The sequence below is a fragment of the Camarhynchus parvulus genome, chromosome 4 (assembly GCF_901933205.1).
Source record: "Camarhynchus parvulus chromosome 4, STF_HiC, whole genome shotgun sequence".
In the NCBI taxonomy this organism is placed as follows: Eukaryota; Metazoa; Chordata; class Aves; order Passeriformes; family Thraupidae; genus Camarhynchus; species Camarhynchus parvulus.
Genome location: NC_044574.1, coordinates 35,238,029 through 35,382,207, shown reverse-complemented (window position 1 = coordinate 35,382,207; position 144,179 = coordinate 35,238,029). Strand labels below are relative to the sequence as shown.

At 36.8% G+C, this 144,179-nt stretch overlaps 1 protein-coding gene across 1 annotated transcript; it reads right to left on the bottom strand.

The window, feature by feature from the left end:
- Nucleotides 1-55,601: 55,601 nt before the first annotated feature.
- Nucleotides 55,602-124,794, bottom strand: VEGFC (vascular endothelial growth factor C). Its single transcript, XM_030948277.1, has 7 exons — nt 124,574-124,794; nt 73,472-73,685; nt 71,306-71,496; nt 63,519-63,670; nt 60,789-60,898; nt 60,226-60,556; nt 55,602-56,446 (listed from the first exon to the last, which is right to left on the bottom strand). Exons 1-7 carry the CDS (start codon nt 124,715-124,717, stop codon nt 56,332-56,334), a joined length of 1,257 nt encoding a protein of 418 aa, XP_030804137.1. The 5' UTR covers nt 124,718-124,794; the 3' UTR covers nt 55,602-56,331.
- Between the last annotated feature and the right edge of the window lie 19,385 nt (nt 124,795-144,179).

Genomic DNA, 144,179 nt, shown 5'->3' with positions numbered 1-144,179 from the left:
GTATGGCCATAGCATAAGCACAGAGGGACACGTCTGTGTTGTACTCACATCTTACTCTCTTGCAGAGAGACCGTATTTGTTGTAATAATTCCTAAACAACTCACTTTAGTCAAGATCATTTTGTGTTGTCTGTGGTTTTTTACCTGACTGGAACCAAAAGAAGTTGGGATAGCAACAGCACCCAGGAGTATTTACATCAGATTTGTCCTTAAAAAAAAAAAAAAAAAAACCAGCATTGTTCTTCCTCATGCACAAGAGCACAGGAATTCAGCTTATTTTGTACCTTCAGCTTCTTGGCACTCCTTAAGAAAGTGCAAGGCAATGCTTGTGATGCAGTAAAGAAAACTTGCAGGTGCAGCTGTGTTTTTCTTTCAGGGATTTTGACTGTGAAAGCAACTCCTTTCTTTCTCTTACTCACAATGGGTGTGCTTTGTTCTTAGAAATAAATGTTGTCCAGTTTACAGAGTAAGAATGTTGTTTTCTTTTTTCCAGAGGCTAGCTGTGAGGGCTGGTTCAATGACGTCAATAGTTCTATCTTCAAAAGCTCTTCTGTTGCTGGAAGTGGTGGAATGGTGTCCTCTTATAGCTCCCCTCTGCCATGGAGAGAGAGGGGCTGGAAGGGGGGAGGCATTCCAGTGGGATCCGCTTTTTCATTGACAGAAGTTCTTTGCTGACTGACAAAAGCCATATATATATATATATACACACACACACACTATATATATATACACACACACACAGTCTTTTTCACTTGTGCAACATGGCACACTTTAAACTAATGTGCTCTGCATTTGTTTTTCATGTACTGAATATTAAGTATGTGTGAGCTGCAGTCAGTAATTTTAGAAAGTATGCAGGGCAGGTGAAAAGAGAAAAATGTTTTTAGTGTGTTGTGTCCTGCATCAAAATTCTAGTGTGTGTGTATGTACATGTGTTTTACTGCTGAATTATCTGGATTTTTACTTTTTTGGATGGGTTTTAATCCAAAGGTTTTGTAGCAGGGAGGGTAAAGTAAGACATGAGCTTTTGCCAAAGACATCTTGATGGGCAAGAGTTGGAGGTACTGAAATTCAACAAACTATTAATTCCACTATTATTATATAATAATAAACCAATTAATTCCACTATTTTTGTTTAAAAAAGATTATTATATATTGAAACTGCTATACTATGACTGTTTTTTTAATAAATATCACTTCTGTAGTAACAAGTCATACAACTGGTACTAAGTAACATGAAATCTAACAATAGTAATACTTGTATCAGTACCAAGGTTAAAATAAAACCAAAACTAAAAAATTACCAGTAGAAAATTGTGATTCATTGTGCCTCACCCTATGAGCTAACTGTATGCTGTTTTTATTATAAAAATTTGTGTAGCCTGAATGGTGGGCTGACTAAGTTCACTCAAGAAAAATCAAAGGCAAAGGTGGCTCCCTGTGGCTCAGGAAGTCACTAAGTTTCAAGTTATCTGGAGAATGGGGGAGTATTCATGGAAAATATCACTATATACCTGCTTTATTTATTTACTTTTTCCAGTCATTTTGTTCATTCTGAGAAAAGGTAATTTAGTATTTGACTAGATGTTCCTTTGGCCTGTGACTTTTTTCTCATGAACTTGGATACCAAAGTCAGGTAAATCAACGAGGAGTTCTGGGTTTTTTGGCTACAGCCTGAAGCTGTCTGCTTTTGCAAGTTTAACAGAAAATGTTATGACTCTGGAAGTAACAATAGAGCACTTTTATTATGGCATGTTGAAAAAAATGGATGAATAAACATTTGTGTAGACTGTGTGTTCTTGTAAATGTTTGGGGCCATATTTGAAGTGGAAAATACAGTCTCAGATAGTTGCTTGCAATAAATCTAGTCCTAATAAATCAGTGCTTTGAGTGACACATAATTCAAAATTAGAGCAGCTGGAAGTCAGCACTGACTGCTTCTTGGCTTTTGCTGAGTAAAGTTATTTGCTTTTTTCCCCTCCTCTTTTTCTCACAAAAACCTTTTCAATTTTTTCTTTATTTATTAACTGCAACAGTGTTGTAGGATTACTTGTCAGTAGTAGTCCTATAGAAAAAAGTGAAAAATTAGGCAAAATTTAATTATTTCTGTAGAAAACCAGAGTAGTTTATTTTCCCATTTTTAAAATAATCCTGTGCTTTTGTTTTCATACCAAGCCTTGGGAAGGCTTTCCACTTTCTGACACCAGATATGTGTTCAGAGCGACTGTGTTTTGTATTACCATCCTGCACTGGAATATCCTGATGCTAAAGAATATTTTCCTTTTCCCATAGATGCCAGCCAAGATGTGCTGGCAGTAGAAGAACTATTATTATGTGAAAGTTATCAGATATTGTGTGCTTCACAGATAATATTCCTGGCTGATAATAACCTCTTTCTGCAAGTGTGTGCTGATTGAGGAGTCATTCACATACCTGATTAGCTCAGAGAGCTCTATTAAGATTTGTGTGACTCTGGCTCCATACTGACCCTAATAATGGCAAGAAAGTTACCATTTGTGTAATTCAGAGTTTTAATGGGATGGCATTAGGTGCAAGTGAATGGATATTTTTCTTTACAAAGACAAAAAATACAGTACAAACTGGATAGGGCTAAGATGATGGTATAAGTTACATAAATGATCGCCTATACAGAGAAGTGCCAAATAATGGCAAATTCCTCCCATAGGAATGACTGAGCTGTTTCTGATAAGAGGTTAAGAGATAATTAAGTAAATCTAGGTGAGAGAGAATCACAGAAGAAAGCCAGTGAGGCTGAGATGTTCCCTTTCCAGTAAGAAGGGAACAGAGCGGGAGAGAAGGTTTGGCCACCTCCAGCTGAAGATGAATGAAATGCACATACTGCTGCCATGGTATAATTTAATTACTTGATTTTTTTTTCTTTTTTTACTTAGAGGGCTCCATAAAAGCATGCCAGATCTCTGTCCAAGTCTACTTTGAAATCAAAATGCTTTGGTTATACAGTATACCCATCTCTGTTCCTAACATTCTTATTTCTATTTGGATGTAATTTTGTCATACCTGTTCCTGCTCAAATTAAAAAAAAAGAAAGAAGTGTCTATTTGTATGCTTTAAGCAAGCTGTTGCTTCTAGCGCTAAACAGAAATGGTACAGCCTAATTCCCGAAGTTGGTACCTAAACAATTTAGAGGTAATTATTAAATAAATAAAATCCCTTTCTTTATTTGCTTCTTGATAATTATGGGGGAAAACCTATGGAAAAGCAATGAGTGACTCTCATGCTTGACTTCTGGAACAAAAAAGGATGAAATCACGGAATTCTCTTTTGTTGCAGCTCACTGGGGTCCTGCTACTGACCTTGTCTGAGCCTCACTCCCTTTTCCTGTGAGTTGCATGCCATGCTAGGAGGCAAACCAAAGCTGTTCAGCAGAAAGAGTTATATAACTTAATGTTTTTAGTATCTCTGAATTGTGTGAGAGGACCTGGAGTTAGATGCAGAAGCTTAAGGACAGTTAAAGCCTTTGTGCTGACCTGAGGATGGAGGCTTGGTATTTTAATTGTTGCAGCTCTGTGTTTTTTGAAGCCTGATGGGAAATATTGTAAGTTTGGTCTAGTGCATATTTCAGTAGTCATCCTTGCTGGTAAGGAAATTTACAGCTCTATTTGATATGTTTAATTGTATCGAATTTATCTAATTCAAAGCCTTCTCATGAAAGAAAAGCATTGACATCTAGTGATGCCAATCCATTGCTTAAAGTTTCCAGGCTGATACAAAGTTGTTTACTTTCAGAGGATTTTCAACTCTAAAAAAAAAGAAAGCATATTTTAGTGATCTTGTAGCTGTCATGGATATGAAATTTCTGCATAACCATGGTTATGGTTTCTGGTTGTGCTGAAAGCTCTGGTGTGTTCAGTGGCTGTGTGTAAATCAGTCCTTTCTCTTAGCTTGGCTAGGTTGTTGTGTCCTTCCTGATGCTGTCTGCCTTCTCAGTTTGATGTAGGACCTGCTCAGTTTTCTGTCAGGAGCCAGCTGTGCTTGCACATGTTCTCTGTTATATTTAGGAAACAGGAAGAAACCTGACACACTGTTGATCAGAAATAGTTGCTTGTAATGTTAAGCAGCCAAAACCAGTTTACTTTCAAGATACATTTTTTTTCTGAAAAATCTGAATTATTTTGACAAATTGCTTTATTTCTTTCAAGGAAACATAATTTTAAATTTTATTGGCTGTGATAGAACTGTGCTTTTCTTGCTTTAACAAACCCAAGGTTCTTTCCACAAACCTGTTTTACATTGAAGAATGGGTTAGATCTTACCAGAATGGCATTATGGTTGGTTTCAGCTGGCCCAGGGGCTTTCAGAATTCAATGCCTCTTTTACAGCCACTCATGTTTCCCCACTTCATTCTGCATATGTATTTGGGCACTGCTTTGGGATGAAAGACCATGAAGAATAAACTCACTCTGACATCTGCAGAAGGTAGTAGTTGTAACTCATGATAGAGGTTACTGGTGGGACAGGAGGTTTGTATTGTGTCCTCTTTTCCTGCTGCCAGTAATTTACTTTTTATGGGCTTTAAATTTTAAAATAAAAATGATTGTACATTATAAGCACTTCCTCTGATGAAATATACAAATGTCATTGGAAACAAAGTAAGCTAATCCTATGGCTGATTTAGATTAAACATCCCACTGGAGTAGCTTTATGTTAGGACTTGATTCATTTGCATTACAGCTTTTAACTGCCATTTTAACTAATTTTCCTATTAACAAGACCCAAATGACAGCTCCCAGGCCAGCCTTCAGAAAAGGCCTGAGATGAGCCTAACTAAACGTGTTAACTTTAGAAGAGATGTTTTTCTAAAATGACCTTATTGTTGTAGGTATATCAATGGTGAAATAGTTTTTGGAAGAATTTGTAACTAAATTTCAAACAATGTGGGAGGTCCCCCTCTAGCCCAATAGTCTATGACTGCTTCTATGAAAATTCAGACAAACATACTGTCAAACCTATTTTCTAAACTCATGCTTTTTTATTTCTTGTTGTAGTTAAACACGCATTTTGTTAATTCTTAGTATTTGTGTAAGGTCTCATGGGATGGAATTCATTTTCTTCATGCAGCTCATATGGTGCTATGTCCTAGATTGTGACCAAAACTGTGCTGACATCACTCAAATAAATTATTCATGCACAAAGTGAAAAGGTCCTTTTTCCTTCTCACCTTGGCCCTACAGGGAGTAGGTTGAGAATGAGCAAGAAACTGGGAGTGGGTAGCAATGGGACAGCTGATTTGAACTGGCCAAAGAGCTATTCCGTGGCTTATTACATCATGCTGAGCAATAAAGTTGGCAGTAGATAGCTCTCCCAAGGTAACCTTTGCTGTAGGACTGGCTGGACAGCAGGTCTGCCTGTGGGAGGTGGTGAATAATTGCCTTTGAATCACTTGGGGTTTTTTTATTAGGTTTTGGTTTTCTTTACTTTTTAAACTGTCTGTATCTTCACCCATGAGTTTTTCTCACTTTTGTTCTTCGAACTCTCTCCCCATCCCACTGGAGCAAGTAATCAAAGAACTGGATGGGAGTTCAGCTGCTGGCTGGGGTCAACCCACCACAGTGTATGTCAATTAAAAGCTTCTGCATTCTGTTTTTGTAAGGATGCTAGAATTTTCATGTTATATTGTAGCTTAAAATGTATAGATTTATGATCTTTGTACACAGGGAGAAAGACCCCAAGTATAGAAATTAATGTAAGCCCTCTTTTCTTGTGCCAAATCTGAAATCCCTTGATATGGGAAATTTCTTTATGTGGGCAGATAGAAGTAGTGTCAGCTGCAAAAACATTGAAAGCTTTTGAACAAACTGGTGATCTCCCCAGAAACTTCTCTATGTTTAGGTGAAAATTGTTATTTGCCAACTGAAATATACATAGGGTATACTTTATTTCTTATTTGATGATTATGCATACACATAAGCCAAGATTAATTCTGTCAGTTGGTTTGGATTTAGCGTAAAACAAACATGGGTACCAAAACAGTTGTAGTGACCATGCTTTCAGATTATATGAAGTTAATTCAAACACTTTCAAACTTTGGAGCAAAGTAATCTTGAATGAGAGGTGTTTGAAATACTAGTCCAAATTTATCCTTGGTTCCTGATCTCTCTGCTGCAGTGTTCAGAGGAAAATGTCATTTAATAAGAAAAGCAGGACATGGTAGAGGTAAGCAGTAGCTTTGAGGGGACCTCCAGAGAACTCAGGTTAGAGCAGAACCTTCTGAACTGCAGTTTCTATATCTTTAAATGTATTGAAGTGTGGCAAGTTAAGAGTGTCAGCTATTAATGCTGGTAGCTGTTGCAAATGTAACTGCTGCTGCTGCTACTACTGGAATATTTTCATCAGCTTCTGAATCGGTATTTAGGATTACAAAATACATTCATTGAAGACTTCTGGGCAAATTGAATGGTAAAGAGATCTGTGAGGACAAGAGGCATTAAAACCAAAGAGATAAAAGCTAACATTCTAGAAATATAAAACTGATTAGTGGGGCTTGGGCTATGTTTCTGTAAGTTACTTACAGGAAGGGTTCTCAGAAAAAGTAAACAAACTTGTAAAAATTAAAGACAAAATAAATTGTTATAACCGTAAAAAAAAAAGTCAGAGGTGGTGTACTTATTCTCTCTCAAAATTTTACTGTTTGCAAAAGATTGATTTATTCAATGGAATAATTTCACCTGTGACAAATGTGCATCAGACAAAGCTTCACATGTGGTGCATGTAACTGTTGCACTTCAGGTTATTGATTGTGCGCACTTGTCTGCAGGCATACAGTTCAGGTGGGATCAGACACCTGAAGCACATGAAGAAATTAGCTAAAATAAAATACCTTTTCTTTCAAGTGACTGGGAGAAGGAAGTTTCCAGGTAGTTTTCTTCTTTTTCTTATTTTAAAATATCTACTGTTCTCCTAAAGATAAAGGAACTACACGACATCTACTAAAGGAATATAATTAGTTTTTCTTCTCTGGTATGATCTACAGCTGTAGCTCAAAAACCCTAAGTAACAGAAGGAGGGTTTTGTAGCATGGCAAACTTAGATTATATTAAGCAAGAAGATACAAAGTACTTGGATTTCACTGGTTTAGTAATGATACCAATATGCTGCTTTTCTTCTCTTCCCTCCTTTCTGTCTCTTTCTGATGCTGGTCATTTCTATAACAATCTGAGCCACGTCAGCTGTTGTCTGAGACTGTGAATTGTTACTTTTTATTTCTGCCATTATCTTGGTCACTTCTTTAAGGAAAATGTTATCAATGTTTTTCTTCCATTACTGCTAAGATTTTTTTATTCAATGCAAAAAAAATGAAAGAAAAATATTTGAGTGCAAATGCTTATATTCTTCATCAGAAGAAAGTGTGCATTGCTTAATTAATAATAATAAAAAAACTGTATGAAATCCTATCATAATATACCCATACAACATTGGGATTGTATTTAAAGGAGAATTGATACTTCTCAAGGTTTAGAAATATACTTCTTGCCCAACTCACATATTTTTTTAAGTCAGATGCAGCCTCTCATTACATTTAAGTGGAAGCACAGAGTATAACATCCCCAGGCTCTAACCTGCAGGTATCATGGTGCAGTGGTGAGGACAGTAGGGCTTCATTTTCACTTGTGTTGCCTTGTTGACAGATTAGCCAGAGCTTGTCATGGGTTAGGTGCCAAGGGATGTCTTTTGAATCTGATTCCAAAGAAAACAGCAGGCTGTCCATTTGATGAAAGCTTTGAAGGGGTTCTTTCTGGTTGTTAGAAATAATAAACAACTGAAACTCAGGCACAAAAAATATACACACTGCTGTGTGTAGTATAATTTAAATGTTGTGTGGATCATATGAAATAGATGGATATGGATATGTTGATTTCATTAAAAAAATTCCCCAACATTAATATTTCTTAATATGATAATATTATATGCAGGTACTTGAGGAGGAAGGTATTTGTCAGAACTGTATAAAGGTGGTAACTAAGGAAGCTGTTTTCGCCAAGATTTCTTTGTCAGCTTTTGATTGTGAATGGCCAGAGGTTCATAGCCCCCTCACCTTTACCCAAGGCTTGGCTTTTCCTTCAGGGTACTCCCGAATTCAAATCTGACCTTTCAAAATGAAGTTCTGTCAGGAGCTGGGGACAACAAAGCTTCAAAGCATTGGCTTATCTAAGTCAAAGAGAAGTGGTATATGATCCTTTTTTCTTATTATTTTTTCTCCTCTGCTGGGTCATCAGACAAGTGGGTTTTGCAACTCTTGGTAGTACATTATATATTTATGTATGGTACTGCCTTGCAGCCTCTTAATGGCCAAAATAGACAGCATAAGTAATTTACAAATGGAAGCCAAAAGTTATTTTGGCTTCAGGAATATAAAGACAGTTGGTTTAACAACAGTTGGTTTCCCTTCTGAAAATATTGGTAGACTGTTTTAGAAATTTATGTGATGATGTTGTATAACAGCACAGTTCCGTGAGTTATAAGAGCTTGGAGAAGCTGCTGCCTTTAAGACTCCAACTGATAAAAGCTATCACATCTTTCTCCCAATGTTTTGGCACTAAATTCTTTATTCACAATCAAATATGAGTTTGCAAATTTCAGTTGAAGAGCAGAGCAATGCAGGCAAGCTGAGAGAAAATAGTCTTGACTATGTGTGAGCCTTCTTAGCAGGAGGGGGTACAGATTGCTTACCTCTGAAAGCAGCTGCAGGTAGATTAATGCTTAGATAAATGAGGAAACAATAGGAGGTGATAAATGAGGAGATTTGTAGTGGGCACTGCATTTCTTTTTAACAAGCCCTGGTGTTTTTATTAGGCAATGAGAATACCCAGAAGGGAAACAGCAATGGTTATCATTTGAATGAGAAGTGAACTTGAAAGCACGAGTTTCAGCAACTACGTAAAGATAGCAGTAATGTTTCATTTTCTCCAGTACGTTTCTTTTTAGTATAATTCAATCAAATTCTTAAATGGATGGTTATAGCTAAGTATAGTCTTTCTACTGTCCTATGAGCTTAAGGTTCTTTTTTTTTTTATCCTTATGAAAATTTTGATTAATATAATGAAGAGAGAATTTGAAGCTGTGTTTTGTAAGCTGAATCAATATTATACTGTAGATTGCCTTCAACCAGTGAAACATTCCAGTGCTAATGTTTGTAACACTGACTGCGATGGGAGTTTCTCTTAGGATATCTTAATATGGTGTAAATTACTAAAATGGTATCTTTTATGGATTAACTTTTAGGACTATGTACATCATTAAAAGTTTATTTCTAAATTAATGTAGTTTCATGTTTTCAGATTATTAAATTTTTTTTTAAAGTTGAATTTACAATAAAGTGGAGCTTTCACTTCAAAGCTGCAATTAATTTTCAGCATTAATCTGCCTCTCTTACTATACTCAAAAACTGAAACACTTGAAACAATTTGAGAGAGGAACTTGCTTGAAATACTTGATGAATGTGAATGTGGTCCAATTTGGCAAACACAACTGAATAAAGAAACAGGCTTGTAACTCTGCTCCCCCCTCTTCTCCATTAACTGTGACTAAGAGGGAGTGTTTTCTTCTTCACAATAAGAGGAAATCTCATTTGTTACATGGCAACTTTTAATGTTATCTCTGTAAGCACTGTTTAAAGACAAATTACAATACCAAACACTGATTTAATGGAAAAAACATGTATTGAACATGGGAAAAATGTATAGTTTGGTCCTATGAAAATCTCTCAAGGTTTTTTAGGTAACCTGTTCTATATTAAAAATTAAAGACTTGAAAAGATAGTTTTCTTTCATGTCCTCAAAGTGTTTTCAACAGATGTTCTATGTTTCATCTTGTAAGAAATACTTTAAAGCCATCTGTGGTGTTGTAAAGATTGAGAATATTGATAGAAAATTAAAGCTTCCATTTTAAATTTTGGAAGAGGATCTTGGAAGTAGTCCTGTTGTATATATTGGTAATCCAAGAAGAGTTTGCCACTGATTTTTAATAAGTCTTGAATGAAACTATGAGTCTCTAGTCAATGCATGCAAAACCACAGTTAATTAATTATGTTAGTTTAAGGAAAATTTTAAGACATAACATTTCTTGATATCAACAGTATGTATATTACATATTATTCATTCATTATGAAAAATCACATTGAATGATAAGGCAAATAGATGTCAATACAGAAGCTTGCTCTTGTAGATCACATGTAATAATTTTTTTAATCTGAATTTCTGATCTTATGTGGAAATACTTGGTTAGCCTTTTAGTACATAACATTTTTACTTAGATTAATGTTAACTCCATTCTTAGCTCTTTTTGAGCTTTACTGTGTTCTGCCAATGGCATTTAGTCTGTACATATGTCTGGTTCTATTTTTGGAATATGAAGGGTTTTATTCTTTCAACAATGTATGGATTTATAGAGATAAATATTACCCCCTTCTATTGGTTATAGTTTTCTATAGGATTCAAATGCTGTTTTCAGTTTCTTTTTGACTTTTTCAAATTGGTTTATGATATGTTCTGTAAGATATATGGACACTTAGGAGCTTTGACTAGAATAAAGTAAAGCAAAAAGAAGAAAATAAGTTTAGATAATAAAAAATGAAGTAAAATGCATCTTGCTGCTAGTGAAAAGAGCACAGACTAAAATTATGTCAATCCACAAAACCTAAAATACGGACTGTTCCTGCTCATTGTTCAACACAAGTGAAATATTTTAAAAATATTAATGCAGAGAGTCTAGAAAAAATTGATTTTTTCCAAATAAACACTTGTTTGTATCCATAGTGTTGGAGGCAGAAGAGTGGTTGGCTCTGCATGGCATTTCATCTTCTACCTAAGCATGACAGCAATCCTTACTGGTAGGGCTTCAGACGAAGTAATGTCTGTGGATTTAAGCAATAAGGATTATTATGAAATCAGGACCCTAGAAAACATGCTGTCTATTAGATTGCTGTTCTTGTTCTAGAGGATAAGATCCTTTAAAGGTCTTAATGTTCTTAGATAAGAATCTGTTTTTCAAAGGGAAAAGTAGTCAAAATTCAGTTTGGATAAAATAGTAGAAAAACAGCTTTTTTTTTTTTTTGCCCTGGATTCTTCTTTTTCATCAATGAAGAGGTAGACAGGTATCTATTGTGTTCTTTGTAGTAAGAATTTCCATAAATTCATTTTGCAATTGTTTTATTAGTAAAGTTTCAGAAAACTATGTGCCAATGACACTTATTTTCGTAGGTTGTTATCGACTTGTCACAGACATGTTCAGTCCTTGATCTTAAAACATTTATTTTAGCAGATGTCCTAGATTATATCTAAATTAAATAGGTTTGTACTGTTTTTTGAAATAGATATTTTTAAAAATTATTAGCTAACTATATTACAGCACTTTATTTCTGTAATAACCTTTTGTTTTAGCCTCTAAAAACAGTCTGAACTAAAATCCTATTCCTGCTTTTTGTAAAATAGAATGCCTAATTTATGCTAAATTAGAGGTTTTCAGAAACTGTGATTTCTATAGTAATTTTATTTTCATTTATAAATTATTAGGAAGTAAATTCACAGAGGAGGAAAAGAATCTGTGGGTATATGAAAAGCAAAGATTATTGCCTGGATTTAATGAGTGAGAACGATGGCATGTTTTGTGCAGTAGTTACAACTTGTTTTATCAAATCACATGATACCTAAATGAAAGTCTTTTACTGAATACTATGCCAAAACAAACTAAGTTGAAGAGTATGTCTATTCCCCTTCAGATTTATTTCATCTGATACTGAGATAACAAATTTTTGAATAAAGGCCAGAAAGACAGTAAAGAAAATCAAATCATCAGACCTGAAATATCTACATTCCTCTACTGGGCAGAAATTCTCATTTTAGTGGTTAAATAATTTTAATGTCTTTTAATGTTTCATTCACACTATGTCTTTGAGATGTACCTGCACTATTAAATACTTTGGCAGTGTTCTGCTTAAATGATGGCTTGGATGGCCATAAAGATGAAAACACAGGAAGAGCTAAGTCTTATTTCTACTCAACTACCCTTCAGTAGTTGCTTCCTTAAATATTTAATCCAGTAATTAGTTTTGGTTCATGCACAAGATGATTGCAATCAGATGGCTTTGCAGGTTAGGAAGTACTAGGTAGTTTTGATATTCAACCAGTTAGTTCTTAGTTAGATAACAGGGCAAAAACCTTATAAAAGTGTAGTAGTAAAAAAACAATTTACATGATGCTATATTGCTCTCTGAAAATTCCACAAGCATATAAAATGATGCTAGAGACACTGTAGGTAAAATATAAGATTGTTTTTTATATCATACCAAGAAAGGCACTGCTATCCTCTGCAAAAATATAATAAAGGCAGATGTGTTTTGAGACACAGAAAGATTAATTTTCTATCATTTTGCACTGTTGAATCTGGATGGATTTCTAGGACAGTTTGCTTTTTCAAATGACAAAAAAGGCCCTAGAATGTTCAAAGTACAGTTTCTATTAAGTGATAAATATAAGACTTTGATTTGAAATTTTAACTTCAGAAACTGGATCTAAATTTAGCTGCCTTGGAATAGCAAGTTAAACTGCCTCCAAAAAAAAAATTGAGCTAGTATGTTACTGGATTAAAAGTGTTTGGGTTCACAGGAGATTCTTTCAGGAATTCAAGAAGTATGTAATGTGAAATCATTGTAGCAATTACAGCTGGGTGGTTTTTAACAGCTTGAAATTGAACTGAAGCTTGTAAAGATAAAGATTTATATCTTCTGCATCTGAGAGCTACCGTCACTTCTGTGTGAAATAAGCTGTTATTCAGGCTAAGAAGTGCTGTTTGAAAGAAGTTATTATTTTTGTCAGGACATCAGGATACTCTCAACATCAATCACTGATGTTCTTCTACCTAGTACTGAAATGTGTTAACAGCTTGCACTCGAGTAGATGCTGAAAATTACCTTCCTTTCTTTTATATCCAAACAGTAGTTTGGAAACCATGATACTGTATAGTCTGAATTTGCTGTTGGGGAGAGTTAGGTCTGCACATTGAACCTGTGTAGCAAATGACCAAAATAATTGTAAAGAGAACAGTAAAATCTCTAGCCAGTGTTAAATTGTTCAATTTATTTGATTTGCTTCTGACCTTAACCTTTTCAAATTACTTCTTTTTGGAAGGGACAGGAATCTGTTCAATAAAGTGAAAATTTCATGAATTTTCTGAGGAATTTCTTTCGCTCTTCTGCAGGAATAGGTGATAACTTTATTCATCCTGGGGAGCGGCTAAATGTTGTTTTACAAAGAATTTACTACAGACTCACCATTAACAAATAGAAGAGGTGATGTTTTGGTGGACACACATTCCTGCCTGTGTTGTCACTAGTTAGCAAGAAAAGAATATTGAGAAACTTTTGAAGCATAATATGAAGCAAAAAACCTGTCTCTTGAGCCTGCTCCTAAAAATCACCATGAATATTCTGGCTCTTGGAGCAGTTGGTAATTAAGCCAGAAACCCAAATGACTCAGCTGCAGGGAAACTTTTTTATCAACATTTATCCCTAAAGCTTCATTGTACATTAATTTTGCTTTTCTCTCCTCACAACCGAGACAGTCTGGGAACCTGATCTTAAATCAGGCCAGTTAAAAAGTTTTAGATGTCATAAGCATAGTAATTATAGCCAAATTCACATCAATTAAAATATAACTTATTTAGGAACTGCATTTTTTAACTCCCTATCTCTCTCACACACACCCATACAAATATTTTTCATTGTATTTTGATTAGATGAGACGTCACTTGTAAACATTTCAGCACAGTTTGTATGAAACATTTGTCTATACCCTTGAAAGAGTATTTGAATATTCAACAGTCTCTGGCTGATAAAGCATTTTAAATCACTGACACATTTTCCTACTTCCAAAGTTTACACAGCGTTGTTTCACTCTGTATCTCTAGAGAATCAAACAATAATGAATTTTAAAATCTTTTAAAACCATTTTTAGAGTTTGAAAGGAAACATGAAGAGAAGGCTAATTAGCATTGAGAACTGTAAATCATAAAACGCTTTATTTGTTTGGGTAGGCAAGCAGAGTTACGTGATAGGGTGGAGGCAGGATATCCCAATCATCATAATTTTTTCCTCTATAATTATGAACCCTAATCAACATTTTGTGTGCACTTTTTTTTCCATTGTACAAATAACCACCTAAGCAGTTGATTTTAGACTTTATGTAGTCTAAAATCCTATAGTTTGTCTGCATTGTAAAGGCCTAGCTAGATTGAAGGGGAGTATCTGAACTCATGTACACAAACATGCATTTTTTTCTTAAATGCGGTAATTTGAATCATGATGAAATGAAAAACACTTTATCTGTTTTTGTTGTTTTCCAACTCTCGTTCTAATTAGTCCGAACCGCATGCAAGAGATGTGGAAGTCTTGGCTATCTGCTCCAAAACATGCATTATAGCTGTGCTACTCTTTTTGTGATCTCAACTCAAATAGGCTTCCAGCCTACTTGATGGGAGTCACTATTGCTTGTGATACTAAACCTTTATTTATGGGATAGAGGGTCAAGAATTCCTCCTTGGTTTCTATGGTCACGGATGAGAAAGCTGGCTGAAATTACCTGGAGCTTCCTCTCAATTGTGAAGTGCAGTGCAGAAAATGGCAAAAGGTCTCCGAAATCACTCTGGAGTTTAGGATCTCACCACTCCCCAGATCAGCACAGAGATACAGAATCTGTGTCGTGTTTCCTGGATACTCTGTAGTAGGCAGTGCCTCAGCCACAAAGCAGACTTGTTCCAATAAAGACTAATGCCTGCCTGCATGAATAATTATTTGTGACTCTAGGTATCCTTTTTACAGAGATTAGTAATATCTGAGGGATAGTGCTATATTGTATTGGCATCGTCCTCTGCTGCCCAGCTGCAGCCAGCCCATGCATTTAGAAGAGGGCAATATAAATTGTGAGTGGACCAGAGCAGAGTAGAGAATTGGTCATAAACTGAGATGGAGAGGACTCATCCTGAATGCAGGAGCCCCAAAACCAATAAATGTGGGGTTAAAGTTTTCAAGTGGAAAAATATAAATCTATGTTAATAGCAGAATGAATTAACAGAAGTTTAACAATTTATTTTCTTATCCTAGTGGCCTTTCAAAATAAGAAGATAAATTATCTGAGCTAGTTAGCTAATTCAGTTAGCTAAACTTGAGAAATGTCTGAGTAGCCCTGAAAAGATGCATGGAGATAATTTTTAATATACTGCATTCTTAGAACATAGAAAGAAATTTTCTTTCCAAAAGCAGTGAACCAGTGAGTGAATATTGGTCAGACACAGCTTTTAAGGCAAACTTGTGCAGACAACTTTAAATATTTTGTGCAAGTTTTTCATATGTGCCTGAGAAACACTTGTCACCTACAACAGTAATCAAACACTACTTCCCTGGTAGCTTAGGTATCTGTTTAGATATCTAGCTTTTTTTTTTTTTGGGGGGGGCTCAATACTGGGATCCTTACCAGTGCTTAAGAATAATACTATGAAACTGAACATAACTGAACTTGTCAAAGGACTTGGACTGAGAGTTATTTTTTTGGAGATGTTTTGTCTCAATCCATTAGCATTGGTGTTTCCTCTCATTCTCTTTTGAAGATTGCAGTCTTTTTCTTCATGTAATATGTTGGGGTTTTTTTCCTCTTTTATTTTTTTAATTACTTTTTTTTATGTTGTCCCTTACCCAACCTCATCTATAGCAATGTTGCTGAGGTTCTGAGTAAACTGGAAATTACTAAAGAATTATTTTGTAGAATTGCAGTCAGTTTTAGTAACTGTTATGCCACCAGCAGCAAATAGTGGCAGCTGTTGAAGGAGAGACAGGTCGAGTTCATCAGTCTGTTCTAGAAAGTTTCCAGCAGCAATTTGAATAATTTTGTGGCTTATATTTGTAATAGAGAATTTTATTTGAGAACACCACTGGTACTTCTCTGTTGGCAGAGTTGATTACTGTGGGTTTGTCTTGTGGCTTTCTGTGGAAGAGAGACTTTCTTTCTCAGTCACTTCTTTTAGTAAAGAAGCAGGAAAAACATAGGTTGGCAGAAGTATGAATTATGTTTGATGCATCCTTCCAGATGTTTTCATATGAAAATATTTTTAATTTTTTTCAAATTTATTTCTATATAAATTAAGGTTTTTTTAAATAATCTTTGAGATAAAAACTATTGATTTTCACAAAAGTGTTAGATTTGTATAAAAAAAGGATAGATACCCTCACACAAAACCCCACCCCTAGTGCTTTGTATAAGACATATATATTTTAGTCTTGATTTTTCTGCTTTACAACCAGCTGTGAGTTGGCATTTATCAAGGCTGAATTTATTACATAAAATGTGAAAGCAATAAGTTTCTATAAAGTTTCAGTATAAATCAGGTTTATTTTTTAAGTAATCATTTAATCAAAACCATCTGCATCTTCTGATCAGGCAGAGACAAATAGATGAAAGCTAAAACTTGAATATAATCAAATATGAATGTGCAGAAAAATCAAACACTCGAAAAGAGTCCATGAATGTTTGCAAGGCTATGTCAGATTACAATAAAACTCAGTCTTCAGCATTTTTCTAGAGAAAAAAAATATTTAGTCAGTTACAGCTCCAAAATGACATGTAATTTGTTGTTTTTCTAGGTCAACAAAGAACAGTAGTCAATTGTATATAAATGAAAATAAAAGCCTACCAATAAAACAATTATGAAATTACAGGTCACAGGAATGCAATGAATTTTGGGGAAGAAAATCTGGAAATTGCATAGAACACAAATGCCTATATGTGTTGCCTAAATGTTGATTTAGGCTTCACTTGTTTGTTCAACAGAAATTAAGTTGTGGGTTCAGATTGGTGCATTATAGTCTTCCTAACTTAATTTTGCTCTAAAGAAGTTGGGCTTTTTATTAATTAGTGGATCCTTATCAATGCTTTTGCTCTACCTTGTTTGTGCGCCCTTTCGAAGTTGCGAAACTGCTCTATTATACACACTCTATATAAAATATTTTGTATGCGCAATGCATATTATTGTGTATTTAGGCTCATATATATTAACACCATATATTTATATGGTGTTAAAACTGACAATTTTCTACTTTTTCTGTTAGCATTTTCTTATCTTGTAGGTTTTCATAGAAAATATAGTAGTTTTCTCCCAAATTTGCCCTAAATCAGGGCACCAAGAACGAGACATTAACTACAGTAACTAATTTCAGCTCAGATTCACCTTGGTCTCCTTTATTTCATTAGGGTCTTTCACTGTAAGACGTTCAATATATTGAAGTAGTTGATAATGTTTGATTTCTCTAGTTACTTTGGTTTTAAAAATATAAAAGCAAAACAAATGTGTTATTAAAATAATCAAAATTCATTGAGTTTATGTACTTAGGTAAGTACATGTATACAATAAATGTATTTATAGTACATATTACTGTATGTAATTTAACATATGTGTTAACATTTCTTCACATGTATTCTGTGTATTCTACGATATTTTTTAACCCATCTCAAATATACATAAACTCTATGCTGTTCTGGTACCTGTGACTTTTTAGCTAGAAGAATTCTTACTGATGTTTTGCACATTTGGAGGGTTGTTGGTTTTTTTTTTCCTTCTATACACTATTATTTTCATCAAAAATACACCCATACCAAAATACTGTTGCTGTAGAATATGTGGGTATCATTGGAAATAATTGACTACACTTGACTGGCTTATGATCTTTTCTTGAAGTACATAGAAGTCCAACTCACATGCCAAGTGTTCTTTGATTAATATGTATGCAGATAACCAAATGCCCTTCATCCTGGGTTTTTATAAGTGATTTATTGAACAGTTTATATTTTTCCTGACAATTTTCTGTTGCCTTTTTCCCACTGAGCGATATTGGAGCAGCTACTTAAAGTCACTTGTCACTGAAGTTAAACAAGTTAATCTGGTAACATGATGGCTCCTGAAACAGTGAAAAAGTAAGAGTTTGGTGGGATTTGGGGTTGGTTGGTTGGTTTTGGATGGGTTCTTTGGTTTTTGTTTTTCTTTGGTGGTGCATTTTGTGTGTCATTGTGGGGGCTGGGGCAGGGTGGAGCCCTGATTGGGTTTTTTAAATCAGTGTTTCTGAATGAGACAGTTCCAGAGAACACTGCACTGGTTAACTGATGGTATTAAGCATAATTCAATGGAAAACTAGGACTTAGTACCTAAATTGGCAGAGATCCCCTTTCATTTCCTTTGTATCCCTCTAGACCTCTGCCCTCAGGAACTGAGCTGTGGATTTTACTTGTAAGAGTAGGAGGAAATGGGATGTCATATTCTCTCGTCCTCAGTGGCTGAAGGGAGTTCACCTGCAAATTGTTTGGTCTAAAATTTCAAGTCCTGTTGCAAGACATTTTGAAGTAGAGAAAGAACACTGTATAGTGAGTGTCTTCCTCCCATTGCTTCCTGAGAGCCTTCATTAGCAGCCTCATAAAATCCTGTGTTTTATCAGATTTCATTTATTGGCATTAAGGATGACCCCATCATGTTTGCCCATTGTCTGCTTGCTCATACATTAACCCACGGCTGTCAAACAAGTAATAGGTGGAGGTCCAGTGGGCTGGTACTTCCTGCTCCCTTCCAGATGCACTGATAAAGGACTCTTTGCATGGATGTCTCTCAGGGTTTGAGAAGCTGTCAGGCTAAAGCTGAAGGGCTGGTTTTCCTCCTCACATATCTCAAACACATGTACACAGGTATCTCCATATCAACAGCGTCAAAGCAAAACTTCCAAATGTGAGCTTGTTTTGATGTGCATTTTCAGTCAGCATTTCTTCTTCTTTCTTGCATCTGAACAAAAAGTAATACTTATGTCCTCTTATTATTTTTATGAAACCCTTAATCAGAGGCAAGAAATGCAGTTCTGATTGACAAAAGCACTGCTGAAATATTGTGTGCTGTTTCAGAAAATTTTTCAACAGAGATGATAAAAAAATAAATAGACAAAACCTGTTATTAATTACAGAAGTTATAGAATATTATGAGGTACAAGGGACCCAGAAGGATTTTTGAATCCAGCTCTGAAGTGAATGGCCCTTATGGGGATCAAGCCTGCAGAGAGGCATCTGAATGATAAAAGGAAAAAAATTGAGTTTTTATATATTGACATGATTCAAATACACAATCAATTAAAAAGCTTCAGATTCAGGAAATATATGAATTTTTACATTGACGCTGAATATACCTAATATATCTTTCTAATTAGCTTGTACTATAATATAAAATAATTATAGAATAATCTTGGCTCTGGAATACTGTATTGGAACTTGGCAGCTCTCTCTAGCTATTATAACATTTGAATTGTGCTGCTGAATCCCCATTAGGGTGTTAACAAACTTTATCCATAAATAAATTGAGAAATTATAGGTAATGATAAATGCATACTGCTGGCTCTATATATCTGTAAAATTCTATGGAGTTTGAAAGTCTATTGTCAAATTCTTTTCCTGGGAATTAGAGGGTGGTGTGTTTAGTGCTTTGAAAATAAATAAATAAGAAAGGAAATGGGAGTGCTGTTCCTCTGTCAATTGCAAGCCCAAGTTGGTAAATTGGGACCTTTTTTCACTTGGATGTTTGCAGTGGATTGACTAGATGGGGACAGTTATGGGGAAATGCTGAATACTTCATGCCTGACTGGAAATTTTCCCCTAAGATCTTGATCTTGCAGGATGTAATGTGCATTCTACTTAAATAGATGTGTATCGGTGGTAATAACACTTGGGACAATCTCTCATTGAATTCTGCATTTAACAGTAGAAAGAAATGAACTTCTGTTAACCTTTCCACAGCACACCCAGGAGCAGATATTTACACTTAAAGAAAGTACAAAGTGATGCTTTCCATTACTGATGCTTAATACAGCACTGAAGACATTCTGCCCAACTCCAGCCTGGAATGTCAATGTTGTTGATATTTCCATGTGGAATGGAGAGATTCTGTTTGGCTTGTTTGGGAGTCTGGTGCTGAAGCTCATTTGAAGAAGAGATAAAGCAAATGATGGCTCAGTAGATAAAAAGGCAAGGCTGACAGGGAGATGCTGTGTAGTCAGGCACACATCAGAAGTAGGGGTAAAGTCTAAGCTAAAAATCAAGAAAAATTGTCATTAAAAATGGTTTTATGGATCATAAAACTATGTATCCATTTAAAAATCTTTAATGAAAAACTTTTTCAAAGACTGGCTTGGTTTTTACCATCATGTTTCTTCCTTCTGAGTTGCAGAGAAAAGCATTCTTTTTGTTACAGCTGATGCATTTAGGAATGCAAATCTGAGCTTGCCTTGCAATTCAGCAAGAAATTGAGCTTTTTGAAAAAAATCCATTGATTTTGTGTAATTAGAATTAATGAAAAGTGATCTGCAAGACTTTCAGAAGTATTCTTCCTACATTTTCAGCGGTAGGAGTATGAATCAAAGATGTATTTCCACTTTTTTTGTATTTGGATAATTTTTTAAAATTACAATATATCTGAGTCTGCTTGACGAATAAGTATGTAGGCATCATCTGAAATTAATTCTGTGGTAGCTTATTGGGGTAGAAGGAAACAGCAAAAAAATTCCTTGATTGTTAAATGTTCTAGATCCTCTTTGTAAAAATGGGCATCTCCACATATTAATCAGCTTTCATCCCTTATGTGGATGTGGAAAAATGAGGAAAAATAGCTGGGCGCATTCTATCCACCAAGTAGAGGTATTTTCTTGAGGGGAAAATTAAACAATAAATGTCCTTAAATAAGTCCAGGCAGTTACTGGTAAATATCAGATATTGCTTAACAGCTAGACCTTATTTAATGGTAAAAAATAGTTAAATATTTATTACAGAATTAAATCTATTTAAATTTGCAATGGAATTTAATTTGTAGTGGTCTTTTTCCTGTCTTCTTATGGCATCTGACAGAAGAGCTATACTCTCTACCATGTAGAACTATCCAAAAAGTGTTGCTCTTTAACATTTTGTTGAGAAAATTTTAAGTAAATTATGTGACTGTTTTAAAGAAGGAGAGCAAAAGACAAAATGCATATGTTTCTTTTCATTTATTCTTGGATTGAAACAGTAGTTTTTTTCATTTTGAAATGCCCATTTCCAATTTAGGCATCAACTAACTCTAAAAGTAAAGGAAGAAAAGTGAAAAAGTTGTAATAACAAAAACTGCTTTGAAATGTTACATCTTGAATTAAGCTTAGATTAGAATACATTTCTCCTCCTTGCTCCTCTCCTCTCAGTCAGCATTTTTAGAGCTGGAAGGTGTTTTCCTGCTTATGTCAATCTTACTAGCCAGAAACAGCTCTCACTGCAATTTTTTCAGTTTTGGTACAGAAGGAAAGACTATAATGTAGTTCCATTCATTCTTCTTTGAGACATTACAGAAGATGATTTATAGGTAGTTACTTTTTGCCTTTCAAAAGCTTTAACCTCTGAAATACTCAGAATAACAGGCATCATTTGTTCCTTTGGGGTTTTTAGTTTGTTTATCCACTTTTAAAAAAATATTTTCAATTGCTACAGCAGATCTATGGGTGGATGTGGGCTGATACTACTGTAGGTTGTCATTTGTATTTCTAAAGTTTGATTTGTTTTATTTCTTCTTCAGCTGGAACTGTTGCCTTCCTTTACATTTGCCTGATTACAAGCTGTGTACAAAAGCCCTCTGACTTAGTTGCAACCCAGATGAATTTGGCAAGGCAGAATCTTTTGAGCAAATGGCAAAATCTGTAGCTTGTCCCTCAGCCATGAGTCTTCCTGCAAGCTGGTCAAAATATCTTACAGTAGTTTAACATTTTTCACTGTCATATTTCCTTCTTGCTCGAGATACAAGTTTTCTTTTTTTTTTTTTAAGTGCTATGGGGATTTTGACTCCTACTTAATAAGTGGCTTAAAGAGAGATGCCTTAGGTCAGTTCTCTGAAAACTTTTGGTGGGCAAACAACAACTAGAAAAGGACTGAACTTCTTGATATATTTATTCTAAAAAATAAATCATGTGGTAAATAGCATCCCTTAGGGAATTTACTCAAGGTCTTGGGAATAAAGCTGTGTTCCTCGTATTTATGAGCTTAGTGTTTCGTAAGAACCCACTCAGTTTTGATTCGTTATTGTATTGCTGTTTTAATATTTTGGTCTGGGGTTTTTTGCTGCTTCTTGATTTCACTTTTAGTCAACTTGATTTGAGTGTTAATCTTGTAATCCTTGATTGCAATAGTACTTTAGAATTTTTAAAATTTTCTTGTTTTTTGTCATATGCTTAGAGAAACTTTTCACAGCAGTTGACAGATCCAGAAAGTCAAATACACCTCCCACTGATACATTTTTAGGCTTTATTTACAAATCAATACTCAGCTTCTCTTACACAATAGTGACCACCATGTCAAGTAAAAACATATTTCAGCAGGTACTTAGCACATCTTCACAGATGATCCATCTTTCAGCAATGCAGCTACACAGTTTAAAAAAAGAGGGCTTCAGGTTAAAAATAGGTTGTATTGTAAAGACAATTACATTTTCAGTTGCCAGCATATGTTTATACTGGGTGGGCTGTTGGCAATGCACTCTTTTATTAAGTGTGTTTTTCCTGTAAGTTCCCTGTAGCTTTTTCCATTTTAGTTGACACTATACCTCAGCTGTCTCTAAGGCAACCAGGCTGGGTTTTGTCTTCTAAGAGAGGAAATCATAAGACACACATATGGATACACTAGAAAAAGAGGCATCTGTAAGGATTTAAATACTACTCACAGAATTTTCATTCCTATGCTACTGCCTGATTCTCCTTATTTATTTGTGGGGTCCATTCTGGTAGATCTGATGAACATATTAGTCATAAGAGTGAAGACTTTATCAAATGATTCAACAGAAAATTATGCAAGGGATGGAAGGTGAAATGGAGCAGGCATTTTAAATACTCTATACTGGGTAACTTAAAGCTCTCAGAATTTGACTGAAACCACTATGAGGTCGAATCAAGACAGAGCAAGTACTAACTAGAGAAAATGTCTTGTTAAACCAGAAAAATCTCAAAGTTCAAAGGCATCAGCAAAAATCTGGTGCTAAGATGGAAAAGGTGGTAGGTGAACAAGTGATGTATTGTAATTTTAAGGCCTCTTTTAGCAATGGTCAATTCATTATGAGTCAATGATTGTATGATATGATTTCATTTAGAATGTAATGTTTTGCTTGTAGTTTTACTTAGCTGACTTTGCTTTATCATATGTATGCAAAGCAGGGGCATTTATAGTAGGCATTTACATCAGGGAGCTTCTCCAGCATTTTCTGCTAGAAGAGAAAATGAGGAGGAAGAGCTTCAAGTTTTTACCTACGCTAGTGTTTGGATTTTTATTTTATTCATGTTATCTTCAAAGAAAAACTATTTTCTGAGTTGTTGGGTGCTGGTAAATTGGAGGATGGTAAATTTACAGACTAGGTGAAGTTGACTTGATGCAACTTTCCTGCAGAAATCTGTGCCATCAGGAAAATGTATTAATAAACTTCTCTATTAAACAACTCTAAGAATTTCACATACTGCATTTCCTATGGGAACTGATAAAGCTATGTTAATAGTTATAGCAATTATTAGGAAAATAATTGAATAATGACTGGACAAACAAAGCAGTTTTTGGCAATGAATGCTGCTGCAATGTAGTAGTTATATTTCAGTGCAATTCAGTCAGTCTTCTTTCTGTTGGAGAAGGTTGCATTTCTGACTCTCATCTGTGAAGAACTGAGGAATAACTTAAGTGAAGTTAAGTTTTTAATTCAAATATCTTCAATACTATACAAAGAAAAATGGTCTCTCCTTAAACTTTATTTTTTCCCCTAGAAAACTTTAGATGAAATTCAAAGACTAGGCACATCTTCTGGTGGAAAAAGGCTCACAGGAAGTGGTTTTTAAATTACATTTCATGGTTAATTTATCTTTAATGAATACAATTGAAAAAAATTGGGGCCTTAGCTGTTCTTAAAATATGCCACTATACTACACTACTGTTGAATATTGCCAAGTTTCTGAATTGCCATGTGGTCGTTGTACTCTTGGCTTCATGGAAAAAAAAATTGATTTCATGCCTTGTGATGACATATAAATAGGAAGGCCTGTTTCCTTGGAGGATATAATTTTCTTTTAACTTGAGAGAATATTTTATCATCACAAATAATTCTAAATGTTATCTCACACTTCACGTCTGTTTCTTTGTTTTTGTCTTCTGTCTTTTTTGATGATTATGTTCTCCAGGGGGTATTGTCTGCATGCATCTCCTTTCTGCAAGATAAAAATTATGGCTAGATTGAATTTTGATTGTACAACTGTTTTCAGTCTTTATTCAATTTCCTTTGATCGCTTTTCTTTATTTGGTGCTTTGCCATGAGTCAAATATTAGTGTAACTCAAAAAAAAAAGTTCTAGTATATGATTAGAATATGGTCTTTTATATAATTGCCTAGTCTCCAGACATGTTAATTTAAGTAACTATTTCCAAATGGGCATAACTGTATTTTTTTATTGCTCCATTCTTCCTATACCTCAACAAGTCCTAATTCATGTATTCAGTGAAAGATATTTTCTTATTATTTATGAATTGTTGCCTATCAGCTTCTGAACAGCTGGCCTTTATCACCTGCTTAGTACTTTATAAAATCCCTTTTCTCCAAATCCCAAATTGAAGCAAAATTTGGTTATCAATGCAGATAAAATAAAAATTATATCTTAAAATATTTAAAATAATTTCTGTCTTCTAAGCCATTTTTCCTACACATCACTGTTTTCGAAATATTGCTGTGCTGAATCCTTGTATTTGTCAGATTTTAAACATACAGAAGATTTTCACTCCATTTCCCACTTTGTGTTGTTGGGATGTGTTTTTTCCTCTTTTCCTTTCCTAAGCCACACTAATATTGTATAAGGTAAAAGTTATGGTTAAGATATTTTGCAAGTCACTGATCTGATCAGGCATATATTCAAGATACAAAAATTGGTATTTCTGCTGCAAGAATGGTACTATTAGTAAAGACAGTTGGTTTGGGATACAACTGACCAAACATTTACAACCAAAATACAAATATCACAATCAGAATTAGTCACCTGGGTTCATTTATAGGGAGAATAGAGAAATAGGCATTCTATGGCACAGCTAATCTCATTCTAAAATGGATAAGACAAACCACATATTTTCTGCACTCTCCACTGACTGTGAAGGGACACAGAGGTAGCTCAGGTAAAGCCAAGCTGTCCCATCACTGCCTACAGATGTTGGGAGACATCTCCAGCCAGCTCCCCTACATACAGTGTGGAATTGAAGCCAGATGTGAGTACACACTACTCTTCATATGTAACACATGCTTCTATTTTGTTGCTAAGAATAAAATCTAATTAGATTTTGTTTTCTTATTTTATTATATCTCTTTGACCTGCTGGACTTCTTGCCCAATAAAAAACCTCAAGAGCAACTTTTTATGAACTTCTTAGAATCCTTTCTTGAATTTGAGTTACAAGTACTATTATAATTCTCATTCTGTGTTCCTGCTAGGTTATGAAGTTCAGGATCGTTCTGACTTGCCAACATAAATTTTGGAAATGTATGAAAAGTTTTGCATGAAAGCATCTCACTGTGTGGTGGAATAGTGTTGCTCCAGAAATTTATGATCAGTGATGGAAAGAAAGTAATTTAAGTAAAGCTGATTATGATGAATGCAATTATAGTCAGGTTTGCAATTTCCCTCTTATATATTTGGGCTGTCATTGGTCTTTATTTATTTAAGATTTAATAAATGACATATGTTTATTCTTGAGAAAGTTGGAGATCTTCAGCTTTGTGATAAAGTAAATTCCATTGAACAGAGGTGACTGCATTTCTTATTCCTACATAAGCCATTCTTGGGAGCAACTTACAGAGGCATTGAAAATGTGTGCACGAGGGACACAGTGAACAAAAACAAGATTTCAGAGCTTCCCATGGGAAATATCTTTCTTGTTAGGTCACACAATCAGGCTGTCACTTGTGTATTAAATACTTGAATCTTTTCAGCACAGATATGCATTTACCAGAGAGGGGAAGGAGACTGGTCCCTTTATAGCCCACTCCCAGCTTATCAGTTATGGAGATATGTTGTTTCCTGGAAAGGTGCTCTTATCAGAAGATGATTGCTCAAAGATAGGTAGTTCCTACCATTTGCAACTGGTTTTGTCCTTCTTCAAGGCAACCCCTCTAATCTAGAAACCTGACTGGCTTTGTCTTCAGCTTTGGGTTTGAACAATATACAGCAGCAGCAAAGTTTTACATAATGACTCTTTCTTCTTAGTCTTTTTTTGAGCAGCAATCAGTTATGTTTAGCCATAAATTCACTGTATGAGAGCATAGTGCAATGTCTTGTGCAGGCATATGCCTACTCCCTTTTAGCAATGGTATGGATTAGTCTAGGCCACTTCAAATTTGCACTTGTGTATTAGGTTTTAGTGGGTCTTTTCAACTTCCAATTTTTTAAATAGATTTAAATCGTACATAAATAAATATATTATGGAATGCTGGAATGGTCTGCCCGGGGAGGTGGTGGAGTCACCATCCCTGGATGTGTTTAAAAAAAGACTGGATGTGGCACTTGGTGCCATGGTTAGTTCAGGTGTTAGGGCTGGGCTGGACTCGATGATCTTGAAGGTCTCTTCCAATCTGGTGATTCTTTGTGTGTGTGATTCTGTGTGTGAAAAGACTGAGGTTTTCCAGTTCTACTGATCATTCTCATGAAAAGCAGACAAGAACCCCCCACCAATTTCATTTGAAATTTGAAAGTAGTCAGGCGGTAAAAGTGAGCTGTGACATCAAAATATGTAAAAATTCAGAGGCTTACTCAATCACTCTGTCTGTTCTTCCTTTTTAATTCTAGCACTGTTTTTCCATCTTGATAAGTATGTAAATAAATAACCTACCTTCCCTATCCAGACCTTTCACTGTTCTCCCTTGTATATGCACAGCAAACAGAGAAAAAGACTATGAAAGGCAATTTGTCGTTATCAAGTATGATTATCAAATTGTGTCCAGGGTTAACTAGGAATATTCTGTTCTGCAGGGTAGAAAAAAACCCCAACAAGTCGTTGCTTGGTGCAGGGTTTATTCCATAGTATCTTACAATGCTCAGGATCACTAGAGAGAAGACGATGTCCTTGCACTTCTTGAGAAGTCTAAAAACCTGGAGAGCCCAAGTTTGGGTGTTTGTGAGGTACCCAGTCCTACTGCTGGAACATCTCAGTTTCTGCAGACAGGCTTCTTCTTCCATGCCAGAAGAACTCTGTTCATTTCCTTAAAAAGAGGGTTAGAGGAAAAGAAGGACTCATAGACCCTTTCATGAGGAAATTAAATAAGTACTTTCTTGGCATCTGGAGTGGGAATTAGTTTAATATTATGTAACACTTCCTCTGGTGGTGTTTTGATAGAGCCAAAATCCATTAATTGAATGAAACTCAGACTGCAACTTTATAAAACAAATTGCAGGAATTATGAAAAACAAAATGATAGTGACTTGATTTCAATTCCAAAGCCAAACATAAATCAAAATTAAAAAGTCACCCCTTAGGAGCATTTCCAGAGCACACTAGGTGGTGCTGTAATTCCAACAGCAATTGCTGAATGTGCTTTATTCCTTCTGCTTTCCTGTAAATGTATAACTTGTTGCTTTTCTTAGAGTTCTAAAAATTTTTAAATTATAAATCTTTGCAGTGTACTTTTAAAGATGCTCTAATGGATCTTTATTTAGTAGGAACAACACTGAAACCTCTATTTTTCATATTTTGATTTTTGGTATGGTGAAATAAAATCCAAAGACTTTTGATCCTTATTTTACTTAGGACTAAGGTTTCAGATGTGGGTTTTCCTTCTGTTGGATATTTTTGGGAAAATCCTGGATGTCATGCTCAAAAAATTCTACTGGAGACTGTTATAATCTGCGCCTGCATTGGTACCACAACTTTACCAACATCTGTAGAAGTGAATCACACTGCACATAGTCTGGAATAGGTCTGTCAGAGGAAGGAGAGCACATTGGATTTAGATTCCCACTGCTATCCATGTTACAGATATCAGCCTTATGATCTCATACGTAGGAGGTGCTACTACTTGAAAAATGCCACTGGTTTTTGTGTTAAACTGGCAGCAGAGCTTCAGGTTTATCGGCTCTGCCTGGACCTTGTCTTGATCTTCCTGGAAGTTTGTTTTAGCTTGTTTAGCTGCTACAGCAATTGCCTAATGAGAAGATGACCACGAATGGCTCGTTCTATCTTTTGCTTAGCTTTGTGCAATTTTGTGGTACAGTGCTTCTTGTTACGTAAAGTGCCCAATAATAGGCAATAATATAATAAAACTGTTCTATATAGAATGCACTATGATTGACCCTGGAATAAAATGTAGGGTAGAGGAGACAGGGAATGACAGTAATGCCTTTTAAATTATACTAGAGGCCCTGATGCTATAAACCACTCTGTGTGGTCAGTCACTGGTCACCACAGAAATGCAGCCTTGGGACTGGTCAAAACCAGTGTTAGGGATTGCAAGGAGAACAGGGGAGAAGTATCCAGTACATTAAAATATGCTGTGTACAGGGAATTTCGTTGTACTGTGGAATTGGAAACCAGTGGAACAAGCAATGTGTAGAGCATGTCAGAAAGTGCATCAAAATTGTGCTATAGAGACCTTAGAGGGGAGGAAAACCAACATCACACTTCTCCTTGAGAAGACAAGAAAGCAGTCATCAACTTACAGTCTTAATCAAAAGAAGGGTGGGATAACACCAAGAATAAGGTGTAGATACTAGTAACTGGCTGGATTCAATTTTAACTACTACTTTGGAACACTTTTCTATAATAATATTTTTTCTTTGATTATTCTTTTTCTTTTCTCCCTGTAATAAGGAGTCCTGGGCTAATAATAATTCCTTGATTAGATTGTTATGATTTGAGATTTACAAAAATGAGTTTTTAACTCATAAGTGTTTTTTTTTTTATCCCATGCAAACTGTACAAGTTGTAGCTCAGCAACCTGATGGGCAGATTAGATTGTGATCTGGAAGCAACATCTCCAGCATTTTGATAGCACTGTGTTTTACTTCCCCCTCATGGAGATCATTGCATGAGCCAAGGAAAGAAGATAAAGAACATAATTTCAAGTGGAAGTATGAGTGATTAAGACTTCATACCTACCATTTATGTTTACAGATAATTAGGAACTCTTCCACAGCACTTTCTCACTCTTCTGTACTCCAAGTGTGCATATTTAAGCAAATATTCGTAGAGTACTATTGGTATACCCAATGTGACTAATTGTTAGTAAGAATGGAAATTGAGTACAACTTTCAAAGCAAAAAAAAAAGCCACTGCACGGCTGGATGAAATTATTTTGGAAATATTATCCATACTTCTTGTATGGATGGCTTTAAAAAATGATATGCATTCACAGTGGTCTTATTAACATATCAGTAACAGCTGGAAATACTCTCCATTCTTGATGTGAATTAGGAATCATGTGGGAAGATGTGAGAGCATTCCAGTTCAACATTTAGATTAACAATTTTAGACAGTTTGAACCCATACCCTAGCAACAAATCAAAAGACATATATAATTTTTAGCTCTACACAAGTCATATATTACTTTACTGTATCAAAGTTTGTCCAGGTTATTTAAATAGAGCCCTTTTCTTGTCAAGTGTTCTGTATTAAACTATAGTTCCATGTTGACACTTATTAAGAAGCAAAGATTTCATCAGATGTTTCCTATCACATCAGAAGGACTTTGCTTTGGGTAGGCAAATATTGCAGAAATTATCTCAGCTTAGTTAAATCTAAAAATAGTGAAGATTTAGGAGAATACCTTTTAAAATATTTTGTATGCTGTCAGCACTAATTATTTTTGAGTTTTCTAAATTGTTTAAAACACAAAAATGCCAACTGTCTTGGGAAAGTCTTTGCTCCTACTTTTGCCTGTGAGTTTTCTGTCCAAAAACTTGTTTTATCTATTAACTTTATCTATTAAGGGGTGTTTCAATTCACCTTTCTAATGGTGCTTTCAGCTGATAAAATATTTAATTTCTGGATAATATTTTGTTTTTTATGTTTGAAATGCAAAACCATGTGCAGTTAAAATAAATGTCTACTTTCCAAATTGAACTAAAAGTGGAGCAATATATCCCATTTTATTGTTGTTTTCCATTCTAATCAGAAAGTAATCATGCAGCAGTATCTTTTCTGTTATTTCAAACTTCATGTAAAAAATTTAAAAGTTTCCAGTCAATCATGCTCTCTTTTTCTCAAAAAATTTGACTCGGTTGGCTTGCTTCAACTGATTTTGTAAGACAAATAGAAGCCTCAAGGCTATTAAGTTCATACAGATTCATGAAAACTAACCTGAAAATTGGATATGGGTGATGCTTCCTGAGTAAAATGCTGTGGTATAAGGTTACTGAGACCCACGAGTAGATTCATCTGTGGGAAAAACCTCAACTCAGTAGACACCTGAACGCCTAACCATGGCACTCCTAGCCATAAGAATCTAAGTATGCTGAATTCCAGTACTTTTTTAAGAGTTTCAGCAATGTGTAAAGGCCTATTATTTTTTCATTCTGAAGAAGAATATCTATATATAAAATTCTCTATTAATGGATCAATAGAAAGCAAATGTTTTCCTCAGCATGCTCTTTCCTATCTGCAAAGCTGCTTCTGCTTGAAACGAAAATCTTTACATCAGTCTCTGAAGCAAAATGTTTACTTTCAATGTATCACAAAAACCTAACATCATTCTTTTTTGCATCAGCCTAAAATCTGGTTCCTTAAAGTATTGTGGTGCTCCGTGAGAGTTGAGATCATGTATCTCTTGCTTTCACTGTCTGTCTGCCAGGTTGCTCCTCTAGGCCATCTGAGCTCTGTGGCCCACAAATTGCATCTAGTTACTATGAAAGTTTATTTTTTATCACATTTTCAGGCTAATTTCAGTAGATGAGGAAAATTAGATAACTTGTAGTAAGTGGAATGAGATGGATTGTTACATCATGAAATATAGCATGCCAAGGTAAGGAAATGCCATTTCCCCATAGGAAAGTTGAAACAATGAACACCTATTTTGAGATGAGAAAGATGCTATCAGCTTATGTAGACAAAAGCTCATCATATCTCATAATTTTATGATTACACAATAAATATCATTAAAGATAAAACAGTCTCTTGTAGATAGTGCTTTTTACTGGTACTCTTCTAACAGCTTAATGAAGCAACCTTCAAAAACCTCTATAAGCACTTTGGAAAAGTTCATATTACATCCTTCCTTGTTCCATAATTGTTCCTGCAAATTTTTGCCAAAACCTTTTTAGCTTTAGTTTCATATCCTCTATGTTGTTTTCACTCAGTTGACAAAAGGTGAAAGTTCTTTCTCTTGGTTTAAGAAGTAAAATGCATCCTTAGTTATGCTCCTTTTAAATCCAGATGGGACAAGTGTTTGGCCACTGTAGGGTTTTTATCTAACATTTTGTCTTCAAAGCAAAGGCTGGACACAGACTGTCATAAGCAGATATCACTGCAGGTCAAAGGGTCCATCAGACTTCCTTCTCTTTTGTGCATCTCCCTTTGCTATCTGTCATGGTACTAATATTCTGTTAGAAAAAGAATCAATGCCAATACACTAAGATTTGGAAATAGCTAATGTTTAGGGGAGTTTGACCAAATTTATAGAATTCTTTGTGTGAAAGATGATGATATTCAGTCATTGCCAACCTTCAGTAAAAAATACCATGTGTGCTTTAGTTTATTTCCTCAGCATACATCAAGGAAACCTAAGGGTGCAGGGAAGCAAAACCAGAGAAAAATTAGGTGCAGCCTGTTTTTCACCTCCTCTGTCTGCCTCTGCCCCTTTCCCCAGGATTATATAAGTCAAAAACAAAGATGACTTTTGTGACTCTAAGACACAAAAGGTTTTGAGAACGCTCAGGTAAGGAGAAGTTGATATTAGTTATGTTCTTCTAATGCCGTCTTTTAAAGCAAATAAAAACATTAGGATATTATTATTTATAACTCATAACTTAGCATAAACCAAGCAAAACCTTAACCTAAACAATTCAGAGGTCTGGCAATCACTGGCTGTAGGAAGCTTAAGAAAGACAAGTGCCAGATTCTGCATCAGGGATGGGGCAACCCTGGATGTACCTACAGACTGGGAAATGAGGTGCCAGAGAGCAGTGATGTGCAAAGGGACCTGAGGGCCCTGGTCGATGGCAAGTTGAACACAAGCCAGCAGTGCCCTGGCAGCCAGGAGGACCAACCCTGTCCTGGGGGGCATCAGGCACAGCATCACAGCTGGGCAAGGGAGAGGATTGTCCCACTCTGCTCTGCACTGCGGAAGCCTCACCTTGAATATTGTGTGCAGTTTTGGGTGCCTTAATATAAAATAACACATCAATCTTTTAGAGAGCGTTCAAAGACAGTCTCCAAAGACAGTGGAGAGCCTGAGGGGGGAAGCCATAAAAGGAGCAGCTAAGGTCACTTGGTCTGTTCAGCCTGGAAGAGACTGAGGGGAGACCTCAGTGCGGTCTGCAACTTTCTTGTGAGGAGCAGAGGAGGAGCAGGAACTGATCTCTTCTTCCTGTTGACTAGTGACAGGACCAAAGGGAATGTCCACAAGCTGTTTAGCTGGGATATTAGAAAAAGGTTCTTTACTCAGAGGGTGGTTGGGCACTGGAACAGGCTCCCCAGGGAAGAAGTCACAGCACCAAGCCTGACAGAGTGCAGAGAGCGTTTGGACAGTGCTCTTGGGTGCATGGTTTGACTCTTGGGGATGTCCTGTTCAGAACCAGGAGCTGGGCTTCGCTGGCATTTGTGGGTCTCTTCCAACTCAACATATTCTGTGATTCTATAACAAATCAATTGTTAGCTTGAATAGTAGCAATCCAGATAGGCAAACAATATAATTTCCATCTGAGAATAGCTTTTAATTAACCCATCTGTTCAGGGATTTTTGTCAAGTTGCCTGGTAACTTTACCTCTTTTCAATTTAGACTTATTAGAAAATAATACTAAGATTTAAAAAAAAGCAGACAACTCTGAGAACAAATGTGCAGTTTTATAGAAATCTGTCAAATTTAGGGCTGGGAACCTGTGTTCAGATTCCATGCCATAACAAAATTCCTAACATATTTTGCACGCTAATCACAGATATCAAGGTGCCCTAAATGTGTTAGTCAGGCTTATCCTCCAGCTTACACTTATTTGAAAGTATTAGTTTCCTCCTTTTAGGTCCATACATTATTGAAGTTACTTAGAAACTTGCATTAGTAGTGCGGGATTGCAGTAATTTTTATATATATATTTAAAAGTTTTAAAATTTCTTTACCAGTTCTCAAGTTTTAAAAAGCTAGAACCACTTTGAATTCTTAAAAAAAGAGAAGAATTTGGGTACTTAAATTCAGCATTGAGCTCAGTTATATACACCATCAAAAATAGTCATCATTACTGCAAGATAAAAATGGATACCCAGGCTATGTAATATTTATTGCTCTTACATCTGTAGAGACTAAAAATGAACATTCAAAAGCCCTTAGTGTAGAAGTCCAACAATGTCACTTTTCATTTATATCAGTGAGATGGAGAATGGGCCAGAGAAAATTTATTTCTGCAGAAAACATATGATGTACAGGAAACATGCAAATATACTCATTCTGCTAATGATTTTCATTTGCCTTTCAACCCAGAAGAACTTGGAAGTTTTAAAGCTTTCAAAAAGCAATTTGTAAGAGCAACTTAGATCTGAGTTGTGGTCAATTTGCCAGATTTGCCAATCTTCATTGCTGTGACACTTTGAGTGTTTTACAGTAATTTAGTTTATTTTAAGGTGCCGTAAAAGACACAGGATGAAAATACTTAAGCTGGTATATTAAATTTTATTTCTGTGGGAGTGATGGTTATGCATTCACTTTATAAAGAAAACTAAGAAGGATCACTAAAACTAAGATCATTTATTCGAATAAAGCATGTAATATTGTTTTGAATAAATACAACTTTTAAATATTTCAAGTTCTGAAGGTCAGGAAATAACTCACATGATCAGTTTAATTCCTTCTCAAAATATGTTAATGAGGTGTAAGCATAAAGTAGGAAGAAGCAAACAAGGATGGAATAAATACTTGTATATATGACTGTTGCACTGGCTTGAAACTTGTTAACTCAAGGTGAACTAAGTATTTTCTGCTTATTCATGAAGATTAGGAATGGACCTTGCATAAATTGGCCATATTTTAGGAGATCTATTGATTTTCTCTTTGATTTATTTCCTAACAGCATCACCACAGCAGAACAGGCTGTGGCCCACTTTTTGAAGAGTTTTCTGGTTTGTGCAATTGAACTGCAATGATAATAGCTGCGACTATTAGCTGGCTTGAAATGTAATCCTGTTAAACATCAACCAAAGCCTTCCACAGAAGGCTGCTGTGTTCTGCTGGTGCGTGACTTAGCTGTTTACAGAAAACTGACTGGCTGTTTCTGGCTGTTTACAAAGCGGCTCTGAAGGTTTACTTAGCAGTGGTCTGCTTTCAACAAAGCTGTGTGCACGATTTCCGACTGCTTTTTTTTATTCACCTCTTTTTTTTCTGGACTTCCATGAAAAGGGGGAGTAGTTTAACTTTATTTAGGTCTCTGTTTCACTTGGTCTTAGAGCTAATTTTGGAAGAAAGCATGTGCCTTTTAAGAGGAACTATATTCTGGGCATTTTTGAAGGCTTTAGATTTGTTGTCACCTACCTCAATTTTAAATCCCAAAGCTGACTTGAATGGGGCTGCTCCAGGTTTATTTTTTATATTTTACTACTTGCATTTAGTGGGATCTAGTACTGTTAGAAGGTCCTCAGTAAACAAGAAGGTGGCAGCAGCACACATTTTTTGACCCCTTTCACCCCACAATCCATAAGAATCAATTGTAGTAGTTTGTCTTTTTCTTAGATTGTTCTGAAATGTAATCCTACATGTCTAATGATGTATTTTACTCCTTAAAAATAGTTCTTCACTTGACTGTATTTTTTTTCCTCTTAAGTTTATTCATCAGTTCACAATTCTGTGGTATGATACCATGGCTGACCTCTCCTGTTGTGTCACCTCTCACATTCCTGCAGCAAAATTGTCTCCCCCATGATTAATTTAGGATAGAACAGTTCTCTCCATTCACAAACTTGACCATTAAAAAAAAAGTCTGTACTTTCTCCTGCTGAATCAAGTAAAAAGGGGCTTGGATTGTGAGGAAAAAACCTGCTTTTGTAAACAAATCTGTTCAATTACTCCATTGCATTGTAGGAAATACCTAACTCTTATTATATCCTCAATAATATGATATTTTTTCCCTTGGTTTCACAGAACTGAAAGTTTGTCTTCATCTTAATTAAGGAAATGATAAAGTGAAAATTGAAGTAGACATGCATTACTTGTTTGTTATTCCATCTCTGATGGAATCCACTGAGGAAACCAGGCTCTTTGAGGTGGAGAGGACAGGCTGGAGGCCATAGGAATCTTATTTAAAAGGACCTAGCTGTCATATTAAGTCAGAACTGTAAAATAAAGGTAGGTAATTTTATATGTTGTGAGAAAAGTATTTTAGATGATTCCAGTACTTTATTGTTCTGAACTAAAATTTTAAAATTTCTGAATATGTGAAGAGTTTTGGAGCATGTCTATTCTTTGATAGCTATTTTGAGATACATTTAACCGTGTGACAAAATGTCATAAATTCATATTCTCATTTAAATTTTTTGGTCTTTATTATCCTTACACCTTGGATCTGAGCAATGCAGGCAAATTACTTTTATGAGATACAATATAATTATCATAGAATGTCTTGGGTCAAAATGACCCATAAGGATCATAGTAAATCTTTCAGTGTGTTTGCTGTTTCAGGTTGTGTACCTGTGGTGATTCTTCAAACTTCCATAGTCTCTTCTTCTTGCAGTATACAGAATAGAAATTTAAATCTTAAAATATAAAGAAGGAAAAAATAGTAAATAATGGCAGACATAGGCAATTTTAACATTTGCTTCCAAAATCACAGTAGATTGTCTCAGATTTATCACTTGGAATCATGAGTATCATATCAAAAATATGTGGTGGGGGGGCAAAAAACCATTAATAATAAAATCAACATTTGTATTTCATACCATTATGAGATTAAATAGATTACTGTTTCAAGGCTGATTTATTAAATAGTATTCCTCAATTATCTAACTAAAAACTGGTACCACTTAATATTAATTAATGCCTTGAATAACAGAATAAAAAGAATATGTAGGATATTTTCAGATAACAATGACTTAGAAGGAAGTAATAAAGAGGGTGAAAGATTATGATGTTTTTTAAAAACACATGAAAATATTTCAGAAACGTGTAATAGAAGGAAAAGGTTTGTAGAAATGTTGAAGCTGAAATACATTTACTTAATTAGAAACTATGGCAAAATAATTCAAATTTGCAAAGATAGTAGTCTAGCTCAATACAAATATTGCAGAGATGAAGTATTTGTCATGAAAAATACATGTGCATGGAGCTGGGAAAAGTGATCTGAACTCACTAAAATGCTGCACTAGGTTGCTGACCTTTGGAAAACAGGTGCTCTTCAGCACAGGCTTATGATGTGTATCCATGTAGCACTCCATAAAACCAGTTTCAAAGTCATACAAGTGCTGAAATCCCAGTCCTGAAAGTTATGTATTTGAATGGTTGGAAGTTAAATGTCATTGAAAATGGAAAATAACACTGAAATTTAGGCACATATAAAAATCTTGCTGTCAGCCCAGTCCATGAAGAACAATGGACAGCTGACATAGCTTTCAAAAGACAATGGAAGGAAATGCCTTCAAGGGAACTGTTAAAGAAAAGCTTTTTAAAATAGCCCTTAAGACTTTTTTGACTCTGCCTTCAGTTCTGCCATAAGTATCTCAGGACACGACTGTAATGGTGATGTTGAGGAGCTTTGTGTGTGAATGTTGAATAAGGCTATGATGCAACTTTAGATTGCAAAGGAGCATGAACTATTTCTTCATGAAGTCACAGACCTGAAGAGGGAAATTCTAGTCCATTTTCCTATGGGTACCAATAGGTGAAATAAAATCAAATAATTGCATTGAGACTGTGTTTTAAAGGAAGCCAGCTATGGGGTAAGAAATTTGACTAGACAGAGCTACCCATGTAGTAGGCATCTAGTCCTGTTAACCCCATACAGGAATGAGTCTGTGTCACCTGCAGATGACTTCTGCACACTGCTGTCTAGTGACACTATCTTGATGTCACCACAATGTATCAGTATGCAACTGAAAGTATAATTTAGTTCATAGGCAAGCATAATGATAATTTATCTAAGTTTTGAAAAGTATCTTCAATTAAATTTAAAAAACCCATCAGCTTTTATCAGCACTCAACAGCATTTCACATCAGACTGTGTGCATTCAGAGTTGTCACCTAAAGCCTTTTGACCATAATTTTTGTAATTCCTTCCTCTTCTCTACAGGGAAGCTTTAAATAATAATTGCTCTTACTGTCTTTACTCAGTAGAATATGTACAAACAAAGATTTGGGAGATTTATTGTATTTCATTTCTCCCCTCTGAGCAGATTTTTGAGTCTTTCTTTGCTTCTCAAAGAACAGATTGTTACAAGGCAAAGGAGGGAACGTGATGCATTCCTTACAGTTTAGAAAGTGTGTGAAGTTTCACGTACTGCAAATAAATATGTGTGGTTGGTTGACCCTGGCTGGACACCAAGTGCCCACCAAAGCCACCTTATCACTCCCTTTCTCAACTGGGGAGGAGAGAGAAAATATAACAAAAAGCTTGTGGATTGACATAAGGGCAGGCAGAGATCATTCAGCAGGTACCCTCATGAGCAAAAGAGATTTGGCTTGGGAGAATTAATTGAATTTTTTACCAATCAAATGGATATAGGATAATGAGAAATAAAACATGTAGGACGGGTCGTAAGTAGGATTGTTAATTTCTGTGGAGCCAGCCTGTTGGTTGGGTTCACTTGTGAATATCAGAATTTGGGATAGCTCCATAGGGTGAAAATGAGAGGGGAAGTTAGATCTCTGACAGCATATGCAATGTCTTCTTGGGAGACATTCTGGCCTTTAAAACTCACTTCTAAACTTGCTTTTGGAAAATCATTGAAAAGAATCCTTTACCTGCAAGAAATGAATGCAGTGTAGAGCTTAGCTTATGATAGTAGCTCAGATGCTTAATTTCATTAGCCACATTTTAAACCATGTTCTCTACTTGCTGCTTTATCTGAAAGGATGGTGGATCCTCTGGAAGGATGAACATCTTCAGTTCCTCCTTTGAAATGCATATCACAAATCTCCTTGGCTAAATGTACTGCTCCTTTTCAGGCAGCATCCTTTGAGGTAATTCTTTCTGCTCTTCTCATTTTATTCACTTTCAAGACAAAAGGTCTACTACTGTGCTTTTTATATTCTTTTGGGGGCTTTTCCAACATCTCTCACATAGTATGTATGAGATATATTAAAAAGCTTAGATAATACACATTCTGGAAAAGCAGCAGCATAAAACATTGCTTCCATTAAAAAATATATTTTCATTCACTTTAATTATAAATTAAAGGGTAAGAGATTTCCTCAAAAGAGATTTGCTTAAATACTTACATTAGTGATTTGATTCTGCAATTGTCTCTAGAAGCTGTTTAATTAAACAAATGCTTACCTTTAGTTAGGAACTGTCAGAATACGTACTTTTAAAGGTCAGGGCTTAGGTAGTTTCCTTATTAATGTTGTAGGGAGGGAAAAAGAGGAACAAAGATCACTGCTTAGGTACTTTGCCTTGCTTTGAATGGAAAGAAAAACCCAAACAAACCATAAAGTCTTAACAATCATTTCGCTTTCATCACGTTTTAAAAGGCTTGCGCAAAGCCTCCTCTGCAAAGCCAAGCAGGATTTGTCCCTTTATGATGATTACCTTAGAAAATTTAAAATGCAGGGAAACGAGTTTAGCAGCTGTCAAAATCAGTGCAACTCCTGGGACTAATAAAAAGAAAAACTGTAATGTTGACACATGGAATGACATCCTCGGGATGTGGGACAACACCTAATGTGCGTTTTGTCTGACCTACAAGATGTGTGAGTGGCAGCCCTTGTGCACGGTCATTAACTTGAAGAGGGACATTATGCTTAGGTCTCAAATTGTATATACTACTTAAAGGAGAATAAACATTATACAGTAAGTGTGATGGACCAAAACAAACCCTGAATTTGTTGACAGCTGCATTGCAATACTGATGTGTGTTTAAATGCCCTTTTTAACATGTGTGTGTGTATGTTATTTCTTCAGTGTTTGGATGTGGATATGTCTAATAATGCTCATCTTTATAAAATATTTATTTGGCTTATATATGCATCTATTCAACGCATAGTGAGAAACTATAAGAATTACTAAGTATGCGTTTTTAAAAAAAAGATGCAAAACCAGACAAAAATATCAGTAGAAAATATAAGTATGAAAAAAGCAAAATGATGTTTAAAGAGAAATTTTTTGCAATATACTGATTTAATTACCTTGAACTAAATAGGTCAAGGGCTCAAATGCAGAAAACGGTTGCAAGTCAAAATGTAAAACACCCCAAACCCATCACCCTTCAAAGAAAGGTTTCCAGGCTTATCTGGATGAATCCTGACCTAAGAAAGAACCTCTTCCCTCCTGCCCTAAAGACAGCATGAAAGAGAGCTTTATCTTGTAGGTCAGAGAAAGTAGGAAGAGGTTAGAACTGCCAGAAGTCAAGCTGAAGCGACCTTTGCAAGGAAATTAAAACAAATAAACAAAAAGATTCCTTAGATAAGGAAGAGAACAAGATCTGTTTGCACGAGGTAACCTGTATTGGCCCCAAATAAGAGTAGTATTTCGAATCACTTTTAAATAATGATGCTAAGAATCTGCACAAGCCAGACAGCTAATGATTATGGACATGTGGCAATGGAAACCATCTCCCTAATGACAGTACAATAAGCTCAGTATGTAACATATGCTAAATAGATTATGGGTAGGAATTGGATAAGTGCTCTCAAGAGTTTTGCCTTTTCAATCTGGTAGCAGCTATTTAGGAAAATGGGATAAGAAGTAAAGGGGAAAAAAAAGTAGCATGAAATATAATTTGTGGTTTTCAATTACGTATCTTCCTACAGTAATATAAACTTAGATAGGACACCCAATCCCATTACCAGAAATAACTTCTATTTTTCTAATATCCCTAACTCAATTCAAGCATAAGGCCTTCTGTGTCAGCTAAGGACATTGTGTTTTGTGTTTTGTATTAAACATTCTAAATATGCTGTGGAGCAGTGGAGTGTTTTATGTCTTGTTTTGTGCTGAGAGAGTTAAAACTTTTGTTCCATGGACTCACAAACTTCTTTTTGCTGGGTCAGTTTGATTCTGGGAATGAAATCTGATGCTTGGATAGGGTGCTACATAAACTCCTCCATTTTCCTCCAACCAAAAAACATGTTCTATGTATGTTCAAGGTCTGGAGGTACATCTTTTGTCCCAGGTAACCAGCAAAAGGACAAGAGCAAATGGCCTCATATTGTGCCAAGGAAGGTTTAGGTACTGGATATTAGGAAAAATTTCTTTACTGAAAAGGTGGTCAAGCATTGAGACAGGATGCTCTGGGAAGTGGGAGAATCCCTGCCCTTGGAATTGTTCACAGACCCGTGTACTTAGTGCTGGGGATGTGATTTAGTAGTGGGCATGGCAGTGCTGTACTAATGGTTGGGCTGGATGATCTCAGAAGTGTGTTCTAACCTAAATGATTCTGTGTACAAATACATAAACAGCTAGCCTTGCCTTTGCTACTGTGGCCCAAATTCTTGGACAACTCATGGATACAAAATAATAGCAAATGGCTTGTTGCTTGCAAGAACTAAGCAATGATGCCTGGGAGGGTTTTAAAGGCTGTGTTATGAAAACATTATATACACTGGTTATTAATAGAAGTTACTGCACTGACTTTAGCAAGAAACTATTGTTCTCCAAAGAGCCTGGAGAAAATCTGCTTTCCAAAGGCAGAATTTAAGAAACTGTGGAAAAGAGCCAACAGCTCTGAACTGCTATTGCCTTTTCACAAGCAACTGGAAACAAATTTTATCAGAATTTTTTTTTTCCAAGAGGTATTAACCACTGTATTCAGAGAAAGGAGAGGATGGAGAACTTGACAAAAAAAGCTTTCATCACATTTTCACTAAAGGCTGGTGTGCCTGCAAATTTTTGTTTATTTTATTTTTGACAACGATTATCTGCCTGTCAGTGTGGAAGTGCCACACAAAAGAGAGAAAGAAATCACCTCCTGTATGTGATTAGCAGCCAACTTGTTCCCTAACATCACCTAAACTCATAATTCTTGCCACGGTGGAGAAATACACTTTGTCTTCCTAGAATAAATTTACAGTTAATACATGTTTTGGTGGGATTGACCCTCCTCCTTGTTGTTGATTGATATATGTCCTAACCTTAGAACTCCAATGTGTCCTATTGTACACCCCGCCACAGCATTTTAGCACTAGGAAAAGATATTCTGCCTTATCTAAATCTCTGTGCTGTGCTGCTCAAGACATCACCGTTTTTCCCAGATTCTGCAAGAGCCATTTCAGAAGGCTGCTTTGTGGGTGGCAGGGTATGCAGGAGGAGTGTGCCTGGTATGCCATTGCAGGTGTGACTCTCCAAAGCTCACTACCTGCAGTGCAGAGAAAAAACTACTCTCTTTACTTGTTTAGGGCTACTTGTGGCATGTCCTTCCTATTCCCTTTTGTAGAGGAAGCTGAGCATAGATTAGAAGTAGTTCAGCACAGCTCTGTCTAGACAAACAATGAGCACTGATGCATGGAGCAGGTGAAGCAGTGCAAGAGCTGTTGGGAGTCTTCAAAGAGGGTCTACAAAGATTTGAAAATTTGTAAAGCAGATTTACAGGGTCCTGAATTCTAGCCATTTTCTACGCACGCATAGTAGTTGCATATTGGGTGAAAAGAGCATTATTTTTTCTCTCTGAAGTGAAACATTCCAGAATTATCCCCAATTTTATTAGACATAGCCACAGCCTTTACTGTATAACCTAAAGCTTGGCATACTCCAAGCCAGCACTAGAAGAGTGCTGCAGGTGGTCTGTTGAGGGATGTGTGCTGTAAGCATGACGAACATTTACCTTAGAGAATATTTTACCTTAGTCTTTGTCACTTTTATTCATCTACTGATTTATCTGAGTAATACAATTTGCAGGTTTTTAAGTGTGGTGTTTAATTGCTGTAGAATGTTTATATTTTTCAGCTTCGTAAGATCTACGTTCCAGACTGTCTTCTATTTAGCAGAAGCTAGGGGTCAAATGCAAGTTTGATTTCGAGGCAAAGCCTGTTGGTGTGGTGGTTTTGGTCTCTACTGTGTTCACATTTGGATTAATTACTTTTGTTGTCTTCTTGTAAATAAGAATTAGCTTGCTTTTTTTGGGGGGTGGGGGTGAATATCTGTTTGCCATTGACAGATTCTTGAAAGGTGGTTACAGGCTATTTTTGCTTTAAGAATATTTTAATTTGGGTAATTAGGGCTATAGCTCCAGAGACAAAAAAATAACAGAAAAAAATTGCATTGTATTAAGTATTTTAATTCCAAATACAATTTTCATTTCAGAAGAGAAAACTATCTGAAACTTTTGCAAAAGAAAATAACTACTGATATGTGGAACATTTTCTGCGTAAATCCACTCCTTGCATGTTTAAGGAAATGAAATTTCATTAATATTTGGCATATTATAGGCATCATCCCATAGAGTTCAAAGTCTTCTTTTACACTTCAGCACTGGGAATCAGGATTTCCCAACACAATGCAGTCAGAAAAAATGAATTAGCACTGACGCAGAGCTCGTGACCTCCTTGGCGCCAAGGGGCTACATTTAGCCAATTTCCTGCAAGGATATAGCTCAAGGAAAATTTCTCACTGATGCCTAATGTAACATATATGATCATATTTACCTTTTTGTTTTAACTTTTCAGGAGTGACTTTTAAAATAAATCAAGTTTTTAATAGTTACTTGAATACCATTCCCTTGTTGAAAATAAGATTTAATTTCATTGCCTTTGTATATGCCCTGTTTGATGGTTAAGTCCAGCGTTTTGTTATTTCAACAAACTTCAAACATGTCATAAATAAATTTCCACTGGGTTGGCACTTCCTTTTTGCTTCCTGATGTAGGGATTGATTGTTCTTTGCAAGTCTCCTGGGATTTTATGAGCTTTCTCAGAATGACTGACTTGACCACAAATTCAACCATCATAATTTTCAGAAACCGTTCACACAGAAAAGCTAATAGAGGCAATTTTTAGAACAATAGCAAGTGCTACATATTGTATGAGATCAAATGCCTTCTCAGGTGTAGCAAGAGACACTGACAATGATGGAACCTATTCAAAATGTTATTAGTGGCATTAGAGTCAGTAGCAGAGAAGGTTGTTAATATGAAAGTTGTATGAGATAATATTCCTAGAATAAGTGTTTCTCACAAGGGGTGTCTTTGTATATGCATAAAAATACTGACATGGTTAAATAGATTACTTGGCATTTGGGAAGTTTTTCAAGTACTGTGGAGATGAAACAGTATTAAAACTACTTAATCCACTTAAGAATGTAGTAAAATTTTAATAACATCTAAATTAGTTAAGTAATACAATTGAATAATTAAGTATCTCAGACAGAAACAATAAAAGAAATTAATGTATATAAAAAGAATTAACTGAGAAAGTAAAAGTTCAACGTTCAATCCAAATGCTTAGTGAGAGACAGGTCCAGTGGCATCTTGAATATCGAAGGGAATCCTGATCTTCTCTAGGCTTTGCATTTATACCTGACAGCCTTGAAGTGTCAGCTATGCTTGGTGTCTGAAACAAGACTCTTGCTATGTTTAGTCTCAGAGATCACCTTTTCATATTCTACTAACTACTCAATAGTATTAGGGTATTCTGGTCAGTAGTTAATGAAACAGCATGAATAAGATCACTTCTGGATAGTTCAACAGAAGTGTTAAACATCTGAGATTTAATTCCACCCTTAAGCACTTTTGGCCATAGCTGGATATAATTTCTCGTCTGTGCCAAACTCTTCTGTGTGAAATGTTTGGGAAGATGTCTGTATCCAAGGAATCATATAACCATTTAGGTTGGGAAAAAACCTCTGAAATCATCAAGTCCAAACTAAAGCTAGAGCTGCCAAGTTCATCACTAGACCATGTCCTCAAGTGCCACATCTACACGTCTTTTAAATATCTCCAGCAAAGGTGATTTGGGGCAGATGTACTTCAGTTACGCTATGGATGCCATCATATTTTATGAGTTTTGGATGTCTGATTTGGATTTCCTATTGACTTTTGAAGTGCTTTAACCAATTAGAAGGTTTCTCTGGAGCCAACTGGGCACATATCTGGGTTGGACTGCTATTGCCCTGTAAGATCTTAAAGGCAGCTTTTTTTGGAAATTAATTTTTGCCAATACTTTGAAGCTGAAAATGAGATTGTTCAGTTATTTCCTATTCCAAATATTGGGTAAAACTGGATTAAATATTTAAAGACAATAATTGCTGAAAAATATGTTTTGTAATGCCTAATGATGCGTAATTAGCATTCCTAGACTTACTATTTAAAATATTTCTGGAAAGCATTCTAATGCAGAACTAAGTGTCAAATATGCATTTAATTTATGTCCAAAAAATGCTGCTGGCACAGTCATCCACTTAGGAACAAGTGGTTACTTGATTACTGAGCAAATGTGATACTAATGAATGGAGTATAACATCACATAATTTTCCTATGTTCCTACCACAGAAAAAACGTGAAGGGCTTTAATCCAAAGTAATCATTTTTCCTGTTTTCATCCACAGTTGTACAGTTTCACCATGCCATGTGGAAAAGCAGCTGCAATTACATACCCAGTGTAAGCAACTAGTATACAAGTTTGTACTCAGGCAGTAAATGAGCTCAGAAATATTTATGCATTTGCTTAACAGAACTAAAATTACTTACTAATTTGTCAGTGTATCTATGCCCTATATAATGATGAGAATTATGCCATTTTAATCAGAATTTTATGCCCAGTGGCATAACCTTCAGTCTTCAGTTGTTACTGGTGTGCAGCTAGCATGTAAAATGAAATTGAAAAGGCAAAACTGCATTCAGCAGAGCACTTTCTTATCCACCTGCACAAATTTAGAAATTTGCTACAGAGACCAGAATTAAGAGTTTCATCTCCATTGCTCAATAACTAATTCAAACTGGGAGAAGCTGTATGTAGAATATGGGGAGACTGATATTTTCATCATCATATCTTATCAAAGAGAAGGTGAGTCTCATTAGAGGAGATGCTAAATATCCTGCAATGTAAATATCTGAAGTTTAAAATCACTGTGCTTAATTTTGGGTCTGAGCTGCTTCATTAGGAGTGAAACTATGTGATGTCACATTCAGGCCTTTCTTATGACAGCTTGCTATCACTGTGGGCAGAGAAAATATCCAAGAGGCTGGATGCTCCAACAATGGCTGTGGTGTGATCCTGAGGAAGACAGCAGCTGGTATCAGTTTTGGAAGTGGGGAGATGAACAGGGAATCAACTAACAACTACAGAAACAATGCTGGGGGAGAAATCCCTATAGAGAGATTGCACAAGAAATTAACTGATGAAGATAAAAGGTGACAGGAACTCAGAGAGATGTGATGTACCATATTACATAAAATTGATTTCAGGCAATACTACTAAAAATAGAATTTCTTACAAAAAGCTAAACATATGTTTTCTTACCCTTTTTATATTAATAGGAAAAAAACCCATTGTCTGTAAGCCATTCATAATATGTACAGAGGAGATCATGTATCATGGGACACACTTGAAAAGGTTTGCAAACTGCTGCAGTATCTGAGATTATCTGCTCTAAGACCTAGCAGAGGGATCATTTCTTAGGTTAAAATTCTCATTATTACTTGTAAGGACACTATGGTACTTGGAAAGAGATTTTTTTATTCCTTGCAATTTTATTTTTTGTATGTATCTGTAATGGTGTTTTATCCAGCAAAATAGGAAGGCATTCAAAACAACAGTTTTACCTCAGACTTCCCTTCAAAATCTCTCTGATTTTTTTTTTACTCTAATTAACCATGTATATACTTAATATTTATTTATTTATCTATTTATTTCTATGGAGATATATAAGCTTTATTAGTTATTGAAATATATCTGTAGGAATTTAGCAACTGTTGTTAATATTTAGGAAAAAACAGCTATATTCTATACTTTTATGTGAATATTCCATTTCTTTTTTTTTTAAACAAAAAATAAGAACATAGCTACTCTCTTGATCAGTCATTGAAAAAAGGACATAATTGTGAGAGGTCACTAAGAACTATGAGATAGTTTAAGCATCTTTTTGCTTTACTTGGATGTTAGAATTTAAATTCTGCCTGGGAAGCACTTCCCAATTAAAGCATTTTAGAATTCAAGACCTATTTCTTCATACAATTTGACAGAAATAATTAATTTCAATAGAAAGCAATGGGAAGAAAATAAATAGCCTTACTCAGCTACAATTCTGGCACCCTTGAGGGAATGGGAACAGATGGTTTTACTACAGATCCAGAACTGTTCTGCATTATTTTTCCTCACTGTCTCTCATCCTGCCTTTCAAAGGCAACAGCTCCCCTTTTCTGGACCACAATACAGATTTTTTTTGGATACTTAGGAGGATGTGTATAGATGTGAGGTTATGAGATTCCATATAGAAGGATGCATAAAGCCAGCTGAGCCAGAAGGGAGATTGTTGCTCTGCTCTTGTGAAGATACTGGTGTTTCTCACAGAAACAGTACCTGCAGGAAAAGGATAGAAATGGATTAGAAAAGTTGGCCAGTGGCTGTATTGTAAACATTACAGGGGATCAGTCTGCATATAAACTGCATATATTCTATCTATGAATTACATATAATATAGTGAGTCAGCCTGTCTCACTAGTGCTGGAGACCAGATTTTAGTACCTGGTTGTGCAGAACTTGAAGTATTTTTAATTCTCATCAAAGTTTGTAGTGAAATAGAGGACATGCTTCGTTTGCATCTTGTAATGGGAATTAGTCTTCTGTTTATGGACTCTTTACAAAACAGCCTAATTCTGGTCTGAAATGGTTTATGCAAGAGAAAGCTATTTCTATTGTGTTTATTTTTCAATTAAATACACTTTTTCATCTATTGAAAATGTATGAAATAGATGAATAGTACTGTAATGATGTTTTTATAGAGTTATATGAAAATCTTGCAGTGCTCTCTGTCTTATTTGTAGTCAAGTATTTCTAGAGAGTATGTTTAACTTTTTTTTTCTTTATTTTGGCATGAGAGGGAGATTAGATCTGTTTGAAATGCATACTGTTTGGTGTAATCTGGAAGTAAAACAGAATGTATCAGAATTCTAACTAAAGAAATAAATTAGCTTTCGTAACATTATTTTCAGTGCATTAAGGGCATATTTAATGCTTTTCTCATACTCAGTGTGTCTTAGCAGATGGAATGATCCCACTGAGCAACCTTCTCTGCTTATAGTTTTCTACTCAGCAGATGACAGTTTAGGTCAATGATTGTTTTACTTCATGTAAAGACAAAAGAAAAGGCAGGCAATGCAAATAATAAGGATAAATTAACATTATCAAAGGGGAAAAACAAACTTTCAAGGCTTTAGAGGTAGAACAGATCAGCTCTCATCAATTCCTGAATGATGTTTTTGTCTTTGAAAGGCAATTACTTTTGTTTTTTCATTTCTGCTAAGATAAATTTGGACATGTGAGTGTTAAGTATCAATTTAGACATTTGGGTCTTGAAGACAGGCAAGCAGAACATTATCTAATTGCTTCAATGATAATTTTTTTTACTGCAAAAAATGTCAAATTAAAAGTTTTCTCATTTAACTCTTTAATAGATTTTAAACAATTGAAGTTTAAATAAAGAGGCTTTTTTATTCAAAATGGTTTTCTTTTTAAAATTGTTTTAATGGTTACACCTTACTACACATGAAGATGACAGCTTAAAAATGGAAATGTATTGCTTTCATCGAGGTATGTATAAAGTATTAAACAATCATTAAAATAAATTAAATTAATAAATTTAATTAATTTATTAAATCATTAAATAAGCATTGTAAACCAAGACATATTCCAAAATAATCAAATGCACACCTGGCAAGGCAGCTGAAAATTTAAGTATAAACCAGTTCTAACTGTGTCAATTTACCCCACAAATTAATGAAATCACAGCAAAAATACAAAAATAGGTGGAGTTTCTTTGCATATAGAAGAACCATTGCTTCTCACTTACTCGAAGAGAGCAAAGCATGTCATATTCTACAGAACAAAAGCATGACAAAATCATTTCCCATGAGAAATGGGAAATAGTCACATGAACTAGATGAAAAGGATTTATCAGTAAAATTTCCAGAACTACTGGCTTACAGCAGGTGGTAACCTCCAGGACAGTTCAGCCCCCTCTCTAACATCTGGTGTTCTCTTACAAAAACATGATGGTCAAATAAATAGCACTGGAATCCTGATCAAGTCAACCACACTAGTTTAGAATATTATGTTCTCAATTTCTGAATTGAATCTTCCTTACTCGTTTCATATGAAGTATAATAACTTAAACAGAACTAAGAGAACCTTTCACTTGAGTTTTGGGCATAAAGCTGTTAGAACTTTGAGTATCTACTGAATTTTACTGCACAGATTAAATAGAGAAGTCATCAGTTTACATGCCTTGATAGAGTTTCAGTATATACCCTGCATTCTAGGCATTTGCCAAAGTGCATCTTCAGGTTGGGGAAAATTACTTCAGAAATTGCCTCGTATGAATTGGGAGCAAATAAAAGAGGAATCTTTTTGGTCTAAGCTTAGGATTTAGGTATCACTCACAGTGATTATATAATCAGATGTGAATCTAATTAATTGTGTTTTTTTCTTTATGTATCCTTTCCTCTGTCTCTTTACAGATTCTTCAGTGAGAAGAAAATTTTCAGCACTGACTGGTGAGCATGCTTAAGGCTTAACTATGTTTTGGTGTGGCATTTCACTGTGTTGCAAACTCTCATGACAGGGAGAAAACAGTGGAGACCACAATTTGGTTTAAGCTGTCTGTTTCACAACTTCCCAAACCTCATATGAACAGTTTTGCTGTCAGTAGAAGTTGTTTCAAATGCTCCTAATCTTAATTAACACTTCATAAATTGTGAGATTCTCAGTTTTCTCTGTCTTATTTTTTCAGTCCTTTTTCCATGAGGCATGCTTTAAGGTTCACAGTGTTTCTGGCTCTCTCTGGGAGAGCTAACAAGAAATCCCAGTAGATATCTGGTGCTTCATTTTGCATGGAAAATGAACAAAACTTAGGGATGATGTCTTCTCAGGCTAGGGAGTTGTAAATAGCTACAGTTACCAATCTGTGAAACCTGGAGTTTTCAGGTAAAATACTCCTGAGTAAATGTAGCTCTTCCCTTATTCAGTAATCAATGATGTTAGAACAATCTCTAAAGAACAAGAGCTCTTGATTTACCAAGCCCTGCTACTCTAAAGACTGATCACAGTCTTACAATGAAGCCACTGAAATGAGTAATGCCATTCAGATCAGAAGAATAAGTGATGTCTGCAACAAGCCTCTTCCTGCAGATGTATGGTATTGACTTGCCTTCAGCTAAACTCTTCTTGGTGTTCTTCTCAGTGGCCAAGATTATTATTTATTTATTTAATAATTAATTTATTTTTATTTTTTTGAGTATCGATTTTTCTTCCTGGGACTTTAAGGAAGCCCCTAATGCAGCTGATCTTCATTCCAAGCTGGCCCTAGAAGCTGCCTGATGGGTAAATCACAGAAGAGCCCAGAATCTGCCAGCACTGGCGGCTGCAGCTGCATTCCTAATTCAAAACCACTCAGAGAGATGATGCTGGTTTAGGAATCCATGTGCACAGTTCTGCAGGACTCTGACTGGAGACAGAGTGGATAACTGAACTGAGACTGCAGGCTAGGAAAGGTGAAGTTTTCTTGACCCACTGGTTGTTTATCGTTGTTAGAGTTACTAAAATAAAAATAGTTATTTTAGAACTGCTTTTCAAATTAAGTAACAGTTTAAGAATATAAGATATACTTCTTACATGTTTCAAATAACAATGCTATAATAAAAGGAAATGTTAACTTGTAGATCTTTGAAACATAAAGACCTATGATTATGAAACCTAAATGTTTTTAAACTTAATGCAGCAATGTACTGAATGAACAGATAAAATTCTACCACTTGGATTCTCTAAAGCGTAAGCTACTATTATTAATATTTTATAAGAATACTGATCTTTTAGACATAATACTTGCAGCAATATGAAGACATCTCATTGCTGCACAGCCTGCTCTTTCAAATAAATACAAAAGTGTGCTGTCACACAGTTTCCTGACAGTTAAAACCAATATGTATTTGAAAACTCACTCTCTTATTTTTGGAAATTACATTTCATAAAAGATTATTCTCTACATAAAACATATATTTGTATTTTGGTCATAGTTTGGAAGTGAAGTTAGATCCTAGTACTAGTTCAAGTTTATTTCAAACTAAGCCTCCAGAAGGGGGTTTGTTTTTTTTTTTTTCTTTCTGAAAGCAATACAAGTCCAAGGTATTTTTGTGCTTCAGTTAGAGGTTATTTGCTGCACTTCAAAATAAGTGTCTCTTAAATGGTTTACAAAAACTGATTGGATAAACTGAAACCAACAGTATCTGGTATCTACTCTGATTGTACCCCATGGACTACATTGACCCAAAAGTGTTCTCCAGCCAAATTACTGGACAAGGTGCAGGCTAGTGAAAAGTGCATCCATAAGATATAAGATTTGAGCTTACAAATAGTATCTATCCTTAAAAATGGCATTATGCTTCTGGAAAAGATTCCATAACACCATTTCATCTGTCTTCACAGTGCTGTAAAGAAGGTGGTGGGTACATCTGTCCTGAGGAAGAGCACAGACCTCTGGGTTTTTGTGGGATATATGAGAAGTCTCCTTACCTGCCCTTGAGCCCAAGATTTTATTCCCCACACAGCATGAGATGTGAACACAAACTCAGTAACAAAGCTGAATTTATCTCCAAATGCTGCACTGGACGTCAAGGACTTGGTGAGTGCACTGTTAGACTGCAGAATTAGAGCCTGATTTTTTATACTGGGAGAGTGATATTATAAACTGGTTTTTAGTTTGTAAATTATCCTTTCTGTTTCAAGTGGTATTTGCTAAGGTGATCAATGTATCCATTATCTTTTTTTGCAAGTTTGCTTTGGGGTGCTCTCAACTGTAATTATATTTAATTATTATTTGCTTGGGCAGATTGGATTTGCAAACTTGGAAGGTGAAATTTCAGACTTTTTTTTAAACACTTGCTTTCGTGTATGTACAGTAAAGAGCAACTCTAGGTATCTAAAACAAGATTAATCCCAATGTTGGCATGATTATTTAAGAGAGAGAATAAAGTGGGGCTAATGATAATAGAGAAGAAAGCAATGCTATTTTCAGGGAGAGATTGGATAAAAAAGGGAAATAGAAGGGTTGGAATTACAGTGACAGTGATGTGGAAAAGGCTGACAGGGAAATACAGATGTTCTTATGGGGAGACTGAGATATGGTGCAGAAATCTAAGAGAAGTAATTTAAGTTGAGAAAGAGAGCAAAGGGGAAGAGTTCAGTGACCACATACAGCTGATTGTAAATGTAGAAAAGGGATAAAGAGTTTGCTGAAATACAGTTGAAAGAGTAGTGACTGTCATGAATGGATACAATATTCTTACTCAGGATCAGGAAAAATACCTGAATTTACACGATGTTATTTTTAGGACAGGGTTTTGCTGAGAAGAAAAGGGAATAAATGGTAATATACACCTACTAGAGGTTGTTTTCCAGAAGTAGAAATGCTTATACAGAAAAGCAATGCACTGTGTTTTAAGATTTTTATTATTTTTTCTGGAATGTGCTACTTGTAATTCAGTACATTCTCAAGCTGAAATAAGGTCCCCTAATCCACAGATCCAGACTACAGATAAATTATAATTTTTAAGTGATAAATTACTAAAATTTTGGAACTTTTAGTTATAAAACTGCTGACCTCCTAAAGTTTTCTACTGTGCACAGTACATTACAACATTTGGATAAGAGAGTATAGATAAAATGAGTCCAGACATGTATTCTATAAAAAGGTTTTCATCTCTCCAGGGCTTTTGAGACCTCTAGTGTATTGTGGAGTATTAAACCTGTATTTAAGTGGCCTAATTTCATTAGTTATTATTAACCATTAATATTAATTCAATTAAAAAAATAAATACCTGGTTAATTTGATCTTATTATTTCATCACTTAATTAGAAGGTTGTCCTGTGTTCTTTCCCAATAGTTTTATCTGAAATGCAAAAGGAATAGAGAAAGAGAATAAAAAGAAGCTATTAAATAAATTATCAACTATTATTTTTTATTTTCTTTGAGGAAGCAAAACCCCTGTAGTATAAAGAATTCATCCTATGTCATATTTTCTAAATGAAAAAGTTGTGAAAATTCTGAATTGACCACTTTCAAACTTTTCTACCTTTTCTACCAGCAACCATTTGTACCTCCAAATGATGCAAAATTAAATATATTTATATCAAAATCTTTTAAGAATATATCCTTAAATTAAACATAAAATAAATAATATTTTAAAATAAGAACAGTCTGTTCCTCAGGCTAATCTGTTGATGAGCTTACTGACTGCATAAATTATTTCATTCCTGTTTTTTGGCATAGATGGGATGGGTGGTTATGCTTAAAAGAAATGGGAGATATGCTAAAATTCAAGGGCAGCTGGAGTTGTAACTGAGACCTAAAGGCTGAAAATGAGAATACTGAAAGCAATCCTCACACTAAGCCTTTCAAGATGATACAGTACATATGCAAGATTTCATGCCGGTCTTCCAAATAGAGCTGAGAGACCTGATTTACTATCTACTTGTTCAGCATGAATTAAACAAACATGTCAGCTGACTAACAACATTCACACTGTAAATACCATGTCTCTCTGGTTGTGCAGGTAGAGGGGGCTTACCCTACAGAATTTATGGTCTCCCTAGAGTACAATAGTGAAAGAGTACAGAAACTGCTGTAAATTCCTGATGAAATGCAAGCGTAAGTCTGTTTACTATTAAATGTGATTTACTGCAGTTACATGTGCTCTCCCTCTCCTAACCACCTTGTAATTTTTGTACAAGGTACGAGGATTTTAGACAAATAACAATAAAAGCTTTTTATTTGGAGTTAGATGATAATTCTATATGCAAGTTATTCTGCACTATCTTCCAAATCTCCTTTTAAGCTGTATAACCTATTTTTATATTTTTTTTAAGAATATCGAGGTTTGAAGTGAAGATGAAAATTTCAAAGAGATCATAATCGAGTATCACTACAAAACTGAAAACAGTGTAGACCTATAAGCTACTTTATGTAATAAATACAAGGAAGACCTGCTCTACACATTATTTCATGACAGTATGGAGATAAATGGAATCACATTTATCACACAGAATCTGCAGAGTCTCTCCACTAGTAATGATAATAATTCTGATGTTTGTGTTATGTATAATGCATTTTTATAAAACTATGCTCATGGAAAGTAGAACTGGAGATTTTGATTATCAGAAAATGCTATCAATTGCTTGTATATATTATTCTATGCATCTACATAATTTTGTGAATGGCTAACTATTCACTTTGCTCAGACACAAACCTGATTTTGTGGTAACTTTTACAAGTCAGGAATTTGCTCTCTATAAACCTTATTTTACTTAGATTGGCATAATTTATGCTTAAAAGTCTCAATACTTGGCAAGTTAAGAACCAGAAAAAATGTGCATTCAAGAAAGTATTTCTTATTGGATGCTAGTGTTTGTGATAATGTTGAAACTTCTTGTTCATTGGTCTCATTCTTGAACTTCCCGCCTTCCCTTCCCTACTCAGATGGGTTTTACCATTTTTGAGTGTGGTATGCTCACTCAGTAGAAATGCAAGTACCTGCTTAGCCACAATGGGTTTATTAGCTGTTTTCATGAACCCTTTAAAAAAATTTAGACATTTGATCATTGCTCAATTTTGCAGGGTTTGGTTTTTTTATTTGCATATTGTTTTAACGTGCACTTTTTATAATCTCTGTGGAATTACGTGATGGAATGTAGATTTTGTTCTGCCTTCACTTGTGCCCTTCTGCTTTATAACCAGAAGTACATTTTTGATCTGTTAGTTAGATACCTTCTTACTTAGGCTCTGTTTCTGGTATCAGATTTGGTTTGTCTTTCTCTTCACTGCCTCTCTCCTGTATTGGTCTGGGACAGAAATTTAAAATCTTCACCTACAGTGGGGTTTTTTCCCTCATGTCTTTATAAAAACGTAGTGGTTTTGGTTCGCCAATACAAGTCACGGCAGTAATCAAATTTGTTTTTCAATTGTTTCTTAAGGCATTTTAGGCTTCCTTCAAGCAGGTAACCTACAGAAGTGGATGCTTGAATTTTTTTGAATTAAATTTGAACATTAACCTCTAGCTTCTATGTCAGCATTGCCAATTTAGACACTGATGATGTGCGTGACTACGAATCCTACTGATGGGAGGGAAGTGTGAATTGTTACAACAGCTAAAGTTGTACATCAATGTTAAATTGTCATCCACGTTTCTACCTGCATTTGACTGCTGAAGCAATATGGTAATAAAGACATTGTTCACTATTTGCACGCCTAAACTTCACCCTATTATCCTATTTGGATAGTATATAGCTGGCCTCTTAAGAAGAACACTGAGCATAACAGGCAGACAGTGGAAAGTGGTGAAGTCTCAAAGTATCTCTCATCCTGTTACACTGCCTCAACCCACAATGGGGACTGAGTAATTAAAACTTATGAAATACAAAGAATCTAGAAAAGCAACCCCTCCTGGCCAAAGTTCTAGCATATAATACTATTCATCAATAACTCTTTTAAGAACACCTGTTTAGACCCAGCAGAATTATTTTTAGAGCTCTGACAACTCCTGTCACAAAAATTTTGCTTTGTAGCTTTGCTTGCTCCACTCTACACCCAACAAAGTTTCCGTAAGTAAAAAACTTCCTTCCAACTTCTAAGTTAAAAATCTTACCTTGTTTTAAAATTGTAGACGTTTGCTTTCATATTTTCTGAAAGAGACAGTTTTAATGTAGAGACTGTGTCAATCCACAGCAGACTGGTACAAGTCCTTTCGTGTCCCCACTGGAATATATTTTTTCCCCTTCAAAATATATTTGCATCTGTATACATTGATCAAGAGATCTGATTGACTACGTAATGGTAAGCTCATCAAAGCATTTTGAAAGATTTAGCTGTAAAATTTATAATGTAGCCTGTAACACTAAATAAAAAACAATTTTGCTTTTCTACTTACATGCTAATAATCTTGAACAGACATAATTTTATACTTTTCCTTGGGAATGACACCAAGAAATAAAATTGGAGATGAATATATTAGAATGTGAGTAGTTGCTGCTGTGCTTTAATAAACATAGTCCTTATACTTGGGCAATGTACAGAATCTCCAACATTCTCCTTGTTATTAATTGTGCGCTCCTTGCTATTTTCATTCTAGAGACAGAAATACCATTGGCTCACAAAACCCTCAGTATAACTCTGCCAAATGGCAAACACAACAGGTACAAGAAAATGTCTGCAGCCTTCTTTCATAAAAGTGCTTTCTCCTTACTGCTTCTTCCCCTGTTAAGAATCCAGAAAACAGAGCTGAATCTGAGTTCCTTTTTTAGGCAGATGATTAAACATTCTCACCATTATGTAATACGATTTCCATTTTATTTTAAACATACTTTGCATGATATAAAAATATTGATCACAGTGAGCTTTAACAATTGTTACTGCTATAAACAGAAATGCTGCACGATGGTTTTAGTGGAAATAAATTATATAGTCATTATCTCTTAAAAAAAAAATCACAAGAAGGAGATCCTAGGCATTTGGTCATTGACAGAAAACAAGTCCTTATTGAGTTCTTTACAAAATGTGAACCCCAGTTGTTTTCTACATTTGCTTTCCACATCTTGAGAAAAGCACAAGTCTGTCTCTGAAAGCCCCACAGGGTCTCTGGTGAACATTTAATTCCAAATATTAGCAAAGTTTCTGTTGTTCTTTTGTTGTAATGGAAAAATGTACACCAGCATAGCAAGTAGTGCTCTCTTGGCTAATTCATAAGCGGTCTTTTCCAATATGTAGGTACACAGCGGCACACTTCTTCACTGAAGTAAAAGCCAGCGTCGCAGCGTTTCGTCCGCACTGTACACGGAGGTCTGTAACAACTGAAGAAAGGGGAAAAAAAGTGGGCATTAATGTAACACCATAATTTATAGTTAACTGGAGCAGAAAGCTATGTGCCTTCACATTGCCATTTCTCAACAGAATATTTAATTCCTACAATTACATATATTTTATGTTCTTACAACAATTTTTGTTGAATTATTCTTCACAAAAGACAATGAAACAATAACAAATTATACTGAAGCAAAATTATTCTACTGCAACAGATACATATGGATTTTTTTTATCACACTGCTGGTTGTAGTTGCATCCTAATCTTGAGTACTATTTTTTAGTTTAGCTTGAAAATAGGATATATTTCTGTACTCAGATTGGTTTGTTGTAACCTACTGCATGCTGCAAATTTGAGGTGGTACTCCAGAATCAGGTGATAACCAAATCTCTCACCCTCCTACCCAGGACTGTTTCTCATCTTATTGACTACTTCAATAAGCCTGAGAGAGGTTTGTCTACATATGTTACACTGTGACTCTGATCTTGAAAATGAGAACATACTTCCTTTCAAGTTGCAAATTCCCACAGCCAGTCTCTGAGCCAGCGGGAATATATCTGCATTCATATTGCATCTGTGTGCATTCTGAAGAGAAATCGGAGCCTATTTATCATGTTTCTGATAAATTTTAATGGAGAAAAACTTATTTTAATCAGGTAGACACTAGTTCTGTTCTAACAGCAATACAGCATTGAACCAAAAATCATCTCCCTATGCAGCAGTAGAAGATTTCCTCACCAACTCCTTGACTGAAAAATAGAACTTATACAAAGATAATATCTCTGGTTGTCCCTGAACCCTTCCTTTTCCTATTTAATTTTTCTATTAAAACAAGAACTTGACCCAAAATAACCTTACAATAACAATGCTAAATACTTTCTGGTGTATAATAGAGACAAAGTACAAGTCTGTGATTTTTTCAGACACTGGCAATGAGTCAAAAGACAAAAGTATATGTCTTGAATTTCAGCACAGTTATACTTAAAACTTGTTTTGAAATAATGTGTGCCTGTTCGTGAAACACTGACATTATGATCTATTATGATAACTCTTACTTGCATATATACAGCACACTAAATTGTGCAATGTCACTCTCCTCTTCCCTAGGTAATTCTTGTTTCAGTCTTGCGATGACTCTTACTGTTGTTGCAAATAAGTTAGTATGCTGTGCCTTGTTTTGGATACTAAGTTACTACTTTGCAATATTTGTTTATGATATGAGGTCTGCACTACAGTTACATTAATTCACACCTTCCAGTTCAACCAAGGAATCTGGCTATGAGGAAAGCGATAAGGAATGAGGAAGACTGCAAATGAGACATTTATTAACTAGTCACATCATGTTCAGTGTTTTCAATGCAATTTATCACAGATTAGTTCATCACTATGGTCTCTGTAGTTAAGGGCGTAACATTATTTTGTGCCACCTAACAGAGATTGAAATCGGCATAGCAGCTCATGGGAATCTCTTAAACCCCTACTGTGATCTATTCTCCCAAAAATTTGGAAACAGTGGTAAAAGGCAACGAAAAGGTTTGTGGAAGGATCTAATATTCTAAGTGAACAAGCAACCAGCTAAGGGTCCATTCTGGGAAAAAGGTACTCCACAGAGATGCAGTGGATGAAACACTGAACTCACCTTCTTGCTGTCTCTGGCATGAAAGTTCAGATCATTGTACTGAATGACAGCAAAATTAAATAAGAAGAAAAAGAGGCAAAGCTAAACTCTTCCACATACCTATGACTGTACACAATGAAAAGCACTCATGAAAACATTAAGCATGAGGAGTTCACTTTGTTTAGGATTCATGCCTCCTTGTGAACTTCAACTTGCAGCTGGGAGTGCTATACAGCAGCTCTCCCATGTGAGTTTGTGTCTAGCAGCAGTCAAGGTCAGGTTACTACACTCTTATCCTTATTTGGGACATTTCAACAGAGCAAGAAAGTCCCTCTCCTCCTCTAAAGTGCTTAACAGATGAAGTTTCTAGTTATCTGGCCCAGCCAAAACTGACCAAAATAAATTTTAGAGGTGGTAGCACAAGGTGAATAGCAGCAGAGTCATTGTAACTACATAAATGTGGCTTCCTTAGGAAACTGCTGAACAATAGACCAGGTCTTTCAAGAGATTTGGTCTGAATGCTGTTTACAGAGTGGTTTCATGTGACAGAGGTCTGTTTCAATGAGGAAAATCTGAGCACACTGGAGCTAAGATAGATGTTTAGTCACTATTCATAGTGCCGGGCAAAGCAGCAGCAACTTTCTGTTTACGGTCAATAATTGTGTATTTTTGCTGTGCAGAATGCCCAGATTGTTACAGTGGGCACTCTAACAACTCCATAGATGAAATGAGGAAATGCTACTTCTTGGGCTGACAAACAGCATAATCACCTTAAAAAGCAATACGCTGAGAGCTCTTTTTCCCTTCCCATCCTGTGCTTTGTAGATGATTTTGTATTCCTTTCATCTGCAGAAGGTTGTAACACTAGAGGCAGAGGCATTTTAGCTTCAGTGCATAAAAATAGTGCTTCAAAACCAGAAGCTACAAGCATTACTTGTAGGACAGGGAGCTGTCTAGGACATGACTATAGGATTATGCTCATGTCTCGGGCTCACATGTCTAGCACAAAGCTCAACAGAGTGATACTTCCATTTATTTTTAATAAATTTGTATCATAAATATATTTTATGTTTTTATTATATAAATTAAATTGTATAATTGATGCTGTTTTAAATGAGCAAGGGATCTTTCAGAGATAAAAAGGATGTTGCAGCATTTTTATTGCTTTTAGAAACAGCTAGTGCTGGACAGAGCCAAAATGGGAGAAACCTATGCTAAGTCATTTCTTAAGGAGGACTGTCCCCTCTAACAGTGTTAACATCTACAGAACTATTGGTTCTAGAGGTATAAAGTAACAACAAATATAAGCCTTTCTTCTGCACACAAATATAAAAGAAAAACAGGTCAGAAAAAAGGTTAAAGCATCCTATATCATACTGTCCTTGGAAGTGAGAAAATGATTCAAACTCTATCGTATTCAACCACAGCACAACAGAGAAAGGCTGAACTTAATTTCCTTCTGCAAATACTAAGTCTTTAAATCGAGATATTGAAATCAACATCAGATATTTATTATGGCATTTCTTAGCTTCTCTAGTTGTGAATATTCTTTTAAACTGTAGCTGGTTTATGTTTGTAGCACTGCTGGAAGTGAAATCTATAGTGCAAAGGCTTTGTAATATGTAAAGCTTACGTAACCAGGCTGGTTTCTTTCTCTAATGTAAACATAACATTGAATTATAGAGAAGAGATAATTTCTGATATTTCTAACAACTCTTCTATGTCACTTAAAAGGCCAAATATTTCTAAACAAGTAGTGCCAGTTAATAATCTTTTCCCCCATTTTAGAGACTTCAACACAAGTGTCACTACTTATATTTGACATTTCTTCTTTATGAAGATGAACAAATACATATATATATATATTTATATATAAATATATTTATTCCAACTAATTACATTTTTTCATTTTCACCAGAAAAAAAAAAGGAAAAGGAAGAAAGGAGCAGTCTAAGAGCACTAGAAACTAAATACGCTTTAGAATACTTATTATGCCTAGCAGCTTCATCTTAGAGTTTATAGAAGTCATAGAAGATAAAACTGAACTGACAACAGGCTTACAGTTTACTTAAGACTACAAAGCAGTTAATGTCCCAACCCAAAATTTTAGGCCTTGAACACCATAAGAGAAATAAAAACTGTGATTTTACCTGCATGTCTGGTGATGGAACCTTTTTCCTTTCAAGAAGCATTTATTGGGAGATTCTATACATTCACAGATGCATTTTGCAGGATTTAGCGGCTGATGTCTGGGACAGGTCTTTTTACATACACACTGGCACTTTTCTTCATCAAATTCCTTGTTGGGCCCGCAGGATGCAGGGATGAGTTTGTTTTTGCATGTGCACTGACAAGATGATCTGTCTAATTCTTTGTGAGGTCCACAGCTCGAGGGCCGCACGCCTCCTTTGCAGACACACTGACAGGTTTCTTCATCCAGCTCCTTGTTCGGTCCACAGATATGGAATCCTTCAGATGTGTCTGAAAAAGCAGCAGAGAAGTCCCACTAGTACCAGAATTTTGTGTCTACTCTCTCACCTATTTTTATGTGAAGAAATGAGCAAATCCATACCTTTTATGGTGTTTCAAAAACAAGCATTTATCAAAAGACAGCAACAATCAGTAGTAGCAATGATACAGAAAAAGATGCAAATAATTACTACAACTTCTCATCTTTAGAAGGACATTTGATGCTTTAAGGGAAAGCGCTTACCAGAATCTCCAAGGTGAGAAGAGAAACCAAAATCATGCTGTGACAAACACCTGCAAATTTGATTATTCCAAATATGATTTTTCGGACAGGTCTTGTTTGCCACATGGCACCTGCAAAATTAAAAATGCTGTTGATTTACTACCATAAGAACTCAAGGAGAAAAAAAAAAAACTATTTCAGCTGTTGATTGCTTTAGTTTCTCACCATTGCAAATATCTTTCTAAGAGTGTCAGCTCATTTATAATTTTATTTTTTATTCCTGTCAAATCTGCTACTAAAGGTTCTCCCCACTACAGAGATTTTCAACCATTTGTTGAAGACACCTTCTCATATTTCAAGTTTTAGCTCCAAATTCTAGAAGCTGGTATTTGTACTTTGCTGATGTTGTTTTGAAACAGACCTAACCGTAGAACATAAGCCTCATATAGATTAGTATAAAAATTATTTTGCATGCCAAATACTGCATGGTAACAGGCATCATTTTCCGTGTAGTTTTTTGAAGTACAAAAATGTTTTCAAATTTAAGACGTCAAAAGACAGCAATAATAGTTTTAGAATGAATTCTGTAGGCAAAACTTTAAAAAATAAAATCACAGTTAATAAGATTCCATTCCACTTTTTGTGAAAGTTATGTGCCATTAGGTGACACTTTCTCATCAGTCACTCATTCTGGCCAGCCTTCTTGCACCTAAAGAATTAGACTTTCAGCAGTGATGCCTCTTCACTTTAAAATAAAGACAATAAACAAGTTAACACTTTAGTCCTCTTTTCCTGCTACAGTTCACAGCCAAGGTAGTGGTACCAAAGAAAGCAAAAAATCCAAACAGCAGCTGCTGCCTTCTTAAAGAATAAGTGAACTGAGCTGTCTGGTGATTCACTGATAGAATATTTATGTGTATTATCTCATCTTCCTTGCTTGCAATTTCTTTATCACCACAGCTGACATTACATCTTTGAACAAGTCAAGCCTAACTTCATGTATCCGGGCTATGTAATTTATTCATTGTTTCCGTAGTATTTCTAAAATCCTACTAATCTTTTAAGACAACACCTATATTACATATTTGATGCACTTTTCATTCCCCTGAGCACCATTACTCATACATTCAAAAATGCAGGTGCTGGGATATTCTTCCGTGATCATCATTCAAGTAGACCACTCCCCTTTAACACGCTAAATCACTCCACTTGTAAAGACTACTGTGGTTTAACATCACCCTGCTTCACCTCATGTTTTACCAAACTGGTGTTTCCTGAATTCATCCCAGTAATGATCTCACTCTCGCTGCCTCACTTGGCATACGTTTCCTTTAGCCTGCCTTCCAACTCTGCTTGAGAAATAGTATGGATAATCTACAGACATATTATTGTATTCTGTTAAAAAGACCCAAACCAACCAAATCAAACCAAACAACAACAACAAAAAATCAAACCCTCCTGCCTGCTCCATTGCACAAAGCCAATAAAACCTAAAGACATTAAGCAAAAGAGAAGACCTTTATATATTCTGACCTAGTACTATGTTGTCTTACCTGTGTTGAAGCACGATTCCTTAGTCACAGGACAAACTGCTACCTGTGAGTGCTGGTCCAAGTCTGGTACCTGTACTCTCACCTCCCTCAACTACAAGTAGCTGTTTCCTGGCTACAATAAACTCTTGCACTGATCATTTCAACTGCTCTTAACTTAGAAACACTGAGAAGCTGGAGAGAGTCAACATAATTTGACTTTCTTACTGATTCTTTGGTTTGTGTTTTTAATAATCTGTTAATTATGTAATTAAACTAATTATGAATAGATTTATTTCCAAGCTACTGTTTATGATCCACGTTTTGATGAACAAATTAGATAAATTAAACTCAAATAGAATATAATCTATGTTTAGGAACATGTCAGAAAACATCCAGACTTAAACAGATTGAAACCACTGAGGAAAATGCTTTGTTCTACTCACTCACCTTATTAAAAAATGTCAATTCATTCCAGATTGGCTTCTAGTTATTGACTCTTCCTCAAAGCAACTGTTAGTCTGTTATGTGTTTTTGACCTCCTAAATATTTATACATCATAAAATCATCACTCAAAACTCTAAATTAAGGAAGGAGATCTTCAAGTGTTCTAATAACTTAAAATCAGATTTCTGGTGCCAGAATGTTCTGTGACATTTTTCATTCAAAATCACACACACAAAAAAATCAATATGCTACTTCTATGGAATGCAAATTAACCCTTTATTTCCCCCTTCCATTCTATTTTATATGCACCTCTGGCACGTGTGAAGATGTGAAGAAAGATTTGCGAGTTAAAGATTCCCTAAAAAACAAGTCTTTAAAAAAAGCATTCAAAAAGTGAAAATATAGATTGAGAGAGAAATATTATCTCCTAATTATTTACAGAGATATTTTTAGCTTTTCTTTTGAAAATGAATGGATTTTGCTGATATTTTTTTAAGTCTCAATTGGACTGTAGCTCTTTCATCAAGCAAATCCCACATACATTACTCTTCAGTTTTAAATCATCTTGCTCCAGTTTACCTACTGGGTGGAAAGGTGATGTTAATTTAGTAAAATTCTCTCTTTGTAAGATAATAGCAGTTCCCTTGCAGAAAGCATTCTGCTACTGTCATGCATAGCTCGCCTATGCTAACTGTCAAAACTTCCCAGCAGTATTTTAAATCTGAATTATATAGGCTTGCTTATAATGTAAAAGAAAGACAAGCCTGATACTTACTGAGTTTGTGCTGCTGGCAAGGAACGCCTTATGATGGAGTGGACTTGTCTGTACACATCCAGCTTGGACATGCACCGGCAGGACGTGTGGTTGGCGAAGCTGACGGTGACGGGCTTGGGGCCGTGGGACAGCGGCACCGTGATCTCAAACAGCTACAAAAAGCAAGGCAAAGCAAAAAACTTCTGTCACAGATCCAGCTAAAACTAATGTAAGGACATACAGAAAACCTATCATGAATTTAAGTTCAGATTTTTTTGTCATCTTCCAGCATTCAATTATATTGCTAAATAATTATTATGTGCAAAATTAATATAATCGCTATGATGTGACAACTAACATTTTTAGTGTTAAACCTTGTTATATGCCAGTTTGCTTACTACAACATTTAATAGACGAGAGGAAAATGCACAAAGAAATCATTTTTCTAGAGGAGATGTCTTCAAATTGGCAGCATTAAAAAAAATCCAAACTGAAACCTTTGGAAGGTGCTTTGAAAAACTGAAGAATAATATAAAGAAGACAGTAAGTTACCACCTAATACATCAGTTGCACAATTACAAAAGCTTATGTAAAAAAGCAGTATAGTGGACTTTGATCACACCAGTTCTGGATGAATAACGTTTGAACTACAGCTTACCACATTTTAAAAATTTTAGTATTTGTGTCTGTGCAAGTTATACATCTATTCTGATAAAATATATCTTTAACATTTGGGCTTTTTTCCAAACTATTAAGAAATATCCACTAGTGATAAAATAATCTGTAAGTGAATTAACAAAATCTTAATTTTAGTGGGAATTATAGTTCAACTAGTGAAAGAGGACAACTTCAGTGATGCCTTGTAGTAAAACTGAACAAGTGACAACAGAAGAACCAAGAGACTCATTTCAGTTCAGGATATCTATCAAATTAAGTAGGTTTTGCTGTAAAACTCAAGTCTCAATCTCCTGAAAAGCTACGACAAATACACTAGGTCAAAATCTTAAAAGCTGTTTTTTGATAGTGTTTAAGAAAGACAACAGTGCACTGCTGCCTTTTAGGTGTTCAGTCAATTTTTCCAAATACATTTAAGAACATTTCTGCATCTTTTGGGGACTTGACTACCTTTAAAAATGGTAATTGGCTTTTTTATTCCAGTTCCAGTTGGGAAGATTGTATAAAAACACTATTTTTTAGCTGAGATGTATTTGCAATGCTCTTTAAAAATCTGTAACTTTAGAGTATGTCATATACGCAGCATGCAAATGTAATCAGAATACAGGTAATTTTTAATGCTTCAAAATATAAAATACACCATTAAGGGATGTATTCACTTGCTTAGAAAGCTGATTCTTAGAAGATATGTACAAATTGATGGGCAAAACAAACAGTATGAACTTAATTACAACATTACACATGTAAAGGAGAATCTCGTTTTTTCTGTTCTCTCATGACAGTATGACCTTGCTTTTCTGAAGCTGAAATAAAAATCTGCTACAGAGAGAACTGATAAATCTTAGAAAGTGAAATAAGCATGAGTCTGTGAATGGACCTAACTGCAGCTGGAAAACAACTGCATGTTCTTCCTGTATTCTTGCAGTAGATCAATTTGCCATATTGCAAAGCATAGCAGACTACAGACCACTGGAGATGGCAGCATAGGACGACTGCTACATTTCCAAAGCACCTAAAAGAGGAAGGTCCCTGCCCAACTGTCCTATCTGGCTTCAAGAGATCACTGAGAGAAATTTCACAAAAACAGCTGAGACCTATCAATCATGGTAATGGAAATGGAAATTACGGTGAATGTGAATTAATTTTAATTTACATTTATCCTTCCACTGTGAAAGGTATCAATTTGGAGATGAATATTGCTAACAACTATTCTCATCAGTGAGAAAAAAGTCTAGTTAAACAATATAAAGGTAGACTAGCTTCCTTGACCTCCTCAAATTACCCTCAGTTTGTTCAAATAAATTCTCTTAAGAGTAACGTATTTTACCTCACCCAATACCTACTACTGTTTATTCAGTGAAACTATATAAGTGAAAAAACTCTCAACATGCATCAGTTATGTTTGAATCTTCATCTAAATAAAACATTTCAGGTTATGTAAAACCTGGCCATGAACAATGCTTTATGGTTTTGATAACATCTACAATTTATTTTTTGCTCCCCTTCCTCATCCAACAGAACAGTAAGCTCAACATCTGCTGTCACTATAGGGCATGTCTGGCAACATTTAACAACCAAATGTCAACACATAGAAAGGATATTTCTATGAAAAATGCCTCATAACACCTATGTATGATCTTTTTCTGGCACCACTGTTGGCTGTGGCTACTACTGCTGTTACCCACATGCCCCAAATGGGCAATTCTTCTTGGAGACCAAATGGCTTATATTTCTGTTTGATCCCCCATTCTCTAGAAGACTGGGATTTACTGCATTCTTAGAACCCCAAATCTTCTCTTCCTTTCCAACTTCAAATTTTGCTAAAAAACCAGACTAATTCACTCTAAAGGGAACAACCACTTCCTTCAGGTACCAATCCCTAAAGACAGATATTCAGTACCAAAGACTACAACGAATGAGCTTCAGTCCCCAGAAGAACATAAGATCTGACAGCAGTAGGGATTAGAGAAGTCTTTGAAAAGTGGAGAGCATTTATTGCTCTGAAAAATGTTAGTAGTTATAATAAATAAAACAGCAATGTATGAGCATTGCTCCAGTCAGAGGCAAATAACAGACAAAAATAGCCTCAACTGGCCCATTATGTCCTGTACCTTTCTGCCACCAACACTGCATTTTCAAGAAACCAGTGGAAAGCAACAACAGAAGCAGTAAGTGATTGTATAACTAAAGAATAATATATATAACAAAAAAACCCCAAAAACCAAACAAACTCCAACCCCCTCCCCCCCACATAATCACAAAGCCCTGCCCTCCTCCAGAAAAGCTGCTAATTGTAAACATAAATCAGTTACACATTGTTAATCTCAGAGTACAGCACATACTAACAGAAGCTCTGTGTAATTGATGAACAATTGAAAGCCATTAATAATTAAATGCATTTAATAAGGATTCAACACCTGCCACTCAGCCAGTCTAAGGCTGTTTTATCACAGAAAGCCAGATGGCAGGTCTTCCAGTCTTTCACACCATTTCTAGGGTTTCTCTTCCAAGTACCGTCCACAACCTAGAATTGAATATGATTTTAAACTTAAAAGAAAAAAAGAAAAAGACTAACAGAAGATGGGAATATCTGAATTTGTGGACAAAAAGCACTATCAGAACTCCTGAAAAAGAAATTTTCCATATATTCCTTCTCACTGATCCTTAGAAACACAGAATGGTTTGGTTTGGAAAGGACTTTAGAGATCATCTAGTTAGAACCCCTCTGCCATGGGCAGGGACACCAGGTTACTCAAAACCCCAAAAGGCATATAATTTTGATCCATAGTCTTGATGGCTTCTTCTTTACACTAGAAGGACTTCACAGCATACTTACCAGAAAAACGGAGGCTTTTCATACAAAGCATTTCTTTGCTTCAGTGGCTAAATTAATTTATTCAGCACTATCATCATATGTGCCAATATCCATTGTATCAGCACACATAAAATTATTAATATGCTCACTGACTCCTAAAATATATCAACACTGTAATTGCGTGGGAAGGCCATCATTCTAGATACTTTTCAAATACAGGATTTATGTATGCTTTTTTCCCAAGATTTACATTAACTACCCCATGTTCTTCGGATGGCCTGTGGTTTATTTTGGCAAGTTTCCCTTAAATCGAATCTAAGTTTCCATCACTTGTGATCTTTGCACTTTCTAAAGTGTCAGTAAGGCCAGCCAAATATAACCAGTGTAACACAGTACAATGTGTCTAGAGAGATTTTTAAACTAGGGACATACGACTGGTTTCAAAACTAAACATCTCTATATTGAAAAGAATGAAAATAAACTATTTGAGTAACGGCACATCATCATTATTTTACTGTTGAACTTTCTTGAAAAACCATTTCAAGGCTTATGTGGACTATAACAACAGGTATTTGATATAATAAATTAATATTTGTTTAATATGCTTGGGTTCCTTATTCTATCTTTTTCTATTTTAATCCCTTTCTTTTCCCAGAAATATTAAGAAAAAACATTTGGAACTTATCTATCTCCCACTATTAAAAGTACCTATTATATCACTACAATAATTAGTCTAACAGAAACATGCATGGGAAAAGGTAGAAATGGTAATGTTGAAAACAACTGAGTATTCTTGTGGCATATTTCTGAACTGTGAAAAAGAGCACCACATACATCCCAAACTGGGCAAAATATTTCAAGCTGTTAACTTGTTTCCTGTGAGAAAATCTCCTCTAAATCTAATTCTGATCTGCTTGGATAGATGTTTTCCCTGGAGGGACTATAACTGTAACCGTGAAACAAGATGATTTAGGACCTCTAAAACAAGTGATCTGAAAGAAGCCAAAAAAACGTCCATCCTGACAGCCAAGAGGGAGAATGGGATGAAACAACTCCTTGACATCAGCCCTCTGCTTCCCTTCAACATATAAGCAAGTGCCTGTAGGTGGGGCATTAAAAAGTGCTGCTGAGGGACAGGCTATAACTGCACCAGGTACTTCCACAATCTTTGTAACCACTGTTGAATTATTTGTCCCATGGAAACACAGAACAGCTGCTTGACAACAAATCAGAGAAAAAACCCAAACAACGACACCACAAAATGAAAACCCAACCAGTCGCATTTCCCAGAGATCCTTACTAGCCAAGCCACCACTTAAAAACCGGGCTACTGCATGCAGGAAAGGACCTACTGCAGTTTGTGAATTAGCCCAGGGAGCCTTCAAATATTGTCACAGATCTTGTACTGTATCTTAATTCAGAAGTTGCTCATATCTCAATCTTGCTTGTATAAATATCCCTTAGCGACTACAAAAACAGGTTTTGGGAAAAAATGGTATTAAAAACAAAGCAGAATACGTTTCTACTTTTGTCTTAATAAAGTTAAGTAGCTAGAAAGGAGTAACACAGCCTGAACTAGAAACTATAGCTTGTTATAACCTTGCTCTAGACCACCACAACCACCAAGGCAGTCTGGGAATATCTGATCCGGTCCATTCTTCTGGAAATCAACTATTTGCTCCCTATAAAAATAATTTCTGTGCTTACTTCTTTCGGTTTTAACTAATTTTGATGAAAGCTGATATAATCTTTCATTTTATTTCAATGTCTGAAACCAATGCTAGAGCTTGCCCTCACAGTAAGAACTCCAGCTAAAAAATTAGTTTCCCATTAAGCACTTTTTCTGCAGGGTGAACAGTATGAAGTTACCTTATGGAGTTTATGCACGAAAAATAAAGCTAAAAATTAGTGAATTATGACAAAACTATTTGTATTCATTTCTTCCAGAAAATAAGGAAAACTGCGGTGAAAATAGATGTGTAGGGTACCTGAATTCCACAGAAGGTCTTGAATCCAATACTTTTTTTCTTTCTAATTCTCATCTGATATGGGTTAAACTGTGGTCATATAATTTAAAAAAAATTGACATGGTTACAGATGAAGATATATTGCTATAGGTCTGTTCCTTTATTAAGGGCTCTTTTAACATTGCATTCTGTCAAGGACCAGATAGAACTGGAAATCAGAAGCAAGACAGAAAACTCATAGATACAATTGCTTGCTTTTACAGAATAAGTAAGAAAACAAAACAGTGTTAATGCCTCTTCTTTCTAGTAAGACCTTTAACATTTTCCTTTTCATAATCTCTTAAATCTTTAACTACTCTACATCATATCACCAATAACATCAAGAACTTCAAAAAGAAAATCAGTGCTAAACATTTTCTACTGGGTAAAAAATTACTTCACTCAACATATATGAACAGTAAGATGAAGATTTGATTTAGCCCAAACTGACACAGTGCTCAAAAACCAGGAAATCTGTTATGTGGAACAGCTCTCTATGTGATTAGATAATCCTTTATTTTGGTAAGCTAAACTTTACCAATATGTGAAAAAAAAAAAAGTCTCACTTCTTGGGTTTTAAAATGAAAATTACATTTATATATTTCAAGCAAGTGGAATTGAGACTATGTTTTCTCCTAATAATGAGAAAAATGGTAAGGCATGAACAAAGTCAGTGCTGTAGTTGTCCTCATTTAAGCTATTTGAGCTACATTACTCCTGTGCTGTGTGGCTGTCTACCACTAGCCTAAATTTAGGATTGAAAATTCTTGGAAGGATATAGCATTTCAGACAGACAGATTTGGTGAGAAATGAGGGCAGAAAACGCACTCTACAAAATTAGTGGGTTTTGCTGTTTTCTTTACATTCCCTTTGAAAGGGGACATAAAGAAAATTCCCTTATTCCCCTCGAGAAAAGGCTCAGAGCACTAAGAAGGTTTTTGATAAAGGAGTGACGTTTCTAAGGGCTTCTATTTTATAACTGGCCATGCAGTTTTTGGTCTTCTTTATAAATGTGTAGTGCATCTTCAGCTAGATGAATCCTCCTAAAAAGCAAGCAAGTTTTACACTACAAAGGGAAAAACAACCAACAAAACCCCTACCAAATACTAGAGGTAACAGTAAAATACCCTGTAGCAAACCCCATAGAGCTTGAGAAAGCTCCGTGGAGGATTGAGACTTAACCATAGGAACTGCTGAGTCACGATGAGACAGCAAAATAAGCTCCTGTCTCTGACCCCCGCCCCAAAGCTTATCTCTGTAACCCCATAGGTCACTTTTCCCTAACCCCTACTATTGGACAAGTTTGGATCCCCCTTTACCCTATAAAAAGGGGCTGGTTTAGCCCATTCGACAGAAGGAGAGATGTTGCTGGGACCCTTCACAGACTTCCCAGTAAACCATTGCTGTGGAATGCCAGGACCTCCTTCTCTCTCGCATCTGCTGCAGCCTCAGCCAAGGGCACCCTAGCAAGCAAGCAAAGAGCTCATCCTAAGAGAGCTGATAATCACTAAAGAGCTGACAATCACTGAGCTTGCTAAAGGGCAGCCTGCGGCGATGGCCACAAGCTAACTGGGCATTCGGGCACTCTGTCTCTCTGAGGGACTGGGCTCGATCCTGCACCGCTTGATAATAAGGTTTTATTATAATACTAGGCAATGCTTTTAAGTATGACGGTTTTTACATGATTTTGAGGGAAATGTTCAAACATAATTGTGATAAATCCTGTATCTACTTAGAATAATGTAGAATATGCTGCTTTAAAGGCAGCTCACAAGCTCAGTGCGTGATCTCTGCATACTCCTACCTCATCCCTAACCCTGAACTCAAAGAACAAAACCTGCACATACACTGGAAGAAGATGCATTACAACAAAATAAATAGGTACATACAATGCTAATATGTCTTAATATAGTAAAACACACTTCCTAAAAGGCTTTATTTGAAACATGTATCCTGTCTGCACACGTCCTGCAGCAGTCTACACTAATAAAATTACAGGCTAGTTTTCCATGGAGTGCTTGCCCCATAGAGGCATAAGGTAGATGGAAAAAAAAAAAAAAAAGAGAGAGAGAATTAAGTTTCATGGATAATCTCAAAACTGAGAATGAGACATCATTTTTTCCCCTGAAAAATAAAAATATTTTGGTGACAAGAGTGTTAAACACTTTTTTTTTCCAGGCAGTAGTGTCTTCAGCTGTTTTTCCTGTGTATTTTGGAATCAACTATTTCCTTAGCAATAAGAAAGTTTAAATTATGCACGAATATAAATGTATTTGCAAGAGTACATGAACTGTAAAAGCATGAGAACTTACTGTCTTGCTGATGTAATTTGTGCTGACATTCATACACTGAAGTCCTTCACTATTGCAGCAACCTCCACATCTGTAGATGGACACACATGGGGGTTTAAAGAAGGTGTTTGTAGTTGCTCCAAACTCCTTTCCCACATCCACACACACTTCACGTGGCGTGCACTGAGTTTTTCTCCACTCAGTATCAATACCTGCCAAGTTACAGGGAATTTCATGTTATAAATTAACTGTTTAAAATCAAAACTATCCTGCAGTAAATTAGGATTCCTTTTTAAACTTCAAAACCAGAATATGAATTTCTAGAGTCACAACCTTTAGTCAGTGAAACACACATCTCTCTCTGTTACCTTCTAGCTGATTTTTCTCCTTCATAGGGACATGACATATCATCATGGAGCAGATGAAAAGTCACAGTGGGACTAAAAGGGATTCCACAGGCAGGGGAGACCTGAAAGCACAGAATCATAGCCTGGCTTGTGTTGGAAAGGATCTTTAAAGGTCACCTGCCTCCTAGTCCAACCCTCTTGTAACGAGCAAGGACATCTTCAAGCAGATCAGGTTGCTCAGAGCCCCACCCAAACTTGAATGACCTTGGATGTTACCAGGGATGGGGTATGTACCACCCCACTGGGCAACCTGTTCTAGTAACTCACCATCCTTATAGTAAAAGTTTTCTTCCCTTTATCTAGTGAATCTACTTTCTTTAGTTTAAAATTATTACCCTTGTCCTATCACAACAGGAGCTGCTAAAACATGTCTCCTCATCTTTCTTATAGGCCCCCTTTAGGTTCTGGAAGGCTGCTGTAAGAACTCCTGGGAGTTTTCTCTTCTCCAGCCTGAGCAGCCCCAGCTCTCTCAGCCCATCTTCATAAGAGAGGTGCTCCAGCCCCCTGAGCATCCTCACAGCCCTCTTCTGGACCTGTTCCAACAGCTCCACATCCTTCTTGTGTTGGGGGCCGCTGAGCTGGACACTGTGGGCACAGTGCTGCTGATGGGTCCCCGTAGAGCAGAGGGAGGGGCAGAATCACCTCCCTCGAAGTGCTGGCCAGCAGCTAAAGCTGCACATGTCCTTTCTTCACTGGGGGCAAGTCTCATCTTGAGTAAAGTCTGCACTTTATTTCTGGACACTTCTGCAAAGTAATTCTAACCAGCCCCACACAGTACTTCACTTGGACATAATATATTATAATCTAAAAATTTTATACACTTAATGTGAAATTCATTTAAACACGTGTTTAGTTTGTTAACTAGAAGGGTATAATTTAAAGCAAAAGTATTTAGCAATTATGTACAGCATGGGATTTAATCTGATGGATGATTTTTGTGCCCAGATCATCCACACAAATTTGGGCAAAGACTTTGTATCATGTTATACAGCACTTTACTAAATATAATCTTACACTAAACAGCCCTGAGACTTACAGCTGTAAGTTTATTCCCTTTTGGCACTAGATTTTGGTAAGCTATTCAACAAAAATGGAAATTTTGCCTTATGTGTACTTTAAACTCTCCATTAAGGTACATGATTTCCAATATAATGTCCAAAAATACACCTCCTGCTATAAATCCTTCTTTCTCTGCCTATAAGCACTGGCTTAAACTGTAAGTTAATATATTTTCATGCAAGCTATCTGAAACACTGAAAGGTATTCAAACACATCGGTTTGAAAACTGCTTTGCTTATTTTAGCATAACATCATTACAGCTATTCTCTTGTAACATGAAAAAGTTACACGTGGATTATTTGGTGTTCCAAAGCCATAATGCATAAGAGAAGAAAACACTACCAGCTGGGATGCAACTGCAGAAAATGAGAAGAAATAGTTCAATGGGCCCAAGTATACGCATCCTCTTTGATTTCTGCAAAATTGTTACAGACTATGAAGTAGGATTCCTTATACTTGAAGACATGCACTTCACTTTTTCTACTGAGCCAAGAAAGCACTTTTATACAATGGACATACCTAAAATATGTCTGCAGAGTGATTTCTTTCATTATGAAAGGCTTACTATCATAGATTTTCTATTACAGAGAACACATCCTATCCAACTGCTGAGGTTGGTTTACTGACAATGCTTAGCTTTTAAAGTATTTTTGACACAACTGAAAAGCCCTCAGAATTTCATTTTTTGTGTATTGGAAAGTGGATTGCGTTCTGTACTTACTTTTCAGGATCTCTGCATTATAGTGTGCTGCAGCAAATTTCAGGGAATCATCTGATCTTGTGTCAAAGCTGGAGTGCTCCCTGTTGTGTTGCCAACCTCCTCTCCTCAACTGACATTTGAATATTTTCCAGTATTCCGGGTAAAGTACTGTCATGAGTTCATCCACACTGGACACAGACCGCAATTGCTCTTCCAGGTCTTTGCTTCCATGAGCCTGCCAAAGTAACATGCAGGATTAATTACTTTCTCTGGTACACAAGGTTTGCTGGAAACTATCCTGAAAAGCAAGTCATGCATTGTAAAATAAAGGGGTCATCATCATAAAAACTGCTTCTGCCAGTCAATGCCAACATTACTATATTGACAAACAATGAAATGTTTTGCTTCTTCCACCACTTCTTTATCACTCTTGTAGTTCAAAATATCTGTGTGAGAAAGGAGCCTACACAATTAAGCCTACACAAACACAGTTTGCAGATTATACATATTATATTTAAAAAAAGACATTTTTATCCTGGAAAGGTTAAGTTTTTGTTATGAAATTTTGAATGCTTGAACCCCAAAATACTTAAATGATGTTCGTATTATTTAATATCATATACTCCTAAAGTAACACCAATTATTTACCTTTTAATCCCTTAGTCCCAGAAAATAGAAATGCCCAGAAATGCAAAACCAGTTAAAACAGACCCAAAAAAACAAACAAAACACTAAACAAAGAAACTAAATCATGTTATTTAGTAGCATTCTAGGAAAAATCTTAATAAGCAAATTATATTACAAAGCACGACTTCCTAAATCAGTAGGACATGAGGATTTAGGTACCTTGAAGAGTCTAAACCTCACATTCCCTTTCTGTTTCAGGAGTAGCCTTAAATCCTGTAATCCTGCTTTGTTATTCTCTGGCCTTTACACAAACTCATTGCAACTGTAGTTTTCTGAATGACTGAGATTTACATTCTATTTTATCCCTTATCAGGAAGATTCCTCTGTTCCTCTTAGATGAAGAATACTGCATCAAAAGACTGGTGTTTATCCCCTGCTCATCTTTCTCATCCATGGACTGTTGACTTCTCAAAGGGAAGGGCAGTATGGAGAGAGGAGTACTGAAGAACCTTTAGCCATCTTCTCAGCCTATATAGCCCTTAGATGGCAGTATAAGACACAAAATACAGAGGTACACACTAATACAAAATCCGTCAACTGGCTGGAGACTCTCTACAGTTTACTATAAAATTGTTGCTCTACTCCAAAAACCTTTAAGAGTGTAAAACGTCTAAATGCAGAAATGCGAAGCTAAATGAGTTGATATTTACAATTTCTTATCCGACTCTGCCACTAACAAAAAAGAATAAACTCTTTCAGTTCAATGATTCTGAACATTACGTGAGTAAAGCAGGTAGCTCAGAACTAGCCCATCTGAATCAAAACTGCTCCTTGTCTCATGGACAACTGCAAGGGTATAAAATGGCATGTATGGTTTCATCTACTCCCTTATCCGGTGTCAAACACAGCAGAAACACCTCAGGATAAGGCAAATTCCACAGAACTCATTTCTGTAAACACAGTTATATACAAAGCTGTGAAGAGGATAAGGCACTGAACCAGGTCACCCAGAGAGGAACTGTTCAAGGGCAGGCTGGATGTAACTCTGAGCAACCTGGTATAGTGAAAGATGCACCTGTCCATGGCAGGGGACCAAAAATTAGGTGATCTTTAACGTCCCTTCCAACTCAGGCCATTCTGTGATTCTATTATTCCAATACCAATTGTAAATTTGTTTAATTTAACAAAGTGTTATGAAGCTAAAAAAATGTTTTCACTTAAGCCTCACTAACCTGAGTGTCCTTGCAGACGACTGTCCGGGGAGGTTTCAACAACCGAGTCATTGTCTCAGAAATGTGCCCATGCATGCCTTCATCTCTTTCCTTGTCACCACAAGAAGGGCCATCCCTGACCCAAGACATGCATCAAGCAGATTCTGAGAGCTTTGACTTCAAATTTAATGGTAACACAGAATTTCCCTCCCCATCACCTTTGCTCTCCTTGCAAGATGCCACTCAAGGTCTCAATCAGTGGGTCACAGACAAAAATCCAAGCTTAACAAACAACTAATTTGGCGACTCGCTGCTTGCACCTCCTGAGAGGTGAGAAGTGCAGGGTTTGAACAGCCTCACTCCTGCCAAACTGCTTCCTGAGGGTGCTGCAGCACATGGCCCTTGAGTAATGGGAAGCAAGTTGCTGCACCAGCACAATGCCAGCGTTGCAGATGCGCTTCTGCCACGTGATGGGAATAGGCATGGCACAGCGTGCATATCCTGTCACAAGGCTGGAAGCCAGGCTATTATGTAAAAGGCAGAGGAATAAAACCTGTGGTTAGCCAGCCACTAGCTGATCCTAGGAAGTCCTAGCAGATCATGGGGGTAACATGGAAAGAGAATTCAACCAAAGCTTTGCCACCTTTGATGAATCCTTAAAAGCCTGTACAGCCCAAAGTAGACAAAATGTTGGCTACTGATGTTGCAGATATTCAGAGTACAGCCTAGAGCATCAGGAAAATAAGTAATGAAACTCAGTATTACTTTGATAAAAAGTCAGGCATGAAGCATAATGCATGCTGACTAATTCCTCTTTGGTCAGGCAATCAAGTCGTGTCTTTTCAGCTGGACACAAAATTTTTTATACATATATTAAATATGTATGAATAAAACTCAAAATATGAAGAAATTCATAGCTTTAATTAAGCATTGTATCAAATATAATAAAGTTTATTTTACCCTGCATATTTCACAGGCCATAGTGCCGAGTGCCTACAACGTGAGACAAGGCAGTCCTGGTTGTGTGTACAGATTAAGGAAGGAGAGGTTGGAGAGCAGCACTCTGGAAAGGGACCTGGAGGGACTGGCTGATGTCGAGTCAGCAGTGCCCTGGCAGGCCAATCCTGTCCTGGGGACATCAGGCAATGCATCACCAGGAAGGGGGATTGTCCTGCTCTGCTCTGCACCAGGGCAGCGTCATCTTGAATATTGTGTGCGCGGTTTTGGGTGTACAGTATTTAAAAAAAAAAAAAAAAAAAAAATCAAGCTATTAGAGAGCATCCAAAGGAGGGTCACAAGTCTGGTGAAGGGTCTCAAGCTATTGAGAACACTTGGTTTGTTCAATCTTAAGGAGACTGAAGGGAGACATCATTGTGGTCTTCAACATCCTCTTGAGGGGAAGTAGAGGGGCAGACATTGATCTCATCACAAAACCAGGACAGGATTTGAGGAAATGGCATGAAGCTGAGTTGGGGGAGATTTAGTTTGGATCTCAGGGAAAGCTTCTTCACCCAGAGAGTAGCTGGGCACTGGAACAGGCTCCCCAGGGAAGTGGTCACAGCACTAATCCTGTCTGAATTCAAGGAGTGTTTGGACAATGCTCTCAGGTACATGATGTGACTCTTGGGGCTGCTGTGTGCAGAGCCAGGAGTTCTACTTCAGTGACCCTGATGGGTCCCTTCCAGCTCAGCTTATTCTATGATTCTCTGAGTACTCCCTTAATATAAACAAAAGGAAAACAATTTCTGGAGCAGATATATAAAATTACTTTTAAAAAATTATCTTCTGCTTAGCTTAATTTGCTTGTAAAGATGGCTTCAATTCAAATTTATACCACGGAAAAACAATCTGATCACTAGCAGCCTGTTGTTCTCTCCCCTCTTCCAATTTAGTAAGAAAAGGAGAAGGAAATTCATATATATGTACTAAATACACTGCATTTAGTGCCCAGAGTTAGGGAGCAAAAAAAACCCCCAAAAACTAAACAAAAGAAAACCCAAAAAGCCAAACAAAAACAAACAAACAAAACTAAAAAACAAACAAACAAGCAAAAAACCCAAAAAACCAAAAAAAGAACCCCTTGAAATGTTGCTTTTTCAATATGCTTACAGTGTTACCTTGAGATACAGATCAACAATCTCTTCCTATATATCTGTGTATTTTTTAACTGCAGCAAATTACTCTCATATTACTCTCACCTGTGGAAAACTGTTTAGAGGAACATTTGTTTAAGGAACTTGTGACTTAATTTTGTAGAACAGCCAAACATCTTGTTGACATGAACATCAAATGAAATCCTAAGTTCTGGATGATTACAAGAGTGTGTCCTGTATTCAGCATAAGCATCAGATCATTAAGGATTGTTAGAAAGAGTTTCCTACTTTTTAAGGGAAGAATGAATCTGCTTCTGTAAATATAATAGTAGTCTGGCAACATTTTTGATTTTGTGCAAATTTTGGTAATTTCACGAAAATATACTGTCTTGGTCCATATCTTTTATTCTTTGTTCTTTCTTAACTATGCATTGGCTTGTAGTGTAGGACACTGGATTTCCATTGCAAAACAATTCTGAGACTCAAACACATTTAGAATATATGACGACACAAAGAAAGTAACATCAACAAAAATGTACTAGAGATTAGAGGAGCTCTCATTTTTCATTCTTCTATGAGAGTGCAGACTAGGGAAGTTCCGAAAGAAATATGGCTTGTAGCTGCAATTACTGTCACCAAGCTAGTTATTCCCAAATGTGAAGTTCAAAGGGAGGAAAAAAAAAGTAATAGAACATTAGCACAGGTTGTAATAAGAGAGATTCTATGACTTTTAGGACTGAAGAATACTTTTTGATAAATTTAAACAGATAGTTGGGTTTCATATAATTACAGAGCGCTCCTGATGAAATTGTGGACAAAATGCTTAATGTTTTACTGGTAATGCATTCTGGAGTCTAAGTTCTACATTAAGAAGGAAGCAGGAAATAGACCCAAGAGTGATTGCACAGGAAGGAATTTTCTCTATCCCATGCTTTTCTATAATCTTGGCATTTTCAAGTCAGGTAAGGAATTGTGGTTTGAACTTTTTTTTTTAACCACCACCACCACCACCACCACTCCCTTCATAAGTGTTGATCCTCTCTGGTTGACCATTCTACTATTTTTTTGTTATTTTTACCTATTATCAGTGTTGTCCTGCATGAACATCTGAAAATGCTAGAAGGTGTATTCTAGAGAAAGACACTAATTAAACCTTTTACTAGCCAACTCTACAAGATGATAGGTGACATTAAGCAAAATAACAACTTAAAAATACAAGTGTGAATGGAGACAATAAAGTTACACTTCTCAATTTCAATAATTTCTCATTTTTTATGAGGAACAGGGAAGTGACAAATACATATTTAAAAAGATGTAAAGCTTGATGACAAGTGCTCTCTTGCTATTATTTAACTTCAGAATATTTCATTCTATCAAAGTATGTTTTTCACAACGTGGCTTTCCATTACATGGTATGCCCAGTTTTTCATAAAATTGTGGCTTGCAAGGGAAAGGGCAGGATACCAAATAGGCTCTATATCCATTAACAAAGTCAAATGTGTAACAGATTTTCCATGCATTACATTACTTATCTTTCATATGTCCCCAGTGCTTGCCTCTATTATTAATAACAAAGGTCAGAACACTTAATATTTGGCAGCATGCTTGACACATATTTGATGGTGCAATATGCTATAATGTATCTGTCCTGACTACAGTTGTCAGCTCATTTAATTTTCAAGGATTTTGTGGACAATTCTGAATAGGAAAATGCTGTCTATAAACCCCTCTGTTTTAAGATGCTTATATTCTGTATTTATTGATTGACTGAAATGGGTTAAAATCAAGTACTTAAATCTGAATGTTGAAATTACTTGTAAGCAAATGGAAATATTGCAGAAGTATTTATAAACACTTCACTTGCATAATAATTTATTGCAATTTTCATGTATTTCAATGCTAGTATTTGTAGAAGTTGATGCCAATAAAAAAAAGAAAATATTTTAATTAAAAACTGTAGCTATAGTTAAGAATTAAATTCAACTTTTGTGCCCACTTCTATGGTCTTACTAGAAAAGCCCTGATTTCGATCTCCCAGGCACCCATTTGTCACCAGCAAACTTGGATGACTGTAGTTGAGAACTTTTAAGTCACCATTCAATACAGTAACAAAACAGAGCCTTACAGAAGCCAAACAGTAACAGTGAACATAAATTTTATTTCACATCACTTCAAATAGATGTGATGTGATATAAGTAAAAGTAAGTAGAAAGACTGCTGCAGTTAATATGAATTAAATCAAAACATCATGACAACAGAAGAGATTAGAATCAGTCTCTGCTCCAAAGAGCTCACAAAGCACATCAGACAAACACAAAAAGTAAGAATCAAAGTACAAAATAAATAAATAAACAAATCAGTCTGAACTATATTTTGCTTTAAGTGACTTCTATTCACTATGACATTTTAAATACTAAGAATAACATCAGGGAAAGAAAACAAATAAATGGGAGGAGTGAGGAATGTACAAAGTAGATAGGCAAGGAAAAATAAATGAGTTTGGGAAGAAATTCAAAAGAATTTGTTAAGAAGGAAAAAAAAGACATTGGCTATAAGGATAAACTTAAGACTAGAAAAGTGTCAGTTCTATCATGTCTTTTTTCTCTTGTTTTGACCATTTTTTGAGAGGAAGATCATAAACTGCTAGAAAATCATCCTAGGTTTATACTACTTAACATTGCTCCTTCAGTTCATAAGTACAGGTATCTAGGCTAAGGTAATCGGTAATGTAAAATTTCCATGTTAAGGGAAATTAAATTTTATGCACGCCAGCATTTTTATGGCAATATTTTATTTACATATTCTTAGGCAATGCTGGAACAATACCTAAGTTTATAGATTTGCACAAAGGTACTTACATTAAGTCCTTTAGTCAAACATTTAGCTGTTGCTGAGGTTCTGAAACATGCTTTTTGGCTGGTACTTATTCTTCAAGTAACTGCATTCCTCAGTGGTTCTCAACCTTCACTAAAAAAAATGCAGGTACTTTCATATATTCAATGGGAATTACTTATGACAATAACCTTTTTTCAATCTGAGTTCCCTGGGAGGCAGAGAGAAAAGAAAAATAATCTAGTTGCTTTCTAGAGCAGCTCTGTAGGCTGCTGCCTGATTGCTTTAGAAACTCATTGTGGACAACTTGTTCTCACAGGTTTCTACAAACTTGGGCAATCAATACCATTTCTGACTATAACAGAGAGCAGTTTTCAAAACAAGGATTTGAGGCACCTTAGCTAGACTCTTTTTTGGAAGAAATTTCACAACTAGATTATAGTAACAGGAAAGGTTTTGTTCTCACACACTTTGGCCTGATCTTTCAGAAAAGGTCAAAGGCTGCAAATATGTGGGATAACCCTCCACTGTCTAAGTGCAGCTTCACTGGATTGTTTAATTGATTCTAAGGCTTGTACTGAAACCTCCAGCTAGCGTTACAGATAGATTTGGAATCAATAAGGATTTGGATTATTGCTGCTGAAAGGCTTACATCTGATTAAATCTTGGCGACATGAGGCAGTGCAATCTGTACCAGATGAGATTTGTGTATTATTCTCTTGGTCATCAGCAGCTCCAGTGACCAGTGGTGACAAATGCGTGCAGCGTCATGCACGTCCAGATGCACGACCAGAAGAAAGGGGAAGCCCTTTGTAAGTAAAAAACATTTGTAAAGGGAAAACAAAGGACAACACTGTAATGATTGCTGGGATATCAAGGTGATGAACAGGCACAGACCCCTGCCGGGAAGAGCACAGCTAACAGAGTGAGAATGTCAGCATCCTCTGCAATGCACGCTCTGCAACCCAGCAAGGTTCTGGTGCTGATTGCGTGCACTGCATCCACAAGACATCTTGGGTGGCTGTCACATGGCAGCTCTGTAGAATTTGACACATTATAAAAACAATATGTTCATTTTGAATGCTTTTAAGCAACTTTTAACTAACATTGAGAGAAGCAAAGCACACAATTCTGAAAATAAGAACTTTCACTCCTACTACAAATCTTCCTCATTAAAATACCTTACTCTCTCAGAAAAAGATAAAATGCCAGTTAAGCTTTTTTTTTTTAATATGGTCTGAATATTGCTGTTTTTTCAAAATACTCTGTAACCTCTTGTTTTCCTTTCAGTAGTCACATGTATTCCATCAAAATCAGTACAACAGAATAAACTATCAGGCCTTTCAAAGAAGGTTGCTTATTCTCAGTCTTTGCTTAGGTTTCACTGGCATTGCTTTTATTAACAACTATCATTACCTTTATCAAAAACACCAAACAAATATAGAGTCATTTTTTGAAGAAAATTATTAACATGGTAGCACTGCAAATGAGCTACAATCTCGAGCAAGGGTAACACTGGCAGTGAGAATTAAAAACTTCTGCAGTATCAGGTTGAGAGTTACTAAGTGGACAGGTAAGGGGTAAATTAATTTTAAATGAATTTAAATGACGTTTATTAGAATGCCAGCACATTCTGAGACACTGCCTGAGCACAGTACCTGCACTACATGAATACATCCCAGATCCTAATTAGTCCATGAGTAGGAGTTCTGGCTGTGTATCAAGGGACTGGCTTCAAGAAAGCAGTGGGTAGTTTTTACATCATGTTTTCTATTCTGCAGGTCAATCATTCATAAATGAAGGTTTCACTAAGGGCAGGAATAATAAATTGCACATTTGTAAGAACATTTCTGAGTTATGCTGAACAAATAGGTTCTCACTGTGATGACACTTAGTTTTCAATTCAACACCTTTGCTTACTCTTGAATTTTTGAAAATGCAGTCATTTATAGGAGGGAAAGATTACATGAACACAACGTGTCTTATTGCTGAATAATTTCTCTCACTACTAAGTAACTTGCCTTTTCACCAAGTTTTTAAAATCACTATTTGAAACACTGAGAAAATATAATTAATCCATGGTCTAAATATTTAGTAATAGGTCACAGAAATTTCTTGAATTAGTTATACTTTTAAAATGGTTCATAAAACAAATAATTTCACAGGCCATGAAACTACATCATTGAATTTCAAAGACGAACTTGAACTTTATTCCTAAACAAATGTCTTAATCTAAAAGAACATGATTTCTGTTTTGTTAAACAAATCTTGCACAGTTTACAGATCTGTAAAGAAATATTAATTACAAGACCACCTACTCTGTCACTATTTAAAAAAATATTCCAGCCATAAGCACAACACACTATTTAAAATTCAACAAAAAAAAAAAGTGAGGAAGTAGTAACACAGTAGTTCTATTTTAAAAGTCTTAGTTTTAAGTTATTACAGTTTTTTGTTTATATGAAAGAGGAAACAAATAAAGGGGCTCACAAACCTGCACATTTTATTTCATTTTAGGGTTTCTATGTATATGCCATTAAAATTACCTTATTATTGGTTTATGTTATTTAGCATAATGTTTTTTCAGTTAATTTGACACAAGTCTATTTAATAAGCCAAAGTAACACACCAGACTAACATATCAGACCTTTTTAATACCTTTGGTTTTGCAAACAGAGTTATTAAGTTGTGAGATTTCATTAATAAAAAAGTAGCAGAAGAAGCTTTTATTTTTGTTATTAAGCTATTACTTAAATATTTTATGAAAAGGATCTTTGCTAATCCAGGCAAAAAGAAAGAGAACATCTGATTTTTTTTTAGCCTGAGTAGTTACACAGTTTAGAGGACCTGCTACCCATAACCTGCTTGAGCCTAACCTGATAATTTGTGTTGGAAATTTGTTCTACTCTGAATTCTGTGTGAAACATCCTTTGGACTACAATTTGACCCCTGTTACAGATATATTATGCAGAGACAAACCCATTTGTTTAGACATTGAGCCTGTAATACTTTTATTTTCCTTTTTGCTTTCCCTGATTGGCTAACTTCATTGCAAACTACAGCATAAAAGTCAGTAGTTCTGTGGAGCTGTCACACCTGTTCTGAATGATGGGGAAGAAAAAATAAAAATAAGAAACAACAAGGGTCTTTGATCACGAGAAATCATGCTTTTGTATCACTAAAGGAGAAAGCTTACTGTACCATGTAAAACCTGACAGGTATTAAGAGATTTGCCAGCAAGGCATGAGAGACAGGGAAAGGCAAATGAAACCCTGAGAATGGCAAATCCAAGAACTAAATTGAGACTTGGTCACAATTCCCTTTCATGCCACTAAATCAGGAGAAATGTATGTTGCCCATTATTTTTGGCTTAAATTATTCTGAATAGCGTATTGTACAGCAATGTTACTTAAAAAGGATCAGGGTACATCAGCAGTATTAAAACAGATCCTAATTCACACTGACAGGACATAGAGTAATCCAGTGCTGAACACAGTATGCTATCAGAAGAGTTTTTGAATGAGGCTTGACTCCAGAATGAAGTTATTGCAAGAAGTATGCCCTGAGGAATCAACTTCCATAAGAAAGAAGACATACAACCCCTGATGGAAGATACAACATTGCATCTTGAAATCCATCATAATTGCCATTAGTTGAAACTGCTCCTATACCACCTTGCTGAGCTGCCTCCATTCTTATCTAGGCCCAGAAACTAATGAAAAATAAAACAGATTTAAATGGATTATATATATATTAAAAGGAGGCATACAGAGAGCAGGAGAAAGGGAGAAAGAGGCTCTAGTTATTCCAGGTTTGTGGAAAAATATAAGGAAGATGTTTAAAATTAAGCTAAGTATAGGCATAAACCTTACTGTTATATTGAAATATTTACTAAGGGTTATCTTTTTATCTGCTCTTAGAAGTAAACAATTTTTTTAATTTAAAAAAATACGTTTGTGTCATTGCATTTTGTAGTTACTCAGTCACAGAGTCCTGAACAGAAGAATTTTAGGTAAAGAAATCCAGTCAGATTTGTGACATGAAAACAGGAATGGGAAAAGAGATAAGGGAGTAAAAGTGGGTTGGTACTATGACTGTAATACCAGTCTCCAGCTTGGAGCACTCTGAGATTTTATTCTTCAGCAGTAAAGGTGCACATCTTGAGTTGACAGATTCTGATACAAAAAGTAGGAAAAAAACAACAAAAGGCTCTCGACTTTCTGAAAAAAAAATAGATCCTATCATTTTCATTATCTTCAAAATCAAAGGTTCCAAAAGTTTTCTTAGATTTTAGCAGGAGAAAGTGTCAAAGCAGGAGAACTTAAGCAGAGAGAAATTTCAAATTCTCCAGCACTACTGGCAACCTTTCAGGAACTGCTTTTCAAAGCATATGAAACTACTTCCTAAAGACAATCTGGAGAGATTACTTATAATGATTTTCATATAAAACCATGATGGAATTATGTGCACACAAAAATAATGCAGTGGAAAAATTCCTTTGACTTTTTTCCCCAATAGCGTATGGCACGTACCACAAAGCACACACATGTATTTACAGGATTGCAGTCCTGGACACTGGAATTTTGGACACACACTTAGCAATACCAAGAGCCCATTGTAGTCACTGAGGTCACCATTTACAGGACCAGACCAGGAAACAATTTCTGTTTGTTCTTCTATATTTCTAACATTTCTTTTACTGGGTACTGCAATTTCCTCAATGCTTTAAGAGCAGCTCTTTTCAAACAAAGTAGATTCAGACACAAGGAACACATGTCTCATTAGAGTAACTGGCAGTGAGAATGACACTTCTGAATTCAATTTTGCTTCAAAATAAAGTGTTTTGTTGATTTTCAAATTTATTTGAACTAGGATCACAAAAAAAGGAAAAACGTAAATGGATGAATTTTAAGGACATTTTGTTTCATACTGAAATAGTTCTAAAACAATTTGGAGAGGAATTATTAATTTAACTTTATAAACATGTATGGCAAATGCTATTAGATATTTTTAGTAATTTAACTAGAGGCTATTTCTGATACCTCACACAATAATTTCCCATGCTCTCTTACATTTAAGAAAAGTCAAATAGCTGCCTCTCAATTATAAGTGCCAAAACTTGAACAGTATCTATTAAATTCTGTTTTTCCTGAGAAGGAAAGGAACAAAGAACACAGAACTTGCTGTTTCAAAAGACTTAGATTACAGAAGTATTGTCTTAATATGTCTCTTTGCAATTATTTGCATTTTTCATTTGGATCCATTAGAACTTAAACCATGGCATAATTGTATTTCTTTTTTGAGCTGTCATTAAAATTGACTGTGCCTTTAAACAAATGTGCCCAGATGCTCTGGGTACAGCTAATCACAGGCACAAAGGCCCAGTCAAGGTCAGGCTGCAACTTTGTCTCTAATTGCCTGGTTATACATTCCTTGTTCACACAAATCTTCGACTGACTTCAATGGGATTTTTTGTTTAGTGAGGATTACAGGATTCAGCCTCCTAGCTTAACTACTGCATCTATACATCACTGTGTGTAATATGCTTCAGTCCTTACAGTTACAGTATCTGTAGTTTTACTAGCCCTAAATATCATGTTGAGCTTTTAAGACTTTTACAATTCCAAAGCCCTAAAAGGCAGTTTCTGTTTTTAATCCTTTTCCTTTTTTGGCTCTTACACAGTCAACACTATTGGACTTTAAATAATAGTTACCTGGAAGCCCATCTTTGTCTTACTGCTGCTATAATTTTCATTTCAAACATTCTAATTTGTTTTCTAAACCTACTGACATAACTACTATATCAGCCATTCTGCTAAAACACAAAGACAGTATCTTTCCTACTCGGTTACATTTCAGGTCCTTATTAAAGCAATCTGGTGATTTTTACATGATCTTACCAATGACCATAATAGCTTTTGTTGACTTCTCTAAACATTTCTGCTTGCCACAGCATGTTTGTATTATTAATTCCCAATTCCATTTTTTTTACATGTTTACATCAGGTTGCTTTGCAGTCTTCCTATTTTACCCCACAACATATGTCCATGAAACATTTTCCCATCATTCTGCAAACACTACAATCTAGACAAAGTGCATGCCATCATTTTTTATCAGACCAGCTGTACAACTGAAAGACAAGGGTGTTTCTAAGTTGTCAATTCAGGCCTATTGGTCTCTTCCTCATCCAAACTGAACACATGAGGAAACCCAGACACAGCTGACAAGACAGTTCACTCCAGCGCCTGATTCTAACAGCACAAAACACCATGAGCTTGTCCCCAGAACATCCCAGCTGCTCTAGCAACAAAAAACCCTTTTTGTCACCTCCTGGAGCATGCAACCTGCAGTATCACACTACACAAAAACCTTTCCAAGGGGCTGAAGCACATACTTTGACAATTTAAAATCAAAAATACACTCAAAACCCCCCAAAAAACCAAGTTTCTCTGAACTGATGGACCCTCCAAAGCAACAAAAACAGTAATTATGTCTCAGAGACATTAAACAGGAGCTGAGAGTACTGACAAAATGCTCTGGGCAGCACTGACATTGGGCGGACACATAACTAAGGGGCCTGAGGGCTCAACTTTGCTCCCTACTACAAAGCTCAGCTAGATAGAGCCTTTCCTTCCTTAAGAAATGTCATGAACATGAGATACATCTGGTGCAACCCTTGCCTAAACCTTGATTAACTCCTAACACCTCCCAAAGTAAAGCCTGGCATATGAACAACCCTGGAAAGTGAAAATAGATCAGTGAAACTACAGGATAGCATGTATAATTTACAGCTCAGTAACTTCCCCATGCAAGTCATATCACAACAAAGTCAAGCAGCTTCAGAAGGCTACAGTTTAGTCTAGTCAAATTTATTGACACGTTAAATCCTTGTTGCGTTTGTGTATTTACCAAATAAAATTTTATTAGGAAATGGGATTTTCTCCATATCCCTCCCCATGCAAGGTTTTTGTGGAAATGTAGCTACCTCAAGCTCTCTGACCCCTGGATTCTGTCTGCTGGATTTAAGAAAAAAGCATTAATTCTGGAAGACTTTATACAGCACAAATATAGCCTCTGTCATTGCAAACACTTCGAGCAAAATACCAAAAATAACTCAAGCAAAGCTGTCCAGATAGAAAGCCAAGCACTCACTGGTCTTACCATAGGGAACCCTTACCTGTCTCACACCCTCTGAACTCCCTCACACTTTCAATCCTACCTCAGGTCATGCTATTTATACTCATGTTGTCACTGACGTCGTCTCCATTTTTGTAGCATGACACTTTTGATAGAGATGTAGAAAAATAAAATCTATGTTAGAGAAATACATGCCGTCTTAATGCACTGTCAAGAAAAATTTAACTTTTTTTTTTCCTATTGATTAGAAAGATGAGCTGGTTAGCACGCAATACTTTTATTATGTTAAACATTTAGATTTTTAAGCCTATAGACTTTGTTTCCACCCAGGTCCGTGGTCTTTAGCTCATGTGGGTCTTTGGGTAGCTTCAAATGTTTGTGTTAGCCTAATTCTAAATATTAATTTCTGACTTCTGAGCAGTACATCAACTGTGAGCCACAGACTGAGAAACTGAGTTCACTGATTTTTGTCTTATGAGAGGCCAATACTCCAACATGCTTTTCAAAGCATTTTACTGTAATTTGAACAAAATTTCTTGAGCAGCAGATAAAAGATGAAGAATTGCTTATATGAGGATCAAAAGTACAAACTAAAGTAACACACTGGGTAAAGCATATTCATTTAGTTAAAAAGTCTCTAGTGAGCTGCAAGCAGCAGCAAATATATAATTGCTGCTCAAGGTTTGCAGTTTCTGTGACATCACTATAGGAGTGATAAGAATACTATTTAATGGCATCCACTTTCAAGGTTACCTTATGTTCCAATAGAGCTGGAAGCAGTCACTGCCAAATGACATACAAACTGGTATTTGTCATGCTTGAAAGGCACATGCCAGTCAGAAGATTTTATCAGCTATTTACTTTAAATGCAAAAGAGCACTTAACTCCCACTGACAAAAAGGGATGCAAACTCGGTAAGTTTAGGACACTGCTGCAGTGACCAGGTGCTAACCTCATATGCAGAAACAGTAGCTAACTTCTGGGGCTCCAGCACCAGCCTGACCATTGTACTCTTTTTGCCCTGGCATATACAGTTGCAGTGAAGAGCACAGCTAATTTCCAGATGAGATACAGATCAGCCTGTGGGCTTTGCATAAGGACTTCTTAGTCTTCTTCAGTATCATACTGCTCTGTCCCATCAAATAAGGGAGGCTGGATAACCTAGCAGAGAGATGCAGTTCGAAGTTTAGACTGCTGCAATTCAAATAAAAGATGTTAACTCACTATCCTCTCTATAAGCAACATGAAGCACACACATGGAAATATGAATTAGAACTGGACAATCACATTTTGGAAGATAACAAAGTGCATGTTACCCAGCCAATAAGTGCATGCTTTTCAACTGAACTCAAAACCACGTCTTTTCTGTGAATTGAAATTCTTGTGTGTCTTATTTTGACCTTCTTTCAGTAAAGCCTGCACTAAGAACAGAAAATAATTCTCTGAAGTGTCCAGATACATACTTTCCATTCTTGGCCTTTTTCAGATTTCCAACAAATACTCAGCATTTAAGGATGGATCCCTGTTCTCTGCAGCCACATGTGGCTGGCTTCCTGAGCTCAATGCCAACATTTCCTTAGAGCATTCCTTACATGAGTTGCCTAAAACTTCTCCCCCCCATCTTTAATACCAAATGACACATGCACTAAAGTCTCCCAGCTCTGACTGTCAAAGCTATTTGTGCTTACTGATTCTGCCCACAGATAGACTCCAGTGCTGCCAGACTCAGCACCCTTCTTAGGGTAAGGCTAAGTGATCCTTCTCAAGGCTAAACACACTTGAAGGTAGTTTTGAAGAGCACACGGACATTCCTTATATGAACAGCAACATTTCATGATACTCTCTCCATACAAAATTAGTACAAAAAGCACATAGTAATAGCATTAGTACAAAATCACACAGGAACTGCAGCAATAAAAAAGGGAGCAATAAGTCTTCAGTTCCTAGAGCTTTGCCCAGTGCCAGTACACACTAATGCCTCACATGAATTCACTGAGATAGCCATGTCAGGCAAACAGGCTCGCAGGCAGAATTATACCTATTTAACAGTACCTCCAAATTTAAAGCCAAAGAACTTCTGGGAAAAACAACCAGAAAGCAGTCTTTAACTGGCTATACCAATATTCCTGACAAAAGGCCTTACATCTGCTAATAAAAGGTAGAAGTTACACTTGGTATCATATCCTGAATCAGAAGATATACTATATCAAAAAGATGTTGATTTGCCATTTTATTTGAAGTGATTGGCTCAGGATTTCTACTTAATCTCGTTTTCAGAAAGCATGAGCTATTCTAGATAGAAACAGATGTCAGAAAATGCATTGTCAGACAGAAAATATGGCACATTATTCTAAAAAGAGGCTTATAATTTTTTTCAAATAAAAATTAAAAAGACAATTCAATATAGTCAAATCCAACAAAGGTATAAATGGCATATAGTTATATGTGTGTTCTTTCATGACTTCAGATTTATCACTGATATATTAGTGACTCCAATTTTCATGATTTAGATATATTACTGGGTCACATGGCAGTATTTTTGAAAGTAAGGGAAAAGTTAAAAACTTGGAAATAAAATTTTAATTTAAAAGTCTTCCAGATTTATGAGCCTTGTCAGGAGGGACGAATGTGTGTAGGTTTTTTTTTTGTTTTGTGTTTGGGTGGGGTTTTTTGGGGGGGGAACGTTTTTGTGGGTTTTTTTGTTTTTTTGGGGTTTGTTTTGTTTTGTTTTTTGTTTTGTTTTTGTTTGTTTGTTTGTTTTTGTTTTGTTTGCTTTCTTATTGCCAACTAGTACTCGTTACTTTCTAATCCGCCTAGAATAACAGATTGGAAAGGTCCCCAATAGCCATCTAGTCAACATCAAATCAAACTTCCAAAGACAAAAAAATGCAGAGTGTCTCTACAAAACTAGTTCTATTGCTTAATCATCCCCATAGAAAATACATTTTCCTTCTTATATCCTTTGGAAGTCTCTCCTGCTTCAAAATATGGTGATTGTCTCTTGTTCTAAGCCTGTGCACCTCAGTGAAAAGCCTGGTTCCATATCTGAAGTAACCTGTAAGTGGCAGACCACTATTTGGTCCAGTCCTCTCAGACCCTTCTCATTCGGCAGATGTTTCAGCCCATCTTGGTGGCCCACTGCTAGACTCAGTCAAGTTTATTAGCATCTTTCTTGTTGTTTTGTTTTCTTTTTGGTGAAAACCAAGCACAATATTCCACATGTGGTTTAACAGCCAAGTAGAGAACAACCACTTCACTCAATTTACTGGCCACGCTCCTCTTGAGGGAGCCCAGGACACTGTCAGCCTGCATGGCTGGCAGGGTATAATACTGGCTGATGTTGAGCTTCCACCAGGAACCTGAAGTCCTTTCCCACAGAGCTGCTTCCCAACCACTGAGCCTCAGTCCCTATCATTGCAAGGAGCTCTTCCATCCCAGGTAAAAGACTTGCATTTGTCTTTATTGAATCTCATCAGATTCCAGTCAGTCCGTTTTTCCAGCGTACCTGAGTCCATCTGAATGGCAAACCTGCAAGGAAGTCTATCAGCTCTACTACCTCCACACATCCTGTTTGTTGCTATACAAAAACCATATGAAGGTGTGCTCTGTCTCACCAGCATGTACCCTGTTCTTCTGTAACTCTCAAAGGTATAAAAACATGGTTAGAGCACAGTAACACCAAGGTTGTGGGTTTGATCCCTGTATGGGTCATTCACTGAAGAGCTGGACTCAGCAATCCTTGTGGGTCCCTTCCAACTCAGAATAACATGTGAATCTGTGACTGTAGTAAAACAGGACAAATCCCAGGAGAGGACTCTCATCCACAAACCCAATAATTTCATTAGAAAATGTGATCAGATTTGTCAAGCATGATTTACTCTTGGCATTCACAGTCTAACTCCAAAAATATCCATTTACCAGTTCCCTAATTAAACCCAAAGTTGGCTCTTTCAAGGGCAGGATGATACTCAGCTACTTGAATTGCTCACATGAGCTTCAGTAATTCATAGTTGCTACAAGCCAAGGCAGTCTTTGATTATTGCCTTCTTGGCCAGATCTTAATTTGAGAGGACTCTCTCACTCAGATACATTGCACCCTCATTAGCGTCCTTTTGACAGTCTCCAGAAACATCCTGGGCTGCCTTTATGCATTGCCTTCCAGCAGGCAGGAGGGAGGCTAAAGTCTATCCCAACAACAAGGGTCTCAGAGCTGCTAAAACATGACATTGTCCTATCCCCATACTAAGCAAGTGATCCCTAAAATAGGCTCACCATTACGTCACTCATACCTGCCCCTCCTCTGATCCTGATCAACAAGAAACCTATCCACTCAAACTGCTTCTATTTGCAAAGGAAAATCCCCATTCCTTTCTTCCCTGCCAGTCTTCCTGCATCCATCCATCATAGTTGTTCTAACAATGCCTTATTGATGGGTCTGCATGCAGAGGTCTGTCTCCTCCTGATTGATTCCTATGCTGTGTGCATCTCTCTGCAGGCAATTCTTCCCTGACAGTCTATAAACCAGAAGATTTATGTTTTGCTTTGGAGTTGTTCTTCCTCAGATTTGACCATCTGCTGGTAGTACTTTTCTGTCTGTCATCCAAATTTTGCTTGTTTTCTTCCAACAATTTTTTTCCTTCTCTTTAAAATCTTTAAAATGTCCATCCCTCTCAACTCTAGTACCAAAACATTAATTAAAAAGTACATACAGACAATCTCACAAAGTTTGTCTGTCAGCTGTCACACTTTCAAATTAGCACTGCTACTTTGGGACAAGCTGTACTGCTGTAAATTAAAATTTCAAAAAACCTGTAGAAGTCTATGCAATAACATGTTCAATCAGTATCACATATGTAGGCAATGGGAGGAAAGGTTTTATCCTAGCCAAACAACGATAAAATTTCATCTAACACAATGAGTTTTCAAGACCAGAACAGAATACTGAAAATATTATCTGGAACTGAGCAAACAGCCACATAAGTACAGCTATCCTGCACTGGTACTCCAACAACCTCCTTTAAAAGTTACCCTAGGAATATCTAGATTGCAGTCCTGAGACTGCCTAACTCAATTTCATTTGGCACAGGATGCACTCTGCATCAGAACACAGGCACCCTAGCTGGGACGTGCAGTTGATTTTCTTGATGGACAAGAGGCCTTGACAGAAAACATTTCCTAAGACAAAAAAGTCAGCAGGGCCCCAGTTCTGCTGAGGATACTGACCAGCAAGACATTGAAACATTAATCAACAGCGAGGATCACCAGCCTCGCATCTTGAACTACAATTCCACTTCCTTAGCTAAGCCTGCAGAAGAGCTTTAGAAAATAACAATACAGGCTACCATTTATAAGAAGTGTATGCATTTTCTCTTCCAGCAAGTCAATTGACTGATGGCAACTTAATATTTGTTTAGCAAATGGAGATCACTTAAAAAAACAAGATGTTATTGACCCCTACAGTTAGTACAAAAAACCTCTGAGAGGATGAATAGACACACAATTCAATGTGCTGGAAAAAAAGTGTTAATGTTGACTACTGAATGAAAACTCTACCAAACAACTCCCACTGATGGGTTACCGCTATAATATTGTAAAAAAATGTAGGTCACTTGCAGCTCCTCCTAAACAAAATAATCACAATCCAAATTTCCAGTTGAGAATCTTCTTTCATCCAGACTTAATTCTGAGCACATCTTTTTCAATTAAACCAAGAAGATAATCCCCAAGGTCAAAATAAAGTGATATAAACACCTGTAGGGCTGGAGTTCAGATTAGCCTTAATTTTAAATTTATTTTTGAAAAAAGCTTTCTATTACTAGGTGACTATTCCTATATTTATACAGAGTCTTAAACAACACATGTAACTGTTAAGTATAACTTCCTATATATTACTTGGTTAGACAAACTTTTTTTAGAAGCAAGATCATAGCAGAGAAAATGGCATAGAAAAACCAAAAATGCAGGACCAAAAGAGGCTGTGTTCCTCACTATTTCATGAAGGCTTTTTCCAAAATGCAGACAAAAGAAGATTGTGTACATTATAAAATTGCTAGACTAAAATCAAAATTGTTTCTATAGCTACGTTCTGTTCATTTTCAAATCTGGAATGAAAAGGCAGCCCAACCCCTTCGCTAGAAGTGCCTGCAAATAAAAAAAAAACATAATTGAAGGAGCCATTTCTGGCTGTTGTGACCAGAGCTACACTGATTTTAGTGGAGTTGAGACTATTAACAGCAGCTGAAGATCTGGTCTTCCAATTTAAATTCTGTCTTGACTTTGAGTAATTCTGTTGAGGTCACTAGAACAGGGTTACTCAGGACATAAATTTGCCCCAAGGGCTTTTGTTGCCTGAGATATATTTATATTACATTAATGTATAAACAGAAAATGCCTAGCAAGTTCCAGTAAAGCAATTAATGTAATTAGTTTGTAACTTGTGCTCAAGTCTCTCAAGGGTTACTGAGGGTCAAATTAGGGAAACACATTTCTGAAAAGCACAGGTCTTAAAATAACAAAGTTTCATCTGACATCTCTAAGTGGTAGCACCTCTGTATTTTGACTTCTAATAATCTTTTTAAAGAGTAAGCAGATGCAAATGGAAGAATAAAATACATCTGAAATGTTGGAATGTCAAGTTTAAAAGCAAATGATAATTTTGTGTGTTTCCAGAAATAAAAATGCTTTAGTTAATTTCTATTTAAATTTCAGAACATTATGAAGATACAAATAAACAACAAAGGTAAGATTTTTTCCCATATGTTCTAAAACAGAAAAATTCAGGTGCAGACAAAAAGTAACCACTTTTTACTGTCTGTAACCTCTCCCAATCTGGAGTTTAAGGTTCAGTAAATCTTGCACCATATGAAGCACACACAAGTTAGCAGGATTGGGCCTAAACATTAAACATCAGTGGACCAACAGCAAGCTGTTTAAGGAAACTGATGCCACTTGTCATACATGTGAACCAAGTAGCAGTGTATTTTAAAAGCAGAAGCATGGTTTCATTTAGAAAGGCAAAAGCTGAAGGTTGAGAAACACTAGAAGACACTCATTATCTATAAGAATGTCAGAGAGAATATTTTTTTAATTAACTAAACCTGTCTGAGAACCCTAAACAGCCACTAAAATATAATTAAAATGAACTATCAGAGGTCACCATGGACCATTTGTTCATTTGGATAACAACAGAGGCAGATACCAGCCGTTGATAACTCCCATTTATCGAATTTATTAACAAGCTGCAGGAATGTGCTTGCTGCATTACATGACTATGCATATTGAGCAATTGTTTTATTTCAACTTAACTTTCTTCCATTTTACATAGTTCACAACCCTTTACGCTATGCAAACACAACACTTTATTTTTAGATCCTGTTATGTCACACATGACATTTATCAACATGTCAATTAGTCACAGAAAACTCAAAAGAAAGAGTATGGAAATGCAGTCTCCTTGAGGGCTAAAGAGACCAGATAAATCATGACTTTACAACAACTACTTGTAGCATGTAGTTCTGACAGCACATCAAAACTCTGAAATTTTTCACGCCAAATATATAAATCTGTTATTTAACAGTTGCTAACAAAGCAGGAACTTTCAAAGTGGAGATTAAAAGGAATAGAATAGTCGAGTCTGTTTCAGTTCCATTAACAAAAACATGACGCTTCCATATACAGCTAGAGTACCAAGGGATGTGAGCAGCCAAAACCACATCAGCTTTAATGGAAAAAGACAGAAATACGTATTTCTGAAGCATGGGCAGAAATGGAAAAATGCTTTTGATCTAGCTCATGAAGGATAACAAACCCTGACAATACACATTTGGGATGCTGCTCTCAGGTTCCATTATAGTATTATAGTGCAATGTTTTCTAATTTGTTTGTGTAGATATATTTCTAATTTGTAACTGCAAATACAAAGTCCTTTGAATTAAAAAGGAATTTAAGCAAGTCAGATAGTTCACACTGAAATAAAAGGAAATATTATTGTTTCTGATTTACGGAGAAGTAACAGCTGGCACTTATTATGTCTATGTACTACATCAATCACCAAAAACACAAACTCCAATAAATCTACCTTATGTCCTTATAAATATAAAGCTGTTTTTCCTTTCCTAGACCAGATTGCTAGCTTATGAAAAGTGGTACAGCTCTAAATCCAGCACTCTATCTTCTAATCAGTTCAAATTATGTACCAGACACAAATTTATCTAGTTTAGCTTTTACAGATGGGGGGTGGATTTTAGTCTTGTTGTTGCTGTTGTTGTCTTACAGGGTTTTTGTTTGGTTCTTTTCTCTTTTTTACCAAGTGATTGACTTCCACAGAGAACATGAGACATGGTACCAGTAAATCAGAGTATCAGCAAGTACTGCTGGGTTTTTTTCAAAGCTCAATCTGCAATAGATGCCAATTTGTGCATCATTATCTCTACTACAGCATGTGTTGTTTTTAAACAGACAATCCACTGCAAGTGGATAGTGACAAGAATAAAAAGCATAAAGGCAGTGGAAAGAATGTTAACCACAGAAAGATGAGTAGGACTTGGCCTCTCACGCTCCGACCACCCAATGTATGGGACATTAGCGCTGAGAAACAAATGCGCTTTAACTCTCCCATCTGACAAAGAAAGAATGAAGCAGAACAGATTGTCCAGCAAGCTTCTGTTAAGGGCTTATCACAATTTTCAGTACAGGGGCTAGAGCAAACCACTAGAGAGCAAATATTCCTGAAGTCTACTCAAACTACATGGGAGGATTTAATCCAGACTGTGAAGAAGGAAATAGTTTTCCATTAAATAGAGCATTAACCTTCAAAGGAAAGTTGATCTTCTACCTAATCAGCAGAGGAGCAACTTATGGACAGATGGTGATGAGAAGATATATTTACATCTTTCAGTCTTTACATTCAGGTTTAAAAAAGGTCAGTGGTAACCAGGCAGCTGACATGGGTAACAAAGTAACAAAGGGCTTCAGCTAAAATGGGGAAAGCATTCTCCTATGTGTTAATCTGGATGCATTAAAAATCAAATTACTTTGTCTAGTTTTCTCTAAAATACTTTCAAATTTTTCAGAAGGGACAACAGAGCTATTACTTGCCATCTTTGAGAACAACCAATCTGGAGGACTGCTGGTTTCCAGAGACTATGAAAGAAAACCAGAGTTCCTACCCCAGGCTCAAATCCAATTGCACAAACACTAGAGCAAACGATAAACAAACAAGTTATTTGCAAGTTCTTAGGGAGGAAAATGAAGAATCATCCTTATCCCTTATGTCTCAAGAGACTGTAAACATCTGTTACAGCTGTGTGTAACACACTAATCACATCAAATTAATATCATTATCTTTTCCTGTTATGGCAGGGAAAGGTTTCCTGATAAGGAAGAAGCAACATGGACGAGTTAGGATAAGCCTTCTACATGGTAATAAGCAGCACTGTTTCATTGTCACAAGGGGAAGTGCCAAACTTTCCCTCTGTTTGCCTGCAACCCAGCCTCACTGCTCCCAACACTGTTCTCCCAACCTTGCACCATCTCTGAATGCATATGTGGCCACAAGTCAGATCCAGATGCCTCTCCAGCAGCCTCTGCTGCAAAAGAGATCACACATACTTCTAAACTCACTATTTCTGCAGCCTAAATAAAGTCAGAAATCAAGACCTGACACACTGCACGTGATATCTGCATAAGAGCTTCCCCAACCCCTGCCCCATGAACGGTATTGAGAGGTCCTGCGGTCAAAGGGATCCACTAAGAGATACTGATTAGCAAACTTGGCCCTTTATCCAAAGTGTTGCACTGGTTAAGGACTACAGAAATACAAACAGTTGTCATGGAGCTGCACTTCCTCTTACAATTATTCTTGAGAAAAAAAAACTGTGTAATTTTTTCTGCCAGCTCAGTTTTCTTGGAAAGCCTGTGACCTCAGTGTGAATTAAAAGCATCATCTTGTCCACTCTGTAATTTATTTTGACTTTAGTAAGGCTTTTTCCTTGATATTCTAAGACACAGGAAATGTGGTCTAGAGGAAGTTACTACAAAGAGGGAAGCAAAACTGCTGGAAAACTGTACCCTACATTGTTTGTCTATGTTTCACTGTCAAAGCGAACACAGCTGTATTCACTGTCAAAGTTAACACACTTGTTGCTGTGCAGTTGAACATACTCATTCTGGATTTGAGTAGCTGAAAAGGAGATGTTTACCAAAATATGCTTCTGACTGCTTAGTGGTAGGCTGTAAAAAGTTTGGATGACAGGACCAGATTTCAAAAGAAACTCTATCAATATAAGAAATACAGGGGGGGAAAGGTTGTGAGATTTTGTTAGGACACTTCTATTCCTCAGAATCTTTTAAGTTCAGTCCTTCAGGCAGGAATACTCAAATGGACAAACACAACTGAAGTAACTAACTGCTGCTAACATTGTAGCAGCTCTCCAGTAAAGCCATCTATGAGTCACAACCTGAACATGAGTTAAAAACTAAAAAGAACACACTCAAGAGACCAGTGTTTAGTCTAAAGAAGAGGAGTTTGAGGGAAGTTAAGAGCTAAAGACAAGGAAAGAGGAAATAAGTAATGTTCCATATCCACATTATCTTGGACAAAGAGTAACAGATTTATACTTACAGCACACACTATTTACACTGGATATTAGGAAAAAGAATTCTGGTGAATCAACTTCTTTCCTAGAGGTCTGTATGGGAAGCTATATTAACCAAATTCCCCTTTTGTCTGCTAACAGTCTCCCTTTGCTGTGCCACACAAAGACTTTTTTTGAGGCTTTTTTGTTTGCTTTGAATCTAGCCAGCATCTTGCTTTCTGCCAGTCTTGTTGTAAAACAGTACTGCAGCAGCTGAAGTCAGGAAAGCAATCAAGACAAACTTCTCTGATGGAACTACATCAGCATATCTCATTAGCAATTGCTGTAAATAGTCCAAGTATATGAAACAAAATAAGGACATGTTGATTCAAAATTTCTTTTACCGTGAAGCTTCAGCTAGATCCAGTGCACCAAGTAACTCCTTCGATATTCATGTGGACAGCTCTACATGTGAATGTGATTCCAAGAAAAAGTGTCTTTTACTGTAATTATATATTAGAAGGAAAACACAGTTGGTTAAAAATGCCCAAGAAATAATCCAATAGAATGATTTTTCCCTAAAGGTGTTGGATATAACCAGCAAACAAAATTATTTTGTGAAAATACATAAAGTAGTTCTAAACTATTACTTTGCGCTGCAGTTACAAAACAGCCTAACAAATGTAGTTTGGATACCTGTTCCAAAATCAGGATTCTACCATATTGCCATCCAGTAGTTTAAGAGGATGGGGGAGAGGAAGGGAGTAAAAGGGAAACAGATCTTTTTCTGACTAATGGATCAATTCCAAAAATTTTGAAATGCAAGAGGCTCTTTCTTTTTTCTTTTGTTTTCTTAGTAGTTGTGTAAAATTTGCAATGACTTTCAGACAAAATACACTTCAATCTTGTAAGGCCACATATATAAGTGTACATAAGAGCAAACATGAAAAAAGGCAGAAGTCTAATTAGGCTTTAAAAAGACAAAACACAAGGGGAGTCACAACAACGAAATCTAATCTTTCAGTGAGCAGAACACACATTGCTTACTACCTTTCCCATTCATGAATTCAGGTCCCTGAATCCATCCCTGCACTGGGTCTATATAAAAATGGATCTATGGTTTAGCTACAACCTCCTGTGTAGGTTGTTCCATGCAGATGTTCACCAGAAGCCAATTCTTTGTGTAAGAGACACTTGATTTACTTGACATGGTTGATTTTAAACCATAATTTCTAATCAGACAAACTGTTTTAAAGTTCTAAAAATTAAAAATATGAATTAATTCCATCAAAACCCACTCAGTACCATATTATAGTTTTAATCTAAAGGAGGGCTATAGAAATCAAATCATCACTTTTTTTTTAATTGCATGACAATTTACAGTAAGAATCTTTCATAATCATGAAGTCATAAAAAAATTGGAACATTTGGCTTTTCAGAAAGAACTTCCCCTACAATAAAGACATTAGCACTGAAGCTTTGACTGAGGTTTAACTGAGCTCAAATATGTTTCTATTTTTAACTACTTAGTTTTAGGGAGAATAAAAAAGAAAATCACTATTGGTCCCACTTTAATACAATTCAATTTTAATTTAAAGCAATTGCTGAAATTTTTTAACCACCCCAAACTCTTAAAGACACAATTTTCAATTATATCTGGAACAGCTCCATATTGAATCTCAACTTTAACTAATTTCTTAATAAATTAAAACATGAAGTTCCAAAGACTAATCTCATTTTCTGCATGCGAAAAATTTTCAAACTCTTATTCTTTCAAGGTGCATACTCCAATACCTGAGCAACAGCTATTTTCCTTTCTATTAATTCTACTCATAAAAACTTACTAGGTTTTAACTATGCAGAAAAAAAAGCTTTGTTGGAAGGAAAAGAAAGTCAGTTAAAATGTGTGATGTAGATCAGTTGTTTGTGGGCATTTCCTTGGCATACATACTAATTTTTAACTAATTCTTGATATCATTGTTTTGACTTTGGAGAAGCTGAAATTTCTTACATAACCCACAATATGGTATGACTGAGATTGTAGGGGCAATGAGCTCTCAGAAGGTTTAAGTTTATAAAGATTTTTTTTCAAATAAAAGTAGAGATATGAGAATTTTAAAGAGCACAAAACACAGTTGGATCAGCTAGCTATCTACAAAAAAAATCTCAACAGAGATCTCAGAAACAAGTATCTGGACAAAAATCTGATAAAATGCATTAACTAAAGCTGGATTCATGAAACACTAATGTTAAATGAATGGCTGCATTAGATACAGCACAATAAGTCCATACTACACCCTGGTTTACTCACTTCTCAGGATATCATCATGGAACAAAGAGTGAAGGAACATAGCTTCATAGCAGAATAGTATTTTTGACTACTACAGCTCCACCTGAGGAAGAAGGAACTTCCAACTCAGCAACCACCTGGAAGCAGAGAAATCTTGGTGCCCTCTAAAGCTTATGAGAGGGATGAACTGAAGCAGAAAAGAACATGGTGAGGGCTCTCCAGTAGTGCCTCAACGTATCTTTTTGGGTTTTTTGAACCCAAAGTTCTTAGAAACCTCTGTAAAGCCCCAAGCTGTTCATTGAGTCATCTATCTCAGCTGAAGTGAAGAAATGTCTGTGAAAACAGAAGTTTAAGAAATGCCTGTGAAAGCAGAAGTTTAAGCTACTGGATGCCCAGGGTGTCTGAAAGTCCTGCTCTAAGAGATGAGAGGTATATCAAGGCAAGATAAAGTGCTTCTTCAACCTACCTTGATAAACAGAAACCTATTCAGACTCATCCTAGTGAGATGCAGGTACAGCAAACCCATGAGTAGGGGATTCTTAAACAAAGAAAATAATGATAAAACCTCCAAACCTCTGCAAATCCAAACAAATAAAAATTAGATCCTTAAAAGATCAGTATTTTTAAATCTGCCTCAATAGAAGCAATGTAGGAAATAAACTTGACCTTTATTATCAAAAAAGGGAACATTTTGTATAAAGTTAAAAAAAAATACAACATATACGTACATTCCACTTCAGGCTGTGCATATCTCAAGTTTCCCAATGCCTTAGTCCATGCAGAGAGAACTTCCAGGGGCTAATTTAGAATTTGCATGGGTTTATCCTTTGAAGCTGTTCCCTCTCCCTGATCTCTCACAACAGCTCTGGGTGACCAAGTTTCTAAGACAGCACATGGCTAAATGCCCATAGATGCTGGACTTTGTTCAAAATGCAATTCAGTTAACAAGCACATTGAAGTCCTCCAGTGGTAAAAACTACTCCTTTGCTCACAAACTTGCAAATCCCTTATTTGCCAGAGATTACTGAGGTTTTTTAGACTGTGGAAAAAAGTTGACACCACTCACTAGAAATTACTCTATATGGCCTTTTAAAGAAAGGACACTAAAAAGAAAACAAGTAGCTTAACATATTTTCATATATCCCTATGTAGCTGTCTGATAACATAAACGTACTTCAATCTTTAACTGGGTCTTTGAAGTAATGGCAAAAGAACTTCTTGGCAGTAATTTTTAATTTTTATAAGACCTTGAAGTACGCACTTTATTCCCACTAAAATAACTATTTATGTGCACTTGGACTAAATCACAGCCTATGAAATCCATTGTCTTTTGCCAACTTCAGAAACTGAATCAAATCCTGAACCTCGTAACTATCAGAGAACTCTTAATCTTCATATACAGAGACATCAGTTCAAAAATATTCAACACAGAAATGTAGCTAGGAAACTCAAAGTGGAGATATAGATATCAAAATTACAACTCCTAGCAGAAAAAACCTGACATTGTCAATTTGCAGTTTGCATAGACAATGCTACATACACAGAGATAAGAATTACACTTCCACATTTATGCTTTTTTTTTTTTTTGGGAACTAGAATTCCAAGCATATACCACAGCAGTTATTCAATACCTGAATATCCAAAGCAGGTCTTCAAACCAGTAGTGACAAACCTGCATAAAGAGCTTATCACTGTCTTGATGGTACCTACCATACATTCAATCCCAGCACTTATGTCAAGTTCAAACAGAAAATGAAGGTAGTTTGTGACAATGTGCAAGTTAACAGCAAATTAGCTACCTACTGAAGGCACTAACAGGTGAAGCACTAACAGTACTAACAGCTGTTACAACACAGAACTGAGTGTGGACAAAATTCTTCAAGAAACACTTTGTAGGGTCTCCCAGAGATGCACCTTGCCCCAGCTATGCCTAGAAATACCCCATTACTATATATATATAATACATATTCTATATATTACATTATATGTTATACCCCAGTTATCTTAAACCGTGGTTCAAGAACAGGTGTCCTCTCAAATTCAAGATACTGCTTTCTAAACTTCCCTTCCCACTGTAATCCTTAACTAAAAGGTTGTTGGAAATTACAGAAGCAAAACAAAAGGAGTTTCTTTGGGTCTCCACTTTCTCTAGCAATTATTATGGCTTTATATATACACATTGAGCAATGCAGCAGTTTTGGGGTTTGTGGTTTTTTGTTTGTTTTCCATAAATAAGAAGAGAATTACACCAACTCTCACTACCATGTCCATGACTTCTCCAAAAAGAGTTTCTTTCTTATTTCAAGTCTCTGGCTGGTGCCCATGCTCCCCAAAGAGGGAATTAGTCTGACCTGGTCTGCCCTTGGTACATGACACTGCAGCTGCATTCACAGGCTGGGAAGGGGACTCAATGGCTCTAAGGAGCATTTTCTTGAGCAGAAGTGTTTCATATGAAGTGCTACAGGTTTTTCTAAGCCTCTTAGAGAGGGAATGAAAGAAGGGGGACAAATGCCCACAGAAGAACTTCCACGCCACCGTTACTGTGGCCTGAAATTTCGAAGCAGCTCTAATTCGCTCAGCAAGCTGCTGCACAGCCTGGTAGAGTCAATTAGAGGTAGAAGACCTTAAAAGACCTTAGAATTAGAAGTAGAGGACCTGGCCATTACCTTACACACACCTGTACTCCTCAGAAGGTGAAAACTAAAAATCCCTCCTAACAGTTTTCTTCTGGCCTACAACAGAAAATGACGTACACCAAAGATGCACCTAACACACTTCTATCACATGCCACACAACACAGCATTCCATCTGGCTATATTTGCAGGGACAACAAAATTAATGGAAGTTGCAAGTGCTTTCTAACCATGCTCAATACCCAAAGGTGTTTCACCACACTTACCTACACCTGCTTACCAGTTTGACACAACAGCATGTCCAAGCATCATTTGCACACATGAAGTTATTTGGGATTCACAAAGGAGGGTCACCAAGGCGAATTTCTCCAGGAAGCTGATCACTTTGGCACACTCTGAAAGCTCGAGTTTTGTGCAAAGTGCAACAGGTGCTTACATCTAAATATCACACTAAGAAGAAGGGGTCAGTGACCACTCTTTATGTACAGTCTGGTACTCTGAATGCTTTCCTTGGAAATGGGTATCTGTTATCCCAGTAAAGTTTCTATCAGAAGTTCAAAACCACCCAGCAAGTGTTAGCAGCTGCCCAGCTATCAGTGCCTTGCTTCACACTGGGCAGCACCCCAGCATCTCAGTGCCAACAGGCCAGCCATGGATACCCTGAGTCACACTGGATCACAGAATCTGGCCCTCAGCAGCTTGTTGCCCCTTTTCCCCACTTTGCCGCCACAAAGATCAGACCCTTGATCTTCTACCCAAAAGTATAGCTAAGAGTAAAGACTTGAGATTTCTACTGAGAATGTTGGCTCCATATTTTGTTTCTTTCTATGTGTGGGTCTGACATAAGTCTGCAGATTGGGACAAAAACGTGGATTGAATTCTGTTTTCAAATAAGTGCAAGCCCAGAGTAACTACTGACCTAATACACTTATTTGGGATATAAAACTGAGTAAATAAAAGAACTCAAGACAAAATAACTCTTAGATTTATAGATTTCACTTCTTTAGTTCATGACTTTTATACTCCTTAAGAGATCAGAACAGCTCCATATTTTTAACATGCAAAGTGTATTTCAGGTCTAGCATGCCCAGTTGAGGAAAAGTGCATTTATATTTAATTATGAAAAAAATTATATTTGTTCTCTAAACACACTGCTTGAAAGCTTTTCTTTTCCTGTTAGCAATATTGCCAAATCTTATTTCCATCTTCAAACAGAACTGTTACTGTTTTACTTAAACTCTTGGAGGCACAATTCAAACTTCCACATATGTTTCCATACAAAGCCCAGCAATGACAAAAAGCTTAAAAAAATTAAATATTTCTTCCAAAGCCAGAAGGGTCATTTGGACTGAGACGCCCAAAATTATTGACTGGATTTGGCTCACTAGAATAATTCCTTCTGCACGTAGCTACAGCTTCCTCCAGTGCTCTTTTTCAGATAATTCAAGATGTAAATAAGGGCAAGCTGGGGCTGCACGAATTACTCACACAGCTTGCTCCCTGTCATAACATTTATGGAAACATCACAGCTCTCCTCTCTTCACATAACTAGAAACAGACAAGCAATGAAGATACCTACTCTGGTTTACTGATCTATGATGGATGAATATACACTCACATAAAAGCAGCATGTGCATTTGTAAGAGGACAATTAGGGACAAGAAGAATATCACCTCCAATCACAAGATGAGATATACAATCACTACAATGAAGTGAGACACCCATGTTAATCCCTGATCAGCATAATAGGGCTGCAATGATGTTTGGATGCATCACTTGAATAAAAGTTCATCTGTAGACATGGAAACTGCCTTACTAATGCCACATGCAGAAGAGGGAAGGGGGGTACAATTCACTGTTGTTCCCTTTTATATGTGTGAGATTCTTATAATGCTGTCTCACTGACAACACTGGAATGTAGAAATTACTTACTGTGGCTTTTGAATCAATCTTCTAGTATTATTTCACATTTAGCCTTCTATGCAACAAGTACATATAATGTTAAATATTAGAAGATAAATCACAGTTTTATTTCAACTATCATGAGTTTAAATTTTCATTATTTTGCTTTGCTGGAATAACGATTTTTCATATTTGAGAGTCGCTGGCATTTTACTGCAGCAGGTAAAAAAGGGTTTTCTATGTGACACAGCAGGTAACAATGACATAGGAAGCACTTCTGCAGCAGTAATGTACATTTGTTTATTGCTCTCCCTATCTTTATAGCTTGTTGTTTTACAGACCATATAAAACACTTGCAATTTATTAGTAAGGCAATTTAAACTAGCATGGTAGGACAGCTGAACCATTCTTCCAATTACAGTTTGCAGGCATTCAAGAATACATTTTCTCCAATGCTTTGTTTCTGTCAATGCATATTAGCAATCATAAATATGAGACTGACAGGGTCAGGATTATCAAGTTGAAAAAAATCAAGGTACTGCACTGGATTTGAGGTAAGAGTTTTCATTCGCTTTAATTTTCACTTTCTTTCTAATGAAATTAAGCAGCCTTTTGCCATAAAAACATGAATGGGAAATATAGGGGACCATATTCAGTTTTCCTCATTTGTCATATTTTCTATGAAATTATCACTTGGAGTACCGAGGCAAGAACTGCACTTCACCTAGAAGTCACCTGGGTCTTATTGCAATCTACTCAAAACAACTTTTTCTATTTAAAGCAGAAAGAGGAACTATATTGCACTTCACAGTTTGGGGAGAATATGACCAAAAAAATCAAGTAACTATAAAACACTTTTGACTCAGATGAATAAGTGTGAGAGAGGTGACTTGGGTCTCACTTCCCCACTCCGAATAAAACTATTAAAGAAGGATGAAGATGAAGCAAGAAAGCAGGAGGAGGAGTGAAAGAGACCCCACTTTTGGCATCTGAGAGCACAGGCAGCTATTTCATTGGCACTGCCACAAGGGCTTCTGCGTTTATCTAAAGGCACATTTGTGGACAGTCACATTTAGATATGAAACAAGTTATAGTCATGCATTTATTTCATGTAGATCAGGGAATACAGATCTGTAAAACTACTTAGAAGTATCTCACTAATAAAAGGAAAGTTACTAACTCAGTGGCTTCTGTCATGCACATCTTGATCATCTTTTACAATATGAAGTGATACAGAACACAATACAATACTTCAAGTGAAAGCAGTCAGTCTTCTACTCACCCACATCAGAGAACATGCACAGTGTGATTTGACTGTATGATGAGCCAGGCAGCTAACAATTACAAACTCTTTTCTAAATAAAGACATGATTTTGGCATGAAAATATGTTTCACCCTAAATATGAACAGTTCTCCTGACAATGCAGATTTGCTGCATTCTACTTCTCTGAGATTCCAACTGTCAACGAGTATACAGTCTTCAAATCTTATGGCAATAAAGTATTAACAAGCATAAGTAAATATCCTGGAGTCCTAACATACACCTAGGTAAGATACACCAAGACTGCAATGAGTATAAGCACAAGGTCCTGAAAAACAGCTTACTGATCTCCAGTTTGAGTCTCTCCTCACCATTTAACAGAGTCAGCATCCTACTTTCAGTTGGAACAGAGCTCATTTCTTCTTAGTAGCTGGTACAGGGTTGTGTTTTGGATTTGGTATGAGATTGACACTGAAAATACACTGTGTTGCTGGGTAGCACTTAGCCTAAGCCAAGGACTTTCCAGCTTCCCTTGCTCTGCCAGCAAACAGGTGCACAAGAGGCTGGGAGGGAGCACAGCCACAACAGCTGACCTGAAGTGGCCAAAAGGATATTCCATACCATCACAAACTATGGGAGAAGCCCATCACTGCTCAAGGATGGGCTGGGCATCAGGCAGCAGGTGGGAAGCAATTGTGTTGTGCATCACTTGTCTCTCTTTGGTTTTAGTCCTCTCTTTCCTTTCCATTAGAATTGTTATTATAATTCAACAATCCAATTATTAAACTGTTCTTATCTCAACCCATGAATTTTACCTTTGTTCTTCCAGATTCTCCTCCCTATCCCACTAGGAGTTGGGGGCAGTGGGGAGTGAGTAGCTGTGTGGTACTTGGCAGCTGGGGTTAAACTATGACAATCAGTATGAAAGTTTTAAGAATTGCTAAAATAGGCAATTTTTTAAAAAAAATCTAAAATTTGGCAGTAAATACCTGTTTTCCAGACTATTTTAATTTTAAATTTGTTTTTGGTTTCTGTATTTTCTAAACTGAAACTGACCTAATGGAAACAAATCCATAAAACTAACAGAGATTAATTAATGAAAAAAAAATTGAGTAATTTTACTTCAGCTATAGCAGAATTGTAATGTGACAGTTTTAAACACACATTTGTATTCTTATTTTCAAGTTATCTAAAGAATCTATGTGTATATATAGATATAGACACATATTGTAAATGTGCATGTGTGTTTGTGTGTCTATACATAAAAGGGTGGGAACAGCATGATTATATTCTATAGCTAGATCTAAACTAAGCAACAGCATCCGGATACAGAACAATACCTTAAAATAAAACTATATGATCTCAGGAAATTCCATACTAAAATTATCTCTCCTTCAATTCCACTGTATTAGCGCTGAATGGGAATCAAGACAACAGCTGGTGCTAGCAGCCAGATGCATTGATCTATAAACAGTTTTATTCTTAAAAAAAATCAAATGTGCTTTAGACACTCTCAGCATAGAGTATGCTATATAGTGCTCCTACTAGCCTTTGTTTCTGCATACATATTACTGGAGCAGTAGGAATAAACTGGATAGCAGTCCAATCTCTTCACTGCTGCTTTGCTTTATCCCTTTCACCTTCTCCTTCAGCTACTTGCTATGTGTAACTCAGCACCAACCAATGGGATTTAAACACCAAGCAGATGTTCAATACTGCAGAAACCTGAGCTTGATCTGAGGACACAAGTTTCATATGCTTCATAAAAATCCCTCAGCAATTTCACCAAAGAGGCTATGGAAAACATGAAATGCAACTGAAAAGTGTTGCTGTAGTTACACAGGATAAATGTGCAAGTGCATGTCTCCCTCATTTAGCCTGTCCATTGAAACGAGGTAACTTTTGAAAACTGAAATTTGTGAATATACCTTGAATCTGTGCTTACCGAGGCCATGCCATGTATTCCTCATAGCTGCCAGTCCCTGTCTTGTAGCTACAACACAAGACCAGACAGCGTGACTCAGCTGCTTAAACTTTGAGCAGTTAAGGCACAATAATCACAGATGTTTTTCAAAGAATGACTACCTCCTTCAAGGCATTTTCTGCTCTAGGGTTATTTTTTCATAGGACATTGCAAAGTGAAAAGACAACAGGCCCTCACAGCTGGGTTAACAGTACCACTGTGATCTAAGTTATTGATCAACAAATGTCCTAGACTATCCCAAAACAACCCCACACCCATTCTTTCTATTCCCAACTGCTTATTCATGCCCTCCCACAAATACTTGTCTCCTGGGTAGACACAGGCACACGTGAAGCCAAGAAGTAAACCAGAATAAAAAAAACCAAAACAGTTCAACCGAGTACTCCTTAACCCTCACACCTCTGCACAGGCAAGCTGCCACTTGGATCACATTCCCAATCCAGGTCCCTACATCTCCCACTATCTCAGGAAGGGACAGTGCAGGTTACAAACCAACAAGTGGGCAATGGAAATAAATACAATTTGGGCTGGCAGCACCAAACGATGCAGGTTCTGGCAGTTCACTTTGGCTGGAACTTCTCCAGTTTGTCCACATGTAAGACCTTGTTTCTAGCTGTTTATTCAAAGGTTTTGACAGACTTTAACCTGAAGCTTGATTTTCCACTGAGGAACTGTCCTAATGTCTGTTTCTTGTCCACATTAATATAGTGCAGCCTCCTCAATGAAGATTTGCAGCACCTTAAATTGACAGCGAGGTATGATATGGAGTGATGAGAAGAGAAAGAAAAAATGGAGGGTGCCACAAGGGCATACTTTTAACATCTCCAGCAAAATTTAGCCAACAAACACGCCTAAACAGCTTATGAATTTCTGTTAGACTTTGGCAGATTGCTCTGCTAAAACACAAAGAGTTATAAGGAGCAATCAGTGTATATTCCCTGCAGCTGCTAAACAAGACCTGCTGTGCAGGCACAGCTTTGGTCTGCAGTGGGTCATGAAGCAACAGCAGTGAGAAGAATAAACTTCAGTGTAAAGAAACCAAAAGGAGAAAAAGGCCCATTTTGCCCTAAGAATAAAATGAGAAAAATAAAGGACACAGGGAGGGAAGAGAGTGGAGTCTGCAGCTGAAACCTGGATCTCAGAGAAGACAATGAGAGAAAGAAGAAAAGAAAGCTGTGATCTGAAGCTAGTGAGGGAGATGGGGAGAGACACACACTCCATGAGGGACATACATTGGTACTAATTTGCTATTTGCTAAAGAAAAAGTGGAAAAGGAATCAAAGGGCCGCGACAAAGGGCCTGGTGTAACCTCATTGCCATTTATTCACATGAGAAAGGGTAATTAAAAATTATGATTATAGGTACAAAGATGGGAAGGGAGAGATCAGATTATTTCACAGTTTGATGAAGAAGAGAAGCAAGGTGTAGAGAAAACACAGTGAGAAACTAGAGACAGATTTAAAACACAGGAACTGCTCAAGAAGCAGGTGAAAGACAGAAGCCTAAAGGACACAAGCCTGATGCCCCCTGTGCTATTTTACTACTTACACAAAGCAGCCCTAAATGAGCAAAAAACACTCAAAGGCGTTAAGACACACAGGCTTCTATCTCTTCAGCTGTATCAGTTTATGCATCAATTCACGGTCCTCAACTTAGGTTCAGCATGTAATTCACAGGCTGCAGTGAGGGAGGTAAGTGGAAGCACTTGGGCTGGTGCTGCTACCCAGTTGCCGATAGGCAGCCCCATTCTGCAGGACTGTAGGCTGTCCTCTAGATTTGGACCATACAGCTGCAGGCATTTTTGTTTATCTTTTCAAAGTCCCTAAATATCAGGTAACTCCAAAGAGTATCAGAAGTACATCAGAAAAAAAGTAAGTTTTTAACACTAGCGTTGTCCAACTTCTGAACACTATTTTTACTGAAGTAGCAAGCTGTAGTGTATTCATACACTTCATACATTTGTGGTTTCCATGCTTGTCAGCACTACCAGATTTATCTTGGCTCTAGTGAAACATACTATTTATGTGGAATGACAGCAAGACATTGATAATAAATCTTCATATCACAGCAAGAGAAAGATTCCCAGACTCCAAACTCATGTCACTGAAAGTCCAAGTACAAAGCAGAAGACAAATAATATTTATATGTCCTTCTGGTAGTTTAGTTATTTCTACAGAAATAATTTTGGACAACTACCTTCGCTCAACATAAATAACCAATGGACAGTCTTGTAAATTGCCAGCGCAACTTTAGCTGCTCATGAACTACATGGAATTTGTTGCAAAAATTAACCTGTTTACAATTACATCATTAACCAGATCCCTTTATCACTACACAGAACACAACCACAGTACTATCTAATCACAGGGAAACCTGAGTTGGAGCTTCATAGTTGTTTCTGAGCCATGTTCTACAGGAAGCACAGCTTAAATTAGCAATCAGCCCAGTATAACCAGCCCTCCACTTCAGTATTGCTTATTCTTATCCTATATGTATGTAAAGAGAAAAAAAGAAACTAAATCAGCAAAATTCGTTTGGCTAATAAGAACCTTATTACCTACAAAGATTAAATGAGAAAGAATTTTATTAGAATAACCTGTTCCCATTGGTAGTCACGGTTCATGAGGATGTGTTTGTGAAACACTGCATCCAGGTACACAACTACTCTTAATTTTGCTACACTGTAAAGCAACATCAGCCACTAGGAGTTATTTGCCTGAAGTACTCATAAGCAAACTGTTGCACAGTTACTGTAAATCCAGCAGAAATCCATGCTGCTACCAAAAGGAGTACTTGCCTCCCCACTACATGCTTCCCAACACATGTAGAGGAAGGAGAAAGAACCAGGAGAACAGGGACGGGCTTCTGGCTGGAGCTCTCTTCTGTCAAATGAAGTACAGCCTTATTTACCATAGCTCACATGCAATACAGTTACTTGTTACTCACAGACACTACCTTCTTCAGCTACCAGGGCTGGACCCAGACAGGTAGGATCAATTACACCTTTCTACTAGCTTTGCTTACAGAGCATAATTCTACTAGAAAATTAATGTATTTCAGACGACTCTAGTAAAAACACTGCAAACTCAGTAAGAAAAAATAATTGAATAATACAACTTGTCCTTCCAAGGTACAGCTCTGTCAGAGCTTGGCATGAAATATAGTGACCTTAAGGAGGGTGGTAGAAACTTCTCAAACTGTGGTGATCTTCACTGACTAGAGTCAGAGAGGTTGTGGGGTTTCCTTCTTTGTTTTATTTCAATCTCCTAGAAGACTTTGAAGCCATTGTTGCAGCCCAGCTAAAGCACTTACATATCAGAGTTTCAGGATGCTGGCTGCAAACTAATTCTGATTTTATGAAAGCAGATGGGAAAATTGTTAAGCAGCAGATTAGAGTAGTTCTGCATTAAATTCAGTTACTTTAATGATTACCAAAATCATTAATTCAATTTTTCTTTCATTCATTAATTCAATTTTTCTTTTAGGATTGCTACTGAAGTATCAGTGCAAGTTTTGTAAGAAAAGCAGTTAATTTCACATCTTAGTAAGACTTTGCATTTACTTTAAATTCTTCAATACTGCACTAACTCAAAGTGAAAAGGAAATTCCAATTCTGATTAAACTAATTAGCTAATGAACACAACCCACTCTGGCTCAGAACAAATAAGTTTTTTTAATAGCTTCCACATTAGGCAGTCTGAAGGTAAAAACACATATGTATACCGATGACAAAAATTTAAGTGTTTACAAGAATACATGTTAAATAGTTTAAGTTAGGGGCTTTATGATAAATCACATACCAGGGTTTTTGAGGAAGGAAAGAACAAAATCAAAGCTAAATACAATTGTAATTGTTTTCACAATTGTAATAAATATGTGCAGAACAATGACAGAAATCAATAGGTTGGCACAAATATGAAAAAAATATTTAGAATTCAAAAATGTTATCACCATCCAGAAGAACTTCAATTTTATTCAATATACGACTTGTTAGATAATATCTCTATTATAACAAAAATTATTTAAACAAATATGCCTCAATGGGACCTTTGTCAGGATGCATAAATTCCTCAAATAAAGCAGAATAGGGTACTTTTCTAGTGAGCAGAAGAAAAATATGTCACAATAGCACAAAGCAGAAAGAACAACCAATGCAAGGATAAAAAAAAATCCTAACCCAAGACAACTTAGTCTTCTTCAGAAGACTACAGACATTTCTGATGGGATAACACTCAATGTCTGCTAAAGTTCACGTTGTATAATCTTTATCTGAAGGGCTTCTCTTAATTCCCTTATCTTCTCCCTCCTCCTAGAAGATGAGAATAGGGAATTAAGGGAAATTTGTGATCCAACTCCACCTCCTTCCTCTAAATACCCTTGCAACTGTTCCTGTACTTTTCTGTGGGTAGGGCTTCAAGAGAAGGAAAGGATCTCCTGGACTGCCCCTGTACTCAGCACTGTGCTACTGTTCATCAAATGGCATTTGGAAGGTGGAATTTCCTACAAAAAATCCATAGTAGGGGGTTTCAGGCACCATAAACACCTCAAAAGAGCTATAGATTTTAATTCTGACCTGGAGGGAAAATATTTCCCCAAGCTGGCAAAGCCACAGGCAGACAGCAACTAAAGACACACCTCAGATATAATAAAGGTCTAAAGATGAAAATAAAATCAGTCTCTTAATTAAGTGGGTGAGAGAAATCTGACAATGCACCCACTGACTCTGACTGGCCAAAATATATGAGCTAATGAAATTTGTATTTGATTGAAATACAGATTAAAATAATTAAATGACACATTTATGTTTCTTCTTTAGTTTGGTCTTCAAAATTTAAGGACATATATCCCAGATCCTCAAATTAAATGCCCTTTTTTTCCTCCCAAGTACTGAAAATAACTTTTGTGCCTGTGTGACACAAGGTTCAAATTATAAATCTTAATAATATTAATCAAAATTAACTATGGAACAAGTCTTTACATATATTGCAAGTCTACAAAACCAAAGAAACTCCACTGCCCCCAAAACAGCACCATCATGGCATGAAGTAGCTCAGAATCTACCAACTGCTAATAGAATCTTCAGTATGAAAACAGACCAAACCCATGGACAAGACATCCTTAAAGAGATACTGAAGAGGCAGAGGGATGTCTTCTAATATCCTCAATCCAACAACTGTGCATGTTAGGTGAGTAGGAGGGAGGGCTCTGGAGAAACTGATTAAGTCCAAATATTCTCCTTAAAAAGAACAGCACACGCTGCTGACACCACAAAGGCCACTGGCAAACCATCAGTTTGCCCCAGTGGGGTATTTCCTATATTCTTATGCTTTAGGCTAGGCTTGACATGCATCTAAAAATTTGCAAGCATGGGCAGGTTTTAAAATTTGCTTGGTCATATGCACTTAATTAGTGCACATAACCAAGCTCTCACAAATCTTGTCTGACAGTAACATCTTATTGTTAGCAAGCATAAACAGTCTTTGCAAAACTGCTGACATATTTCACAGATCACACTAAGACCACATCTCATTTTTAAAGAAAAATCATTAAGGATATTAAATATACAGCTCATGGTTTATAACTCAAAAGATAGCTAGTTCCATTAAATTTCTCACTGTGCACATGTGGCAGGCAGAAAAACACATTAAAACCATAATGAACACAAAAGTCTAAATAATCATACATCATCTTGAAACAGGCCCCTAAGAACAACTTTTATGTGAATTTTGAGGAAGTAGTAATAACTATGAAATGCCTTCCCCCATCCTGTTCTTCAATATAAATATGGGTAGTTCTTTAAAGGAGGCATTTTAATCATACTCATGTCTGACACGTTACAAAATACTGGCATATCAAGACACACTTTTAAAACAAATACACAAGTGGAATTATTATGAAAGAGAACAGAACATCAATGTGTCCCTACACACATCTGTTGTGTCCCACATATGGAATCTTGTGTGCACTCCTGGCTTCCCCCTCTCCTTGTTCTGCAGTCTTAGAGAGAATTAAGAAGGCATGAATTCTGGTGATCAAAGGTAAAGAACAGTTTCATTTCAAAAAGCAGGTTAAATAAGTGAAAGATCTTTAGCCTGAAAAAGAACAGTGGAGAAGGGAACTCAATAAAACCATAATAGGCATGTACAGAAATGCCCCCTGCCTTGTTCAGAGGAGGGACTCTGGAAGTTTCATATTTAATCAGCAGGTGTCAGAACCAATCCTTTTGCTTGTCTTGAGCCTTTGTTTGGTTGTTTTTAAATTTACTATTATGTTTAGTAAACAGAACACGCACTTAAAGGCATACTCGTTGATACAGAGAAGCATTGATGTGAAAAGCTTCTGTGGGCTCAATGAACACCTAGAGGAAAGTCAACTGAAAGCCATTAAAGCCAACGAAATAACACACACCCCATCATTTAAGGCAAGGAAGTTCACAAGCTGCAGCCAACAGCCTGTCAGCATGCAGTGACACTTTCCATTTCTTTGCTCAGAAGGAGGTTGTCAAGCAGATCCTGTAATTTGGCAAGGCTTTGGATGGTAAGGGCATAAAAAAAAAAGAAAAGAAGGCCAGCCAAAAACTAAGAGGTACTGAAAGACCAGAAGAATGCCTGCAGCCAGGTGCATGTTGCCATGGCTGCCCTTTCACAAACACGATGAGTCTGGGGATGCTGCAAATGTCTGCTGCTGAGTCTTCTAACTGAAGTCCCCAGCTGGCCAAGGAGTGAGCAGCAGGTACATGCTGACACACCAGGTATTTCTCCTGAATGTGGTCTGTGGGATGCAAAGGTAGAAGAAAAAAGTAGAATAGAAATTTCCCAAGCCATTTCCATGAGGTGGCTTGAGGACAAATCAGCTGGATGTTGTGCATCAAGCTCCCTACAGGTGAATCAATCAGGGCAGCTCACACAATCAAGGATAAAAAAAGGAACTTTTGGGGGCAGGACTCACTGGGTACTGTCTTCTTGCAGGAATAGACATGGCCATGGCTAAAAGGCAGCCTTCACCTGGAAGGAACTGGGGAGAAGGGTGTGCCAGGGGGAAGATGTGACAGATCATTCCTCATCAAGTACTGCATGTGAGGTTTCCAAGATCACCCTCCAATCATCCTCTGCCACATCAGTGGGGCACAATGTGCAAGTTCAGTGGCTATGCAGCATGGGCTCTGCAATGAGATCACTGAGAATGGCACATGGGGCAAATCAGGCATTTTGCCCGACCAGCTACGGATACTCTTCTACTCTTATGTGACTTCAATACTCCATATGTACAGCATAAGCCAACTAATCATGGGGTAAAGCAGCAACTTACAGGCTCAAAGTAAAAACAGATCATCCATCTGTCACATGAGATGAGGATTTGAAAATTTCATTAATTTTCTGAAACTGCTAGCTAAGTTATCCAAAGAGTTTATTACTACAAAGAGCCTTTTTATACTGTTAATCCAGATTAGTAGTGACTGTTCAATTTAGAGTTTGCCTAAATCTTTAGTTCTACCTGATGCAATAGAACAGCCTAATTCTTCCTTCCTTTGAAGCATGGCCCTGCCCTCTGAAAATTCTTCTCAGCTCCTTTCCCTACTTCCTGTTCCAAATTCATGGTTCATTGTGCTTTTACTGCTTTACAGCCCATCCACAGACATTTCAAAAAGGAACATACTTCAGAGCTCCTCTACAGATTTTTACTCCTTTATTTGTTTTTAGTGATTTGATCACCTGCTGGCCCAGCCACATGGAGAAAAAAAAATCATTAATCTTAAAAATCTTCATAACTTTCATAACTAACACTCAGAGAGAAATCAGCAGCTCTTCTTGGATAAGAAAAATAAAAGTTTTATCGCAAAACACTTTACAACTCTTAGTTGTACAGGCTGCTTTTCATCTGACTTGGACACCGCAACGTTGGAGAGAACCATAACTGTAGGCAGCCCTTCATCAACCAGTTTGCCACTCTGAGGTGGTCTGATCTCAGTCTGAGTCCAGCTGTTAATTTAAACTACCTCCCTCAGCACACAAACATTGTCCCCTCTTGGGAGGGGTTCATTCTCACGTGTCCAGTGCTATTGACATGGCATTCCTGGCAGCTGGAACCAATTGCGCGGAGGTAGCCAGGAGCTGCCCACCTGCTGGGCTCTGCTCAGCCACAAAAGCAGCCCAGACCACTCCAAACCCCGCACTCAAAAAAGTTCCCATACCTCAGAGTGTGCCTGGGAACACAAGGCAGAAAGCACAAACTCAGCAACACTGACACTCCAGCAAGCAAGGAAACCCTCAGAGAATTTGATTTTGAGCCTCTTGTTTCTGTTGTCTGGCAGTTTAGATGAAATTAAACTTTACAAAGGAGACATGCCAATATTGGGCATTACATATTGGGCATTACATCTGTGGGATTTTTGCAGCTATTAATGCTCTCCTGAAATTTGTGCCCTGTGGGCTGCTCAACACAATTCTTGGTATTTTTAAATGAACCAACATTTTGCACTTCTCTAACCAGCCAGAAAAACATCCCACTGGAAAGTCAAAGTAATTGTCCTTCCCAGAAAAATAAATTCTCCATATTTACTGATTCTACTATGCAATCCTGCTTATCAACAAGATAGTCTCATTTCCTCCAAATCACAGAATATTTCAGTACTAACGAACTAAAGGAGGTAAAATTAGAAAATATCCTTGTGGCAAAGAGATATTGAATGCTTAATATGAAAAAATTGACATTTGTAAGTCAAATGAAACAAAGTAAATTGTTGTATTTGTACTGCAGCAGCACTCTGCCCATTATGCAAGATGTGCTGGAGAGTGGGTGGGGTGAAGAGGAAGTCCTAGGCTTTGTTTTAATTTGGAAACATCTGTCCCTAGGGAAGGGACAAACGTCAATAAGGCATCAACTCATAAGTTTATTTTGTATTTTCCTTCCACAGTTAATTGCACTGCTGATCTAACCATAATAGTATATTTTTTATAGAATTGCTACTTACCTCCACCAAGACTCTTGATTATTATTACTTTTACAGGCAACTTACGTTTCTGTCAAGTTTACCTGTGGGTAGTTACAAACAGGTAGAACTGGACTGATTGAAGTTCCCTATTTCTAAGAAGAAATAGGAGTGGTGCATTCTAAGTAATAGTGAGTGTGCAATTAAGCAGAGATTCTTTCCTCAGCACCACATGAAATAAAGTATTATCCTTTTAGGGGTACAAAATACAAGCACTGTCTGTGACTTTCAGTGAAAGCTTCTATTATGGTATCCCCATAGTCTCCACCTCACAGCAGTCACAAAGCTGTCACATATTGTGCAGCACCTCACAGCTGTTAGTCAAGAAGAATGACAGGTCAGGACTGGTAAATTCACAGGGCTCCAAAGGCAACATTAAAAAAAATAGATTATTTAGAAAACCAACAAAACAAACAAGAACACCAAAAAAAACACCAAAACCCTCTCAGAATTACTTCCAGAGCTTGAGGTAAGAAATGCTTTCCCTTCTTTTTTTTTCTTAGGAAACAAAGAAAACCAAAGAGACTTTTCCTTAAGCAGACTGGAGAGTTTACCCACCAGCTGTAACTTTCCCTCTCTCCCTCTGAAACAAATACACCCATTAAACAAACTAACTAGCCCTCCAAACATTTGATTGTCTACACAAACATGAGTAAGTCAAGAGCAGATAAGGTGTAAAGCTTCACTTGGCCAGTTTTTCTCTTGGCTCTAAATATTGTAACTGATGCCACAAGTACATTCTGGACAGCTGGAGCAGTTCACCACAAATGCATTTGGCCAGCTGAATTTGGCAGTTGAATTAAGTTGAAGGACAACAACAGTAGTTTTGCTTCTTTTAAACAATCTCAAATAGAATAGAATATTTCAGTTGGAAGACACCTACACCAATCACCAAGTCCATCTGCCTGACCACTTCAGGGCTGACCAAAAGCTAGAGCATGTTGTTACAGGAATTGTCTAAATGTCTCCAAAACATTGACAGGCTCAGGGCATCAACCACCTCTTCAAGAAGATTGTTCCAGTGTTTGATCATCCTCTCAGTAAAGAAATGCTTCCTAATGTCCAGTCTAAACCTCCACTGGTGCAGTTTAACTACTCCCACACATCCAACCACTGCACCTGAGGGGCAAGAGATCAGCACCTCTCTCTCAACTTCCTCTCCCCAGAAAGCTGAGAGAGCAGGGAGGTCACTCCTCAGACTCCTTCTCTCCAAGCTAGATGGCCAGAGTCCTCAGCTGCTCTTCACAGGACATCCCCTTCATCCTTGTCACCAGCTTTGTTGCCCTCTGGCTGTATCCAAGGACCTTCACATCCTTGAATTCTGGGGCTCAGAACCGCACACAGAACTCAGGGTGAGGCCACAGCAATGCAGGAGACCAGGGTATCTACTGTTCCTAAAAATCTTTAGAAATATTAGAAGTTTCCACACACGCTTGTGGGGTGTTGGGGCACTTAATATGGGTCATCTTCAGGGAAAAGTATTAGGAAATAGCCAATTGTTGCATCTGTTCTCAGAAGCTATCCCTTCTGCTTGATTCCTCTCTCTTCTCTCTTTCTCAACAGAGCATAACTATTGAGTAAGCAAAGTCAAAGAATTAAACTATATCATTGTGTAAAGGATTTTGTTCTTCACAATTCCTGAAATTACTTAGTGCTTTCTCAGTGCTGTCACAAGAAGGTAGGAGAAGTAACACAGGTGATATCACACTTGACACCAGACAGAAATACATGTGTCATTTGCTCCCCAGCAGCCTTCTGGCATCTTCTTCCAAGAACTTTCCAATTCTTTGCCAGATTTTTCCCTTGTCCAGGATAAAAAGTCCTGCTCAATTCAGTAAGGAGCAAGATATAAAATGTCTTCAACAGTTTTTAAGCTGCTTTCTGAAGGTCAAGCTATCAGAAAATTGTCAGTGAGTCGGTAAAGTCATTATGTGAACAGTATGGAGTAATACAGAGTTAGGGTGACAGCAGTGTCAGGTAACTCATGTCATTAACTTCCCCAAGCACTCTTCATTGAAGTTAACCATAAAAAAGTTCCCAAAAGTTAGCTGCAGAGGACATATGGCCTTAGTAACTACATGAAGAATGATTACATGCTCATCTACACTCAGTAAAGACTACAATACAGTCAAAATACAACAAATGCTATGATTTTTTTCCTTTCCTTATCAGAAGTTTTCCCCCATGGTTTCTCCTCCTTCCCCAAAGAACACCATTTCTCTTGATTCCTTTGCTAAAAAGGAGCTTCTTACTAGAATATCTATTCCTTCCACTGACAACTGCGGTCTCTAAATACTTGTAAGAAGTTATAGCTATCTTAGACAAGCCAGAAAATGTCAAAAGAAAAAACCCATCAAACTACTGCAGAGTTAAAGGGACTGATTTATGAAGATTACGATGGAAGAACAGAAGAAAAAATTACTTACAGCATAGCTATTTCCTAACTAAAGTCTGAAATACAACAAAGAGGGAGAGCAACAAAAATATTGTCACCAAAAGAACTTGTGGAGCAGATAAACACAAAACAAGACAAAAAGTTGACAAATTCAACAAACAATCATCCACGCTCCCGTAAGTTATCAATGTTTTAAATTAAAATTCTGGTGCAATTTATGCAGCCATTAGTTTCTTTGAAGTAGATAACACATTTACATGGAGGGGAATTTGGTATTACATTATCACTCTGACTAGAACCAAGGTGAAATTTAAAAAGTAATAAACATTTATAATAGATAGGGAAAACAATCATACCCATACTACTTACTAATCAAAACTTAGTACTTTACCAAACAAAACTCCTAAGAAGCAACTTAGTCTTTAAAAGAACTTGCAACTTTCAGGGACAATCTTGCTTGGAATTTCTTATAACTCATTCTACAAACAGCTGTAACACATTTTTTTTACATTAAACAGGATATTACATTTGATAGGAAACCAGTGTGACTTTAGTTGGATTCCCTTTTTTTTCCAAGGATTTTTTTTTCCATGAATCACTGACCACATTTAAAACAGCAGCAGCAGAAGGCTCTCAACAGATTTCTATCCTGGATGCAGGGTATCAGTGGGAGATTATTTTTACCATCACCCTCAGCTACAACAGTCTGAAGTCTAAGTCCTGGTTTATTTTTACTAAAATAAGTGGATACACACCGTTGAAAAACAGGCAAGGCTTTGAATACACACAACCTAAGTGAGCATAAAAATAATACTTTTGATGAGATGCTTCTGTATGCCTCTAAACACTGCAGTTAAAATGACCTCCACAGCTTTTTTATAACTTTCATAAATGCATGGGATTGCTGCTGACAAACAGCTGAAGTCCCTCCCAGGCACACCAGTGTGCTTACACTAGACAGGAATGCTCTCCAAGAACTAGAAAGTGCAGTGAGCTCCTTGAGCTTAGTACTGTACTTTAGTCACACAAAAGGCCAGACACAAGTTTAATATCTATGTTTGCAGAAGCATTGTTTAGTCTTTAAAATAATTACTACTACCAATGTGCATCCCGTTGCATCTGCTACAAATAACGGTTCTAAAAAAAACCAGCATATTTTTGTGTTCATGTGTCTGAAAAGAGAGTGGCTACACACATACAAGAAAATTTGCAGCAGACTAAACAGCAGCAGCAGGAAAAAATCTTCTCCCTACATGCTCTACATAGCATTGCTTAAGTACAGGGAGTGAGGTGTGTGCATGTTTTCAGAACAGACCAGGCAGCCTCATCTCACCTGTGCATGAACACGGAGTAAAGCACTTGGTAAACTAACGGGTGACCATGAAACTGATGGGTCTGAGATTGTGCCAGAGAGATACAGTGACAGCAGGAAAGCCAGGAAACTGACACGCTGCTTTCCCTCACACTCCCACTAACTAACAGTACTTAAACTCTGGTAGCTGTCAATGAGCAGCACTGTATGATTAGGTCAGATTTGAAATAATTTTATAATAATCAAATTTAAAAGGTATATCTCAGGTAGCATCCAAGAAAAATGTAGCTCAAGTAAGCGCATGCATTTACATTGCGCTAAATCACAGAATCACAGCACAAACTGCTCTGTACTTTACTGCTGTCTCTGTACAGAGGCCACAGTGAAATTTTCACGGATATGCTTTACAACAGGTAAATACATTTTCATTTGCTATTCCCATTCTAATACAAAACTAAAAATTTTTGCATAAATATAGTTTTAAACCTTTTCAAACTACATGGGACAATTGACCAATATTGCTTTTGCACAGTCACATAATTCTAAAGATTATGCACCAAAATGATGGTGCAGCTATGGCAAACCCTGCCAGCTGTGTAGTTTCTTTCCAGGTATTGTTACCAAAATAACCTATTTCTGCTATTGTTACCTCATCGCCATTAATGAAGTCTAGGTCTAGGTACATGTACTGCCACACCTTTATTTCAATGACCTAAGAAGTTTAATTCCTGCACAGAATACCCACGTAGTTCCTTCAGTTCATTTTTAAACTTTCAGCAAACAAACAATAAGGCATTACTTATTTCTTTAAAATAATACTCTCCCAGGTAGATGGTTTATACTCACCCCACATGCCTTATACAAAATTACCTAAAGAACACAAGCAGGGACTAAACACATTATAGAAACACTCAAAGACAGTACAAGGAGCTAAAGTTGCAAAAGAGCTCACCCTCCCCTTGCTGCAGCTGCTCCGAGCATCCCTGCGGGGCGGCGGGTCCCTGCCAAACCCGTGAAATCCGGGGCAGGAGGGCTGATTCCCCCGGGCCCGCCCGGAGCAGAGCGCTGACTGAAGGACCAGGCTGCTCTCCACACCCGGCTGCTCTCCACACCGAGCCACCCAGGCGGAGAGAGGGGCCAGGGCCAGGGCCGCCCTGCCGCTGCCCCACCGGGACGGGCGGGTGCGGCTGCCAGGGGGTCAGCTCCTCGGGACAGCCCCCTGTGCTGCAGGAAATCCGCAAGAGGTGATTTACGGGCTCGTTCTCATCCCACTGAGCTGACAGTTCAGCTGGAAAGTATTAATCTGGGCCCTGAAAGCTTGTTAAATAAGGAACCTTACCCTTAGGCTGAAAAAAAAAAATAAAGTAGGGGTGGGGGGTAGGAGTGGAGAGGGATGAGGTAGTGTTGCACAAGCTTATCAGGGCCCACTTGCTGCAGAACATGCCCTTGCAAGAGCTGTGTATGAAGAACTACTACTATTTATATCTGTAACACTTCCAAGTTGCTGCAAATCTCTAGACAAGTTTAATACGTGAAAATTACCTGCTTAAAAACACAATACCCCTATTTTCTGGCCAGCTTTTCTTCCTATGTTGGAGGAGCCTCAACTTCATTCACACTTTTTAAAGCGCTTTCTAAAGCTAAAGCTCTTAAAATAGGAGTGAAGAGAAATAAATGTATTGTACGAAGAGCTGACCCAATGGCCTGTATGACCTGCACTTAGGCATCAGTTTAACATGCAGCAGCATGGCATCTTGATGGGAAGTAAAAACATAACATCTGTGAACTTCCTTGAAGTTAACAAAGTTCAAGCAGTTGGCTTTATACTGACAATACAATTATATTTTCCTTGAAACAATTATTTGCAGTTTACTTATTTAATCCTTTCATGATTACCTAAGATACTCATCTCAACATTCACAGAAACAAATACGTGCTGTATTCACTCACTCAAACAGTTCCAGCAAAAGCAACAAACTCATAACTAAAGGCTTCCAACACGACAAAGTCTGTTGGATCCAGAATCTTTCTCTACTTACTACTCAGCAGTAGTCAGGCACAAAAACGTTTTCCTATTAACGTAATCGCTTAACACATGCTATCCCACTCTCCTTGGTCTCTTGACCTTTCCTTCCTTTGCTTTGCTGACAGTTCCTCTTTTTCCAGGGAGCACTTGCACTTATACACAATGCACTGCAGCGGCAGCTCCCAAAGACTTCGAGGTTTCTTCAAGAAACAGAGTAACTTTCCACACGGTATGCTGGGAACACAAAAGCATCACTGAGGAGAGTACGTTCACTATCAGCTGTTCTACCTCAGCAGTCTAAGTACACAAGGTGTGTGCTGTGCTTCAGTCTGGAGTCTCTACCTTTTCAGCATAAGCTATTCCAAGGCTTTACAACTCAAATGCCAGTTTCACCCAGTAAATAACTGACTTACAGTCATGGGTTGGAAGGAGTTGAGGTATTTTTACCCTCCACTAAGTTTTGACATTCTTTTTATCCTTTTTAATTTTTATAAATAATCTAAGTGGTAAGAGTGGCTAACTGAATTGATTTCGTGTTCCTACTTTAAAATACTAAAGTGTGAAAAACACTTTATACACTTTTAAGCAAGATGATCACTGATAGCGTTATTAGCACTCGGAATATTGCAATGTAAGCATTCAACTGTAGTTAAAATACTTTGAGACTACAGTATAATCAGTAAACTTTTCCATGCAGATTTGAAAAGCATGAAAGTATGACTTCTGTATACAATGTACGGTGTACAACAGTTTGCATACCTGAAGTGCAGCTAATGTGTACTATCAAAACTTGATTTCCTAGGTAGTTACACTAAAATCTCCCAGACTTTTAATCAGTAAAGCAAAGAGTGTAGGGGGAGAAAAAAATCAGAATATTAGTTTAAATTTCAATCCACACAACTCCCTCCCTGCCCCATACTGAAATGAATAATGAATGAGCTAGGTCATGATTGCTTTCAACAAGTATGTCAGAAATCTTCAAAACAATGAGATGAGGGTAAGACAGACATCAAAGGTCTCCCTAACAATGCCACATGCTTATACAACCACATACTATGCATCTTTTTTATGCATCAGCATACCAGGAACTGCACTAACCACAAGTACCAAAGGTACTTGAGTTTTATGTTACGAAACTTAATATGCAAACAAAAATTAACCGAGAATTTTAAGTATTTGTGACTGGAATCCGAGAATTTAAGCCCAACCTTCACCATGAGTCTGGGCAGAACTAAGGTTTTCAGACCGGAGCGTCACCTTACACCTCCCGTCAACCGTGTCACACAGCAGCAGCTCACCCAAAGCGTCAGTAACTCCAAGAGACTTCTCAACAAATGGAAAGTCTAGGGTTTTGCTGTCATCGTCCTCCCACGCCTCCCGGGCCGCTCCGTTCTTGCGCCCAGCTGCTCCCCGGAGCGCTGCTCAGCCCGCCCCCCGTCCCCCCGCGCTGCCCAGCGCAGGACCCCGCTCGGAGGCGCCTGCGGGGCGCGCCCCAGCTTCAGGGCCGGCATCAGCCGCAGCCCCAGGGCCGCTGCTCCGGCCGGGATCGGGATCGCTCCCCGGCGGGCAGTCCCCGCTGCACGGCAGGAGCGCAGCCCGCGGGCTGCCCTCCGCTCATCAGGTGTTTCGCGTCCCTCTGTAAACGCAGCTGTTCCCCGTGCAGCCCGCCCTCCAGCATCCCCGAAAATTCAGACGCTTTTAAAAATATTCCTTCCCCCACTTTTAAGGAACTCCCCCACACTTCAAAAGGCTTCTCCCACATCTTCTCCTTGGTGGAATTCCCAAGCCGTCCGTTCAAAGGGACTCGCAGCCTCATGCCCAGAGGAACTGGCATCTACAGCGGGGGCACGGGCTTACCTTTGCCTCCCCCGCGTCGGGCTCCTCCTCGTAGTAGCCCTGGCCGGACTCGTAGGCGGCGGCAGCGGCCGGCTGCCGGGGTCCCAGGAGCACGGCGCCCGCAGCCAGGCAGCAGCTCAGGGAGAGCACCTCCAGCAAGTGCATGGCGCACGGATGGCAGAGCGGGCGCGGAGCGGGGCAGTCGGAGGAATGCGGCCGAAATTATGAGGCTCCTTCTTTTCCTCTCCCCCCGTTCTTTCGCTGTCCTCTCCCCCCTCCCTCCCCTCGCAATATCCAAGGCAGTAAAATCCGTGGGATGGAGAAGATGCGGTAGCAGCAGCTTCTATGCGCCTGCAGGGGAGTTCCCAACTTTCCCAGCCGCTTTGCAAATTCTCACCAAAGTTATCCAGAGTTTGCCAGGTAAAAAACCCACCAGGAAACCGGACATCCGAGGCTGCGCTCACTCAGGAGCAGGGGAGGTGGAAAGCGCAGAGAGGAGGAGGAGGAGGAGGAGGGAAGGGAAGGAGGGAGAGAGAGAGCGAGCCAGGGAGCAGCAGAGCGGGACCGAGCGGCCGGTCGCAGCCGGGGAGATCCCTTCCTTCGGGCGGGTCGGGCCGGGGGCTCCGTGCCGAGGGGCCCCGCCGGGCTCTGCTGCGCTGGGCTGTGCGGACGGCTGTCAGCGCGGCCGGGGGGTGCGCGGCGCCCGGGGCTGCGCGGCGGCGGCGGCCGCGCATGGCGAAAGCGCCCTCTGCCTGCGCCTCTGCGCGCCGAGAGGGGCCGGCGGCCGCCTTCCTCCTCCTCCTCCTCCTCCTCTGCCTCCGCCTCCTCCCGCCGCCGGCGGCCGCTGGCGCCCCGGGGAGCGGAGGCCCCGCAGCGCGGGCAGGAGGCCGCCCGGGGAGCAGCGCGGCTCTGCCGGGAAGGGGAGGCGAGCGCGGCCGGTCCCGCACAGCTGGGCTCGTCCAGCCACGAGCTCCGGCTCCGCCAAGATGAAGCCCGCGGCAGGTCCCAGCCCCGAGGAAAAAGGGACGTGCCCGGCTGGTTTAATTTGGCTCGGAAGCCAAGGGGTGAAGTTCGGTAAAACTCACACAGAGAAATCATCCAAGAAAATTTTTGTGAATCGTAATCAGTTACTTGTTGAGCAGTGTTGGCAGCTTCACTTAAGACAGTATGGAGCTAGTTTTGGCTGCAGCATAAAGGATTTTGCCGTGTCAGAAACAGTAATCCAAAGAGCACCATAATTATTTGTAGCCTTCCTATCAATGGCATTTTGAAGCCGTCTTCGATGAGAAGTAACACCCCATTCAGAGCCCTAAATAAAACTGAGCATAGATCCTGTATTCTGGTTACCCTGTGATTAAAAGTTTAAAAAGAAAGTATATTGCTGTCAAAGTAACACTCTACTGCCTGCTCAAATCTCAGCTACACAAAAGGAAAATGTTATATTCCTTATACTCTTATTTTTTGCTTGATTATTGACCCTTGTGTAAATATTTAAAAAGCTTTTAGTTTGTTTTCTGCATCACTTGTGTACATCTTTTGGTAATTAGACTGTATGGGAACCAACTGTGTTGGCAGATCCCTGACTGCCTTGACTAGATGCTGGCAGTCTGCTCATGTTACACTGCTCTTATTCTTTGGGAATCCCATTATGTTATTATTTTGGGAGTGACATTTTGGGAGTTATACATAAAGGTGTCTCTGAGAGGCTCTCAGGTACTTCCTGGGTTTTTTTTAATTTATTTGTTATCATTTCCAAGATGGTATTTCAACATGCTGCTACACAAATATTTTTATGCTAGAAAGTAATCACTTCATTTGCAATCAGAATGAAATCTAAAGTTTAAATAGGGCTATATTTTAAGAGGTTGTATAGTCATTAGAAAATTTTTGAAGCACTAACGTTTTTCTAAATACTTTCAAGATAGAGTAAAGCAATGAAATAAATACAGGGGTAGAAGTTAAGCAGAACAGCTATGAAGATACAAAATAGCATTCATAAATTAAAAAGACCATTGTTCTTCACTGGATCCTTACAGCGCTTCAGATCAAAGCATAGGATTAAAGCCCAAAGAGACCATCGTCCTGGATGTAAAATCCATCTAAATAGAAATACAGCATTACTGATTTGAGTGTAAATATAGTAAAAATCTCTCAAAAGTACCACAGACTGGTATAGAGAAGTTCATGTGCAGCACTTTAATAAAACCTGCCTGGCAAATCAAGCACAGATAATATTATTTCAATAAATGAGTGCTGTGCAAGGAGAAGCCGCGGAATTAAATCACAAAACAGAATGAAACATACCACTCCTGCTGTGCCATCATAATATCAGCTGGCTTCATTATTTATTTCCCCAGTTCTCCAGCACTTTCATTCTTCCCCCCACAATTCATAGAACATCCATCATGGGATCAAAGGCTTTTATGTAATAGAGCATTTCCACCAACTGCCCTGCATAGCAAGTTTCATGTGTCATAATTGAAAGCTAGTAACCATAGTTGTGGGGGCTGAAGTCTCAGTCTAATCAAGGTTTTAACAAGAAAGTGGTTGAAATCTATGATAGTTTATATGTTCTGTGCACAAACATATAAATATTCCATTGGCTCTGGGACGCTAAGGTTTGCCTTAATCCAGACTGTATTTTTCTCCATCCCATAAAAGATGGCTAATTTGAAGGTTTACAAATTAAAATATATTTCATACTTTCTCCACCACCTAATAGTTAATATTTCTCTTCTTGTTTTGAAATTAAGTAGAAATCAGCCTACAGGACAATCAATTTAAAATTCTAGGTGACACTGTGTACACTAATAGTGAGCTGACCTTATAAACCCAGGTGACTAAAGAGATATCCTAAAAATGTAGAGACACAAGTCTGGATCTGACTGTCCTGTATGCTTCAATGGCAACAATAGCTACTGAAAAATAAAACAACAGTTTTTATGTCAGAGGTAAGAATCTTTCAAATGAATTCTTTTAATATTGTTTTAAGAATGAGTTTTAAAAATCCAGGCCCCAATCCCTTGTTCAAGTTGGTGTAATGTATGTCTGCCAAGAACACACCTCTCCTGTATCTAGAAATACCTGATATATTCCTTTCAGATACATTCTGTTTCTGAAAAACAGATGCATTTCAGTGCCTGTTTCCTATCCATTTGTTAGCAGTGTGAAAACTCAGTGCAAGAAATGTGAGCAGAAAGTGGGAAATACATGAGCATTAAGAGCAAGAAAAAACAGTAGCATGCTTTCATAATGAGGTTTAGTTGCTTAATTTAGAAATAAATGCTAACAAATGTTTTCTTTTTACAGAATGTGATCTCCATTATCTTTATATTTAAATTATTGTGTTTGGTTTAAAGCAATCTCCTTTTCATTCTCCTATTAAACAAACAGACAGAGGCATACTCAAGAGTTAAAATCAGATACCATGGCTTGTTTTTGTTTTAATACACATCAGTCTTACTGGTAAGTTTCCATGGCATTTATGTTTAATGTAAATCTCAAAGGTAAAAAAACATTGCTCCCTGTGTACAGCAATTCAAAAGACTGTGGAAGTGCCATTCTGGAGTCATCCCAAAAGATGAAGGCACTAAGTAAGCTTCCTTAGTTCCTTTACAGATGGGACTCCATCATATTTCCTCTCATGATTAAAAAAAAAAAAAATCTGATATTGATAAGTGTCTAAAATATCAATGTCTGGTGTAGATACCATAAATTAGGGGAAATGTGAATAACCATAAATATTTAGGGAAAAAAAAAAGAAAAGGTAATTCTGATTCAGTGCCAAACTGGACAAAACAACTGCTCACTGATACATTTTCTGCCATTGAATCATGCAATCCAAAGTTTTATTACACATTTCTTTTCATATTGCTTATCTACTTAGAGTAACCAGCTTTACAGAAGACGTAGCTACTGAAAAAGGGGGGTACTGTGGATTTGAGGCTGCAGTGTGCTTCTCTACGTTTCTTATTTGCATAAAATATAATTTAATGGAAATATTTAGGAGTACTGCCAGTTTTACTGATTATGAGAGTAATCAGTAAAACTGATTACTTCCTCACTCATCAAAAGCACATTTAAAGCCCTATCTTTTTCTTGGTATCGGCCCTCATTCAGTATTTCCTTATATAATCCTAGAAAAGGATCTAAGCATGGTGGCTTGGAGATCATCAATAGCTACTGAAATATTTTCCTTGGCTTTGATCAGACATCCTCTCTTGTAAAACCCCATGGGAAACTGTTCTACACCAAACTTCCAGCTAGGACTCCTGAAATGTAGTTTTATCCATTCATTCGCATTATTGCCAGGACAAATAACTTCAGTTCAATGAGAAAAGACATCGTTGCTGCAAGATCATTTTCTGCAATGCTTGACCTAGCAGCCTGCACTTTGTTATCTAGAAATTTGTCTTTTGTTTAGTATAAAAATTGGTCCCTTTTGAAAATTAATTAACAAGACAAGAATCCTTAGAATTCAGCTTTTTGACACCCGTTGATATGCAAGGATTACAGGATTATTGGGATTTCTTTGTTCTCAGGGATTCCCTTTTTAAACTGTTAAAATCAAAACCATTGGCATCTAACATTAGAATTTCTCTGTGTTACAGACTAAATGACTGCAATAGTGTAAAACCCTTCCAACCTTTGCTATAAAAAGGGGTAGTATGATGCAAAAATGGACAGCACCAGGCTACATCTCAAGAAAAGTGTTTGAATCAACCAAAGAAAATTACATATCTCTAAAGCTTAGAATAAAGAAAGCCCTAGCACACATTCAGCTGACTTACATTATGATTTTTCTCTTTACTATAGTTTTTCTTCCCTCTTGTGATGTAAGGTCTCACACAACAAGTATCCATAGAATATTAATTTAACATCCTGTAGACTGATGATGTTCATTGTCATAACCTCTGACTATAAACAATAAAATGACTGATTGCAAATTTATGCTGCCTCTTAAGTGAAAGCTGTGCACAATCTAGACTGTGTATAGCTGAAGCCATGTCACTAAATAAACAGTCCTAGATTCAACAAAAATATTAGGAGCTAACAGCACATGACCACTAAACATACAAACACTTAGCATGATACATACCTTCCTGCAGTAGTTTTCCAAGTGACAAGCTATGAGATAGCTTATTTAAAATCTTTTTCTTCCAGTTATACTTACAAAATTTGGTAGTATAGCAGGGCAAGACGGTATCAAATAAATTCAAGAGACATTTTTATGTAATATCTAAAACAATGGCAGAAATAATTGTTTCTTTAAAGAGATGCAGTTTCTCCTGATTTTGCTCCTGTATACCTCCTCTTCACTTGGATATCTGCTGCATTCCTTCTCTTTTTCTTCAGTGCTTCTAACATTCCGTTCAATATTTTGCCTATCTTAGAAATTAGGAATATGCTAAATCCTACAAATGTAAAATGCTGAATTATTAAAACCTTAAAAATATTGTCAAACATTATTGAGACCCGTTCACTTCCAAACCCAGAGTAGTATAAATGCATCCTTTTAATGATCCTCATTTTTTCTTAATATGTTTTATTTATAAAAGTCAATTATTTTCTCCTTTTTAAAATAGCCTTTTACAGATTTGAACACTTAGCCTTCCTTAACTAATCTTCTAGTTTTAAGCTAAATAAGATCAGTGTTTTCAAAGTCTTGATGAAGTTACGTTTGTAACTGCCATTTGAATAACATTTGTCCAGGGGTTAATTGAAAGCTGATGCTCAACACTGAAAGAAGGTACTTCAAAACTGACTGTGTTGTGCAGAACAAAACACCCCAACCCATTCTTCTGTACCCATGTACATTCCCACGTGGTATTTGCTTTTTAGGCAGATTCATTTTAAGCTTGCAATAGGGCTTAATTCTTGTATGTTTTTTTGAGGATTTTCTATCCAGACAGATGTTCCCTTTCCTGTAGTTGTAGACCTGACTCTTCCCACGTTGGAACACTCTCATTTCTCAATAGAAAGGGAACTACCTCCTATTTTTTTCTAATTATTTTTATACTTCATGAGAATTACTTCCAATTTTAAGTCTATCTGTCTTTGTTGTCCTTGCTCCCTAATTCCCATCTTTACATATAACAAAGTAGAAGTACATTTCCCCTGTGCTGCTGTTGGTTCCTTGTGGTCAGAAAAAGCATTATTGACCTATTGCAAAGTTTAAAGGTTGAAATTCCCTTCTGACTTCCTGATCCACACTGCAGGGTTTCCTTCAGCCCATCATACTGGTTCGGAAACCAGAAATACCAAAATGTGGGGACATTAAAGGCCAAGGTTCTTTCTTAGGTCCAACTTCATTTTTCACACAGCTGAAAATAGTTGGAGATAAAAATTATGAAAGAGAGATTTGTGGTTTGGGTTGGATACTGGTTTGGGTTTTTCTTTTGTTTTCCTTGATACACCAGGTAGCGAACTTCTGGAATTTGTTGTTACGAGAGGTTTAAACTGTGAGGTTTAAAATGCACCAGACATAGTTCGGACATCAGGACCATGACATGATTTTTAAGTAAAAGGGAGCTGGAAGGGTGAAAGGGAGGAGTAGTCCAATGTTAGATACTTTATTCAATGAATACAGATGCTGGAAAACATGAAGGAAATTGACTGCAGTAGCAGACTCTCACTGTGCTCTTCTTAATTAACATATTCAATTGTAACTGTTGGAGAAAAAAAAAAAAAGATAAACAGTCTAGACAGATGGTTTATCTAAGCCCATAGGACAGATCTTATATATGAGGGAAACTGAATCCCATTTCTCATTGATTCAGGTCCAAACCACAGAGTAAATTTGTTCTTGTCTTGCAGTCTCATTTTCAGACCACTATGCTTAGTCATAACAAAAATATTTATTTTTACACATCATTATTACACCAAAAGTCAGTCCAAGAGACAAGGTTGAAAGGAAGTACACAGGAAATCAAATCTGTAAAATAGTCTTCATAATTTTCAATGAAATTAAGAGTGCTACTGCCATCCTCATTGAAACTAGATTTAATCATTCAGTTAGGAAGAGAAAAAACCTAAACCAAACTCCATGTACCAGCTTTTTGGATACATCTCACAGAAAAACAGTAAAGCAGCAGCTTCAGATATTTTAGTTCCTTTTTTTTAATAATAACAAATAAAACAAAGCAAAATGAGAAACCTGCATGCCAGCTTTCAGTCAGCAAGTTACCATTACTAAGTTTGAATTTGCAACATGCTTAACTTGGTTACTAAGAAGGTTTTGTTCTCTGCTAAACAATTGCTTAATAAAAACCATGACATGTTCCCTTCAAAAAGTTGTATGTTTTGTGCTGAACCAAGAGCATTATTATTGCTATTAGACCTCAGGATACGTCCTGGGCACAGACCTAGAAAGATGAGGAACCAACATCTCTAAGAATTCAAAATTCAATCCCTAACCTTTTCACTTTTCAAAAGCTGCTAAGAAAAAACAAACAAACAAAAAGCAATGACAACAAATTAAAGAACGAAGGTGCACTGATATGGAGATTGCATCAGGGGCCCCAAACAATTCCTTCCTTCATTGTCTGTCCAGAAAATTTTATTTTCCTACACACTTAACATTGGATGGCGGAGGTCCTAGTTTGTTGTGATATAGTGAAAGCCATGCTAGTTTCCCCTATTATCATTAAAGAATTTATGCAGTAAGAGATGTGCTTAGAACAGTTATTGACTGCTTCCTACTTTCACCACAACCTCTTAATCTGTCTCTGAACAGAGTCTTGATGTTCAACACTTCAGGCTAAACTAGGCGACTGATGCAACTGGTATGAGACCATCACTGGGCAAAGCAGGCACAAAGTAGAGCACATCCATCGTCCTTCTGCTTGCTTATCTCTTTCTAACTTGAGTTCAAGCAGCTACTACTGACCTAAAAAGCAGGTAGCATGCTGGGCCAAATCTATTTTTTGAATTCCTATCCCATCACAAACCTACAGCTATACTCCACAGGGACACTTCAACTAATCTGTCTCAGTATAAAATTCCTAAGTGCAAAGGGTAGATCAACAGACCACTTTCAGGAGCAGGTTCCAGCTGTGGAACTCAACCTAATCTTCTCTATTGATAATGAACATAAGCCTGAGTGTATTCAAAACTAAAACTAACCTCAGCTTCTTAGTAAGACTCCCTGCAGTGATGGCATCTTCCCAGGGTAACCAGCTGATCTGGAGAGAGGAGGAGGAGGCAGAGAGACAAGCATGTATATTTTAAAAAGCTAGAAATTGCAAATAATTTATTAAAAAAAATGATAGGTTCCAAACTGTGGATTATTACATTAAAATAATTTTCAGAGATGCACAGATGTTCCCTTTGCTTACTTTTTTCTGCCTTATAATGCTGAGTGGTAAAAAATTACCTTTTATGTAACTGTATGGCCACTCATAGATATCACAATTAAGCAGGGTAAAGCAAAGCCCGAGTCATCTTTCCACCATATTTCTCTGCTCCCTTGAGGTGTGACCAGTCAGGAGCAGCACCTCTGCCATGGAAGGACTCTGGGATGAGGGAACAGGCCAGTATGGTGCTGGGTTCTGCCCCAGCTGAGGCTGGACTGTCAGACCACCTGATGATAACTTACTTTAATCTGTTTTATGGACTAGTATACAGTCAAGGACCTCTCCAAGCCCATGAGCTCAACTACATACAAAGAGAGGAAACAAGACAGGATTTTTTTTTCTGGGACCTGGCCAAATTAGGAATGTAACCTGGTGAAGCTCAGGGAACCCTAACTACATGGTGCTGCCGCTGAGACTACAAAGACAGCTACAAGAGAGATGAGACAAGCTATGTTATAGTTTAAAAAGCATTTTTCTGCTTCTAAGGCATTGCAGATAGCAGATGGCTTCACCACACACCTTTTGCTCTTGGGTTACTCCTAGTAAGTTTCTAAGATTTTAGAATGAAAATAGGTGTTTACTAGTGGGTCTGTGGAGTTCTAGTATTCTAGTTGATAAAACTAGATAAACATCAAAATAGTCCAAAGAAATATTTGTTTCCACACAATTCTGAAACTGTTCATTTGACAGGCTAATATCTATAGCCTACAGATTTGCACTAAAATCTTTAAGGCAACTGGAGGGAATTAGGAGCCATAATTAATTGTAATAATATCCTCTTATATTGTAATAGCCTTCTTTCAAATCACATCTTTTTTTCTAAGTCCCTGTTCCTTTTCTTGCCCTTTTCCATCTATGTCGATCACCTAAGCCAAAAGGGGTAAGACTCAAATGAGAATGAGATGTATTCGTGCAGAAAGTAGGCACAGCAAGGCTGTTAATATTCATAGAAGATCTTGAAAAGTCATTTGATTTGATTCCCTTTTTTTAAAACAGAACTTCAAAGTCTAGATGTACAGTAGATTCAAAGGATTTTTTTTTGCACATTGTGTGACCTATTGTTTAGTAAAACTGTGTAACAAATCCCTTGTTAAATTATAATGCTCTGTGCCAGTAGGAATAAAACAAATTTTTGAGTTCAATCTACTCTCAGTCAAAGTCAAAAAAAGCTGGGATCAAACTCAGTGAGTTTTCAAAAGCTTACCCTAAATATACAATATCAAAGTTCATAATTAAGAAGACTCATTTCATCAGTCAACTTCATGCTTGCACAGCAGTGGGAGTAATTATAACACAACTCATTTTTTCAGGTTGGCTTGAACACTTGACCTTATAAGCAAATTCCTTTTTTCACCCTTCCTAAGATGCAAAGCCAAACCATTTGCTTTTAACAAAACAGAGCTGTCAGTTTGACATTTCAAAGCATGTTTAAATGCTTTCTTTCATTAAAAAGATAGTTTATCTTTAAATAGACATTTACAGGCTATTTCTACTAATTTGTACCATGCAAAGATTAAAAAAATATTTCTGCTTTCTTGACATTTTCTTAAGGTCATCAGTTGAACTGTATTTGTTCTAGACTTTAGAATATGTAGAAATCCTCAAATCCAAGCAAATGCCAGGATGCCTCAAGGGCATTGTTGCCTTGATATTCCTCTTGCATCATGCCAACATTTTCTGACCAAAGAATGTGAAATCCAAATGGAGAACTACAATTGTTTTCAATAGTAGTCATGTGTGGGCAGATATTCATCAAAACTAACTGAACAACACAAAGACTAAAACAAATAGGAGAGGACCTCATCTCCCTTCTGTCATCCCAGAATTAAGGCTCCAGTCTAAAGCCAAGCGACTGATGTTTCATTACAGTCAATGAAAAACAAAACAGACTTCTTCCAAAGAGAAAGTAGTTTTCCATTTCTTTGGCACTTTAGGATATGTGCTAAAATATTTCTCTCTCTTAGGGACAGAAGGAGATTATATGCTAACTTTGAGATGCCTAAAGTTACAGAAAAGAAATATCATGTTGAGAATCTAAATTAGAATACTTGTTCCTGGGGAGATCCAATGCCATAAGGGGATGGAAAATAAATACAGGTGGAAAGAGGGACAGGACAGGAACCTAGTCTCCAGCATGGCCATTTGTTTATCAAAATGGAGCAAACATTATAGTGGCATAATTGATAAAATAAGGGGAGTGTTTGATTGTTGACTGATAATGCTTTCATACTAAAATTGATGTATTGTTCATCTTTTTGGCTCTCTATTGAGCAAAAATTGAAAGCTGTGACAAAAGGTGATTAGAAATGTCAATAGGTTTTACTGGAGAATTAACAAATGAGTGAATGAAAAAAAATTCACATTGCAATTGAATAAGTCAGACTAAAAATTTGCTAGGTCCTTAATATTGTCATCTTGCTTATGGAGTGATTTCTATTAAACTACTTTGATTTCTGTCTGAGACATTTGGACAGTCAAAATCAAGGCATATAGAAATAGGATATTGCTAGATGATCTGGCATTCTGATGGAGTTCTTGGATGCAGTTGTCTGTTGGGAAATACACCATTAAAAAAGCTGTGTGATCTACAAAGTGTGAAAGTAGACAGATTAAATAAAGGAAATAGCATTTGAGACACAGCAGGTGTGGGAAAAGCTTAAAAAGTAGAGGTAAACCAAAAAACAGATTAAGAAGATTCCAGAAAGTAAAGAAAAAATGTAGGGGATTTTTTCCCCAAAAAGAAAAAACCCCTACATTTCATCTGATGATTATAAAGTCTTTCTAAAGTAACCCTAACTAGAGTAATGACTTCATGGAGTCAAAAGCTTCTCATTCAGTACCCCTAGGCCCAGAAAAACCTGACATCTCCCCCCCTCCCACCACATTTTTTTCCTGCCAATCTTTTAAACTCTGGAAACTAAAAACCAATTTGTCTCTTTCTAGTTAAAGGACCTCTCTTATGGAAGTCAACATTGTGAAATGAACTTCGTAACAGTTTTGGTGATCTGAATAATCTGTTATACATAGGTGGAACTGACTCTTTCATGGCTCCTTTGGTATTTCAGCAGTAATGCATTCAAAGTATTCTGGTTGCCAAAGCGAACAGATATTGCTCAACAAGTAAAGGCTACAATTTTATCAAGTAGAAACAACATTTTGAGGTTCATTGGTTTTTTGCCTTAGAGAGAGCATGCCATTTTTCTCCCCTTTTTTCTTTGCACTGCAAATACAAGTTTTTACAATGTGTATTTTTGTTAATCATAACTTTATGAAGATTTTAATGTAACACAGTGAAGTGCCTTGCTGGACTCTGTATGATTTTGCTTTCATTTTTTAATTTTTTTTCTTTTATTTTTTTGGGGTTTTTTTTTTGAATGGTTTTTGGTTTTGTTTTGTTTTTAGTAAACTAGAAGATATTTCCATAGAACTGTTATGTTTTTTATGTTAATTCCTGTAATTGCTATGTGTATCACGTTATACATACAAACCATACTAACTCTGCTGTGTAAAAATGTGGACAGCTGGGTATTTTAAAGGTCCAATTTTATTGTAGATAAAAAAAGCTATTTAACAAAATCTCACACAAAATCTCAGATTTTATCATGGATGACTAACATAGCTAATATTAAGCATTAAAATCCAACATCATTTCCTCTCTCCAAGACTAGATTTAGAATTCTGCTCCCAAGAACACCCCCCAAAAAACCCCAACCTTGCTTGAGGAGGGGAGAAACATGAAGCATTTTACCTACAATTATGAAATCTTCTGAATTAGAAATATAGATACCTGAGACAAAGTGCACACCTATGTCTATCTGATTCAAACCATAGTTCTGGTCATAAGAGATCTTCTTCCAGTTATGCAGGACTGATTGTATGTCCAGATCTGGTTTTCAAAGAGTGTCATGGAACGGTTTCAATAAGAGTCTCAGATTTTCACAAACTAGTGAAGCAGACAGAGTTCCCTTACTCACACATCACTGCAGTAGTCCTTACACTTTAAATGTATTATGAGATGGCTTTTTTAGCAAACCAGATGTGAAAACTACGCACAAGTTGATCCATTCCTTCTGTTGGAACCTTTGTTTATGGTTATAATTTAAACAGCACTGTTTTTCCTTTGTGCATGTCACAAGAATTAAATGGAAATGAGACAACTGTGTTCCAGGTATTCAGGTACTCTTTCATTTACAGCTAAATATCAATCATTCCATATAGGTGGTCTGATTTGCACAAGTGTCGTGTTTTATGGGCTACTAAATTTAGTTTATCTGAGTGCAATATTTGATTTCTCTAATACTTGAGGAGACTCAGAAAATTGTGTCTAATTTCTCTATAGGCATTCTTATTGCAAATGGTAAATGCCTACCTGGGAGTGAAGAAATTCCATACTTATTCACTGGAAGCTTCTTGTGCAGTAAATCCAAACTGCTGAACTCAATCAGCAGCAGGCTAGAAAGAGAGCACCAAGCAAGGTACAATTTCCACATGAGAGATGTGTTCTTCAGAAGCCCTGTACTTTTTATCTTGTATATAGAGTGCTGATTGCTTTTTACAAAATTATGAACAGATAATATTTCCACTGCAATTTTTTCTCAGTTCTTGCTGGTCTGCCACATTATTCTTTTTTAAATGGTACCATGTATGTAGCCTTCAGCATTACAAAATTAGGAAAATAAAGTAGCACTTAACTTTCTCCCTTTTATTAACTACAGAGGTTTCTGCTTGACTTTTATTAAAACGAAGGAAGAGGTAGTTGTCTTTACCTTTTTTGCCACCTGTTTGAGGTAACAATTCTAGGAAGTTGCAAAAATTAGAATTACATTATGACATTCATAATGTATTCTTACTTCAAAGAAGAAAAATATGGCATGAAGTAACATATCCTATTAATCACAGAGATTAGAATCCATCTAATCTTTTTCTATAATTTTGGCTAGACATCTATTATAATGTCAAATACTATTAGTGAAGCTTTAGCTACTCAATACGTGCAGCACAAGTTCTTGCATGAGAATTGACACAACAGAGCTATAAGACAATAAAAGGGCAGCAGGGCCTGTGGCCTCTGCTCTCTAATTCTGTAATGTGAAGAAAAAGCGAATTCACTAGGAGCTGTCAACTCTAAAACATCTCAGTTCAACGTGATTTCACCAAAGATCAAATGGAAAAGGCTAATCTTGTTTTCTAGACACTTAAATCCCATTTTCCCAGGCAGACTTACCCCAGGTTCATCCAAATGTGTCTTAAGCAGAATATCTTATTCTGAAGTGTCTTTTTTTTGCCTAATACAACAGACACAATAGCACTGAATACATCAGTGTCATAGTTATTGTTTCCAAAGATCAGGCAGAAGGCCACAAGACATCTATGGAAAGTAGAAAGCATGTCACTAACATTCTTACAGTACATTTGTATTTTATTAAAATATTTATATATACTTGCATATCAGAAATTTTCAGCATGATATCTTTCCACACTTGTAATCATCCTGTATTGGTAGAAAACAACACAATCCTTTAGTAGATTTCCTAGGGCATTTAAGTTCTTTTTGCTTTTGTTTAAATAATAGATTGACAGGAATGCAATTTACTAATACTTGGTGTTTTGTACATGAAAGATATCCTGCTGCTCAGTCAAATGCATGCTACCATAATAGTTAAAATGAGATGAATAAACCATGTAGCCAAAATGTTGCTTAAGATTGGTTGCCCACAGAAAAACTGTAAGGATCCTGCAAATAAGGGATTTTAAAAATATTTTCCCCTTTTGGCATCCAGTATTTAACTCTGACAATTGCTTTGTCCTACTCTAAAGATTTTCCATCTTCATTTCTGTGATTTTTTCCCATTTCTCTTTAGTAAGATTTTATTTTTGATACAAAAACCAAAGTTTTAAAATTAAGTAACACCTATGTTGTATTGAATTAGCAGAAAAATTTACCAAGTGTTTACCTGCAAATCTGACTCAAGTCCCAGTGTTTATAAGTTACACTTTGGATATAATTTAGAGCCTTGTCCTCACTTTTTGCCTGGGGGATGGGGATGAGGGGGAAGACAATACTCTGATAGTAATTAAATCCAAAATTTACTAAAAATCAATAAAAAAAAGGTTCACTAACCTCAGTGAGGAAGCTTCTTGCCTAGTGTTTCGCTCTTTAGGCAGAACATGATGAAGAAATCTGGAGATATTTTGGGTTTACAAATGCATTGATCTTGGCAAAACTGATGGCAACATAGCACTGGTGTTTTGTGTTGCAAAACCAATCACTAATTCTCCATCATGTTCAGTCCTGTATTGAAAGCAAGGGGAGTGTTCCTTTTCCAGCTTGGCATACTCAGCAACATATCTTTCTATTTCTTCATTCTATAGGAATGAAAATGTAATGTAAGGACAAGATGAGGCTTACACTAAGCTGATTCTGTCATTACAAAAGTGCTTCATTTTCCTTTTAAAAATGAGTGCTTATTTTGAATAGAAGAAAACAAGCCAAGAATCTTGACAGTTTGTACTATTTTAACAAACAGCTCCCACAAGAATACTTCTTTTTAAACTGTGGAAACTTACAGGTGTGTATGTTCAGAAGTGGAGGGCGAGGCCTTTGTTAAAAAATTACTTTTTTTCTATACTTCTCCCCCCTCTAATCACAGCTGATGGAGCAGGGAAAATCTCATATACCACTCTACGCCTCTGGAAATATTTATACCTAGTTCTGAAAGCAAAACAAGAAAACTACCAAAATATTCCTACTCCCTTAAATAGAACATGTAAAATAATGTTTTGCAACTTTGAAGAAGAGGAATAGTAAAAACAAATGCTATACAATATGGGAAATTTTCTGAAACACCAGGATTTTTCTCTTGAGATACCAAGCGTCAGATTTTTTTTCTGTTAAAAGAAATGTAATAATTCTTTCTTGAGCTTTGTATGAATAAAATTTTGTAAAGGTGATATAGCAGTGTTTGCAAAGCCATAAAAGTCCATCAGAAGCAGGGAATTCTTGCCAGCCTCTGTAAAACACCAACAATACAGTTAAAGATGACTACTGGGAGCCCACAGCAAACCACCATAGAGCATGAGCCAAAAACCAAAACCACATATTACCAAGTTTCTTTTCCTTGGTATCACATAAAATATAATAAGTACAAATTGAGAAAGATGGGAGTCTATTATTTTCTGGGGTAATGGACAGTGTATTACCTCAGCCCATAAACTGAAGGTACCGGAGTTTATAAGATTGAACATTTAGTTTTAAGTTTGCATATTAGGTAATTTTAATGACACTGCTTTGACCAGGCAGAGAAAAATTGTGAAATGTATAATTTAGTGTTGCAAAGAAAATGCAATCCTAGCCAAGAACTTTTTTGTGTGACTCTGAAATTGAATTCTTTGAAAGGAATTTGCTTTTGGGACAAAAACTTTCTGGCTGCAAAAAATAGGGAAAATGCCAAAAATACCAACAAACAAACAAACAAACAAACAAAAGCATTCATCAGAATAAAAAGACCTAATAAACTAGCAAATAAATAATGAGTGATTTCAGTTAAGACAAAAAAATAGAAAGAAAAGCTCAAGCAGTTAACAGATTAAAATATCTTTACTTTCTTCATTAAAAATAAAAAAGCAGCTATTTTGCCTCTCTTTACCTCTACAGTATTTTAACTTAAAAAACTGTAGAATAAGTAATCAAGAGAAGAGACAAGAATAATAACAGTACTAGATTAGGCAGCATGTGTCAAACTAGATGAATTATTTTGCTGGTATGTAACAGACAGTACTAGAACTTTTGGTTTTTATTTTCTACTTTAAAAAAGTGAATATGAATATATTGTTGTCCAATCAGAATAACTATGAAAACTATATAAAAAGTCAATAAAGGAAACCAGTAAGGGCATGAAAGAATTTGAACACATATTTTTTAGAAGATGCAAAACTCTCTGTGATGCAATGCATTAGTTATTTTAAAAGTGATCAAATCAACTTATAATTGTAGATGATATTGCTTATATAGGTTAAGTGAGAAATAATAACTTCTTTGAACCAAAAGTGACTGAGAAGCAATAAACATGAAAATCATAAGGCCTTTTTCAGACAGCTGTATCCTCACAGGAATGGTTCTTTTTCAGGGAAGAAAGACTTTTTTTCTAGAGGTAAACTCTGACATATACAAAAGGCTTTCCTACTTTCTGTTTTCTTGTTAGGTATTAATATTTCTGGAATAGATGCAGCTTGTATGTTGAGTGGAAATACCAGGGGAAAAAGGGTCTCTCTGGCCTGCTATCTTGACCCTTACAGTGACCAACAGCAGGAAGCTGAGGAAAATGAAAGCAAGAACATAGCTATACTTTCTCAGAATATTATCTAAACCTCAGCAAGATGCAGCTTAAAAACTTCTTGAGCAGAAACATTATCTATTTTTCTTTGTAACAGCTCTTATTTTTCTTCCAGGAATCTGAACTGTCATACTTTGAGATCATGTAGATTTTCACTATCCATAACACCATGTGGCAGCTCAGTAAGTTGTGTGAAGAAACCTCTTCCTTGGTTTGCTCTGAATACTACTAGTTTTATTTTATGCCTCTCATTCTTATGGCAGAACTGAAATATAAATCCCTATCCACCTTCTCTACACTTCATTTTGCAAGCTTCTTTCCCTAAATTCTTTAGTTTTCTTTTTGTGAAGGATCCTAGCCAGTATGCTTTCTGCTCATGAAGATGATGGTTTTATATGGTTGATTATCTTTGTCATCCTTCTCTAAACCTTTTTTATGCATAATTGAAATTCCTAAAAAAGAATTGTATACAGCTTTTGTATGTTTGTTGCAGATAAAAGTAATCACAGTGGTGTTTTCTATTTAATTTCTTCATTGCATTCCTAATAATTTTTAACATTGGTTTCTTCCTTTATTACTAATTGTTAAGTCAAGAAATGTTCCCTATATAGTTACAAAAATTTGCTCCTGAAGAGAAATCTAAAAAAACAAATGTTTGCTTTCATATTGCAAGTCATACAGCTTTTTGTGCCAAGTCTATGACTCAATTTTAAAGTTACAGATGTTTTACTAAATATCTAAAGTAGACATCAAGCAATATTTGAAAAAAAGTGCTCAGTTTGCTAATATCACACAACCTGCCCTTGCTAAGCAGTAGTGTTAGTGTTTTCAGGACAGCATACTGACACTGCAATAACTTGTTCTTCCTAAACTTTAACCTGACTCATGCAGATCATCCAGAATCTTCTTCAGAAATAAAGATACACTAATGCTTTAGGCCTTCATTCTGTGGACAAGAAGTGGCTCAACAACACAGTGTAGCACCTGAAAGGGACTCCCAGTGCTATTGCTGCTAGAATAAGATCAGGCACCCTGTTACTGTCACCCCACATGCACCCCATAGAATTTTCCTATGTAATGGAGAGTAATTTATATTAATGCCTGGCTGTGTGAGCGAAGGCTTGCAGCAGCAGAGTGATCTCCTGCAAGAGCTGCTGATGTTGTATCAGTCAGTGTATCAGAGGCCGTTTTGCCCAATGAGCAACTGACGGTGACATCTGTCACAGTCATTCAACTGATGGTCATTTCTGGAAAATTACATTCATAGGAAAAGATGTGCATACAGGAGATAAAATATTCAGTTGGGTTGTGGTCAAGATGTTTCCTGCTGCCAGGTCTCAAAAGATTTACAGTTTTCAGTTTGAGTTTTCCATTATACAAATTCATATTTTTAAGTGATCTTTACTTTGAATTTCAGGTTAGTTAAAGAGGAGAAAATCTTAACAAACCAAGTAAAATGGAGTCTCGTTGCAATCCTTACATTGCCTTAACTTCAGAAAGCTTAAAACAAATTAAAAAGCAATGGTAGAAATGACAGCATTTAATGTAGCAGAAATATAAGACAACTAACAAAAAAAAGCAAGTACTAATAATAAGAAGAAATTGATTTGTAATCAGTGAAAGCAGCACTCATTGAAACAAACCATTACTAAAAGTCCTACAGTTAGATGTAGATAATTTTGAATACTAGATATTTTGAATGAATGTTCTAGGTTATGAAACTCCAGATAACAAATTCTTACACATAGTGTTATGCTGGACTGATCAGCTTTAAATCTGAAAAATCAAAATAACTGTTTAATTGCTTTCCCTCTTCCAAATCCCTGTTATGTTTCCTAGTAAAACAGAGTATTTACACATCAGTACTATGTGCATTTTTTAATCAGATTACCCTGTTCTCCTAGCTAACAAAATACAAAATGTGTGGCAAGGATCTGAAAAGTCTATTAGCCTTTTCTCAGAAGATATAAGTATGAACATGTCATATTTATTTGTACTTTTTGGCATCAAAAATACTTGGAAAGAGAGGCTATAAACCAGAAAATATGTGTTACTCTTGAAGCTCACAGCACCAAAATTTGTAAGTAATATGGTGTCTGAAATATCAGTACAATTTTAACTGTGTTCATTGTAGAAGTCCTGTGCACTTCAAAGTAAGAGCTCTTGTAATACAAATTATCAAACTACCAGTTGTGGTTTCCTGTACTTCCACTTCTCTGTTTCTCCTTTTTCAGTTGTCCAGCATGGAACATCCATAGGAGTGCAGTTCAAATGACATAAAAGGATCCATATGAACTGGTAAACTCACAAGCTAATTTGTCCAAGTGAATAGTAACCAAAAAAGCAGGTCATAAACCTCATTTTTGCAATTTTTTTTACTTCTTGGTTTGTATTTGAAGTGCCTCTGAGGTACTACCTAACAAGAAGAGTTCTGAAATTAATACTAAAACTGTGAACTTTATAGACATGAAGCATAATTAAGAAGAGGAGTCAAGAGGTTCTATTAGCTTTTTGGAATATTCTGACATAAATTGCTAATGCTTGTTAACATATGTTGAACCATATATTATGCCACATTGACTACTATGTAAAATGTTTTATGATACAAATTATATCTGTGGTCATGGCTGAAATACATGAAGTTTTTTTCCACTCATTTATTCTAATATAACCATTTAAGAGTAACTAACAGCTGCTATAGAATGAAAATGCTCAAGTAGTGTGATCTTCCAAAAATTCATGTCAGAACCAATTCCCATATTACTGTGTATTGCATTCTGCTTGCACATTTTAAGTGTTGTTCCAGAGGAATGCTGATTTACAGAGACATAATTGCTGGTGCAATGTGGCTCTCAAGAGGTGACTGGGATGCAGAGAAACAGGAGGTGGTCACTCCTACTAAAAATAAGGAAACATTACAAAATTATATTCAGGATATCA

Excerpts from the sequence above, each read along its gene's own strand:
- VEGFC (XM_030948277.1), bottom strand. The coding sequence starts at position 124,717 with ATGCACTTGCTGGAGGTGCTCTCCCTGAGCTGCTGCCTGGCTGCGGGC. Across the intron at positions 73,686-124,573 it reads CCGACGCGGGGGAGGCAAAG|GCTCATGGAAGCAAAGACCT; the intron begins GTAAGCCCGTGC and ends TTACTTTGGCAG. Across the intron at positions 56,447-60,225 it reads TTCCATCACCAGACATGCAG|TTGTTACAGACCTCCGTGTA; the intron begins GTAAAATCACAG and ends CCCTTTCTTCAG.